This window comes from Ascaphus truei, chromosome 6 (assembly GCF_040206685.1).
Source record: "Ascaphus truei isolate aAscTru1 chromosome 6, aAscTru1.hap1, whole genome shotgun sequence".
Lineage (NCBI taxonomy): Eukaryota > Metazoa > Chordata > Amphibia > Anura > Ascaphidae > Ascaphus > Ascaphus truei.
The window spans coordinates 45,760,674-45,883,167 of NC_134488.1; the positions used below are offsets into that span (position 1 = coordinate 45,760,674).

General features: G+C 44.9%; 2 protein-coding genes across 3 annotated transcripts; both read left to right on the forward strand.

Annotated features, from left to right (window-relative positions):
- The first annotated feature begins 9,399 nt into the window (after window positions 1–9,399).
- On the forward strand, window positions 9,400–57,743 carry LOC142496967 (NXPE family member 4-like). 2 transcript variants are annotated; one of them, XM_075604106.1, is made up of 6 exons: window positions 9,400–9,476; window positions 44,204–44,310; window positions 46,229–46,941; window positions 51,259–51,320; window positions 53,060–53,278; window positions 55,272–57,743. In XM_075604106.1, the coding sequence occupies exons 2-6, from the start codon at window positions 44,212–44,214 to the stop codon at window positions 55,805–55,807; spliced, it is 1,629 nt and encodes a 542-aa protein (XP_075460221.1). In that variant the 5' UTR covers window positions 9,400–9,476; window positions 44,204–44,211; the 3' UTR covers window positions 55,808–57,743. The 2 variants fall into 2 exon arrangements, with proteins under 2 accessions (XP_075460221.1, XP_075460222.1); XM_075604107.1 differs by lacking the exon at window positions 9,400–9,476 and adding an exon at window positions 38,713–39,246.
- A 10,458-nt stretch (window positions 57,744–68,201) lies between these two features.
- LOC142498089 (NXPE family member 4-like) lies at window positions 68,202–90,742 on the forward strand. Its single transcript, XM_075606595.1, has 6 exons — window positions 68,202–68,317; window positions 77,253–77,352; window positions 79,496–80,199; window positions 82,782–82,843; window positions 84,759–84,986; window positions 89,388–90,742. The coding sequence occupies exons 1-6, from the start codon at window positions 68,202–68,204 to the stop codon at window positions 89,921–89,923; spliced, it is 1,746 nt and encodes a 581-aa protein (XP_075462710.1). The 3' UTR covers window positions 89,924–90,742.
- The last annotated feature ends 31,752 nt before the right edge of the window (window positions 90,743–122,494 follow it).

Genomic DNA, 122,494 nt, shown 5'->3' on the forward strand with positions numbered 1-122,494 from the left:
TATGTCTTTATTGATAAAGAGCCAAAAGTGTACTCAGTGCTTCACAAAGAATACAGTACAGGGAATTATAATAATACAATAAGTGCAGAAAAAACAGACAATAGGAAAGGAAATCCCTGCCATGAAGAGCTTACACTCTAAGGTTTGATGGGAACTTACAGAGACAGCAGGTGAGGGAATACGTGCTGTAGATGGCTGTGCTTGGCCACAGTGTGGGTGGTAGGAGTGACTGGGTGTGGGACAATAGCCATACGTGCAGGCTATTGGGATGCTTGATTTGTGAGGCGAGTTTTAAGGTTAGTCAGTATTAAATGAAAAGGTTGACCATTTGCATGGGAGGAGATGGCAGTGAGGCATGAATGAGAGCAAGTGTGTATGTCTGGCTTCAGGGAGATCCCCAGCAGCAGGAAGGAGTAGATAAAGGGTGTGAATAGAGGATTTGTGTTGGTGTTTTTTATTGAGAGGTAAAGAAGTTGTTGGGAGAGAGGTGTATAAATAATGGCGCAGTGGGGACGTTGGAGAGAACAGAGACATTCACAAAGGAGTGAGGAAACGGTAAACAGAAAAGGCAATAGGGAGGGCATAGTGAGATACAGGAGGAGAGACTTCCCAGGTACTGGGGGATAGGAAGAGTACAAATAATCACAGCGTTTACAAAGTAAAGTTCTCACAGTTGCAAAGTTGCTGTGTGGAGTCCCGATCTTCCTCAATCTTCACCTCCAGTTCAACTCCAATGTTAACTCTGCCCAACACTTAAATATGACACTTTAAGACGGGTCTCACAGCCAATATACTGTAGCTGGTCTTAAATACTCTAAAACACAGTCCCTTGAATAACAATTAAGGGAGCGGTCTGTCTAATCAACACAGATACTTACCAAATGGTTAATTACATTTTAAGATGTGCTCTTGCAAATTGAATTAAGGAAACACACCAATGAAATGATATATAGATATAGCTGTGTTTCTCACCACCCTCTGGCAGATTTCACTACTACATGGTGTGATGTGGTGCATACCTGCTGGCTCACAGTAGATCTGAGTCTCCTGCGTTGTTGTGGAGGAGAACAGGACAGGCTTCTGGGGTAGGATCTGATTCTCTCTCTGAGTCAGCACCTCCATCTCTTGCAGGCTCCGGGTAGGTGGAGACAATCCCTGCAGGAGAATTTACTTCCCCTCCCCCTGATAGATTGCAGTCTCCGGCAGGAAGATATCTTTGAACAGGATCACTTTATTTAGTACACTGGCAGATGGAACAGCATTCACAGCATACTCCACTTCATGGGGCTTCACCCTCAGGATGTACCCTGGACCTCCACTGCAAGCCAATTGCACCTGAAGCAGTCCATGCTCTTCCCTTTCTCCCTGGTAGAATAAGGGTATAGTCTCCCACTCCACTCCCCTAGGGGAGGGAATACAGATTGGCAGAGCCCTGCACAATTGTTATGGGTAGACCAGCTTCTCTCAAGGAGGTAGAGGCACTGACTAAATTTAGCAGTGCAACTCCTTAAGTACAAGGGAAGTAGGTGCCAGGTCTGAATGCAGTGATTGGACACACACAGAGCTAGTCCCACCACCTCCCCTGTCAATCAAGAAGCTACTGTAGTGGGGAAAACCCATGATAACTTCTGGCAGCCTGTTCTTACCAGGGCTTACTGCCAGAAGGGGGCAGACTTGTAGCCAGAAACCAGTCCTGCTACATATAAAATGAAGGAAAGACTTTGATGTCTGCCATGTTTGAGGTGGACATTCCAAGGCATGTGTTTCCTTCATCATGGCGACTGTGGGTGGGGGGGGCTAAGTGTGTGGTAACCTTACTAGTGGGGGCTATATGGTGTAGAATAGGCCTGTGGTGCCTGGGGGTGGGAGGTAGAGTGGGCAGGGCTCATTTGTGCGTGATTCCCTGGGGCCCAGACTCGCTTAACAGCCCTGCCAGCGGGTGCCCGGCTTGGTGGGTCTTGCAGGGCCATGGTTGGGATGCCATGGACCTTTACCCGGGCGAGGGGGAACACACTGGCAGGGCTGGTACTTATCAAGGTTTATTATTTGTGTAAATAAAGCCTTGGCCTTTGTACCCTCAGACATTCATTGTATGTTTATTTATGTGTGTGCGGGTTGCAGGGAGAGGCGCTTCCTCGCAGGCTCCAAGGCCAAGTTCTCTTACAGTCTGGGAGTGGACACCTTGTAACCATCGTTTCTTGTTTTAAGGGAAGGTTTGTACTATTCCAGAAGAAGCCGACTCTTCTGCAGCCTTTCTGACTCATTAGAAGTGACATCACAATAAAGCCAGGTGACTTTTTTCCAACGACTTCCTTTTAGATTTCATTTTCTATAACTCCTGCAGAGCATACACATATTTTATGTAACACTTACAGGTGGGCGAAAGGTTCGCAAATGTTCACCAACCCAGACAAATTTGGCTGGATTTGTTATCACGTTTTTTTTTTTTTAACATTTCTGCCAAGTTTGCTGTTTAAAAACACTGCCAGGGAAGGCGCATGCGCGAAGGCTAAGGGAATGGATGCGTGAGTGAAGAGCTCCTTCCCCCTCGCCAGACTAGAAGCATTTAAAGTGCACTAAAACTAGCGTGAACGCCACAAAACGGGATTAAATCACGATAGGAGCATACAGAGATGCAAGCCAAAACAAAATCGGGCAAAACCAAGGCAGTTCTCACTACCTACTTTAATAAAACTGATCCGGCCCGCACCCACAGAATGGGACCCTCACCACCGCATGTCACTTCTGATTCTGAGGATGATCCGCCTATGGAACAATCAGAACTCCGGTCCACGGAAGCTATGACACGCAGGATCATGAGAGAGTTCTGTGATGAACTAAAATCTCACTTACACTCTGAACTCTCTGATCTTCGCAGAGACATTGCCGGAATTGGCGCCAGAACCGACGAAGTAGAGACGCGGCTAGATTCAACGATCAAAGCGGTCCGCAAAACTGAAAAAGTGACCACAAACTTGCAGGCACAAATAAATGAACTTGCGCTTAAACAAGAAGATGCCGAAAACCGCGATCGGCGCAACAACATCAGGGTGAGAGGAGTCCCTGAGGAGATCGCTGATCCGGAGGAGTTCCTCACAAAATGGCTGACAAGCCTGTTCCCTGACAGGCCTGAAGCGGATCTCCATCTTGACAGATGTCACAGGGCCCTCAGGTCCAAGCCCCAGCCAAACGATCCCCCGAGAGACATCATCGCAAGGCTACACTTTTTTAGAATTAAAGAAGCAGTCTGCCAAATCGCACGCGCAAAGGGATCCGTGGAGTTTGAGGGGATCAAACTCCTGATTTTCCAGGACCTCTCACCGACTACCCTGCTTAAGCGCAAAGCCATTGGCCCGGTCACCAGACTCCTCCGAGACAAGGGGATCAGGTACCGGTGGGTATTCCCCTTCGGTCTCCAGGTCCTAAAGAATGGAGCCGCACACATACTACGCTCCCCTGAAGACCAAGACCGCTTTCTAGTGAAGCTGGGCCTCAAGGAACAAATTACGCACCTGCAAGTCGCAGAAACAGCCTCCCCGGAGCCGGGCTGGAACCGAGTGACTCGCCAACGCAGCAAGTCACGGGATATGGCCCTTAACTGAGGTCCGGCAACAACCAGTTGAGCCTTAAAGCGGCACGACCACTGGACTGCTCGTTTGTCCATCCACGTTGTCCATAAAGTTGGGACCTTCAAAAGTTTGGTTTGAGACGGCGGCCATCTTGCTACCCCCGCGGAAGCGCTCTGCACTCGGAGGCGGCCAGCAGCCATCTTGAAGGGTCCATGCAGCACTGCAGAAGAGGGAGACACAGATGACGGGGGCGCCCCCCACTCCCTACAGGGGGCACACTAAAGAGTCCCGATATATGCGGTTGACGCATCTGGCGGCCGCTTCTCCCCCCATATCCACGCCCAACTCACCCCTCGGTGTGGACAGCTGATCCTGCGGCGTCATGGAGGCGTCATCACAAAGGACTTCCCGTTAGTCCTGGGGGGAATGTGCACACCCATGGGCATAGTGGCACAGAACACCCAATGTGATGGGGGGGTGGGTCAGTGTTTATCGGAGGGGGTTGGGTGGGGTGGGGGCGACGGGACACGGGGCATGACCGCCACTATATAGAAAGAGAGTCATGGTTCGCCCCCTCCCCCCCCCTGCCGCCTGTATTATATATATATTGTGCGATACCTGGGGAAGACAAGCAAGGGAGGGACTGTGAGCTAGAGGTGCTAACTAGTGATCTCCACATTATCAATGCCCTTCTTAGCATCGTAAGAGCACTGATCCCACAGCTGAGACCCCCCTAGTATAAATCCCTCCCTATGAGGAACTACTCTCCTGACAGGTAGCTGTCCCCTTAATGCAGACATCCACCATAGCTTCCGCCTGGCTGGTCTCTGGGTTACCTTATCCCCATATAAAAAATAAAATAAAAATAATGGGGGGAAAAAAAAAAAAAAAAAAAAAAATTGTTGTTATGCAAAGTTCACGCTAGTTGTATTTTCATCCACAAAAGTCGAGGGGGAGTCTTCTCCCTTCCCTGGCTATCGTCATGAAGCCGACATGGCATGTCCTAGCTTATTATAGGACAAGCCACAAAGTCCTCTGGGAGGAGCATGCCCCAAACTCCAGGGGCAACTGCACAGGCTGTGCAGATAATTGCTGGCAATTTGCCCTCCCAAAGGCAAGAGATCCACAAGAGTCTTTGACCCTTATTGGTTCTCCACTGTTGTTTATGTTACTAATGTTTTTTGTCTCCTTTCCTCCCCCTCCCCTCCCCACCGGAATGCCGCGACATCTGTCCGAAATCAATGACCGCCTCTGCAACACACTCGCTCCAAAGACACTGGATGTACAGGTACCACACCCCACCACTCTGTATAACACACAGATCCCACTTACACTAGCCCTCCAATACATCTTACCATGGGGCTGACTATATTATCTCACAATGTAAAAGGCCTCAATAGCCCAAGCAAGAGAAAGGTAGCTTGTACTGACTATCAAAGAAAGCAGGCGGACATTATCCTAATCCAGGAAACACACTTTAGCTCTAAGAACACTCCAAAATACCTGGACAAACACTTCCGACAATTCTATACCTCCTCGTCTACTACAAAAAAACGAGGAGTAGCCATCATCTTTCACAATAAATGCCCTTTCCATCTAGAGAAAACCCTCAAAGATAAGGAAGGCAGATACCTAATCCTAATAGGCACCCTAAATAATCAACCACTAACATTGGCAACACTGTATGCCCCCAATATCCAAGAGCCACAATTCTTCACGACCTTTTTCAACAAACTACATACAACTGCCAAGGGTCCCATAATTGTAGCAGGAGACTTTAACCTAGCTCTAAATCCCAAGCTCGATAGGTCACATCAAACTCAGCGTTACCCAAAGGCTATCCCAAAGGCCCTACGTAGGGGTCTAGCAAAAAACCAACTGCTAGACATATGGCGGGAACAACACCCCCACGACAGGGATTATACCTTCTTCTCCCACCCGCATTCAACTTATAGCAGAATCGATTACTTCTTTATCTCTAGCAGACTGGTCCCGCAGATCTCCCATACAGGGATCCATGATATTTCATGGTCAGATCATGCGCCTATAGAGCTACGGTGCACCCAGCTAATTCTGGACAGACCTAGAGCAAACTGGAAACTTAATGAAGCCCTATTAAAGAACCCTTTCACCGCTCAATTAGTGGCCAACGAAATAGAGCAATTTTTCCAACTGAACGATGGTTCAGTAGACTCCTATCTATCCCTATGGGAGGCTCATAAAGCCACGCTCAGGGGCACACTTATTAGTATAGCGTCTAGAAAAAAGAGAGAACGTGAATACAAGTTAAATTTACTACAACCTAAATTGAAAACCCTAGAAGACAAACATAAACAATCCAATAACCCCAACCTACTCAAACCAATAAGAGATGCCAAAATAGAAATAAATCTTCTATTAACATCCCAGGCTGATATGTCCCTGAATTGGTCAAAGAGGAAATTTTTCGATAAAGCAAATAAGCCAGATACTATGCTCGCCAACAAACTGAGAGACAGACCCCCTAATTATAGTATACAAGCCATTAAAAGATCCTCGGGCTCTATCTCTGGCAATCCATCTGTAATTGTTGAAGAATTCAAGTCATTCTATGAGAAACTATATAATGGGGATAAAATAGTACATAACCAAAATACCGAACGATCTCGTGAGTCATTTCTCTCGAGTTCAAAACTACCAAAGCTGACGGTTGAGGAGAGAGGGCGACTGAGTCTCGACTTTACCATAGAAGAGCTAGATCTAGTTATAGACAACCTTAAGACCTCGAAGGCCCCGGGTCCAGATGGCTTCTCGGGCCTCTATTATAAAAAATTCAGCAAAATTTTGGCCCCATACCTGCTCAAAATGTTCAACGCGGTTTTGGCAGGACAACCCTTCCCCGAAAACATGCTCCAAGCGTCAATCTCCGTAATTCATAAATCTGGCAAAGACCCATTAGATTGTAAAAGTTATAGACCTATCTCGCTTATCAACACGGACATTAAAATCTATGCTAAATTGATTGCCAATAGATTAAGTCAGATCCTACCTAGACTAATACACCCAGATCAAGTCGGATTCATTAAAGATAGACAAGCGGGAGATAATATCCGTCGAATCGTTGATCTGCTAGAAGTAGCCAAATCGCAAAAAGTAAAAATTATGGTGTTAAGTCTAGATGCAGAAAAGGCCTTTGATAGGATCGACTGGGCATACTTAAAAGCTACACTTGGAGCATTTGGTTTCGAGAATAAATTAATATCAGCTATTATGGCGCTGTACTCTGGTCCGACAGCCAAAGTGATGCACCAAGGCTACCCCTCGGACATATTTAAGATCAAGAGTGGCACGAGACAGGGTTGCCCCCTCTCGCCCTTACTCTTTGCCATGTGCATGGAACCGTTAGCGGCACATGTGAGAGAGAATCCGGATATTTCCGGTCTCAAATTAGATAATCAATCCCACAAAATAGCCCTCTATGCTGACGATGTGCTAATGGTCTTGTCTAAACCACTCACCTCCCTCCCTAACCTCTTCAGCCTATTAGATAAGTTCAACAAAATTTCAGGATTTAAAATAAACCAGTCAAAGTCAGAAGCCCTGAACGTTACCATTCCAAAACCAGAAGAAAAACTGATCTCTTTAAACTTCAACTTTCGCTGGCAACCTAAGGCAATTAAATACTTAGGGGTATTTATTACAAGTGAATATAAATCAATTTATAAAGCAAACTATCCCAAATTAATTAAAGCACTGAAGGAGGATATAAGAAGGTGGGCGAAATTCAATATCTCTTGGATAGGAAAAATATATAGCATAAAAATGAATGTTCTCCCACGCATCTTATACTTATTCCAAACCCTCCCAGTACCGTTAAATTTGAAGGAAATTAGAGATCTACAATCCGCCATTTTTACATTTATTTGGGGAGGCAAAAAACCTAGAATAAATAGTCAGATCCTAATGAAACACCCAACAGAAGGGGGCTTAGCAGTACCTTGCTTAATTTCATACTATCGAGCGGCCCAATTATGTCAACTCTCCCAATGGCAAACAAACCCTGATTTGAAGCGATGGGTCGCATTGGAAAGCAAAGCCTGTTCCCCATTGGAACTAAGCAACCTATTATGGACTCCAAAAATAGCAAGAAAATCCGCTATACTTCAGCCGCTATCCTCAATGACCAACTCATTAGCAATCTGGGATGTTACCAAATTTCGATGCGGACTTACGTCCAAAAAATCCCTGATGACAACCCTATGGGGTAACCCACACTTTGCTCCAGGTATGCCTAGCGCTAACTTTCAAATTTGGAAACAGCATAATATTATGAGATTACAAGATCTGGTGGTGGACAACAAACTCATATCATTTGCACAAATTAGAGAAGAGAAAAATATCCCACAATCAGAATTCTATAGATACCTCCAGATCAGAGCCTTTTACAACAACTCAACCCCATATCCACCATTGACAACTTTCGAAAAGCTCTGTCTGAATGAGACTAATACGAAGGGACTCACATCGCAGATGTATAGAGAAGTGATCGGTTCTGGAATTAAAGTCACCCACAAACTAGGCTACATGCTAAAATGGGAAACAGACTTAGGGGAGACCCTAGATTTAGACGAGTGGACACAAATAGCAACAACAGCTGCTAAGAGCTCGATTTGCACAACATTAAAGGAGAACGCATATAAGGTCCTAATGAGGTGGTACCTCACCCCGCTTAGACTATCCAAATTTGTACACGGTAGTTCTCCGCTCTGTCCTAGACAGTGTGGAGAACCCGCTGATCTGTTACATATGCTGTGGTCCTGCCCCCGGCTGAGTCCACTATGGAAAAAAATCATCAATTGGCTTCAGAGGCTTTTAGGCCTCGACATCCCATTTGACCCCGGGCTCTTCCTTTTGGGAAGAGCACGACAGGGCTTCTCAAAGGCAACTCTTAAACTAATAGCTCATTTTGCTACAGCCGTGCGGTGCGAGATCGCAGCATTATGGAAACAAAGTGAAATTCCTGTTATCCCCAAAATTCGGAACAAAATTTGGTTCATATGCCAGATGGAAAAATTGACAAGTTTAGTCAATGACACTGGCGAAAATTTCCTAAAAGTCTGGACGCCTTGGCTGGCCCAGACAGACATCCCTGGGGTGGAGAGTTCCACCGTTTTGCTTTAATAGTAGCTAGATGCGTTCTCCGGTGATGGAGTAGCCCACCCAGCAGCAACAAATTAAACTAGACATCGGTCTCGGAGGCGATGAGCAGAGTCGCGGCATCCCGTCCTCCCTCCCCCTCCCACCCTCTTCCCCTCCCCCCCCCCCACCTAACTTTACTTTATGATTATTTATTATTTAAGATTATGTCAATACTTATAACTATGTTTTGATGACAATGTTTGCGCTCAGCTGTTATACATAAGAGATATGAATAATGCATGTCACAGTACTGGAAATAAAATGTATATATGCTGTATTTTCACAAAAATAAAAAATACAAGTTAAAAAAAAAAAAAGAAAAAAAAAAAACACTGCCAGGCATTTATTCCAATGTCCAGGTCACTGTGACCCTAAATTCAAAACTCTTGGTGACAACTGTCCGATTTGAGGTGGGTTGAAAAGCACTTTAATACATAACCCTTCCCCACTCTCAGTCACACTTTGAGACCACGTTTTAACAAAATGCAGCCTGCCTTAAAAAAAATAGAAATAGAATAATATTTAAAATAGCACTAGGCATGATTTATTTGAGCACAACCGGCTTTGGCTCTTTCAGTCTTTGCTCTTGCATAAGCATGCTCCTGTGTATTACCCTCCTTCAAAGCAGGTTTTGCATTTAGACAACGCCCCAGTGATATATTATATTATTAACAGGACGAGGGTGACTGTCACTCACTGCAGCTACAAGAACAAGGCACCGAGTTCAAGGTAAATACGACATTAATCATTTAGTGGGCTAACGGCGGGTAGCAGGATAAGGGGGTGCATAATACACAGCACTTCAGGGAGAAAACCAGTTCATCCTTTTAAATAACTTTTATTTTTGTAGTTATTAGAATATGTATGTATGTATGTATGTCTTTATTTATATAGCGCCATAAATGTACATAGCGCTTCACAGTAGTAATACATATCATATAAATAACAGATAATATAAATAACAGATCATGGGAATAAGTGCTTCAGACATAAAAGTAACATTAAGGAAGAGGAGTCCCTGCTCCGAGGAGCTTACAATCTAATTGGTAGGTAGGGAGAACGTACAGAGACAGTAGGAGGGAATTCTAGTAAGTGCGTCTGCAGGGGGCCAAGCTTTATGTATCATGTGTCCAGGATTATCCAGTGCTATTCATATGCTTCTTTAAGCAGATGTGTCTTAAGGTGGGTCTTAAAGGTGGATAGAGAGGGTGCTAGTCGGGTATTGAGGGGAAGGGCATTCCAGAGGTGTGGGGCAGAAAGTGAGAAAGGTTTAATTCGGGAGAGGGCTTTAGATACAAAGGGGTAGAAAGAAGACATGCTTGAGAAGAACGCAAGAACCTTTTATTTTTGTAGTTATTAGAATATGTGTTACCAGGCAGTAATACAATGAGAGTTACCTTTCGTTTTCATGTATGTCCTGGGCACAGAGTTATGGTGAAAATAAAAGGTTTTCTGGCGTAATCTCACCCCTTTTGTGCCCTTACGACTCGGAACAGGCGGTTATTCATCCCGTCTCATACTTTTATTTCTCGCTCGCAGGGCTGAATGAGGGATCTTTTCTTTGTTTCAATATCTTATTGTAAATGGAATCAAAGTGTGAAATACCTCTCAGTGTTTTGTACTGTTAATTTTTTTTTACTTTTAAGGGTCGAATTATCAGCGTCTAGGGACTGCAAATCAGGGTCACATGCAGTGCAGCAAAAAAAACATTCACCTGATTTATCAAATTATTAGATTGCATTGCTTATGTAACAAAAAATGTAATACTGTGCAAAAAAGGTAATATAAAAATAATGTGGTTGTAACATATATATGTAACAGGGATAAAACAGTGAACACAAAATGTGATCAAAATATATAGTGCATCAAGGTATAAAAACTTTTAACCTTATATTATAAGTGGAAGTTCTGCTGCTCGTCAATAATGGTGCCTCAACAGCATAGATCGCATGAAAAGAAAGAAAGAGACAGCGCACAAACTCCCATAGTGTGAAATAGTCAATTATATTATAAACAATTCAAGTGGTATTGATATGCACGTACAGCAAGAAAAAATTTAGTTGGACAGGGCTTGTTTAGGATACATGTTGCCGCTCAGCTCGTCAAACACGATCGTCTGGTTAGTACTGTTGCGTCTGCGTTTAATCTAAAACTTACCCGGAATTGTTCGGGGCTGTTTGCTTTAACACCCGAACTTGGCCGCGCGCCAGCCGCATCTCTTGGCCGCGCGCCAGCCGCATCTCCGTTCAGCGCTAATGGCGCTGAACAATGAAAGCGCCTGCGGCGCCGAAACAAACAAAAAAAAGCCAGCGTCTGCTATAAATTTACTATTTAAAAGTAAATTTACTATTACACACTATGGGAGTCTGTGCGCTGTCTCTTTTTGCATTGTGTGTGTGTGTGTGTGTGTGTGTGTATATACATATATATGTACACTGGCGACACACTTTATTCGAGCTTGGCTAGTCCCACGAATTCAGGTATACCCGGGTGTATTGAGGTTTGTGACTGTTTTCTGCCCGAGTGCATTGAGTTATTTTCCAAGCAGGGATTGAAGCATTTTATTCCCGCTGGCTGCAATACTGCACAGTATATATATATATACTGCATTACAATTCATGAATTTATGCCATCTGGTAGACACGCGAAGCATTGCAGCCTATTAAATCCTAATCATTATCATTTAACAGATCAGCCGCCCATCAGCCAGGCATGAACCCAGGCTGGGAAGGCAAATGCAACGGGGCTTGTCAGAGGTGAGGAGTGGCGCATTCCAGGTATCTGCCAGGTACATACCGGGTATTTGCTCGAATAAAGTGTGTCGGTGCAGTATATAACATAGAAAAAGAACAAAAAGCACTCCGTAGTAATAGTCACTGGTGTGGGTGCAGATCCTATAATGAAGAATAAGCAATACGATACCGTTTGGAAACGAAATCAGCAGGCAGCACTCCAGAATTGAACAAACAAGTGTATTGAAAAAATAAACACATACACTTGCTTGTTCAATTCTGGAGTGCTGCCTGCTGATTTCGTTTCCAAACAGTATCGTATTGCTTATATATGTATATATATATATATATATATATATATATATATATATACAGTGGTCGACAAATCACCCAAAAATCTACTCACCGAACAAAAAATCTACTCGCCACCTAGCTCTGCCCCTAGTCCCGCCCCCAGACCTGCTTTAAAAAAAATTAATTATTAAATTCCTAGTAAGAACAACATTCGTTTTTGACATTAGTTTATTTATTATATTACATTATACTACAATTAGTCCTTTTTACTTGTGTGTGTGTTTGTGTGTGTGTGTGTGTGTATGTATGTATGTGTGTATGTGTGTGTAAATGTCGGATTTAGAAAAAAAGCCAGATGAGAATGACTAGTTTCCTGAACCACATAACTAGTGCCTGGATGCCCCCACGTCACAATATCTAAAGCAGGGGATCTTACCTGATCCGCAGTCCCTCAATGTCCAGGTACCCTCATTCCCGCAATGTTATACATTGGAGGGGAGGTGTTCTTAACTGTCTTCTGGTTTAGGGGGGGTTCCGATGTCTTCCGTGTGAAGCTCGAGAGTTATATCTGGAAGAAAGCAGTATAGGTTATTTCGGTGTAGGGCAGTTAAGATATATAGGGTAAATAAGAGATCCAGAGTTTGAGAGAGAGAGTGTGGGAGAGAGAGAGACAGAGAGAGAGAGTGGGTGAGAGAGAGACAGACAGACAGAGAGAGAGGGTGAGAGAGAGACAGAGAGAGACGAGAGAGAGAGACAGAGACAGAGAGAGACAGAGAGAGAGAGACACACACAGACAGAGAGCGGCACATACACACACAGAGAGAAAGAGAGAGAGACAGATACATAAAGAGACACACAGAGAGAGAGAGAGAGAGAGACACAGAGAGAGAGAGAGAGAGAGAGAGACACAGAGAAAGAGAGAGAATGAGAGAGACAGAGAGAGAGAGAGAACACACACAGAGAATGAGAGACAAAAACAGAGAGAGTGCGACAGAGAGAGTGCGACAGAGAGAGAGCGACAGAGAGAGGGCGACAGAGAGAGGGCGACAGAGAGCGGGCGACAGAGAGAGGGCGACAGAGAGAGGGCGACAGAGAGAGGGAGGGGGCAACAGGGAGAGGGTGAGGGTGACAAGGAGAAGGTGAGAGCGACAGGGAAAGGGTGAGGGCAACAGGGAAAGGGTGAGGGCGACAGGGAAGGGTGAGGGCAACAGGGATGGGTGAGGGAGACAGGGATGGGTGAGGGCGATGGAAAGGGTGAGGGCGACAGGGAAAGGGTCAGGGCGACAGGGAGAGGGTGAGGGCAACAGGGAGAGGGCGAGGGTGACACAGGGAGAGGGTGACAGGGAGACGGAGAGAGGTTGACACACTCACAGACACACAGACTCACTCACAGACATACTCATTCACAGACACACACACACTCACAGACACACACACTCACAGACACACACTCACAGAAACACACACACAACACACTCACAGACACACACACACACTCACAGACACACACACACACACTCACAGACACACAGTCACTCAGTCTGTCACACACACACACACACACACACACACACACACGCACGCACGCACGCACGCACGCACATGCACACACACAGTCACTGTCTCACACTGTAAAATACTCACTCACACACTCACCCACTGTCACTCTCACACTGTCACTCACACACACACACTCACCCGCAAGGCAGGGGGGTTGCACATGGCAGCAGTGGGGCCTCCGCATGGCAGTGGGCCCTCAACACAGCAGGAGGGCCTCTGCAAGGCAGGGGGGGTTGCACATGGAAGCAGGTTCCTCCGCACGGCAGGAGGGCCGACACCACCGCAACACTCCCCTCCCCCCCCGGAGCGGAAGCGGACGCCGCCGCAGCACCCCCCCAGAGCGGAAGCAGATGGCACCACAGCACCGCAGCACCCCCCCCCCCCGAAGTGGACGCCGCACCCCCTCCAGAGGCGGACATTGCCGCTGCAGCCTATCTCACGCCTGGGGTAAACAAGCGGGGACACCCCCAGCCTACGTCCCGCCCCGGGCAGCAAGCGGGGACCCCCCTCAGCCTACCTCCCATCCCGGGCAGCAAGCGGGGAACCCCCCAGCCTACCTCCCGCCCGGGCAGCAAGCGGGGATCGGGGGCAGGGGGGGAGGAGATGGAGGGGCAGGGGGGGAGGAGATCAGGGCAGGAGGGGGAGCAGATGGGGGGAAGGAGCTAACCCAGAGCTGCCATCCGGCCCTCTTCCCCGCGTCAACCCAATCAGGGAGGGAGATTATTTATTTATTTTTAAAAAATTGGCGCGAGCAGGGGAATTCATAGAGCCACAGCACGGCTCGCCAGCGGCCTAAATCCACTCTCCACGGGCATGTGGTTATGCGTATTTGTCGAACACTGTATATATATTTATATATATATATATAAAAGATATATAAGACAGCGCTTGTAATAACATACACCCAAATTGCTGCAACTTCTGGTCCTGACTAGCAAGACGACCCACCCTGCACAGATGCCTATTAACAATCATATAAATATGTACAATTGTGGTATGGAACAGGATGATGAAATAAAATATAACGTATTAAAAATAAAAAATGAAAAAAGTGAAAAATAGTGCAAACATATAATTAACAATAACATATATCATAAATGAAAAAATCTCAAAAATCTAATCATAAAAACTATATAAAATGTTGAACAATAGAAAAAGTCTATGAAAAATTAAAAATAAAAATAAAATGTGAAAAAACCTTTAAAAAGAAAAATGTGGTCCGTGCAGCTTCCTTCTTGGGGTCAACAACCTCCCAACGATACCTATTAGAACAAAAGTTCATGTGTAAAATCTGATATAAATGGTTTAATTTACCATAAACATAGACAATTGCACACTCACACTTTTTCAGTATATTAAAAGCGTTTTATGGGACAAGCCCATGCACCAGACAGACGTCAGACTTCCACTGCTTCCTTCCGTTCCAAGTGGTTGTGTAAACCGCAAGGCTTTGCTGCTGCTGGTGTCACCGTCTCAGCATCTCTCCGACAACACGGATGAGCAACTTGCGGTACCTAGTCTGCACGGCTCTACACGAACCCTCTCCAATGAGATGACAGGGAACTTCTGGGCTGCTCCACCACCGTAGCTCCTATACCACGTGACCCTACGCGTTTCTTCCATCTCAGCGGATTTCATCAGGGGATGGACTATCGTTGTAATGACTTGCTTTTTATAGTGCTTTAGTCCAATAGAACAAATCAAACCCAAATGGTTTTAATCAATTAAATTAATTCAGGTCATCTGTGCTGGGTGTTGACAGAGTAACAAATCACTTAAGAGAGGACAATAATTAGATTGCACATATCACAAATGGCCATAAGGAAGTATAACATATAGCTAACAAAACATACTAGACCATAAAATATGATAATTTGTCATTGTTGTTCTAAAAAACATAAAACACTATATGACTAATGTTGTTAACTCCTATATAACATAGAATGTCATATGAATCAGTTGTAATACTTTCATAGTACAATGTTATCTAAAACGTCATAGATGGTTGAAACTCCCCATAATGAAAAATGTCATAACAAATGTTTATATAAATATAATGAATAACTAAAATGAATATTAAACAATAAACTAAATTAGACAAGTAAATATCATAAATATCTAAGCTTGAAAAATTTAATCACACAACTTATACACTGATTAGTGAAACGATGTGTGATTTAAGGAACAAATACAGTTAAATCGTTATATCCGCAAGCTGACCCTCATGCGGCATTTTACATTAAAAGGGGAACCAAATCACCAATGTAATTTCAACACTCAGGAAATTGAGTGCATTAATGCTCTTACTTCCTTTTTGGTAGAATCAGAGACCAATACCATTTGCAACAGTACACAAACATCAGCTAAGTTTAATACATTGATAGACCCTCTCAAGAAAAGAATAGCAATTGAAGATCCATTACTTGAGAATTCATTATCAAATATAACCGTTCATGATGAAGAATCAAATACACCAATAGATTCCAATCAATCTTATAATCTAGACCCTGCGAGCAACATATTATATAGGTCATCACCATTTGCTCCGAAGTCGGTATATTTCCCCTATCAATCTAAGGGGAACTTTATCGACACTTTTTACACATTGGTCCTCAGAGACCTTGAACAGTTATGCCAAAACAATATGATACTAAAACACAACAATCTGACCAAAGAAGAAAATGCTACTATGACTAGTATTAAGAACAATTATGATCTTATAGTTCGCCAGGCAGACAAGGGTGGAGCTATTGTCTTACAGGATCGTGTTGACTATCTACGCGAAGCCCATCATCTTTTAAATGACACTGTATCCTATACTATATTAAACGAGGACCCTGTTATGGGGTATCAATTGGAGTTTCAAAATCTCCTCCAGGAAGCACTCAGTATAGGAATCATCACTAAGTTAGAGCAAAAAAATGTATTCACCAAACACCCTAGGACACCTATATTTTATCACCTTCCAAAATTGCACAAAGATAAAGCTAATCCACCAGGGAGGCCTATAATATCGGGGGTGGGATCGATGACATCCAATTTGTCCCAATATATTGACTATTATCTACAACCTTATGTCACAAATTTACGTTCACATATTAGGGACACTTTGCATGTCATCGATTCCACCTCTGATATTTGGAAGGATACCTATCACTGGGCTACATGTGATGTATCTTCACTATACACTTGTATTGATCACACTAAAGGTATCCAGGCTATTAATCACTATTTTGAGTTAGATACTAATCTTCACCCTTCACAGAAGACTTTTCTTTTAGCATGCATTCAATTCATTTTAAGTCACAATTACTTTTTATTTGAAGATATTTACTACTTACAAATCTGTGGAACGGCTATGGGCACCAGATTTGCCCCCAGCTATGCTAATCTCTACATGGGACTGTGGGAGAGTACCCATGTTTGGAAGAATGCTTGTCTGGGTGGCGGTCTGGTGTACTATGGCCGTTTCATAGATGATATTATTCTTATTTGGGATGGTGATAGGGAGATCCTGGAGGAGATTTTGATATCCTTTAATGACAATGAGATGGGTTTAAAATGTACACACACTATACACCCGACTACCATAGTCTTTTTGGATTTGGAATTATATATTGGTAGAGAACACCTAATTCAGACGAGGACACACTTCAAATCAGTGTCTACCAATAGTTATTTACATTATGGTAGCAACCACTATAAAAAGTGGCTAAATAACGTGCCCAAAAGTCAGTTCTATAGACTTAGGCGTAACTGTTCGGAGGACACTGATTTTATATTACAGGGAAAAGCTTTAGCTATGAAGTTTCAAGAGAAGGGTTATGATATGTCTGTTGTAAACAAAGCATTTCAGGATGCTAGTCTTATAAAAAGAGACACGCTACTAGAACAATCAAAAAACAAATCTAAATCATTACGTGAGAGTAGAAAGAAGGATTGTAAAACAAATAATGCACCAAAATTCATCACACAATTTAATCAATCTGCTCATGAAATTAAAAAGATCTTAAACTGCCACTGGAACATAATACGTAATGATTCTGTAATTAGCCATCTAGTACCTGAATATGCTCCAACTGTATTTAGAAAAGCGAGGAGTATTAAAACATTGCTGGCTCCGAGCAAACTAAAATCTAAAAAGATTACCAATTTAAATCTGGCCAAAAAGGTGGGGAATTTTGGATGCGGGAGAGGCCGTTGTCTTACCTGTAAACACTTGACAAAAACCAACAAATTTACATCATATTCAAATGGTACTTCATATGAAATAAAAGATCATATAAATTGTTTAAGTGAATATGTTGTGTATCTCATTTCTTGTGAATGTGGCACACAATATATAGGCCGAACATCTAGAGCTCTAAGTACACGTTTCTTGGAGCACCGGCGAAATATTATTAATGGGTGCCAAACACACAGCCTTTCCCGTCATTTCTGTAATAACCACAACAAAGATCCCAAATCCCTCTCTGTTATGGGTATTGAGTTCATTCCCCCCTCCTATCTGGGAGGAGATCATTTTCAGACGTTATGCACTCGAGAGACTTACTGGATTTATATTTTGGATACTACATATCCCAAAGGACACAATGACCATATTGATATTAGTACCATAGTTTGAACACTCTTGGGTGTTCCTCCAGAGGTCTGGTTTGAATGCTATGCATTCCCTCTGGGCTATGGTCATTCATGTGGTCATTATTAGTCACTTTATATCATTAGATTATATGCAGCATTGGGAGGTCGGCTTGTAGGGTACTCAGCATATTGCTCTGTACAATTTATCTCCACAAATAATCACTCATTACATTTATTCATTCACATTTATTAATCAATACATTCATAATATATTTCTTTATTTTGCACATATTTTTACACATATGTTCACGTAATTTTCATATATATAATCATAATTCACAACATATTCTACATTTCAACACCATATATTGTTATAATCCATTTACACATATTTATTTCCATAAATTATTAGCACTTATATCCCATAGGATTGTTCACTGCACATTAATATATAGTCACTATTTGTTACACATATCACATGTATGGTTAGCTATACTTCTTCCTCTGTCTTTGCTTTGGATCCATCTAATTTTGCCTCCTCTGACTCCACGCTGGAATCTATAAACAAGGTAATACTTTGGGAAAATTTACAACCAAAGCCCAGCATTGTTGTCACTCAGTACGATTATGTATTGACTAAAAGTAATCTGGGCATTTATATCTCTAAGATACCAATGATGAATTGATATTTATCAAAATGGGGGTAATCATTAATGGTCATTTCTATCTAACTGAGTCTCAAATAGTAGTCCTTCAAATATAGGTCACTTTGAATTTATTCTGACACGTAAAATTCTAATATATGTATATACGTATTATTATCTCTATATAGGTATTCTAATACATAGTTATCATTTACTAATAATGTGTTTTTCAAAATTATGCTGTGTTCACGATTAAAATAAAATTAAATAATATATATATACCTTTTCTAGTTCTTAATATAAATATAATTTAATACATTCTTTCTAGTTCTTACTACTAATATTTGTCTTTATGTACATGTATACAATCTCTCATACTCAATGGGGTCCTCACAAAATGAATTGTCTTATTGATGTGTATCATGTGTATTATAGTACTGCTCTAATTAGATTATTGGCTAATTACACTAATTACCTCCCTATAAATACCATGGACTGGTGCTTACAGGGTACCCCTGAAGAAGTCGTCATTTGATGACGAAACGCGTAGGGCGTGGCTAGATTGCGGCCGCCATTTGCCCACGAACACAGCTGTACTTGCACAGAGACTTTGGGCTCCCGTGTGCGCTCGTTGCGGCCATTGCTCAGCTGAACTGAGGACTCTCAAGACTTTGTTTCCTGGTGGGACCCGTTCCGCTGTACACGCTGAACACCAAAGGCGAGGGATTCTGTTTCCGGTTCCTGCTGTATGGAGGAGGTCCACGTGACGACGCCACTGATCTAAGCTGGACGCTGATGCTGGAGCTGCTGGCACATGAGAGCCTATCTCATACACGCTTATTATTGCTGTACCTTTGTGAGTGGGCATTTTATAGATTTTATGTTCCTTTAATACATTTTTATTATGGTAATGCACTAGGTGTGCGCCTGTTTCTTTCTTTTTCTTTTATATATATATATATATATATATATATATATATATATATATATACACACATATATATATATTGCAAGAGGGAAAAAGAGCCCAAAATAAAGCACTCTAGTTTGCCTGGCAGTACAAATACACAAAATTTTATTGAAGGTTGTCACAGAACATAAGTTTAAAATACAAAACACAGAAAGTTTTAAAATAAGGCATGGACCCCCTATATAGCAAAACTTGTTTTATCCTCTAACCAGAGTGTCCCATAATGGACAATACAAAGGTCTGAATTAACAGAATAAATGCTCTAAAGTACCTGACAGGGTGGAATTAGTACAGTTAACTGCAGATAGAGAATGGTGGCTAAATAGCGTGGAAAATACAGAGACAGCAATACACTTCTATCTCCCTTAAATCTGGGATAAATACAGAGTAATGCAGTGTCAGTAAGACTCAATGTACAGCACACATGTTGTAGTCAAAATTGCACACCATAATCTGCAGCAGCAAAATACACAATACATCACCTTTATATATATATATACACACACACAACAAAAAAGATTCCCAAAGGGAGCACATGGGTATACCAAGAACAATGATAACAATTAATTTATTAAAGAAACAATAAAAATAGGGGAGAAAATGACCACTCCCCCAAGAAAACAAGCGTCGAAATGCTCGTTGGAGTGGGAGCTTGGCTGGGGGACCCCTCCTCCTATTGAAGGGACTAAGGCCTCGGTCCCGCTGCGCTCGTTGGCGCGGGCGGCCACACGCGAGTTCCCCACCAGCAGGGGAATCCTCGCGAGCCGGTCCCGGTCCCCCCTGGCGGCACAGCTGACTACACGCTGTGGCGCGTCAGCCGCTAGGAGACACAAGAGAATGGTGTTTCCTAGCGTTGACGCGTCACGTGGTGTGGCTGTGAGCCAATGGGGAGGGGAGGCTTCGGGAGGAGGAGAGGCTTCGGGGAGCGGGGAGGAGTGTGGAGTGAAAGCAGGTGAGTGCCTGTCTGTATATGTGTGTGCCTGACTGCGTGTGTGCCTGTCTGTCTGTGTGTATCTGAGTGCGTGAGTGCCTGTCTGTGTGTGTCTGACTGCGTGCGTGCCTGTCTGTCTGTGTGTATCTGAGTGCGTGAGTGCCTGCCTCTGTCTGTGTGTGTGTGTGCCTGAGTGCGTGAGTGCCTGCCTCTGTCTGTGTGTGTGTGTGTGTATGAGTGCGTGAGTGCCTGCGTGTGTGTGTGTGTGTGTGTGTATGTGTGTATGTATGAGTACCTGCCTGCGTGTGTGTGTGTGTATGTGTGTGTGTATGAGTGCCTGCGTGTGTGTGTGTTTAAACTTTACCTTCAGCAGCTCCAGCTCCAGCCCGAGTCCGTGGAGGGAGGGGGGGGGGGGAGAGTAGCGGGTCCCTCCTGCAGCCCGTGGAGGGAGGGTAGGGGGGGAAAGTAGCGGGTCCCTCCGCTCAAGCCACGCCCCCCCTCCCTGTCAAACCTCCCACTCCCGCCCACCTCCCGCTCCGGCTCCCGCTCCCTACAGACCGCATATCGCGGTCTGTGTATCTCAGCGCACCGCCTGTCTGCAGTGCGGGTGCGCTGACTCTGGGAGCGGGGCCTTAGCCTTACATGTGCTCATATGCTACCTCATTGGCGGTGATGTATCATGGACTTTACACTTTATACTTATCTGGATGCTGTACTTATAGAGACAGGCTACTCTGCATTTATTGCATGCTGATTGTGAACAGCACACTTACCAGTGTCTCATTGCTTACTCTTTTGAGATTTTTATAGAAATGCGACAATATTATAAAATCTCTTAATGACAGGGTTAATAAAACTGTAATTCCTGAAGAAAATTAGATACTTATGACTTTATACAGTATATCAACAGGGTTAGCACTAAAAGTGCATGAATATTGCAACAGCAAACAAACAACTTTGTAATTTATAAACAGTGTATAACTTTAAAAGGATCAAAGGGAAAGAAATTAGGTTTTACCTTTTAGTACAGTGGTTCCCAAACTTTTTCCGCTCAAGGTTCCCAAAGGCGATCAGGATTTTTCCGTGGCACCCAAAGTAAAAACAAAGTTGTATATACATACCTAACAGTTGCAGTGCGCAGTTGGTGTCTCTCTCAGACACACTCTCCTCTCTCTCTCTCTCAGACACACCCACACACTCTCTCTCTCAGACACACTCACACACTCTCTCTCTCTCTGACACACTCTCACACTCTCTCTCTCTCTCAGACACACTCACACTCTCTCTCTCTCAGACACACTCACACACTCTCTTTCTCAGACACACTTACACACACTCTCTCTCACACACACTCACACACTCTCTCTCTCAGACACACTCACACACACTCTCTCTCTCTCTCACACACACACACACTCTCACACACACTCTCAACATCTCACAGACACACACTCTCACCCTTTCACAGACACACACTCTCACCCTCTCACAGACACACACTCTCACCCTCTCACAGACACACACTCTCACCCTCTCACAGACACACACTCTCACCCGCTGACAGACACACACTCTCACCCGCTCACAGACACACACTCTCACCCTCTCAGACACTCTCACTCTCACCCTCTCAGAAACTCTCACTCTCACCCCCTCACTCTCTCAGACACTCTCACTCTCTCAGACACTCTCACTCTCTCAGACACTCTCACTCTCTCAGACACTCTCACTCTCTCAGACACTCTCACTCTCTCAGACAGACACTCTCACTCTCTCAGAGAGACACTCTCACTCTCTCAGACAGACACTCTCACTCTCTCAGACAGACACTCACTCTCTCAGACAGACACTCACTCTCTCAGACACTCTCTCTCACACACACACACACACACACAAAAATTACCTCCACACCCCCAATACATTTAAAAATTACCCCCACACCCCCAATACATTTAAGAATTACCCCCACACCCCCAATACATTAAAAAATGACCCTCCTTGGGGATGATGGTCAGGCCGGTGGCTTGCGGGGGGGGGACGGGACGGTGGGGGACAGCGGCATGCCGGTGATGTGGGGGGCAATTCTGCGGGGGGGGGGGCAGACGGCCCAGTGCTGCATGGGACGGCGGCAGCATGGTGTGGCTAAATGGCCCGGTCCCTGCACATCAGTGCTGCGGGGGCCTGTACTACGTTGGGGGAGGGCCGGTGTGCTGCGTGGGGAGGGTGATGGTGCACCGATGCTGCCGGGGGGTGGCGGTTTTGGCCGGGGGGGTGGGGTGTAAGTGCTGCTGGGAGACATCTGTCTCCCGGTGCTGCTCCTCCAGCGCGCACAGGGAGAGGCGGCGCCGGGTTCAGCATTTATTTTTATTTTTAATTTACTGGCCCTTGTTTCCCGCTGCTGGCGGCCCTGATCGCGGCGCCCCTCTAGCCAAGCGCACAGTTTGGGAACCACTGTTTTAGCACCTTGCTGGGACAGAAACATTGGAGCTTGTGTGCTTTTTGGTATTTTATTACACTTATTTGCATTTCTTAGACAGGTCTGCAACCCCGCCTTTCACCACTATCACCCAGCACACAGCACTTCCACTGCAGCAAGGGATTCTGGGACATGACATGCAAATGAGCACACAGAGCAACCTTTTGCTTCAAAACCATTAACATAATATATATATATATATATATATATATCTACTATATATTTGTGAAATCACTGTATGTCTGCGTCCCAAGGGTCAATCGCATTGGACCTTGGCCCTGTCACTCCGGCTCAGGCCATGCCCGCCTCCGCACACCTCTCATTGGCCTACGTCCAACACCAATGCCACACTGTCCCACCCCTCACTGACTCTCATTGGCCTGCGTCCAATGGCCGCCCCCGCACACCTCTCATTGGCCTGCATCCCACCCCTCACTGACTCTCATTGGCCTGCGTCCAATGCCCGCCCCCGCACACCTCTCATTGGCCTGCGTCCAACACCAATGCCCTAATACAGTGTTTCCCAAACTGTGCGCCGCGGCGGCGCCCTGGTGCGCCGCGGCTTGGCTAGAGGGGCGCCGCGATCAGGGCCGCCAGCAGCGGGAAACAAGGGCTGCTAGCTCATTTAAAAAAAAAAAAAAAAACCTCTGAGGGGAAGCAGAGGAGCGGTCACGTGACCGCTCCCATCCAATGGGACTGCAGCCTGCCCGGCATTGCAACTTCAGTGCCCGGCATTGCAACTACAAAGCCACCAGACAGCAGTGTGTGTGTGTGTGTGTGTGTGTGTGTGTGTGTGTGTGTGTGTGTGTGTGTGTGTGTGTGTGTGTGTGTGTGTGTGTGTGTGTGTGTGTGTGTGTGTGTGTGTGTGTGTGTGTGTATGTATATATGTGTGGTGTGTGTGTGTATATATGTATATATGTGTGGTGTGTGTGTGTGGTGTATATATATATATATATATCTTATACTATATTAGTGAAAGCACTGTATGTTTGCCTGCCTGCCTGCCTGCATGCATGCATGCCTGCCTGCTGGATGTCCGGTGTCCCTAGCGGCAATCTCATTGGTCCCATGGGCCGCCCGCCCCCGCACACCTCTCATTGGCCTCACACACTCACACCACCCCCTTGGCCCGCCCCCCACACCTCGCATTGGCCTGAGGCGGAGTGACGGGCCAAAGGTCCACAAAAAAAAAAAAAAAAAAAAAAAACACACACACACACACACACACACACACACCTCACCCCCCCCCCCAAGCTCACACCCCCCCCCAAGCTCACACCCCCCCCCCAAGCTCACACACCCCCCCCCCCCCAAGCTCACACCCCGGCGCCGCTACAGTCAGCGGGGGAGCGGAGCGAGCGCCCGGGACACACGCGGGGGAGCGGCCACAACACGCTGCCTCCCGCCTCACATCCACGTGGGAGCGGCCGGATGGGTGAGGCAGCATACCCACGGGCCTCGCCGCACGCTCCTCGGCACCGGCTCACCTCTCCCACCCCCCTCACAGCAAAGACCAGCCTACCCGGCGCCGCCTGCAACGCTCCTCGGCACCGCCGCCTCACCTCGAGCCGGAGGGCAGCGGGGGGGCTCCCGCCCTGCAGGAGGCCTCACCTCGAGCCGGAGGGCAGCGGGGGGGCTCCCGCCCTGCAGGAGGCCTCACCTCGAGCCGGAGGGCAGCGGGGGGGCTCCCGCCCTGCAGGAGGCCTCACCTCGAGCCGGAGGCAGCGGGGGGGCTCCCGCCCTGCAGGAGGCCTCACCTCGAGGAACATGCTGCCGACTGCAAGGTAAGCAGCTCTCCCCCCACACCCCCCCATTCCTTCATTGCCAGCCTCAACCCTCCATACATACACACACACACACACTATATATATATATATATATATATATATATATATATATATATATATATATATATATATATATATATATATATACATACACATACACATACACATACACATACACAGAGACACACACACACACAGAGACCACACACACACACACATGTAGGCGCACACACACACATGTAGGCACACACACACACGCACACACACACATGTAGGCACACACACACGTCCACAGACACACACATGTAGACACACACACACATGTAGACACACACACACACATGTAGACAGACACACACGCACACACACACACACACACACACACACACCTATACAGACACACGTATACACACACACACACGTATACACACAGGCACACGTAGACACACAGACACACGTAGACACACGTAGACACAAACAAACACGTAGACACACAGACACACCTATACACACAGACACACACCTATACACACACACACACACACCTATACACACACACACACACCTATACACACAGACACACACGTATACACACAGACACACACGTATACACACAGACACACACGTATACACACAGACACACACGTATACACACAGACACACACGTATACACACAGACACACGTTTACACACACACACACGTACACACACGTACACACACGTATACACACACACACACACGTACAAACACACACACGTACAAACACACACGTAGACACACGTGTACACACACACACGTAGACACGCACACAGACGTAGACACACGCACACACACGTAGACACACACACGTAGACACACACACACACGTAGACACACACACACACGTAGACACACACACACACGTAGACACACACACACACACGTATACGCACACACACGTATACGCACACACACGTATACACACACACACGTAGACACACACACACGTATACACACGCACGTAGACACACACACATGGACACGTACACACACACACATGTACACGTATACTCACACACATGTACACGTACACACACACATGGAGACATACACACACACATGGAGACATACACACACGCACATGTACACATACACACACGTACACACACACACACATGTATACATACACATAATGTATACACACACACATGTATACACACACACATGTATACACACACACATGTATACACACACACACACATACACACGTGTATACACACACAAACATGTATACACACAAATGTACACACACACATGTATACACACACACACACATACTATGTATACACACAAACATGTATACACACGTGTATACACACGTGTATACACACGTGTATACACATGTGTATATACACATGTGTATACACACACATGGAGACATACACACACGCACATGTACACATACACACACACGTATACATACACATAATGTATACACACACACATGTATACACACACACACACACACACACACACACACGTGTATACACACACATGTATACACACACGTATACACACACACAAACATGTATACACACACACAAACATGTATACACACACAAATGTACACACACACACAAACATGTATACACACACACAAACATGTATACACACACAAATGTACACACACACACATGTACACACACACACACACACATACTATGTATACACACATGTGTATACACATGTGTATACACACACGTACACATGTATACACACACACACACAATATATACATACACACAATGTCTACACACACATGTGTATACACGTCTATACACACATGTGTATACACACACATGTGTATACACACACGTACACACACACACACACGTACACATGTATACACACACACACACACATACAATGTATACACACAAACGTGTATACACACACACAAACATGTATACACACACACGTGTATACACACACACGTGTGTATACACACACACGTATACACACACACACTATCCCCAGCAAAACCACATCAGCACACCGCTATCCCATGCCCCCCCAGCACACTGGCATTCTCGGCTCCCCGCCATTCCCAGCCCCCATCAACACCATCAGCACCCACACATCGGCACCTTTGCACCTCCCCCATCGGCACACCCACATCCGCACCCCCACATCCGCACCCCCACATCAGCACCAAACCCTCCAAAATCAGCACACCGATACAATCACCATCAGTACAGCCACAGCAGCACTACCACCGCACATGGGCCGCGTTGACCACTCCTCACCCAAATGCCACACCCACACCACAAACATCCCGGGCAACGCCGGGGCTCTCAGCTAGTATATATATATATATATATGTATGTATGTGGTGAGTGTGTGTGTGTGTGTGGTGTATGTGTGGTGTATATATATATATATATATATATATATGTATGTATGTGGTGAGTGTGTGTGTGTGTGTGTGGTGTGTGTGTGGTGTGTGTGGTGTATGTGTGGTGTATATATATATATATATATATATATATATATGTATATATGTGTGGTGTGTGTGTATATATATATATATATATATATATATATATATATATATATATATATATATGTGTGATGTGTGTGTGTGTGTGAATATATTTATCAAAGTTGCACAATGTTAATAATTTATTCTCACATGTCTTTTTTTTTTAAATGTTTAAAATATTATATAATATACACACACACACACACACACACACACACACAGCTACCAAGTGACAAACACACACAGTGATACCCGCCTCCCAAGCGCGCTTGCTGTCTCCTCTGCCAGGACAGCAAAAAGCTCCTGGTAGAGCGAGCGGCAGCAAGCAAGAGCGAGCAGCAGCACCTAAGCGCTTACTATGTCCCAGGCCGGAGGAACTATAGCCGCGTTGATTACAGATGCAGGGGCTTTGTGCATCTGTTCAGCCCGGCTCAGCGACGCTGAGCTGCCTACGCTGAGAGAGGGAGGCCCGGCGCTCACGCTGGAGGAGCAGCACCGGGAGACAGATGTCTCCCAGCAGCACTGCAGCGTCACCCCCCCCTCCCTCCCTTCCTCGCAGCACACCGGCCCTCCCCCCATGTGGCACAGGCCCCCGCAGCACTGACCTCCCCCGTGCAGGGACCGGGCCGTTCAGCCATACCCTCCCCCACCCCCGTATCTGTGTGTATTTATTTGTGTGTGTGTGTGTGTGTGTATCTGCATCAGTGTGTGTGTATCTGTGTGTATTTATTTGTGTGTGTGTGTGTATTTATTTGTGTGTGTGTGTATTTGTGTGTGTGTGTGTGTGTGTGTATTTATGTGTGTATTTATTTGTGTGTGTCTGAGAGAGAGAGTGAGGTTAGAGAGAGAGAGAGAGAGAGAGAGAGTGAGGTCAGAGAGAGAGAGAGAGTGAGGTCAGAGAGAGAGTGAGGTCATAGAGAGAGAGAGAGTGAGGTCATAGAGAGTGAGGTCAGAGAGAGAGAGAGAGAGGGGGGTCAGAGAGAGAGTGAGGTCAGAGAGAGAGAGAGAGTGAGGTCAGAGAGAGAGAGAGTGAGGTCAGAGAGAGAGAGAGAGAGGTGAGGTCAGAGAGAGAGAGAGAGAGTGAGGTCAGAGAGAGAGAGAGTGAGGTCAGAGAGAGAGAGAGTGAGGTCAGAGAGAGAGTGAGGTCAGGGAGAGAGAGAGTGAGGTCAGAGAGAGAGTGAGGTCAGAGAGAGAGAGAGAGAGTGAGGTCAGAGAGAGAGAGAGAGAGAGAGAGAGAGAGAGAGTGAGGTCAGAGAGAGAGAGAGTGAGGTCAGAGAGAGAGTGAGGTCAGAGAGAGAGAGAGTGAGGTCAGAGAGAGAGAGAGAGAGAGAGAGAGTGAGGTCAGAGAGAGAGAGTGAGGTCAGAGAGAGAGAGTGAGGTCAGAGAGAGAGAGTGAGGTCAGAGAGAGAGAGAGAGAGAGAGTGAGGTCAGAGAGAGAGAGTGAGGTCAGAGAGAGAGAGAGTGAGGTCAGAGAGAGAGAGAGTGAGGTCAGAGAGAGAGAGAGTGAGGTCAGAGAGAGAGAGTGTGAGGTCAGAGAGAGAGGGAGGTCAGAGAGAATGTGAGGTCAGAGAGAATGTGAGGTCAGAGAGAGTGTGAGGTCAGAGAGAGAGAGAGTGTGAGGTCAGAGAGAGTGTGAGGTCAGAGAGAGTGTGAGGTCAGAGAGAGAGAGAGAGAGAGGGAGGTCAGAGAGAATGTGAGGTCAGAGGTCAGAGAGAGAGAGAGAGTGTGAGGTCAGAGAGAGAGAGTGTGAGGTCAGAGAGAGAGAGTGTGAGGTCAGAGAGAGAGAGTTCTGAGAGAGAGAGTGAGGAGAGAGAGTGAGGTCAGAGAGAGAGAGTGCGGTCAGAGAGAGGTCAGAGAGAGAGAGAGTGAGGTCAGAGAGAGTTAGAGTGTGTGAGAGAGAGTGAGAGTGTCTGAGAGAGACACCAACTGCGCACTGCAACTGTTAGGTATGTTTGTACACCTATGTATGTATGTACACCTTTGTTTTTACTTTGGGCGCCGCGTAAAAATCCTGATCGCCTTGGGGAGCCTTGAAAAAATTCTGATTGCCTTGGGGAGCCTTGAACCGAAAAAGTTTGGGAACCACTGCCCTAATACTTCCACACTGTCCCACCCCTCACTGAGTTTTGGGAACGCTTTGCTTTTGCAACACCTAATCCTCTAATCCTCAACCTGCTCTGGGGCCACGCTTCACAGCTATCAAAACCTTCACGTCTGCTACCACAGACTGCCGAATCAGGTACAGAATCTACACACAATGCACAAACACAGCACACACACACATTCACACAACACCAAACACTGCAGACTGCCTCTTCAAACCCCCCCTCCCCTCCACGCCACACATCTCCCTCCCGCAACCGGACCGCGAGGCCGCGGCCTCCACTCACACACCATGGCAACGATGTCCCTCCCCCTATCCCGCCACCTCACACAGTGTAGCTCCCGCGAACCGCACAGCACGCCTCATCTCCTGCACCTCACACAGCTCCCTACCGCAACCAGACCGCGAGGCCCCCTACCCCGCTACACCATGCCACCAATGTCCCTCCCCCTATCCCGCTACCTCACACAGTGTAGCTCCCGCTACACACCACTCCCTCCCGCTACACACCACTCCCTCCCGCTCCATTCCCTCCCTGGCGGGGGAACAGGCAGGCTGCCACGCGGCGCCTAAGATGGCGGACCCCCTTCCTCCCTCGCGCTCCATTCCCTCCCGCTCCACTCCCTCCCGCTCCACTCACCACCCTCCCGCTCCATTCCCTCGCGCTCCACTCACCACTCCCTCCCGCTACACACCACTCCCTCCCGCTACACACCACTCCCTCCCGCTACACTCACCTCCCTCCCCGGCGGGGGAACAGGCTGCCACGCGGCGCGTAAGATGGCGGACCCCCTTCCTCCCTCGCGCTACATTCCCTCCCGCTCCACTCACCTCCCTCCCGCTCCATTCCCTCCCGCTCCATTCCCTCCCGCTCCATTCCCTCCCACTCCACTCAGCTCCCTCCCCGGCGTGGGAACAGGCTGCCACGCGGCGCGTAAGATGGCGGACCCCCTTCCTCCCTCACGGCGCCGAGTGAGAAGATGGCGGCGGCCGGAAGTACAGGTAGGTGTCGTGTGTGTGTGTGTGTGTGACACTGCCCCTCCTCCTGTCCACTGCCCCCTCTCCTGTCCACTGCCCCCCCTCCTGTCCACTGCCCCCCCTCCTCCTGTCCACTGCCCCCCCCTCCTATCCACAGCCCCCCCCCCTCCTGTCCACAGCCCCCCCCCTCCTGTCCACAGCCCCACCCCTCCTGTCCACTGCCCCCCTCTCCTGTCCACTGCCCTCCCTCTCCTGTCCACTGCCCCCCTCTCCTGTCCACAGCCCCCCCCCTCCTGTCCACTGCCCCCCCTCTCCTGTCCACTGCCCCCCCTCTCCTGTCCACTGCCCCCCCTCTCCTGTCCACTGCCCCCCCTCTCCTGTCCACTGCCCCCCCTCTCCTGTCCACTGCCCCCCCCTCCTGTCCACTGCCCCTCCCTCCTGTCCACTGCCCCCCCTCCTGTCCACTGTCCACCCCCTCCTGTCCACTTTCCACTGCCCCCCCCTCCTGTCCACTGTCCACCCCCTCCTGTCCACTGTCCACTGCCCCCCCTCCTGTCCACTGCCCCCCCTCCTGTCCACTGCCCCCCCTACTGTCCACTGCCCCCCCTACTGTCCACTGCCCCCCCCCTCCTGTCCACTGCCCCCCCCCCTCCTGTCCACTGCCCCCCCCTCCTGTCCACTGCCCCCCCTCCTGTCCACTGCATCCCCCTCCTGTCCACTGCCCCCCCCTCCTGTCCACTGCCCCCCCCTCCTGTCCACTGCATCCCCCTCCTGTCCACTGCCCCCCCTCCTGTCCACTGCCCCCCCTTCCTGTCCACTGCCCCTTCTTCCTGTCCACTGCCCCCCCTCCCCCCTTCCCACCGCCTCCCCTCCCCCTTCCCACCGCCTCCCCTCCCCCCTTCCCACCGCCTCCCCCCCCCCTTCCCACCGCCTCCCCCCCCTTCCCACCGCCTCCCCCCCCCTTCCCACCGCCTCCCCTCCCCCCTTCCCACCGCCCCCCCCCCCTTCCCACCGCCCCCCCCCTTCCCACCGCCCCTTCCCACCGCCCCTTCCCACCGCCTCCCTTCCCACCGCCTCCCCACCCCCTTCTCACCGCCTCCCCACCCCCTTCCCACTGCGTCCCCCCCCTTCCCACCGCCTCCCCCCTCCTTCCCACCGCCTCCCCCCCCCTTCCCACCGCCTCCCCCCCCCTTCCCACCGCCTCCCCCCCCCTTCCCACCGCCTCCCCCCCACCTTCCCCCTCCGCTCCCCTTTCCCCCCCCTCCGCTCCCCTTTCCCCCCCTCCGCTCCCCTTTCCCCCCCCTCCGCTCCCCTTTCCCCCCCCTCCGCTCCCCTTTCCCCCCCTCCGCTCCCCTTTCCCAGCTCCGCTCCCCTTTCCCCCCCTCTGCTCCCCTTTCCCCCCCCTCCGCTCCCTTTTCCCCCCCCTCTGCTCCCTTTTCCCCCCCTCCGCTCCCCTTTCCCCCCCCTCTGCTCCCCTCCACCCCCCCCTCCGCTCCCCTCCACCCCCCCTCCCCTCCCCTCCACCCCTGCACCCCCTTCCCCTCCACCCCCCTCCCCTCCCACCCCCTCCCACCCCTTCCCCCCCCTCCTCTAACCCTTCCCCCCCCCCCCGCTCCTCTAACCCTTCCCCCCCCCGCTCCTCTAACCCTTCCCCCCCCCGCTCCTCTAACCCTTCCCCCCTCCTCTAACCCTTCCCCCTCCTCTAACCCTTCCCCCTTCCTCCACCCCTTGCCCCCCTCCTCCACCCCTTGCCCCCCTCCTCCACCCCTAGCCCCCCTCCACCACCCCCTCCTCCCCTTCCCGCTGCCCTTCGCCTTCCTGCCCGCCTTACCGCCTCCCCACCCCCGCCTCTGCCTTTCACCTGCCCTTACTCCGGCCGCCTCTGCCTTTCACCCACCGCCTCACAGCCGCTGCACGCACTCAACAGACACCCGCCACACTCGACACATACCTGCCGCCACACACACCTGCTGCCTCCCGCCCCTACGCACCGACATCACTGTCCCACCGCCTCACACCCTAGCAGGACCCCCACGCACAGACAGCACTCACAACCCACGCGCCACCCGCCGCCTCACACCCTAGCAGGACCCCCACTCACAGACAGCACTCACAACCCACGCGCCACCCGCCGCCTCACACCCTAGCAGGACCCCCACTCACAGACAGCACTCACAACCCACGCGCCACCCGCCGCCTCACACCCTAGCAGGACCCACACTCACAGACAGCACTCACAACCCACGCACCACCCGCCGCCTCACACCCTAGCAGGACCCCCACTCGCAGACAGCACTCACAACCCACGCGCCACCCGCCGCCTCACACCCTAGCAGGACACACGCCTCACATTTTTACATCACTTATGGCACCAAAATATACATTGTACTGTGGTGTGGTTACAATAAACCATTTTTATACAACATCGTATTACATTTTCTTCCATCTTTCTTTTCAATATTATTATCCAACCTTTACAACAAATACTCACCTATTGTTCCACAATTTATAAATAATACTACCTATTACGCATTTACATCCCGGGCAACGCCGGGTCTCTCAGCTAGTATATATATATATATATACTGTATATATATAGTAATGTCTCCATCACAGCATAGGATTTTATGTCCAAGATTAAGGCAGGAAACATAGTGTTTCTCTATACAGGGTTTATTTACAAGGATAAATTATACCCTAACAGGCCCATCGTCCCTTTAAGTCAAAACAAATCATAAAATAAATGTCTACTGCTGTGTCTGAGAGACTAACTATACATGCATCTTCAGCCCTTACGAACTAGATTGACAGCTAAACTGGTTACCACCCCAAAACATGCCCTGGCATATGAAACAACATAGTCTTCAGTACATTAATATGTTACTTAGCTCTTCTCTTTCTGTTGGGGCTCCAGGTAGTTCTCTTTGGACCCTACGAGAGCTCAGAGAATCCCTCTGCAAGGTTAAGGACTGAATGTCCCCAATTCAGCGCGGTCTCGCGTCCTTAATTCTTAGGGGAGCTCAGCCCCATGAGAGCTTAGAGAATCTCTCCTCTGTAAGTCCAATGTTAAGGACAGGATATCCCTGCTTCAGCACGGTGTCATGTCCGTCCTTCCTCTTCCTGGGATTAAGACCCTGGTAGCCCCAGCAGACTCCGTGACCTTGTTCAGCGGGTCTAGGGGGCTGTGCCAGCTTCCACAGATGGGGAGAACTCTTCTCTGCCCCCTTCTCTGTGAACAGCAGTTTCTCTCAATGGCAGCTCTCTGTGTCTGCCTTAAAACACTTCCTTGTTCAATCAGCCGTTCATCCTGATTATCTGCGGCTGAACTACCTACTCTGGGGGGAATTAACTTTATGTACGCTGGAAAGTCCCATAGCTGCCCTATTCCAGGACCTAGAGACAGTGACTGCATCACAATATATATATATATATATATATATATATATATATATATATATATATATATATATATATATATAGCAAGAAAAAAGAAACCCGCTTAAGAGCACTCAGTTATACCGTATAGAAAATAACAATTTATTAATTGACACAAAGAGAAATAGATAACAGTACAAAAATTTTAAAAATTGGGCTAGGTCCCCTGATACGAATACTACCCAAAAAGAAACACTGTTGCATGGTAAAAAGATTCCGGCGGAATTTATGCTTGATGAGGAAGTATTGTTTATAATGGTTAATCACTCCATGTCCTCGGGGACTTATTACATCAGATGCATGTCTCATTTACTTGGAATCTGAAATAGCCTGTCTAAGAGTTTTTTGCATATCTAAGTGATTCTCACTTTTTTGTCTATATAAGGCATTAGGGTTTACATTGATAGTTTATCCCTATACCATGCAACAGTGTTTCTTTTTGGGTAGTATTCGTATCAGGGGTCCTAGCCCAATTTTGAACATTTTTGTACTGTTATCTATATCTCTTTGTGTCAATTAATAAATTGTTATTTTCTATACGGTATACCTGAGTGCTCTTAAGTGGGCTTCTTTTTTCTTGCCACATTACTACTATTGACCCGTGAGCACCGCCTGCTATGGAAATTTTTCCATTATATACTGGCTTATGGTGACCATTATTTTGCTGGAGTGGATGCGAGGTTATCTCCTTTTTCTTCGTATATATATATATATATACACACACACACACACACACACACACACACACACACACACACACACACACACATGCCTGTGTGCATTTTGGTTGTAAGATAAAAAAAATTGCCCATATTTATTATTGTTGCTTTTAATTAGAGATAGGCACATTTTGGGGGCAGATTTGGATCCGCAGTGGATCAAGCAGTTCCTTGGGTCAGTGGATCAATGTCAAAAAGGGTTATTCAAACACACACACACACACACACACACACAACACACAACAGGGATAACCAACTCCTGTCCTCAAGACCTACTAACAGGTCAGGTTTTCAGGATATCCCTGCAAGATAATAGTACAGACTGAAAAAAAACTTAAATGCATGCTTGCTAATGCAGGAAGCCTGACAGATAAAATGGGGGAGCTTGAACTAATAGCTGCAAGGGAGCAGTATGATTTCATAGGCATTACTGAAACATGGTGGGATGAAACTCATGACTGGGCAGTTAATTTAGAGGGTTATTCCCTTTTTCGGAAGGATCGAGCAAATAGAAAAGGAGGTGGAGTATGTTTACATGTTAAACCGGATCTAAAACCTATTACAAGGGAAGATGTTTATGAAGGGAATGATGAAAATGTATAGACCTGGGGGATAGAAATTAGCAGTGAGGGTAAAAGTATAAAGAAAATGTTTGTAGGAATATGCTATAAACCACCAAATATCTGTGAGATTGAGGAAGCTAAAATACTTTTGCAGATGGAGAAGGCATCAAAACTGGGTCATGTTTGCATTATGTGGGATTTTAATTATCCAGATGTAACCCCATTTCCACTATGCCTAAGGGAAACCGGGGGCCAAAGCCTCTGCTTCTGGTGAAGAAAACAAACTGATCGGCGCTTCCCCACTGGTGAAAGGTAATGCAACACCGCCACCCGGTGGTGGCTAAGGTCAAAATCACTTAGGCAATGTATAATACAGAAGTTAGATAATAGTTATTTGGAAACAAATAAAATAAATAAAATCTATAGCAACTACTCAACCTCTGAAAAGAAGCAGCCAGGTTCTTCAGAAGACAGATAAACACAAGGTTAGGGAGTGGTTGTTAGACAGATTCAATGGATAAACAGCAGCCCATCCATCATTAGGCGGTTGTGGGTGGGGTGATGAACATGGTGATAGTTGTAGGTACTGTATATTCGAATCTTCAACAGAGACAGGAGAAAGAGGGACTGATAGTGCAGTATGTAAAAAAAACTTTAATACAATAAGCACATATAAAAACAGTCCCTTTAGGATGTACACTCACATTTGTCAATGTTCATCAGGGCATCAAAAGGTATTTTTGTGATAGGGTTGGTTTTCTCTCCTCTTCTCCGTCGGGCTCTGGTGGACGTCTCTCCTCCTAAGTTTGCCTCATGTCCTCTCCTACAGCGGCCTCTGGAAAAGGCACTTGTTTCCTCGAGGGGCCTGACGTCACGATTGTCCAGGTCCTGATGTGTTTTTCTCCTCCTCTAGCACACTCTACGCGTTTCGTTGGCTTAGGGCCAACTTCCTCAGGAGTCCTGATGAACTTTGACAAATGTGAGTGTACATCCTAAAGGGACTCTTTCTCCTGTCTCTGCTGAAGATTTGAATATACCTGCACTTACCACCATATTCATCACCCCACCCACAACCACCTAACGACGGATGGGCTGATGTTTTATTCATTGAATCTGTCCAACAACCACTCCCTCACCTTGTGTTTATCCGCTTCTGAGGAGCCCGGGGTGCTATATCTCGCGTGCAGCGCCTCCACCTATGAGGATCCCAGCGTAAGCGGGATTTCTCCTCATAGGAAACAATATACTCAGCAATAAACAATATCACACCAGATATTATATAACTTGTCTTTACTTTGGTCCCACAGTATGGCAAAAAATACAGTACATACAATACAATAATGTAACAACAATGATGGTTGTCCCCCAAAGTACTGAGTGTGCCCATGGCACCTGGAATTAGGGTTGCCAGATGTCCGGTTTTCAACTGGACAGGCCAGTAATTCTGATGCCTGTCCGGTAGAAAATCGGCGGTAATACTGAACACATATGTGTCCGGTATTACCAATGTTGCGGGCGGATGCACAGCGTCTGCGGTGGTGACTGGCGAGTGCGTGGGTGGTGACGAGCGCGGCGATGCGTCAAGCGCGGGCGCTGCTGGAAGAGCTGGTCTGCTGAGGGTGGCCGGGCGCAGCCATCCTGCACTCAAGCGTGTCGAGTGAAGAGAGGACAGCGGGGGCGGAGTCAGATTCAGAGACGCCTGCTGCTTCCTGCCTGGAAGACTGCCTGGAAATAAGGTAAGGGGGAAAAAAAATTTGGGGGGGGGGATGGATTCAGCATGGGGGCCAGCCTGGGGAGAGGGGGGGATGCAGCATGGGGGCCAGCCTGGGGAGAGGGGGAGGATGCAGCATGGGGCCAGCCTGGGGAGAGGAGGGGGGGGAAGAAGCATGGGGGCCAACCTGGGGAAAGAAGGAGGGGGGAAGCAGCATGGGGGCCAGCCGGGGGAGAGGAGGGGGGATAAGATGATGATGAGGTAGCATTGGGGACAGCCTGGGGAGATAAGATGATAATGATGGGGGGGTTGGGGGATAAGGTGATGATGATGATGGGGGGGAAATAAGATGATAATGATATGGGGGGGGACAGCCTGGGGAGATGAGATGATGATGGGGGGCCAGGATGAGATGATGATGGGGGTATTTTCTAAATGTTTTGGGACGATTGGGGTATATTTTATAAGTATTGTGGAGGTGGTGGTATAATTTATATGTATTGGGGAGGTGGGGGGTATTTTTTAAATGTATTGGGGAGGCGTTGGGGTATTTTTTATATGTATTCAGGGGCATGGGGGTATTTTTTATATGTATTCGGGAGGCATGGGGGTATTTTTTATATGTATTCGGGTGCGTGTTTTTTTAATATGTATTCGGGGGCGTGGGGTATTTTTTATATGTATCAGGGGCATGGGGTATTTTTTATATGTATTCGGGGACGTGGGGGTATTTTTTATATGTATTTGGGGCGTGTGGGAGTCCAGTATTTTTGGACAAGCCACCTGGAACCACCTGGATGTCCGCAGAAAAAATCCCACCACAATGTGTGTGAAGGTAGCACTACCCTCCCTGAAGTGTGGTGGTGCACTGTGGTACCTTCCTGGCTACGACCAGGGAATTAGGAGGATCCTATTTTAGCAGAGCCGCATCTGTGGTCCAACAATGCAGGGTCTGCAAAACTCCCTTCACACCTTACAGGTGGTGGTCCTGTGCGGTCTCATCCGAAGGCCGCAAGTCGCCGCATGGATGTCCGTCCGATGGCACGGTTGTGGATCTCGAAGAGTTAGAGTCTCTCTCTAGGGCCTTCCCTACAATACTACTCTCAGTAGGGATTGGGGCCTAATTGGGGCCTTAGGGCAAAGTTCTGGCCTAGTCAATGTGCTTACTTGCTCCCTGGGCACATCTGTCCTCTTTGCTGGCTTCCTCAGGACTGATGTTATTCCCCCTGTCCCGCGGTGGAGATTCCGTTCCTCCAAAATGGCTGCTCCAACACTCAAAATGGCCACGCGCTCCCCATTGGCTGGAACGGCCCATGTGACCTAACCCAACCCGGGGCTTCTGGGATTTGTAGTCCCGCTATAGTACCTGCAGCGCCATCCACTTCTGCAAGCCACTGTGCACGTGTATGTACATACACACACACATATACATATACATATACACACATATACATATACACATATATACATATACATATACACATATATACATATACATATACACATATATACATATACATATACATATGATTTGGATAATTTTGATCAGATGAAAACATCTACAGAGTATCTGTCCCCGTCCAGATTATTTTCCTACGTAGGTAATGCGTGCATTGAGAAAAAATCACGCTGACACACGTTCAGTATGATAATGTCTGACTTTATTCCTACACAGCCTGCGTTCATATACAGGGGCTGTATGGGAGGGGGTTTGTATGCAAAAGAGCTGTCTCAGTGGTTCTTTGTTAGGTCTTGTCCTTGTATGGTCTTGTTGTTATAATTTATGGTCTTGTTATTGTAGATTTTCTTGGACACATCAGCATTTGAGGGGAATTCCTCGGTGCCATCTTCCTTACTTGAAGGGAGGGGTAACTGCGGTAGCCATTTTGAGTAAGGAATCATAGCAAAGTATTACAGATGAAGAAATAGGCATTTTATCCAATCCATCACACATATATATATATATATTAGGGCGTGGCTAAGACGGAGGAGGCACTTTCCCACTGAATACAGCTATCATGGACTATTTGGATTGCAGTGTGAGAGCGGCGAGCCAGATAAGAAAAGCGGACACATCCTTACCACTCCTGGTAGTGCAGCAACCAGACGCAAGCAAGCTAGGACACAGACTGTGGTTCCTGTGGTTCCCGGAGGGATTTCCTTTTGCAGGGCCCACGACCGGGAGGACGTCACTTCCGGTGAAGGAGACTGAGCCACACGTGCAGGACAGGTCTCCATTGCTGATCCGGACGCTACTGCTGGCATATGAGAGCCAATCTCATAACTGCTTTATTTTACCGTTTGACTTGTGAGTGGGCATTTGTCTTTTTTAATGTTCCATAAATTGTTTGTTTTACTTTAATGCACTAGGTGTGCACCTGTTTTTTTCTCTTTTTCTTTCATAGGTATCTACAAGGGAGTTGTGATCCCTTTCAAACGGGCTGCCATTACCTGGATGCACTTTATTGGAACTGGACTCTATGTTTTTTAAGGTTTTGGTGTTTTTTCAATAATTTTTATGTATTTTTTAAATATACAAATTTTTTTTTTTTTTTTTACATTTTTTATAGTAGTTTTTATTAAAGTATTTTATTTAACATGTGGTACCCTTATAACATAGGATCTATTTTATAATTAATACCCCCTCTGGCCACCCCATAGGTTGTCTCAACACAGTAGCTAACTTGCTCACAGTTAGGCAGGTTGTAATAGTAGGCGCTCCTTAATTTTTTGTTTTGTTGTGATATATATATATATATATATATATATATATATATATATATATAGTGCAGAATAAATGAGTTCTTCAGTATTAGGTGATACTTTTTTTATTGGACTAACAATTTTTTTTTATTGGACTAACAATTTATGTCATAGGACAAGCTTTCGAGAGTTCTCCTCTCTTCTTCAGGTCAAGCAATACTGATTTACACAGGAATCAATGGCTAAAACAGTGTTTAGAGAGAGAAAAAAACCCAGATATTTACTGTAGATAAGGTAGGGTGTTAAGTGTTTGAAGCCAGGAGACAGTGTCAAAGAAAGGTGGGGAGGGGAAGGGTTGCTGGGGGGGGGGAAGGGATGCTGGGGGGGGAGGGAGGGAGAGAAAGTGTGGATAAGAGTTGAGGCAAGCAGGATAATTACAGACAATTTTGGTAGGGTGTGAGAAAACCCATGTCCACTTTAAGTCCTTTGGTTTTGGTGTCAAAGAGTCTTATCATTCTGAGCTCAAATGTTTTCCGTTCTTGGGTGCTTTTAAACATTCCATTGAGGATTTTGATTTTTAAATCATTTATGGAATGATCTGGTTGTGAGAAGTGATGTCCCACAGGTGAGCAGTATCTTCCTTCTTCGTGATGGAGTATAGAGTGTCTGTGCATATTCATTCTTCCTTGTAATTTTTGGCTGGTATCCCCAATGTAGCAACCTTGGTCACATTTGTTGCATTGAATCATATACACTATATTCGTGGATGTGCAGCTGTATGATCCTTTAACATTGAATGTTCTATGGTTGTGACTGGCTGTGGGATCCTGGCAAATATGTTTGCAGAATTTGCAGTGTGTGTTGCTGCACAGTTTTGTGCCATTATTCATGTCTTTAAAATCGTTGTGAAGTTTTCTGCTGACTAATTTCTGTTTGAGGTTTGGTGGTTGCCTAAATGCAAGAATGGGAGGTTTGGGAAAGATTTCTTTTAATGTCGCATCCTCTGTCAGCATGAGTTGCAGATCTTTGATTATTTTTCGTATTCCCTCTAGGGTAGGGTTGTATGTGGTCACTAGTGGTATGCGTGTGGTAGGTTCTTTCTGTCTGTATTGTAGCAGGTGTTCTCATGGGGCTTTTAGTGCATATGTAATAGTTTTGGCATTAGTCTTTGGTTTGTATCCCTTCTGTCTGAACGATTCGGTCAGGGTTGTGAGATGCCTGTTTCTGTCTTCAGTGTCAGAGCATATGCGGTGGTATCTTATAGCCTGGCTGTGTATGATACCTTGTATGGTGTGAGTGGGATGGAAGCTGGAGTTGTGGAGGTAACTGCATCTGTCTGTTGGTTTCTTGTATACAGATGTGTGTAGTTTGCCATCTTTCAGTGTTACTGTCGTGTCTAGAAAGTTTATTAGGTTTGCCGAATAATCCATTTTGAGTTTAATTGCTGGATGGAATGAGTTTAGGGACTCATGGAATTGTTTTAGGTTTTCTTCACCCTCTGTCCATATTATAATATGGAACGGGGTCTGTTTCTGTGTTCCTGTGAGCGCTGCTTCCTGCAATACACCCGATCCCCTCGGCGTGATGATGTCACCTGTATTAGTCCTCGGCTACGGTGGCTCAGCGGTACCACCAGACCTTCTGGTGGTACCGCTGAGCCACCGTAGCCGAGGACTAATACAGGTGACGTCATCACGCCGAGGGGATCGGGTGTATTCCAGGAAGCAGCGCTCACAGGAACACAGAAACAGACCCCCGGCAGCAGATGCAACCATATCACCAGGCGGACGGCGACATCAGAGGCCAAGACCACCAGTACCAAGTGCTTATACACTGCTTTTATACTACTTACCTGTGGTGAGTAGGTTTTCAATTTTAGACCAGGCGGAGCAAAGAACAGAACTGCTGGACATTGTTCCAAACTATATAAGTGTGGATAGTGCCTAGGCACCAGTTCATTAATTATTTTATTGTAATCAATGTATGTTTATTAATTGTCATCCATGGTTTTTAACCACGTCATTTTAATAATAAATTGCTCCTTCTTTGTAAACATCCGGTCATCCCTTGGGTAATACACTATTGCAGGTCCCCTGCATGTCTTGTCTTTTTCTTTCTCCTTTTCCTGAGGTCATTGTTCATCAGAAGAAATCATAAACCCACTCATCTCAACCTCACCTCAGCGCCAGAAAAGATTTCCTTCCAGCCAGTGATCATAGTATGATCTCATTTGAAATAAATTATCAAAAAAACAGATTACTTTGGTTCAACAAAGACCTTACACTTTAGAAAGGCAGATTTTAATAAACTGAGGTCTAATCTAGTAGTAATACACTGGGATGGTGTTTTTGCAGGGAAAAAAATAGAAGATACATAAATGGGCAGTCTTTAAAACATTGTTAGAAAGCACACTTATCAGTGTATACCCTTGGGTAGGTACCTAACAGGGAAGGTGAGGATGGGGAAGGGAAGGAGCTGCAACCCCTGCTCAACTGTGTTAATGGATTGGGTAGGTGCTTGGGCTGAGAATTGTAATGATAATGAGACCAAAGAGAGAAAGAACTCACCTGAAGTAGCACTCTATTACCCAGGTGTGGAATATGGTTGGAAGTAAAAATACTCTTTATTGGAATCTATAAGTTAATTGGTATTGGTATCTATAAGTTAAAATAAAGTGTGTTTGAGCGAGCGGACTGACAAAGTGTGAAATGACTACCTAAGCCTATGAATAGGTATATGTAAAGACAAAAATGATAATGATCTAGAAACAGGGCAAGGGAGGGTTATTAAACCGATATGGATACACAAGTAGGTTGATTGGTACTGAACCCCACCCTGTTGGATGTAATAATGAATTGCTTAATAGGCAAGCAATCCAAAAATTGTATCATGCAGTAGTCACAGAGACTTGTCTGGAGAATGAGATACAAATATCTCTATTGAATCTAAGACTATTGTTATAGTAAATAAAATCATAAGGATACCTCTGGTCTATGGGTTAAGTCCTTCACTCTTGTACATGTAGTTCAAATATCTAGATAGATAAATATTGGTAAATTCAAGCCACAAGGAAAGTAACTTGCAGAAAGTAGGTGGCATAAATGTCTGATATCTACTGTACTTGTGCTCTGTTGTCAGAGAAATTCTGATGCTCAGTAGGTATATAACCTTAATTGAGGTGTGTACCTGAAAAAATCCCATTGCCAATTCTTGGAGTCAGGAAGGAATTTATTGTTCCCCTTATGAGATATCATTGGATGATATGTCACTGGGGTTTTTTGTTTGTTTTCCTCTATATCAATATACTGTAGTACAGATATAGGATAAAGTATCTGTCATCTAAATGCAGCATACTGTAGGTTGAACTTGATGGACGCATGTCTTTTTTTCAACCGCCTCTACTATGTCATATGTCACTATGTAACTATGTCACTATGTAACTATGGAAAACTTTTCCCATTTATTTTTTTCAATAACTTTTTATAGTGTTTTGTGGACACCTTGGAACATTATGCGGCCTCTTCCGGTTGGCAGTAGGGAAGTTCTCCATGGTGGTATCTTACACTTCCTGTTCGTACTGGGGAGTATATAAGTGGGCGGTATTCAAAGTATTTTTGTCTTGAGGAAGGTCCTCTGTGCAGGACCAAAATGGTGGTATTCTTGAAGTATTATTTTTTATATTTTTACAAGTCCTGTGAGTGCTGGTCATCTAATATGTTTATGTATATATATATATATTTATTTAATAAACACTCTCCGCGGCCGCAGAGGAACGCTAGGTGGTGGAGTGAGGCCCTGGAGGGCTTGTCCATAGACATGCTTACCTGCTCCATACGTTTAGTTGGAGGCCTGGTTCCATAGTAGCACTGAACCTAACTGAACGTGTCAGATGGTTTATATCAGCACTGAATCTGATTACTTTGCATCTATTTTGCTCCGCTATTATAGGTGAGAAAAGTGACAGGTCTGTAGCAATAGGAGGAGCGATAGCGGAGGTATATAATGCGTATTCTATAATATGATGAATCAAGTTATGTGTCTTCGGTAAACATTAGAGATAAGCGAATCCGGCCAAATCCATTTTCTGGATTTTCTCACATTTTCCACCCAAAATCCGTTTTGCCGTGTCAAATCCACAAAAGAATTTGGTCGGTTTTAATCCACGCCAATTAATCGAAAACCGCCATTGGATACAATCCGCCAACGGATTGCGGAATCCGCGGATTGGGTTCTACTAATCAGTCCACGGCAGCAGCAGAATCCGCGGAGTGTATTGGTTATAACAATATGAAATCCACAAAACGCAAATCGCCCTTTTTTTGACATTGATCCGCTGAAATCCGCGGACCAAAGTAACCGTCCGATCCGATGCGGATCCAAATTCGCCCGGTAAAATCACCCATCTCTAGTTAACTGAGGTGGCAACATGATCCTCTCTGGCTAACAGATCTGTGTAAGGAAGCAGAGTAACTGTGATTTTACATTTGTTCCAGGAAACAGCACGCACCATAAGTAAAGTTAAACCATCACTCACTTATAATTGAACTCATGGATTGTTTTAATGGCAGAGGGATTTATACATTATGTTTCCGTAGTACAAAACTGGAGACATTTTTAATTTGGCATTTATTTATTTATAAAATGTTTTACTAGGAAGTAATTACATTGAGAGTTTCCTCTCGTTTTCAAGTATGTCCTGTCAAGTATTCGTCTTCACATCATAACGTTTATCTTTTTCTCTCGTAGGTGCGGTAATGTTTTTGACCATCAAGAGAAACTACAAAACGGCTCTGGCTTTTGTGCTTATAATAGCCATGCTGATAAGTTTCTTTATTCATCAAAAACTCTTACAGGTATAAATTCCCTGATATTCAAAGCAAAATATATTACAGACACAAACCCTAAATTCCAGAGACAATAATTTAATTTTAATTATAATAATAATAATAATAACCCAGCGAGTACTGTTGTATCAAGGAGATGCAATTTGTTCCATAATGCGGTGCAAACATTTTCTTTTGTATCAGTTTGCCAGAGCATAACACACATCAGACACAATACTTTAGTTTCTTCCATCTTACACTGATTTTTTGGTCATCGAGGTTGAGGCCACCTCAGACCTACAATGAAAGGTTATAATATTGCACTGTGCAACGCCTCCCCTAACTACTGTATAACCACTTCCTATAACGCCTCCCCTAACTACTCTATAACCACTTCCTATAACGCCTCCCCTAACTACTCTATAACCACTTCCTATAACTCCTCCCCTAACTACTCTAGAACCACTTCCTATAACTCCTCCCCTAACTACTCTAGAACCACTTCCTATAACTCCTCCCCTAACTACTCTAGAACCACTTCCTATAACTCCTCCCCTTGCTGCTCCTATAACTGCTTCATATAACTCCTCCCCTAACTGCTCCTATATCACCTCCCTAAGTGCAGCTATAACTGCTTTCTATAACTCCTCCCCTTACCGCTCTTATGAACGTTTTATATAACTCCTCCCCTAACTGCTCCTATAACCACTCCCTATACCTCCTCCCCTAACTGCTCATAACCACACCCTATAACGCCTCCCCTAACTGCTCATAACCACACCCTATAACGCCTCCCCTAACTGCTCATAACCACACCCTATAACGCCTCCCCTAACTGCTCATAACCACACCCTATAACGCCTCCCCTAACTGCTCATAACCACACCCTATAACGCCTCCCCTAACTGCTCATAACCACACCCTATAACGCCTCCCCTAACTGCTCATAACCACACCCTATAACGCCTCCCCTAACTGCTCATAACCACACCCGATAACGCCTCCCCTAACTGCTCATAACCACACCCTTTAACACCTCCCCTAACTGCTCATAACCACACCCTATAACGCCTCCCCCAACTGCTCATAACCACACCCTATAACGCCTCCCCTAACTGCTCTTATATCCATTCTCAATTATTCATTCGCTAACAGCTATAATTTTTTCCTATAACTCTTCTACTAACTGCTCCTTATAACTCCCCATAACTGAACCAACACTATAACTGCTCAGTATATATCTCATCCCCCTACTACTTCTATAAGTGACCCTCTAACTCTTTCCCTAACTGTTCCTTAAACGGTCCCTATAAATTCCCCTAACTGTTCCATTAATGTCTTATAACTCCTTACCTAACTGCTCCTATTACCATTCCCCTGAACGAGCAATGAGATATATAACATTCTATGCGTTTATCTACCATTATTTAACCATCAAAATCTCTACCAGATATGATGTACTGTTAACCTTTCTGGATACACATCTACTTTATATGTAAGATAGAGTTTTTGGATCTTACCGCACTCTTTTTGTATAATTGTAGTGGGTGCCCTTTCTCTTTGTAAGGTTGCAGGTAGTTAAAGAGTGGCCGGGATCCCACTTCTGCCACCTAGTTAAACTTGAAACTGGATATCTTCTTGCCTCACAGTTCTAATAAAGTCTGACACCAGACAATATAGTATAATAACGTGGTTTATTTGCAGGTTGCAAACGCACAATGTTTCAGGGATCTCCCTTCCTCAGGTGCGATATAATATTGCATTATAATGTCTGGTGTCAGACTTTATTAGAACAGTGCGGCAAGAAGATATCCAGTTTCAAGTCATATGTAAGATATGTACATAATGAGCGTATTACCTTTGACAAAGCCAACAACCTTGTTTTTAGAAAATGCATGATGTTTTTTGGTAATGTGCTGATTATTCTTGAAATATATCTTCCCACCAGCCTGCAATCTCTCGGTATCCCCTACCAAAATGTCCAGAACACATAGACGATCTGGAAGCAGTGGAAGATTCAGGAAAGAGGGAAACTGAACTCAAAGTTAGACAAATAATGAAGGATATCGATCGCACGATCCCAATTGTTACTTTCGTCCACATGGACAACACCACCAGTGCTAAGAACAGCAGAGCAACTTTAATCAACCCGAAGGACAAGTATTGTGTTGGAGACCCTTTAATATTCCAAGCTGATGTGTTTGATTATTTGGGCAAAAGGAAGAACTATGGAGGTGATTTCTTAAGAGCAAGAATTTATTCCCCTGAGCTCCAAGCGGGAGCGTCGGGGAGTGTTGAGGATTTCGGCAATGGGACGTACCAGATCGTGTTCACTCTTTTCTGGGAAGGTAAAGTGAAGATTTCCATCCTCTTGCACCACCCGAGTGAAGGCGTTTCTGCTTTATGGAGAGTAAGGAATATGGACTATGCTAGTATTTATTGCAAAGGAAAATTTGCCAGTAAAGCCCGGGAAGTGATCAGCGACTGTGCCTTTCATCTTGAAACAGCGGAGGAGACATGTGATTATCTGGACGAGAGAGACGGGGAATTCTTTTACTGTGTGAAACCTCCAGATGTACCGTGTGATGCTTTTATTGCCCTTGAGTGCTTTAGCGGCAAGGAGTCGCGTCTCACCGCATTGGAACGGAAACTCCTCATTCCGTAAATCATCTCTAAATTTGTTTCATTCCAATACATAACGTGTGCAATGGTTTTTTTTTTTGCCATTATGATTACACCAAGTGGCCCATCTCTCTTATTCAGTGTGGTGAGAAGCGAGGTAATGCACAGTTAACGATTCCTCCATTTCCATTCAATTCAATGGAAGTTAATGAATCGTTAGCGGCATGTTATTCTGCCTATCATAATATTGAATTGGATTCACAAACCTCCAATATTGGTCACCAGTCACACTGTGATCCTCCATTAACTGCCATTGACATGAATGGCAATTATCGTGATAATGCCATAAGATAACCCGTATCAGAGGTTACTGAATCTCCCCCTATTTATCAATGCCAAGATAGTTGTTGGACTAAGTACACATGTAACCCATCAGCTTGTGAGCCTATGTTGATGCCTTTTAAGACTTTGCCACACAATCCAGCCCTAATGTGTAAATGATTGTCCCCTGGAGACATTATGGGGCTTATTATATATCTGCATTGACTTCAATGGGGAATTTCAGCCCAAAACAGATCGATCGGCTGCGTCAGTGGATATAGAATGATCCGTTGTATAGTTTATACAGCATAAAGAGATTGGTAGTTAAGCTGGTACTCATTGTGTAGTGGTACAGGTATATCTGGTCGTTTACCATAATCACAATATCTATGTCCTGAAAGGTAAAGACAAACGGGGGTATATTTCTCTTTACTTAAATATTCAATGGTGCCCTCGTAACGTGGCAATATGAACTACAGTAACATAAAAATGCCGATGTGAAATGACAGGGCGCTCGTTCTTGATATCAGGGACTTCAGTAAGTAAACCTTCCTTCTCACCATCACATTTATCAGAGATGCTGGCCACTACTTTACTGATACAAGCATTTATCTGTAAAGCCTATTGCTGCAGAGGACATGAATGTCTGAGTCACTGGAGCTGTAAGTACGAGTATCTACTCACCGACTTCCATTTAGTTCTGAGAGTCCACGGAACTGCGACTCCCACAATGTGGATTGCTATCTTCACAGAGTCCCTGCCACAAAAACTGTCATTGCGGTTGACTACAACCTTAAAAAAATGCCACTGGAGCAATAGGTGAAGATATCCACTGTCCAGCCTCTAACTGGCTCAGGACTGCTATCACAGCCTTCCAATTGTGCCACGGTGCAGGTCTGGATTGCCACGACTGTTGCTTCTCACCAGGGCCGCCAACAGATTTCCTGGGGCCCAGGGCTAGAGTTACAAATGCCCCCCCCCCTCTGCGGTATTGCGAGCCCCCCCCCCCCCCGCATTTCACACCTCACGAGCCCCTCTGTTTTCCACCCACTTCCCATGTATTTCTCTCCCCTCCATCTCACTCTTACTCCCTCTTTTCCTGACTCACCCCCCTCTCTCTCCTCTCACTTGCCCCCCTCCACCTTCCGTCAATTACCCCACTCTCACTCAATCCCCCCCACAAAATACTTACCAAAAAGCCCCACCCACCAAAATACATAATAAAAATACACCCCCCAACCCCCAATGCATTATAAACAAAATACGCCCCCACCCCCAATGCATATAAAAAAATACATACCCCATCCCATATTAAAAAAGACACCCCCCCACCCCATATTAAAAAAATATACACCCACCCCCCAATGCATATTAAAATGCATATTAAAATACCCCACCCTCAATACATATTAAAAAGACCCCCACGTCCCCAATACATATTTAAGAAGACCACGACCTCCCCAATACATATTAAAAAGATCCCCACTCCCCAATATATATATTAAAAAGAATCCCACCTCCCCAATACATAAAAAAAGACCCCCACTCCCAATACATATAAAAAGACCCCCATATTAAAAAGACCCCAACCCTACAACCCCCCATAAACCCCCAACTTCACAGAGTCTCTTTTGCAAAGCCTGTCACTGTGGTGTCACTGGGCTCATAGATCCTGGCACCAATATCACTCTGCAGCAGGCACAAAAACAGTATCCAAGAGTGAGAAGCAGGGCCGCCAACAGGGTGGGTCTGTCGGGTTTGGCGTCCTGGGCCCAGTGAGTTGGGGTTGCCCGGGTGGCTGGCACTGCAAGTTGGGCCCGACCTCTGGCCAGGCCCATCTGCCAGTCTTGCCGCGGCTGGGCTTGGCTCTCCCTTAGAAGCTGCCTGCATGACTCTAACCCTCTGTCCCACGCCGACGGGCCTCCCTGATGTAAGCACGCCAGAAGTGCTGTGATGTCAGCACCCTCTACTTTCGACGTGTGACGGCATGTGAGGGAGGTCTGTCGGAAGCTCGCGTGGGATAGAGGGATAGACTCTCCCCTCAGCAGCAGCCTGCATGCCTTTATCCCTCTATCCCACGCAAGCTTCCGACTGGCCTCCCTTTCATGCCGTCACACGCCGAAAGCAGAGAGAGCTGACATCAGAGCACTTCCGCGTGCTGATCACCGGCAGCCAGGCCTGGCCAGAGGTCGAGCCCAACTTGCAGTGCCGGCCAGTTTTTGTGAGTGCTGCAGAGTGATATTGTTACCAGGATCTATGAGCCCAGTGACACCACAGTGACAGGCTTTGCAAAAGAGACTCCATGAAGTTTCTGGTGCAATAGTTATCCAAGTCATGGAAGTCGCAGTTCTGTGGACTCTCTGAGTTAAAGGGTCAATCCCTCAAGGAACAAAGTAAACTCATTCCAGTGACATGTTTTAGGGGTCTCATCAAGGGAACTGATAGCTTTTTTTCCCCAATTCTGTCACCTATAAGTAGTTGTAATTTTTTTTTTAAGTTAGCCTCGGGAGGGGTTGGATTTCCTCTGGCTGCTCCATTTTGTGTGATGTCACTGTGTGATGTCACTGCTTGATGTCACTATGTAATGTCACTGCTTGATGTCACTATGTGATCAGCAATTGTTTGTACAGCAAGCTTCTCCCCTCCCCTTAACTGTATTGATCCTCAGATAAGTACAGGGTCAGATAAGGTAAAATAAACAAACATGTCCTCCATTAAGACACCTGTTAGAAATTCAACTGTCCAACTATGTGGATAGCACGTTTAAATGAGCAGTAAAACCTATTAAACCTCTTCAATAGGTTTGGAGCAGGGGGTCTCCCGAGCTGAACCGCATAGTTTTCAGCTCCGGTGACCCCCTGCTTCCTGACATTCTTATCTTGGTAGGGCTGCCAGTATCTCCCTGCAGTTTAAAGCTCCTGGTCCAGCGGCACAATAGGAAGCCACAAGGGATGACGTTAGGGCTTCCTATTGGTCCATGTGATGCGGGACATTTAAGCCGCCATTTTGATATCCCCTAATAGCCCAGCCAGAGCTGCTACCGGCACCCCATCCATATTTGTACCTACTGAAGTCCCTGATACAGATCAGAACGAGTGCCTTGCAATTTCATGTGTGCATTGTGACATATTTTTGCAAGATATATAACACGGCAATGTCTTTGTTTTCCAAATTTCCCAGCTCATATTTATTTCATGGCTTGGGGGCAGATACCGAGGGGTAGATCCTCAGAAGTTCGTTAATGACTTAACAAGACGTTAAAATCAATTACGTACTAAAGGGGGTTTTCAAAGCTCACTAACGATGCGTCAAGGGCTATTTTGAGCTGTAACGAGCCCTTGTGTTACTAAAAGACGTTAATGATAGGCAGAGGAGACGTTCCCTGTAACAGCGCCGATCCCCAGAGTTCCGTTATAGTTACCGCAGGAATTTAACGCTACGTTAGTTAGGTCAGCGCTAAAGGCGGCGTTACTCACACCCAGACCCTGATATAGGGCTGTTATGGGGCTTGGGTAAGTGTAAGACCATAGTTAGGTCAGAGATAAAGGCGGCGTTACTCCCACCCAGACCCTGATATAGGGCTCTAACAGGGTCTGGGTAAGTGTAAGGCCACAGTTAGGTTTGATTTAACTGTCATTATTTACCTGGTTCTTTCCCTCTTCTGTCTTTTTTAACTTTAATTAAACACCTACTCAGGGACCTGATAGAAGAAATGCGCCTTTGGGTGAGGCAAACAATGCCATGTTATGTGACGCTAACGCCAGGCAGCGCTAACTTCAAATGGCGTTAAGTATATGCTAATGAGATCGCTAACGGACATTGTTTTTGCATATAATTAGCTTTGTGCATACCTGTTAAACTCGGGGGAAACTAACGGGCGTTGCCTATAGTAGCTCAGATTTAACGGCCGTCTGAGGATCTACTTTGTTTTATTCTTTTATACAAATAAGTGGAAGGGTTTAACTAATGAGAGATACGTAAGAAAATAGGTAAATTTGACCTGTAATTTTTTTATTTATTTTTTATTCACCGCAGGTCCAATATTGCCGTTGAAATTCCAAAAAACGTGGACGTTGTTGACGTGACGCAGTGCCACGGTACGTTTTCCCTGTAGTTTCTATGCTGAGTTGAATACAAGCAGGGATGTCCGATGGTTAGCAGTAATACAGGAGGGAAATACTGATGCATTGCAATAAAATGTGGTAGTTATATGTGGGAAGTCTTGTCTGTGGTTGATTCTGTTGATTGTGTCAAGGTGGGATCTCATATCAGTGCAAGATGCCAAGGGGAACATGGCAACTGAAAATAAAGGAGTTGCAGGGTGGCTGTAGAGTGCAGGGTCTTTGTGCCGTCTTTGCTGGCAGTGTACAGTAGCTCAGGGGTGCACAAAGTTTTCAGTCTGCACCCCGTGCCTGCTCCCCCCCCCCCTGCTTGACTGAGCCACTGATTGAGCCACCTGTGCTGAAGCTGGGATATCCTTAAAACCTGTTAGAAGGTCTTGAGGACTGGAGTTGAGCGCTACTGCCCTAGAGGGAATAATGAGCAATGTTGGAACAAAAGCTAAAGGGACTTCTCATTGTGGGAAAGAGTATGCCGCAGGGTGGGGTATGCCTCAGGGTGGGGTATGCCTAAGGATGGAGAATTCCTCAGGGTGTGGTGTGCCTCAAGATGGGGTGTGTGCCCCAAGGTGGAGTATGCCTCAGGGGGGAGTATGCTTCAGGATGGAGTATGCCTCAGGATGGAGTATGCCTCAGGATGGGGTATGTGTCGGGTATGCCTCAGGGTGGGTTATATGTCACGTATGCCTCAGGGTGGGGTATGCCTCAGGGTGGGGTATGCCTCAGGGTGGGGTATGCCTCTGGGTGGGGTATGCCTCTGGGTGGGGTATGCCTCAGGGGGTATGTGTCAGGTGTGCCTCAGGGTGGAATATGCCTCAGTGTGGAGTCTGCCTCAAGGTGGGGTGTGCCTCAAGGTGGGGTATGCCTCAAGGTGGGGTATGCCTCTTGGTGGGGTATGCCTCTTGGTGGGGTATGCCTCAGGGTGGAGTATGCCTCAGGGTGGAATATTCTCAGGATGGAGTATGTCTCAGAGTTGGGTATACCTCAGGGTGGGTATGTTTTAGGGAGGGGTATACCTCAGGGTAGAGTATCTCAGGGTGGAGTATGCCTCAGGGTGTGGTATACCTCAGGGTGGAGTATGCCTCAGGGTGGAGTATGTCTAAGGGTGGTGTATGCCTCAGAATGGTGTATGTCTCAGAATGGGGTATACCTCAAGATGGAGTATGCCTCATAATGGAGTATGCCTCAGGGTGGGGTATGCCTCAGGGTGGGGTATGCCTCAGGGTGGGGTATACCTCAGGGTGGAGTATGCCTCAGGGTGGGGTATGCCTCAGGGTGGGGTATGCCTCAGGGTGGGGTATGCCTCAGGGTGGAGTATGCCTCAGGGTGGAGTATGTCTCAGGGTGGAGTATGTCTAAGGGTGGTGTATGCCTCAGGGTGGGGTATGTCTCAAGATGGAGAATGCCTCAGGATGGAGTATGCCTCAGGGTGGGGTATGTCTCAAGATGGAGTATGCCTCAGTATGGAGTATGCCTCAGGGTGGGTTATAGTCCAACCGCACAGCTCATCCCATTTTAGGTTTGAGATCTACCTAGCTAATGTATATCTATTCATCAGATGGTGCGGCAAACTCTTTCTTGGCCACTGCAAACCTGTAGAGATTATAGCACTGATGTTTTCGAGTATATGTATAGATTGGTTGGTAACTTGGTATAAAACCAAACATAGAAATTACGAATATGTTGAATATTTTCTTACTATACACTGTATTGTTTCAGGAAATGATACAGTTACAAGACCAAAATGTGCAACCGGGATGTCTACTCCGTTTCCTGGTGGCTATTTCTTGAAGGACTTCTGGACACCTTTGTTCTGTGACTTGTCTTCATATGAACTTGTGTCTCGCACTGACACTTGTTTATCTGGGAAAATGATTTATTTGATAGGCGATTCCACCCTTCGCCAATGGGTCGATTACTTCCCCTCTCTTGTGAGCTGTACGTTTCTAAATTTTTTTTATAGTTTCTGGATCGCTTTGTTAACTCTTTCAGTGCCCACAGGATCGGTAACACGTTACAAAGCAAAGCGTTGGGAGCTTTCAGTGACCTTACCGCTCAATCACTTAAATCAGCCATAACATGTCTTAGGGCAATGCTCTTCAACTCGGCCTGCAAGGGTCCGTGGTGTGACCCTTTGACTGGCTGCTCCTGCTAGTTACATACTGTACTAGTTGCTTAGGCGGCTGAAGTGCACTTTTTCACACTGAAACTCACTTGTAAGTTAAATTAATTATTATCGTTTATTTCTGAAGCGCCGACAGATACCGCAGCCTGGTACAATGGGGCTCAGAGTTATTTATATGACATAAACAGGAACAGTTACATACAGGTGCGGACAAACACGCACAGACAGATACAAAGGGGTAATGAGGGCCCTGGTCCTAGGAGCTGACACTCTAGCAATGTTAATGTATATGGTACAGAGGTTAGCAAAATGTTGAAATTTAATCATTTTCAAGTTTTTAAATGTCTCTAAAATGATATCAAAATAAACTTGTAGCTTCTTTGTAAAACTAGTTGAACAGCCCTGTCTTAGGGATAGCATCACTTAGTAAACATGGGCTTTAATACTGATGCATAAAGCAGTATGACGCAGCTGGCTGCTATAAGTATATGTTTAAAACTAGGAGATGGGGGGGTTGCAATCTTTTTTGTGAGAAAAATGCAAATTTATCCTGGTTCTCGGACATCAGTGAAAATGTATTCACATCACAGATAGATAAATAGATAGATATACTAAATGAAAGTCACGTATTAGCGCAAGGGGTTCTCAACTCCAGTCCTCAAGACCCCACAACAGGTCAGGTTTTCAGGATATTCCTGCTTCAGCTCAGTCAGCTCAATCAGTGGCTCAATCTTTGACTGAACCTCTGATTGAGCCACCTGTGCTGAAGTGGGGACTGATTGAGCCACCTGTGCTGAAGCAGTGACTAATTGAGATACTCAGTCAAAGACTGAGCCACTGATTAAGCCTTCTGGGCTGAAGCAGGAATATCCTTTTAACCTGACCTGTTGGGGGGTCTTTAGGACTGCAGCTGAGAACCCCTGCATTAGAGTACAATAATAAAGAGTGAGAGTTGAACATTGAACTGGTATCAACTGGTATCTGTTGTTTGGATGATTGTGGTCCCCCCTCCCAGGGTTTAAGCTCACCCCTCGCCACTTTTTAAAGTAAGTAAGGTTTTTTAATGTTGCTGTATGGATAGAATCACTGCTGTCATTCTCCCTACAGCAGAGGTAAAAGAGAAGTTTCAACAGTTTAGTGTTAGGACCTGCAAAGTTTGGTTATGCCTTGGCGTTAGCTTGCAGGCTTACAACACTTTGGCCAAAGGGTTTAACTAAATGACCTTTATTCATGAGAATATTATTATTGAAGTCCAGTCGTATATTTCTGTCCAGTCGTATATTTTTGGATCAAAAGGATGTCATGATTCTTTTTTGTGCCAACAATACTTGAGCACCAGTGCTTGGGGTGTATATCCCTCTTTTTCCTACGTCACAATGTCACATAGCAACCTGTTGCCATGGCAATGTGGCGTCATTTGACGCCGCACGGCCATATTTTCAGGATCTGCATTGAAAGAGTACAATTTACAGGGGAAGACGGTGATCGCCGCGCCAGATCCCGCTGCTGGTAAGTATTCGAAAGCGGCCAAAATGCACACGCTTGTGGCGAGCAGGCGAGTTCATTTGTTGAGCCCTGTATATATATATATATATATATATATATATATATATATATATATATATATATATATACTGTATATATATATATATGTATATATATATATATATATATATATATATATATATATACTGTATATATATATATACATAGATATATAAAATCTGCCCCATGGGATTGCCTCTTTAAGAGTGAGTCTTGCTCCTTTCCTCAACATAATGGTTTTCCATTTCTCTTTCTTTCTAGCTCTGAAGTTTTTCAACATCCATGAAAGTGGTTGGCACAGTCCCTCCTTAGCTCTGGACGTGAGCAGGAATATCTATATCCATTGGAAGAAGCATGGACACCCATTTCTGCTAGACTTTTTCTACACAGTTAAAAGCTACAGTTATGTCGCACGAGAAATTGACCATCTACCTGGTGGTTCTGACACTATAATCGTCTTCACTTTGGGACACCACTTCCGACCCTTCCCCCTATCACTGCTCATCAGAAGACTGCTGAACGCACGCAAGGCCGTGGAACGCATCTTGCTGCGCAGTCCTGGCACAAAGGTTGTCTTCAAAACGGAAAACACAAGAGAGATTACCACCGATATCGAGAGGTTAGGCGACTTCCACGGCTACACCCAATACCTTGTAGCCAAGACCGTCTTCCAGGGTCTAAACATCGGTATAATTGATGTGTGGGACATGACCAATGCTTTTGGATTATATGATGTCCACCCACCAGGACACGTCATGAAGAATCAAATCAATCTGTTTCTAGCCTATGTTTGTTAAATCCTACGCAGCAACCTTTTGTAAAGACATTAACAATCTGATTAGTCTAAGAAAGACAATGTCACCATTCTAAAAGCAAAGAGGGGGCTTCTATTTCTTCCCTGAACCGTCATGCCTTCATGCAATGTTTGTCAATCAAGTGTTTTGTTTACCCCTACGCATCCTGCCCTTATCATAGAGCCAATATAGGTAAGGATAGTGGGATACCAGGGGGTGCTTTTCCTCTGCAAACTCCATGCAATGATGTCACAAAAGGAATCAGCCAGAGGAAATGAAACTGCTGGAAATTAACTTTAAAAAACGATTTAAAAATACTTATTAGTACCAGATTTGGGTAAGGAAAAGTATACTGTAAGTAGAATAGTATTTATGCCCAAAACATCACCAGTTTCACAAAAACATCTTAAGAAAATCAATGGCTTTCCCCCCCCCCCCCTCCCCCCCCCCCAATGACTCTGGTGCTGTTTGTGCAATACTTTTGCCTCTGTTTTGCAGCTGGGGGGCTCGAGTCAAGAAATTCACAAATTATGTAAGCCCATGGCAATGGATCTCAAGTGGATTTTTCCTCAACAAAGACCAGTAACTTTATCCATACAGTAGATTACTCCTTCCGTATACCAGATTTATTTCACTACATCTCCAAGTCTATGTAGAATATTCACTTTCATTAAACCTTTTTACACTATTACTAGTAATCAATATGAAATTCACCTGATCCCCAGAAATTACAGCTGATTGGGTTTGGGATCTATGTTTTAAGCGAAATAGCATTTCTTCCCGCAATCATGGGGACAAACGATCATGGGCTGATCTAGGCTCTGGCAACGTGCCTCCTGTACATTTTTACTTCCTCCAAAATGTGGGTTATTCCTGTTTGAATTGTGCATAATGGAATAATGTGCCTTAGGGAGACACCTTTTCACATCCCCATGCTGGCACGAGGTTCCTCTGTAACAATATTTTGCTTGCAAGTCAGAATTTGGTGTTTACAATCCTCAAATGCACGTGGGGCTTAAGACTATGTTGTCAAAACTGACGGTTGCATTAATTACGCGATCTGTCAACAGAAATTCACTAATAGACACAGGAGCACGGATTTGCTGGTGACTTCACACTTCATACAGGATGGGCACAACACAGATGAAAAAGTCATTGGTGGTCAGGGCCGGTTTACCCAATAGGCAGACTAAAGGCCCCACAAAAAAAAAGTTTTTTTGTTTCTATTAAAGAATTTGATATTTCAAAAGCAGAATTTTCTTACACTCCACTATATACTCTTTCCCCATTTTCTGTTCTCTTTTATAACTTATCCCCACCTAAAACCAAGGGGTGTACTTCTAACATTGATCGGAATAATGCGCGGAAATCGGATCCTTTCATGTGTTGCAATACATTTATTTTTAATTATTGATGTATTTTTCTGAATGACATATACTTGATTCGTTCTTTTTCCCTTACACGTAACCGAAAACTGTGGTGGCATTGGCCCTTTGTAGACAACTTTGGCCCACCATGCAAAAAAACGGAGCATTTTTTAATCGAATATTAAGCGCGCAATTTGGAAAATGTGTACGTGTTGATTTTTAGGTCACAATAGTCGCAACATCTGCCGTTTCTAACATCATTCTCATTATCACCGTTAGATGTCAGGACCGACGCCATTTTATGTTAGTCCTCTATGGCTCATTGCTGCATCCCTACTACGCAGTCAATGCACGGCTTTGCGTAACCCCCACGTGTCGCACTTAATCTCATTTCAGTATGGTTTTGGCCGACGAGAGCCATGGAAAGGTGAAAATCTCTACACTAAGAATCTGTTTCAAATTTCTTTGTTTGTGTCAGAATTCAGTATTTTGTAAGCACAAAACTTTTGTCTAATTTTCAATACAATTATTTTCAAACCAAAGTATTATACTGTTTTATTAGCAACTTAAAAAAACGTAATGGTAATAATGCCACATATTTATGCGTTCTGTATACGTTTTTGGTACATCAAAAATGACGCAGTTTTTACTGAATTTGTAAAAAAAAAAATATATATTTTTTTTTTCAGCATACATTTATTTGAAGGTCTTTTATGGTATTTAATAGGAACTGTCCAGACATGAAAAGATTACATTCTTTTATGTGTAACAATATAACACCTGTGCCCGCACCTTCTCCACAGATTCTGCCTGTTCTGCCAGCTGCTCCTCCCACACCGGCTCATATGGATCAGATGTGGCTCTCTCTAGAGAGCTTGCTGCACCAGAGTAGGGTTATCAGAAGTCCAGTTTTATCCTCACATACTGTTTTTAGGGACTTTTATTCCACCCTGGGTGGATTTCTGAGAAACAGGTTATTTTCGGCCGGGCCCCGTGTTTTCAGCCGAACGCTGTTTCGCAGGACTCGGGGGTCAGCGGATTGACAAAGAGGGGGCAGCAGGTGCCAACCCCACAGAGAGGTGCGACTGGGCTGCGTCCTGATTGGTTTCCTATCCAGTGAGATTGCTGGGGAAAGGGAGAGAAGTCAAAGCCAGAGGGTCAGTGTAGCAGATGCATGCAGAGGTGATAACAGGAGAGTGTTTTGGGAGATCAATGAAGGCTTTTATTCAGCCACAATGCCATAAACAAAAAAAGTGGTGTGTGTGTGTGTGCCGAGCACACACATTTTAAGTGAAACTTCTTTGTCTTTTGTTACTGTTTGTCACAGAAATGGTATTTGTGATGGTGATGTTTTTAATTAAAAATCAAAACACAATTTCAGTGCCAAAACGCAATGAAGTTTGACTTATGTAGCCCCCTGTAAACAGCACAGGCTATAACTATCTCCCTTCTACTGTGGTAAGTCCTGTTAAGATCAGGCACCAGTAATCATCATGGATTTTCCCCCTTCATAGCCCTGCCCTGAGTGGTAGACGCAGGCCTGGACTCTGCTGCAGGCGTGAGCAAGAGGAGAGGTTCTGCTGACATCACGAGAGGTGGGGCAAGATCTATATTTAGCAGCCAACTCCTGTAAGTGACGAGTCTGCCGTGGGTCTGTCTGAGTAGTGAGTCCTGCGGATCGGTCCAAGGAGTTGGAGGAGACCGCAGTCTCACCTGCGCAGCCGTGCAGGAGCCGAGAGAGAGGAGTGGAGAGACTCGGCCACTTTTAGTAGAGCTGATAGCATTATAGACCTGGTGGACCAATGCCCCTCACCCCCCTGCCTGGGGTGATGGGGAGAATCCAATTCCCACCGCGAGGATAACCTCGGGGGTGGGCCGTGGGGTATTGAAGCCCCAGCCCAGACCATCCTGTCGGAGGAGAGACTTGGAGGGAAGGAGAGGAGGAAATATCTGTGTGGGAGGAGAGCGGAGCAATTAGCAAGGCTTGGCTGTTGTTGTTGCGGCCGCTGGACGCCCCTATATTTGGGAGTTGCTGATCTGCCAATAAAGAGACTATCCTTTGTACCAAAGACTGTGTGTGAGTTGGAAGCTATTACCCTGGGACCGAAGGGGTTCTTCTATACAGGTCCTGTCCCATATTCCTGGGAGTATAGAAGATGGAGGCGCTGCACCACTAAGAGATCATGGAGGCTACCACCCCAGAAGCCCGGTCCTGGCTCCCCAATAACATCGCGGGAAGCTCAGGCCCTCCTGTTCCACACAGGTATGCACCACACCGCATGTAATCTGCCCTCATGCACCCTAAACACCACAGTAGAGTCTGGGGGGGGAGGGGGAAACAGGGTTACACTTAGAACACGTTTTTTAGATTTTTGCACTTCTATATTTATAATAACTGAATTCCTTGTGTGTGTGTGTTTTAGTCAGTGTGTGTGGGTCAGTCAGTGTGTGTGTGTGTGTCAGTCAGTGTGTGTGTGTGTGCGTGTGTCAGTCAGTGTGTGTGCGTGTCAGAGTGAGTGTTTGTGTATGTCAGTCATCTACCGGTGTGTAGCTCTTTCACACAGAAGCACATTTGGAAAGCCAGCGTGATCACTCACAGAGATTGGCTCTCTCACTGTGTCTCTCTATCTCCTACACTGATCGGCTGCTCACCTTATATAGGCAGCAAGCCCTATCTTTAACATTGAGAGGACTGGCAGCCAATTAGAGCATGGATTGTGAGGGTGCACCAATCAGAGCAGGGAGCCAGCCCAAGGACTCGGGACTGCCCATCTGGGCGTGAGCTGCGGGCGAGTGGGAAATTTGAACTGGCCAATGGGAATTGTGCCTATGGGTCTAAAACCCAGCAGCCGTTCCCCTGGTCAGTCCCATACCTCCTGCAGGTTAGGCCCCTCTATGTCTAGGTAGAACAAAGACTTTCTATTGCAGATAACAAATTTTCAGCCCTGAGTCACAGCCCTTCCTCCCTAACCATTGTCCAGGTCAATTAACTGCTCTCGGCCCTTTCTCGCAAAACTGGTTTTTCCTGTATGCAGTCCAGCTCACAAAGAAACAGCAGAAGCACAAAATGCATTTCTGTCTGGCTAACTGTATGTAAATGTTACATTTCAACATGGGGAATACATTTTACTTTACAGGGAATAAAGTGTTATACATGTGTACAGTTACCACATCCCTGTCCCCCCTTTATACTGTTTTTAACTCTATTGTCCCCCAACATCTACCCTTACACTTCTGTGGCCAAAGTCTCAGTCCTGCAGCTTTTTACTATCAGGGATCCTAACCACACAGGACATCCCTAGCACATACACTCACGTGAGACATTTGGAGGCGAACATAGTGACAGGGAAACACAATCATATACTATACTGGACCCAAGAGCCAACACTGATAGATCTTCACACATGGTTTTTAGGGGCAGCCAGCCTTAAGCGTCACCTTTATTATGAAGGCCGGCTAACCCTACCATCACAGGGGGGACTGAAGTATGTGTGAGTGTGTGTTGTGGCAGGACGGCCACGTGGCGGGGTCAGTAAGACGCTAGACACGATGGAAAACTTTAAACTGAAGTGGTTTATTAGCCACAACCAAAATAATTACGGGTGCACTGTCCCTTTAAGAAACTACTTTCTAGAAAATAAAGCCTGTTCCCGTTAGGGAAACTAACTCACTTCTTGAACCCTTACTAACAGGGAAGCCAGCTAATCTGGTTATGCCCAAAACATGTGCTCTACAAAGTATAACCAATAGGTAGAATAATAATGTCTTATCTGTGATGCAGCTCCAACAACAAACAGGAACACTGTTCCGGGGGAGCAGGCTGTGTCCAGCTCGCAGCAATCTGTATCTTTATCCTGGGTTGGGGTCCAAGCTGGTCCCAGCAGCAAAGCTCCTCGCAGGACTGGGGGACCAGAGCCACGGCTACGGCTACGGCTACGGCTTCCTAGCTGGGAGACGTCTTTCCACTCTCACGTGGAAAAACAAGCTCACCTTGTGTGAGCAACTTCCTGCTTTTAAACCTGTAGTCTCTCAGGCCTCCTGCTTAATTAGGCTGCAGGTGTATGCTGATCTCCAACTGCAGGTTAACTGGTTTAGTGCTGGAAAGTACACACATCCTCCATTCACTGTTCCAGCCTACTGAGTCAGTGACTCTGTCACAGTGTGTGTGTGGAGAAGGGGGGGGGGGACTGAACTGTGTGTGGAGGAAGATGACTGGGCTCCAAAACAACCCCATTTTTTTAAATGGGGAAATTGATGTTTTTAAGGAGCACATTCAGCCAATTCCACAACTACCTTAAATTCAACATACACATGTGGACTGGCCTCCCATCACGTGTCCCAATTGGCCCTTGTTAGAATAAACTGCACTCCCATCTCTCTGCGCCTCCATTGGTCATCAGGATGTTATTGATGTTGTTATAAGGAAACTCTCCTCCTCCTTTGCTCCGTGCTGATGAATGATAACTCCTCCTGGCTTCAGCATTTGTAGCTCCCCAACATTCAGTGTATTATGATGTCATGATGAGCTCACGTGACCTCACAATGCTGTGTCATCTGCCTGGCTATTTAAAAGCAGACAGGATTTTGACCAGTGAGAGATGACTACTCCAGGCAAATGGTACCAGTTACAACTTAGTCACCCTCCCATTCTGATTGTAAAAATTGAAGTCTAATTCTGCATAAGCTGTGATTTGATATTATAAACTGTTTGACGTAGATGTGTATGTAGGTGTGTATACACATGTATATACAGTATATGAGTTCGCCCATTGTGTGAACAGATGGCAAGATACCATGTGAAACTCAAACCAGTTAGTGATTGTAAAAATTGAAGTCTAATTCTGCATAAGCTGTGATTTGATATTATAAACTGTTTGACGTAGATGTGTATGTAGGTGTGTATACACATGTATATATATGAGTTCGTCCATTGTGTGAACAGATGGCAAGATACCATGTGAAACTCAAACCAGTTAGTGATTGTAAAATCTAACACCTCAATGAGACATCCTCCCTCCGTTAAACTATACTTCAAAAACAGAGAGAGAGGGGTGCCTTAGTGAGGAAAGACACTGACTCAGTGCCAGAGTGTGAATCTTCATTCTTCAAACTGGTTCAATTCCCGGTGTCAGCTCCTTGTTATCTTGGGCAAATCACTTTATCTGCCGGTGCCTCAGGCACCAAAAACATACTGTAGATTGTAAGCTCTACATAGATAGTAAGCTCTTGCAGTGTGTCTGCAAAATGTCTCTGTAAAGATTTATGTAAAAGTAGCAGCGCTATACAAGAACAAACAATTATCATTATTGATTAAGATCTTCTTAATCAATAATTCAGAGAGTAAGACCCCCAAACTGGTATTAAAAGCCATGAGACAAGTACAGTAGTTAGCTTTTTCCTACGGAAGAAGAGGTTCCAGAAAGCAGCTACAGAGGGATGACATAAATGATGAAGTGAAAGAACTCCTCAAGAACACAAGATCTGCGAAGGAGGATGGGGTTAATTATATATATATATATATAGATATATATATATATATCTATATATATATATATAATATATATACATACAATCTGTAATATGTAACATTATTTTATAACTAAAGTATATGGTAACATACTTCATGTGACGTCATGTTGCAATGGCACTGTGTTGCAATTTGACCCCGCGGCATCATTTGACCCCGCCTGTGTCATTTTATTCTTACACACATATATTGTAACCGTAGGATTTTTTATATTAATACAATGTTTATATATTCACTTGTGTTCGCATTTCTATGTCACACTTCCCAATAAAGAACGTGAAATACAGAGTTGTATTTCTTACATACTGTATTGGCGAGCCCGCCAGAAGAGGGATATTGGTGTGCCAGGCAATTGTATTTATAATTGAATAGTAGTGTGTGATAAATGAATGTGTTGTTTAATTAAGTGTTTGTAACAATTTGAGTAATAAAAGACCCTGAGGGTATTATTAAATGTATAGAAGGATCCTCGGATCCATAGCTTCAGGCTCAGGATTATGTGACCAGGGCAATAACAGAAAAACACCTTTCAAAATCCAAGGGAAACATTGCGCTGATGTTTGCTGCCCGCTGGATAGCGGAACAGTATAAAATCATAAGTATGCAGGATTTAAATAATTCAATTGAATCTCTTAACATTTCTCTTAAACTGCTGCTGCTGCTACTATGGGAGTAAGGTTGCGGCTCACGCGGTTTGTGTGCACTCGTGCGCTGGCACGCACGCTCACTCAAGCTTGGCGCTTGAGTTAACAAAGAAATGTAACTTTCAAGCTCGCTCAACTTACCCGCAAGGATCCCCCCCCCTCCCCCGCGCACGCTTGCAAAATAGCAAGGACACCCAGTGCTCATGCATGGAGAGCTGGTGACGTCACCGCTCTCAAGCATGAGCGCGGTCAGCGCCAGTGGGGCCGCAGCCTAGGGAACCAGCAGACACCGTTAGAGAGTAGGGAAATATGCTGTGAGAATGAGCGGCTTGTGGAAAGGCTGAAGGATGCACACAGGGCAATTAGGTCTCTTGTGGCATCTTCCAGCAATACAGAGGCTGATCATTCACTCTGTATAAAATAGATCGGTTAAAAGAACAGGTAGGAAAGAGGAATGCTGCCGTGGCTGCGTTTAATGCGCCAGGAATTGAGGAAAGAGATGGGTATGAGATTAATTGGGACATTTTGGATAAAGCTGAATGATTGCGGGTCAGAGTACAGTATATACCTATATATACATATCATGTGATATACCTCTGAGAATGGCCCCGATTTCAACTGTGCCAGATAGATGCACAGAGACTCACAATTGCAGAAACCACTGTGTCCCATCCTCTATTTGGCACTGAGATTGCTGCATTAAGTAAAGAACATGGGTGCAGAGTTTGGGGACGATCCAGTGGATGTTATGAGTAGAGTAGATCAGTTTGACAGAGTCCATAGAAGTTTAACTGATAACACAGATAAATGTGATGTGATTGTGGTTAGTTTGGACAATGCTTTAAAGGCAAGTCTACCCCGTGCTGTGTTTAATGCCCCAAGAACTATGCAGCCACTGCTCCAAGAATTATTAAAAGTCTTAGGTTGCCTTTCTTCTGCTTTTCATATTAGGTTTAGATGAGGCAGATCACACGCAGCTATTGGTAGGAGGGGGGAATCTGTACAAGGGTATACTGACAGACTTTTTATTCTATATAAATTAACACTGCCTACTGGAGCACAGGGATATCAGAATGATACCGTTTACAAGAGGGCAGTACTGAACAAAACACTCCCGGATATTGGATCATTGATTGGAATCACTGTGTCAGCGAATGATCATTTTGTGAGGTTTTTGTGGTGTGTAAGGAGGGCAGAATCCATGTTAAAAGAACAAGGCAGAATTAGCAGAGGGAAAGTGTTTACAGTGCAGAAGCCTCCGCCTCTTGTACATTTTATCCACCAACAGCCCTCTAACAATGTCAGGGAAGATGAGCAGTTCAAATGTTTCTCATGTGGCCAGGTGGGTCATAGTGCGATATATATATTGTCATTTCAAAGCAACAAGGTTAAAGAATGTGGGATGCAGAGGGAAGTGCGAGTTACATTCAGAGACATCACTCTGAACTTTGGATTCCCTATCATTACCTTAAGGGTCAAAGAGACGAGTTAGAAGAACTAAATCAAAAGTGAATGGGGCAGGTTAAACTTTTTTGTTTTCACCCCCTGCTCAAGACCGCCCTCTCCCCCCCCCCCCCACCACAACGTCGTGTTGCCATGGCAGTGTGCTTCCTCCACCGCTTTATTTCTTCAGAGACGATGAAGAAATAAAGTGGTGGAGGAAGCACACAGGAGACATTTCTATTTGTAAATTGTGTGAGAAAATTGTGTGAGAAACAAGGAAGAACAGAAGCTTGTGGCGTTTCAGTACCACAGGAAAATCTACTACAGAATCTGCACAGACCTCCCCCCACACACACAGCTCCTGGTCTGGTCCGGAGATGAATATGGGAAAGAGCTTGGTACTGCTGCGGCCAAGCTTAATCTAAAGCTTGACCGCATTTGCACCGGCCATTTAATTTTTGGCGCCGGAATTGGCCGCGCGCCAGCCGCATCTTGCGGCCGCGCGTGGCCCCGTTTCTCCATTTAGCGCTAATGCGCTGAACAATCGAGGTGCCTGCGGCGCCAAAAAAAAAAAAAAAAAAGCCCGCGTCTGAACGGGGAGCGCTTTACTTGCGCTGAGGCAGCCGCATTAGATTTATGCTGGCCGCCACTTTATCAAAGGGGTACGCTGTGGCAAAGTAACGCGCCAGCACAAGGCCAATCATCACCGGATATCCAAGAACATTCAAAGGTGAAGGAGATTGAGGAACTGCCCGTGGGATTCGTGACAGCAGCGGAGAAGAAGAGGTTAAAGTACAGATTCTCTCAACCACCATCTAACAAGATACATCATGTAAGTAGGCACATTGTGTCATGTTCTGTTTAGACCTTCCAGTCCAGGTATACTGCGCAATGTTGTGCTCTGTTTAACCCGATATAGGGGGAACATTGAGAAGCAGGCCGGTCAAGAGAATGGTTATCATCCCACATCAAGGATTTGGACAATTTAAGAACTGTGTATCACATGGACTAAGTGTCTTTTTCAGCGCCAGGTATCCTTCTTTTCCTTTACCAATTGCCGTATATACAAGTTGTGGAGATAACTTGCATTGTGGGAAACTTTGGCAACTCCAATCTGCATTGTTATCACTAATTGGATTCATTTTATGTATTAGCACTGTTATATGCCCATCACTTACAGCACATTTATAGGTTAAGTGCTGATAGGTTTAGGTTGTTTTAGTTAGTTTTTTCACATATGACAAAAAGTCACAGTGAAATACCTATATATCTCTTGAAAAAGGGTCATTTAGTTTAACCCTTTGGCCAAAATGTATTAAGCCGGCTGCCACTTCAAGGCATGACCGTTAGCAGGTCCTAACACTACCTGAGTTAAAATTCTTATTTACCTATGAATAGAGGTAAATAAGAATTTTAACTCAGCTAGTGTTAGGACCTGCTAATGGTCATGCCTTATGTGACTTAAGACACTTTGGCCAAAAGGTTAAACTAAATGCCCCTTTTTTAAGAGAATATATAGGTATTTCACTGTGTATTTTTGTCATATTGGATGTAGCATTGGGCTTCTTTGTTTTTTGTTGTATACATTTAGCCACGCCCAGTAGCACTCCTTTTGACACACTACTGGATGTCACTACTATTGGTTCACATCTACACTGAGTAGCTCCATGGCTGATAAATAACACATCATACATTAACCTTGGCCCCCTGCAGACGCACTTACCAGAACGCCCTCCTACTGTCTCTGTACATTCTTCCTACTAACAAAATTAGATTGTAAGCTCCTCGGAGCAGGGACTCCTCTTCCTAAATGTTACTTTTATCTCTGACGCACTTCTACCCTCTGTGTTATTTATATCATTAATTATTTATGATTGTCATGTATTACTGCTGTGAAGTGCTATGCACATTTATGCGTTATATAAATAAAGACATATATATATATATATATATATATATATATATATATATATATATATATATATATATATATATATATATATATATATATATTTATAACACAACAAAAAGAAAAAATGGCGCCAACCTAAACCACTAAATGAATGTAAATGATGAAAAAACCCTATACTACACAAGGTGGAGAAACATAGTACAAACAATACACAAACATATAAAAATAACAGATGAAAAGTCCAGAAAAAATATATAATAAAAAATATACAAATCCTAAAAAATGCTCCAATTGCTATCCAAAAGAGTCTCTGCAGCCCGATTGAAGGGAACACCACTTCCTTGAAGATATCTATAAAAACACAGAAAAAACAGGCGCACTCATAGCGTAAAAGGTATAACAATATATTTATGGAGTCAAGGATTAAAAATACACACTCACAAACATAGCTTAATAAAAAGCATTTTTGAGTAAAACTCAGCCAGCCAGACGCAGGAACCCGGTAGCAGATGACTTTGGTATAGTGTCCGGTGTAGGTACACTGCAGCAGCCTCTATGGACACCTCCGGAGCCCGGGGAACACGAGGGACGCCGCCTTCCTCTCAATCCTGCGTCACACAGTGAGTACTCAGCTCCAGATACCGCGAGAACTCAGTGACGTCAGTGGATTCGACCGATATAAACTGAAAATTGTTATACTGTATGAGGAGGAGGTTAAACTGAACCCTGTTATATGAGGAGGAGGTTACGCTGAACCCTGTTATATGAGGGGAGATTACACTGAATTTTGTTATATGGGGAGGAGGTTAAATGTCAGCAAAGGAAGAAAGAAAAAACTGTGCCATTTACAGGTTGCAAAAGTATTCAGCCCCTTAAATCAGTACTTGGTATATGCCCCGTTTGCAGTAAATACTGTGATGAGTCTTTTTGGACTGGTCTCCTAGCTTTGCACAGTGGGATGGTGACATTTGTACCCATTCTTCAAGGTAAAATTGATCCAGTTCAGATACGTTTGTTGGGGATCGTCGATGGACGAGGATCTTCTAATCTCGCCATAAATATTTAATGGAATTCAAATCAGGACATTAACATTGGGACAAGAACATTAATTCTCTTCATGTTCAAACACCCCCTGTGAGGCTTTGGCTTTGCGCTTCAGGTCACTGTCCTGCTGAAATGTGACTTTCCTCCCCAGTGTCAGAGTCTTGACTGAACTCAAAAAGGTTTTCCTCATGGATTCGCCTGTACTTTGCCCCATTCAATCTCCCCACTATTGTGACAAGCTTACCAGTCCCTGCTGAAGAGAAGCATACCCGTCCGGGTAGCATTGGCTTACAAGCAGCCAGCGGCAGAGGGTGAGGACAACCACTATGGAGGGTGAGGAGGGCCGTGGTGACATCGTTGGGGCAGCAGCAGACGTCCTTGTGGAGGTGACAGCAGCAGAAGTCCTTGTTCAGCTGTGGAGGAGCTGGCTGTCCAATAGGAACGCTCATGCTCCGGTCACATGGTTCCCCGGCTCCCACCAGCATCAGCCGTGGGCTGTGTTCCGCTGCTCCCGCTGGCTGAACAAGGACTTCACCCTCCGCAGAGGTCTTCCTCACCCTCCGCCACCGGCTGCAGGTAAGCCAATGCTACCCGTCCTGGGTACCCAGCCTGCAAATTGTCCCATATACCCGGTACCCGGCAAACATCAGGACTCTGTACAACACTACTGTTGGGCTTGCATCAGACATAACACTTGGAATTTAGACCAAAAAGTTAAAAAAAAAGTCTTGTCTGACCACAAAACCTTTTTCCACATGTCTGTAGTGATATCAGGAATCCTGACCTGTTGGGGGGTCTTGAGGGCTGAAGTTGAGAACCCCTGATATATACCATATGTGCATGTTTCCATAATAAGCTATACAGGGAATACTCTAGATGTCCCTGCACTGTATATCCTCCTCCCATTAAGCACGTTTTGCATACAGCACCTCCCTGGGGAGAACAGGTGAATACACTGAATTTACAGGTACAGCACAAGAACTGCATTACGAAGAGGGAGCAGCAGGTAAGGGAAAGGGGAGAGCAGCAATTAAAGGTAGAAATAAAAAACATACAGGGGAGTTTCACGATTTTATAGAAGGAAAATGTATTCTAAAATGATTTGTACAATATTTATGATCTAAAGTGAGAAAACTTTTTTCAATAAAAAAAATCTTGACATTTTTAACAAGAAAGAGGAGCTGTACGTTTGTGTATACTGTATGCAGAAAGTAGTGATATATTAACTGGTGAACGTGCACATATTAATGGTTTTTTTTGTATCTGTAAATATTAATATTCATTATATGACTATACTCTATGGCTGAGGAAAATATAATGTTACCCAGATTGACTGCTTTGAAATACACTCCAGTCGTAAATGCAAACGTACCTTAGAGGATTTCATCACGATATTCTCTCAGCTGCGAAACCAGAGCAAGTAATTAAAGCTTATTTACCAAGGAATATGACCACAGTTAAAAGTAAATCAGGGGCATTTGTTTCCCTGGTTTTGCAGATGGGAGACAGATAAATAGATACTGGGGTATTTTAAACTAAGAATAGTGGACACTGGAATTTGGATCAAATTAATCCACTTGCAAGTCAGTGGGGGCGATTCACTAAGCAGTGAGCTTTTGTACCCAATTGGGAAATTTGTAATCCCACGATAAAAAATGAAGCCAGACGCGGGATTCACTAAGAAGTGAAGCGCATTTGAGTACGTGATGGCAAAAACATGCCCGATCGCGCTAGCCGCTACAGTAATGAATTATTTCTTATTGATGTGTGTTTTGATCATAGTGTACATGCAGTCTCCTGAGCTGAACCGCATTGGTTTCAGCCTCAGCGACCCCCTACTTCATGAGATACAAGCCCAGTTATGGGGTGCCGGTATCCCCTGTACTGTTAAAGCTCCCACGTCATGTGACCGGGGGATTTAAATCCTGCACGGGGGTTACCGGCACCCCATAACGGGGCCTGTGTATCTCATATATCTCATGAAGTAGGAGGTCCCCAAGGCTGAAACCAATGCGGTTCATCTCAGGAGACCCCCTGCTTATGTACACTATGATCAAAACCCACATCCTCTCTCTCTCCCCTCCCCCATACTCTCTCCCCCCTCCCCCATCCTTTCTCTATCCCCCTACCCCATCCTCTCTCTCTCCCCCATCCTCTCTCTCTCCCCCGTCCTCTCTCTCTCCCCCCTGGTCCCTCTCTATATCCCCTCTACTCCATCCTCTCTATCCTCCACATCCTCTCTCTCCCCCCCCATATATACACACAGACCCTACACCAAATACACACATACCAAACATGCAACAATAGTGTAACACACACATACCATATACAAATACACATTTATATGCAACATATGCAAACACTAAATATACAACATATACATGCACCACACACATTCATTACAAATACACACTTGCAACACACACACACTTACGAAAACACACACACAAAGACTTACCAACAGAGACACACACACACAGGGCCACCAACAGGGGGGGGGGGGTCTGCCAGTGTTGGCGTCCCGGGCCCGGTGAGTGACAACCGGGCCCCGTTTCAGAAAAAAAAATTCTGAAAAAAATAAATAAATGGCCGCCAGCCAAACGTTCCACGCGCGCGTGCGTGTAGCACTTTGAACCATGAGAGATGCACAACACGTGCCCTGCGCGGGACTTGGGCTACAGGCAGTAGTGTGTGGGTGGTGGAAGCTACTGGCAGCTCCGTTACAATGTATTTGGGGGCTTGGTGGTATTTGTATATGTATTTGGGGGCTTGGGGGTATTTTTATATGGGTTGGGGTATTTGTTATATGTATTGGGGAGGGTTGTTTTTTTATATGTATTGTTTTATTTTTTTAATGGATTGGGCTCTTTTGTAGATGTATTAGGGCAGTGGTTCCCAAACTTTGTTGGTTCAAGGCTCCCCAAAGCAATCAGAATTTTTTCATAGCTCCCCAAGGCGATCAGGATTTTTCCGCGGCGCTCAAAGTAAAAACAAAGATGTACATACATACATAGGTGTACAAACATACCTAACAGTTGCAGTGCGCAGTTGGTGTCTCTCTCAGACACTAACACACTCTCAATCTCTATCTCTCTGACCTCACTCTCTCTCTCGGACCTCACTTTCTCTCTCTCTCTCTCAGACCTCACTTTCTCTCTCTCTCTTAGACGTCACTCTCTCTCTCTCTCTCTCTCTCAGACCTCACTCTCTCTCTCTCTCTCTCTCTCTCTCTCAGACCTACTCTCTCTCTCTCAGACCTCACTCTCTCTCTCTCTCTCTCTCTCTCAGACCTCACTCTCTCTCTCTCAGACCTCACTCTCTCTCTCTCAGACCTCACTCTCTCTCTCTCAGACCTCACTCTCTCTATCTCTCAGACCTCACTCTCTCTCTCTCTCAGACCTCACTCTCTCTCAGACCTCACTTTCTCTCAGACCTCACTCTCTCTCAGACCTCACTCTCTCTCAGACCTCACTCTCTCTCTCAGACCTCACTCTCTCTCAGACCTCACTCTCTCTCTCTCTCTATCTCTCAGACCTCACTCTCTCTCTCTCTCTCTCAGACCTCACTCTCTCTCTCAGACCTCACTCTCTCTCAGACCTCACTCTCTCTCTCAGACCTCACTCTCTCTCTCTCAGACCTCACTCTCTCTCAGACCTCTCTCTCTCTCAGACCTCTCTCTCTCTCTGACCTCGCTCTCTCACTCAGACCTCACTCTCTCTCTCAGACCTCACTCTCTCTCTCTCCCTGACCTCACTCTCTCTCTCTCTCTCTCTCTCTCTCTCTCAGACCTCACTCTCTCTCAGACCTCACTCTCTCTCTGACCTCTCTCTCTCTCAGACCTCTCTCTCTCAGACCTCTCTCTCTCTCTCTCTCTCTCAGACCGCTCTCTCTCTCTCTCTCTCTCAGACCGCTCTCTCTCTCTCTCTCTCAGACCGCTCTCTCTCTCTCTCAGACCTCTCTCTCTCTCTCTCTCAGACCTCTCTCTCAGACCTCTCTCTCTCTCAGACCTCTCTCTCTCTTTCTCTCTCTCTGACCTCTCTCTCTCTCTCTGACCTCTCTCTCACTCTCTCAGACCTCCCTCTCTCTGACCTCACTCTCTCTGACCTCACTCTCTCTGACCTCACTCTCTCTCTGCCAGACACAGACAGACGGACAATCTCTCTCACAGACAGACGGACACTCTCTCACAGACAGATGGACACTCTCTCTCACAGACAGACGGACACTCTCCCTCACAGGCAGACGGACACTCTCTCTCACAGACACCCACCCACCCACTGCAGCCCCTTTTTCACACCCGCCCCCCGCCAGCCCGTTTTTCATACCCACCCACCCCCTGCAGCCCGTTTTTCACACCCACACGCCCACCTCCTGCAGCCCGTTTTTTAACACCTACCCACCCACCCCCTGCAGCCTGTTTTTCACACCCACCCACACACCCCCTGCAGCCCGTTTTTCACACCCACCCACACACCCCCTGCAGCCCGTTTTTCACACCCACCCACCCACACACCCCCTGCAGCCCGTTTTTCACACCCACCCACCCCCTGCAGCCCGTTTTTCACACCCACCCACCCACACACCCCCTGCAGCCCGTTTTTCACACCCACCCACCCACACACCCCCTGCAGCCCGTTTTTCACACCCACATACCCACACACCCCCTGCAGCCCGTTTTTCACACACACCCACACACCCCCTGCAGCCCGTTTAACACACACACACACACACACACACACACACACACACACACATACACACACACACACACATGTTGGTGCTGCCTCTGTCTGGTGGCTCTGTAGTTGCAATGCCGGGCAGGCTGCAGCCCCATTGGATGGGAGCGGTCACGTGACCGCTCCTCCGCTTCCCCGAGCGGCAAATTTAAAACCTGGCGCTCTCGGGGAAGTCTCTCCTCCTCCGCACGCATCAGGAAGCATGCGGAGGGTCAGGCGCTGCCAGGGAGACCCGGGACCGGCTTCAGAGGTTTTTTTTTTTTTTTAATTAACTAGCAGCCCTTGTTTCCCGCTGCTGGCGGCCCTGATCGCGGCGCCCCTCTTGCCAAGCCGCGGCGCACCAGGGCGCCGCGGCGTACACTTTGGGAAACACTGTATTAGGGTCTTTTTTTAGATGCATTGGGATTTTTTTTAGATGTATTGTTTTTTCAATATGTATTGTGTGTGTGTGTGTGTTTGTGTGTGTGTATATATTCAGTATATATGTGTATTTTTGATATGTATTGGGTAGGTGGGGTTTTTGTATGCATGTGGGGGGGTGGGGGAGGTTGTATATATTTGGGGGGTGGGAATTTTTTGTATGTATTTGGGGGTGGGAAGTTTTTTGGTATATATCTTGTGGGGGAATTGTGTGAGGGGAGAGGGAATGAGTGAGTGTGGAGTAATTGACTTGACGGCGGGAGAGGAGAGAGGGGTTGAGTGAGAAAAAGAGGGAGTGAGAGTGAGAAGCAGGGGAGAGAAATACATGCGAGGCGGGAGAGTGAGAGGGGGTGAGATGGAAGGGAGAGAAACATATAGGAAGAGGAGGGGGAAGAGAGGGCGCTCATGAGGTGTGAAAAGGGGGGGGGGGGGCGGTGGGCAATACCGCCGACATGGGGGCGTGGGGGGCTGCTCAAAATGTTTGTCCTGGGCCCCACGATTTCTGTTGGCGGCCTTGCACACACACACACACACACTCTCTCTTACCAACACAGACACACACAGACACACACACACTCTTACCAACACAGACACACACAAGGAACTGGGAGATCTAGAGAGGTGCAGCTATGGAGTGCTCTGCAACGCCATCTGCTGTCCAGAAGCTTCAGTGGTTAAAAGCAGCCAGACAGCCATGCTCTCCACCTCCCTCCTACCGGCTACAGCTGTTCTATTCGATTGGCCCGCGCTCCACTGGCATCCTCCTCTGATCTCCTACAACCTCCACTTTCCTCCTTCCCGCCCAAACCGGGAGGACTTCCTCATTAAAAACCGGGACGACTGTTCACCATAGTTTTTGCCTCATTCCACCATTACAACATCGCATACAGGAATGGTGGGATATAATTAGCTTTGTACCACTCGCATATGGAGACGTTGAGGAATATATTGTGTACAGGTCATGGCGGCACAGAATGTTGACCCTTTGGCTGAGTAGCCTGCCCAGGTATCCTGCTTCCAAACCTAACTGATTTCATTGTGGTTGCATGAATAAAACATGATTGGGGTCCCCTGAACCTATCTGAAGAATTTATGGTAATTTGGCAAGGTGACAAAAGAAGATGTAGGGGCCTATTCTATAAGCCTCGATTAGCCACTAATCGAGAACTTATCGGCCAAAATGCATACTGCTATTCAGTAAGCCTCGATAAGTGGGCGATAAAGGCATAAATCGCCCAAATTTTCAGCCATCAAAAAAAAAATCGCCGGATGAGCGGTGATAAGCCCCTTATCGGCAGGTTCTGAAACTCGTGCAATTCTAGTAGTCTCGCTAAGCTTATTGAGGCCTATTGAGGCCTATCGCGGCTCTAGAATGGAGACTTTCTCCCCAAATTCTCACGCCAGGAAAATACGTAAGGCTGGTAAAAAGCTGCGGATGAGCGTCGAGAGAGGACAGAAAAAAATTATTATTTTTTCCTGTATCGGATTAATGCCGGGGCTCTCTGTAGCTGATACCCATTAATATCAGCACCGGAGACCCCCTACATGAATCCCATGCAATAAAAATGCATTTACAGGCAACTTCATTACCTTACCGGCAAACCACTAAGGCAATGAAGGGGTTAACTACCAATGCCATCTTTATTGTGATTAGCGGGGGTGGGTGAAGGTGGTATTTGGCCCTTGGTGTGTTTAGGGCTTGCAGGGAGAGGGGGGGGGGGGGTTGCGTGAGCCGGAACTTCTATATATATATATATATATATATATATATATATATATAAGAAAAGAGAAAAAAACAGGCGCACACCTAGTGCATTAAAGTATAACAATAAGTTTATGGAACATTAAAAACAGCAAATGCCCACTCACAAGTGTAACGGTAATATATGCAGTTATGAGATAGGCCCTCATAAGCCAGTGGTAGCGTCCGGGTCAGCAATGGTGTCCTCTCCTACACACACGTTGCGCGGTCTCCTTCTACCAGAAGTGACGTCCACCCGGTCTGGTGCCCCGCAAAAGGAAGTCCCTCCAGGAAACCGAGCCTTCGCCTGCCTGCTTCTGCTGCTGCACCACCAGGGGAAACAGAGATGTGTCCGCTCTTCTGTTTGGCTTAGCCTCTCACAGCCTGCGTTCGTCTTAGTCCTTGACAAAGTTCTCAGTGGGAAAGTGCCTCCTCTGCCTTAGCCATGCCCTACGTGTTTCGTCATCTATGATGACTTCTTCAGGGTTTGTCAAGGACTAAGACGAACGCAGGCTGTGAGAGGCTAAGCCAAACAGAAGAGCGGACACATCTCTGTTTCCCCTGGTGGTGCAGCAGCCAGAAGCAGGCAGGCGAAGGCTCGGTTTCCTGGAGGGACTTCCTTTTGCGGGGCACCAGACCGGGTGGACGTCACTTCCGGTAGAAGGAGAACGCGCAACGTGTGTGTAGGAGAGGACACCATTGCTGACCCGGACGCTACCACTGGCTTATGAGGGCCTATCTCATAACTGCATATATTACCGTTACACTTGTGAGTGGGCATTTGCTGTTTTTAATGTTCCATAAACTTATTGTTATACTTTAATGCAGGGGGGCGCAAACTTTTTTCCCTGCGCCCCCCTGCCGGCTGTCCCCTCATTCCCGCGCCCCCCCCAACCCCAACTTACCCGCGCTCCGGCGTAATGACGTCACGTTGCCATAGCAACGTGACGTCACATGACCTCGCGGCGTCATTTTGACGCCGCGTTGCCATGGCGACACAGGGAGGAAGCCGCCGAAGCCACGGTAAGTAAGGTTTACAGAGGCCCTGCAGCTCCCCCGGCACTTAATTTAAGTGCCTTCGGGAAGCGCGCGGGGCCTCTGTAAACCCCGCGCCCCCCGTCGGCACTGTCGCGCCCCCCCTGGGGGATCGCGCCCCACAGTTTGCGCACCACTGCTTTAATGCACTAGGTGTGCGCCTGTTTTTTTCTCTTTTCTTCCATAGGTATCCATAGGGAGTTGTGATCCCTTTCAAACGGGCTGCCTATACCTGGATGCATTTATCTGGAACAGGACTCTGTGATTTTTAAGGTTTTTAAAGTTTTTTAAAAGGTTTTTTTTTTTTTTTTTGGGATTTTTCCATTGAATATATATTTTTTATATATTTTTTACATTTTATATTTTTTCCATTTTTTCAATACATTTTTTCATTATGCATATTCTATATTAAAATTATTATTGTTATAACATGTTTTATCTTATAGTTACATAGGTTCTATTTTATATTAACCTCCCTTGGCCACCCCATAGGTTGTTTTAACACAGTAGGCTACCTACTCACGGTTAGGCAGGTTGTTTTATTAGGCGCTCCTTTATTATCTTTGTTTTGTTCTGATTATATATATATATATATATATATATATATATATATATATATATGCAAGTTCCGGCTCACGCGATGCGCTGGCACACACACTCGGCGCTTTTGTATATAAAAATTTTAAACTTTCCCGCTTGCTCAGATAGCCCGCAATTGCGCCCCCCCTCTTCCCCTCTGTGCGTGGGTCCGCAAGTTGCAGGACACCTGGCGCTCATGCTCTAAGCATGAGCGCGCTCAGCGCCAGCGGGGACTCGGCCTAAGCTTTGTGACGCGGCATCCAGCACGCAGCGAGCTAGGATTCCCCCCATAACCCACTGTTTTGGGGAGTTAGTTACGGGGTGTTATACTTGTGCTTGTTGGCTCCAATGAAAATAAATCATTGATTTCCCTCGTCCTGTCTGGTGCTTAATCCCGATGAATGGCCCTGGTCTCCCCGTGACAAGGATATTATGTAAATGTTCAGTTCAAGCTCTTCACTGCTAACGGCAGTCAATAATATAAACGAAATAAACGATAATTATATTAAGAAATGTGTTGGGATAAATATCAGAAAATAACACATCAGTAGCTGTTTTAATCCATTTGAACGCGTTTTTCACTAAAAATGCTAAAAAATAATTTAGAACGATTAGTTGTACCGTTTATTGCAAATGAAATGTGATATTATATCATTAATATTTTAAAGTGAATTAAACACCCCTGCATTTCCATATACCTGAACATAGGTAATGGAGGTAAGGACGGGGTAACCACGATTGGGCAAACACAGGGTAAAGCGCTCCTCCTGCCGGTGGGTAATTTTAGCATGATCCTGCAACCATTGGCCCCTAATCCTGCGTGACACCAGCTGTCCCTACATTTAATTTAATCTCACGACAGCAATATCATGATGATATGACATGTCTTCTTTTATTATTGTTATTAGTAATATTACTATCATATTGGTGTTGCTGGTGGATTATTTCAGTGGGATCATGCACAATATTTCAGCAATAACACAACACATTTCTCTTTCAGAGCCTGTAACATGCTGACATCCATCCCAAAGAGTCGCAAGACACTTCTGGCTTTAATATTCATAACCATCGTAGTGATAAGTTTCACTGTTTATAGGAAGGTACGGCGCCATTTGTTATTAACTTAGTTCTATTTCGACTCTTTTTTGATGTTTGCGTTGTTGAGGCGTTCTGTCCTTTGCTTTAACGGTGAGTAAGGGCTTCTCTAACAGGAATATGTGTTTCGGAAACCAATAGGGTTGGGGTTTTAATTGAGGACCATTTTGCTGAAAGTAATTCGTCTTCTGTATGTGTTATGTCTTACATAACAGAGGAAGATCAGATTTACTTTACAGCAACTTTTAATGACAAATAAGTATTATTTTCTGATCTGGCTGAAGGTAGTTTAGAGACACTATTTATCAATTCTGGGGCAAAAAAAGGTGAAATAGATGTCTGTTAGTAGGTTACTGGCTCTGCACTTCTTTAACTCAGATGGTGCTGAAAAGATGTGTAACACAACAGGCACAAGCTTATAGAGCTCCATGTTAAAATAGTCTGAAAGCAAAAAGTGACACTGTGTGCTCATTTGCATGTCATTACCCAAAATCCCTGTCTGCAGTGGAAGCCTTGTATGCTAAGAGATATTGGGGAACAACAGGTTTTCAGACCTGCATGAGACATGTGATTGTGCTCACATGTGGTACAGTATTTTGTTATTTGCGGAGTAAAAATGAAAACACACCAATAGTGTACTGTATATCAACGCATAAACGTCCATTTTTTCGAATGACATTTAGTTCAGATCTGGTGCGGCAATTTTGCAGACGGGGTTTTTTTTAAACATCACCCACTTCATTCTCTATGGGTTTATTAAAGTCGGTTAAAATAAATAACCTTAGATTTATCAAGAGAAGCAATCGAAATGAGATCTGAGAGTGCAGTTTTTCAATAGTTTTTCCCCAGTTTTGCACTGAGAGACTTTGTCCATCTAGCTGTAATAACTTCTGCTCAGGACATCAAATAAAAATCCATGGGATGCCCTGCTAAAGTAGGGAGACTTCCTGACTGCTGTGTATCAGGAAGTATAAATCTCCTATATATGAAGAGACGAAAGCGACCCTCCAAAGGACTAATGAAAAATTAAAACATTTATTAAAGACAGTCTTTTCATTACTCCTCTAGAGTGCCGCTCTCTTCTCTTCATACATAGAAAATTTATACTTGCTACTATACACGCCAGCTGGCAATAGGCATACACCCGAGGTATTTTTTGCAAGACTGTGTCAAGAAAGTGCAACTTAGGCTGAGATCATACTGAGTGCGAGGGCGCTTGCACGCGCATGTGCCAAGTACAAATTGCAGGATCCTTAGAAGTCTCCCTTAGTGTGTGCGCACGCACAACAGCGCACAATAGCATGACCGCAATTTGAAAAGACAAAAAAAATTGTTTTTTCAAGTGACAGCTGCGTCACATGAGCGGTTCAGTCAATCACAGCGAACCAGCGCCGTGACGTCATAGCCACGCCTCCACCACGCCCCCCATCACCTGAATCAGTATGAGCAGAGATCGCTTGAGCGTCGGGCGCGTGCCACGCCATTCGTACGCTCGCATGCGCTCAAGCACACCGTATAGTCTCAGTCTTATCTTATCTACTGCAGAATATCAGAAACAGACTCAGACAGTCCTGGGTTAATATGTAATGTAGAATAATTTTATTTTTATTATTATTATTATAAAAAATTACAAACATATCAAGAGAAAAGAAACAAATTAAAATATGCAATTTATTATTTTTTAGACATTTTATATACAGAAAACAGAAATAATTTACATACTTACATCAGCACAACCACCAGATCCATTTCTCTCCCTATCTCTCTCCCTCCTTCTCTCTCTCCTTTGCATGGCTATTAGCATATCTCCCAACCAGGTACTACAGGGGTGCTCCTTTTTCAGCACAGGCATGTCTCCCTAATTTATTGGAGGGATGTTTGAGGGGACATACATACAACTGGAGACACTGATCAAATTTAGATATGTTTCTTACAAGGGGTGCAGATATAAGCACGTGCCTACAGGTAGACGCATAACTCTCCGACTCTCTATTAAAGGCATAAAACACAGATTCTTATCTCCACTGAATATGAGATTATAATAGTGGGTCTGGTTATACAGTAACTATTTATTTTGAATGTTTGGGTAATCTGGAGAGGAAACACATACATTTTGTGTGCTCCATCATTACATCTTTTATTTTTTAGGTTCCCTCCTTTACATTAATTCAACATAACTCCCCTGAAAAGCCAAACCCTGATACCAGCACCAGCCCAACCAAAGAGGAGCTACTGGAGGAAGAGATCCTCAATAGAATGGCTCACATGATCCCTGCTGTCAAGTTCACCCACATTGACAACACGACCAGTGCTGGGAAGAGTAAAGCCACCATAATAAGCCCTAAAGACAAGTATTGTGTTGGAGACAATTTAACTGTCCGAGTTGACATGTTCGATTACTTGGGAAAGAGGAAGACCTATGGAGGAGACTACCTAAGAGTGAGAATCTCTACCCCAGAGCTTGAAGCAGGAGCTACTGGGAGGATTGAGGATTTTAATAATGGTACCTATCACGTCCACTTCACTTTATTTTGGGAAGGAAGAGTCTATTTCTCCCTGTTACTCTACCACCCAAGTGAAGGAGTTTCAGCATTATGGAGGGCGAGGAACCAAGGCTATGGTCTCATACAGTTTACAGGAACCTTTGTGAATGCAAATCACCAGGATAAGAGTGAATGTGGTTTCCAGTTGAACACATCGAAGGAGATATGTGAATACCGAGATGACAGAGACAGAGAATCTTTTTACTGCATTAAACCTGAGAATCTGCATTGTGGGTCTTTAACATACCTGAAATCATTCAACAGAGATCTCTCTTTCCTTAGCAAGTTAGAGAAAAATCTCTTCAACAGGTAAAAATACACATGCAATCAGTTTATCGGTCTGCCGTGCAAAATTCCATATCTAGCAATGAATTGTTGGTCTCTGAAACACTGAAATCCTCCTAATGCAGACCTGTAGACTGATGTCGTAGGATATTGCAAAAACATCCCGACGTACGTTTCACTCAAGTAGCGAAGCTTCGTCTCCCAAGGCAAAAATCCGTTATCTGAGCAAAACTTACAGCGGGACATCAGTCAATGGGTCTGCATTGAGACCGGCACTGGGAGGGTTTCAGTGTTCCAGTAGATGTAGTGTCTATTATGTTTTGTGTGCTTGAACATAGCAATAATTTACAATACCATACTTTCAGCTTGACCAAGACACTGGAGCTGCCCCTGCAGCCAATACTTACCTCAATATCAATGTTTATTATCCATATCCACATTTGTTGACTGCTACAGTAAGTATGAATAACTATTTCAGCAATCACTATTACTTGCTGACTGCTTATATTACTGCTTCATATTGCACTTCTCTTACGTACAAGTACAGTATATATAGTACTGATATAGAACGCCAATAGGTCTATGCTTGGACTACTGGCAAGCCACCAGCAGTATCACTAGACAAGCACATACACCACGGTATAACAGTATATAGATAGGTAGAGGCACACCAATTGTGCAAAAAGGGAGAATAGTATAAAAACCCTGGTGCCGGCTAAACCATCAACAGCCCCAATGTTCCATCTGAGGGCACAGACTTAGTACAGCACACAAAAGATGGAGGCACAGTTTAAGATTGTAAAAAATATTGCTGAGGCTTTACTTCATGATAGTAACAGTCCAAATTATGTTTCAGGGACATAATCCCTTCCTCAGATATCGGGGGCAATTATTTGAAGAAGCAAGACACTGGAGCTGCCCCTGCAGCAAATACTTAACTTAATATCCATGTTTTTCATCCGTATCCGCATTTGATGACTGCTAAGTATGAATAACTATTTCAGCAATCACTATCACTTGCTCTTTTTGTTTATCAATAGCGCCACATATAGAAACATATCATACACAAAACATCACAGATTCCCAGACTGAATAGACAGAATAATAAGCAAATAAATTACATTTACAGTACCTACATTTTTAATATCTATCATGATATATTCCATCACATATTGACATAATATTTACAAAAATTGCTCAACATTTTGAACCATCACAGACCACGTAGATATTCCGTGGTTCAACCACTATAGAAAAATCAACCACCCCCCTTGTTGTCCATTTACAGTGATCCACTCATTAGGGTAGCAGAATACCTTTTATTATAATATATTGTAGCTGTTGCACACAGGTTAAACTTGAAACACTCTCAAAGGATAATATCACAGATTACAGAGAATTGGATATCAGGATAGCAAATCATAGAAAGTGTGAGAAGACCTTCTTCTCATTCATGCCCATAGGGCATCATGATATCAAATGAGTTTATCCACAACAATTCCCTTTGCTTAAATGATTATTATGTAGAGTATAGAACTGACAACAACTGATGTAAACAGCCCACCGTGAGTGTGTGCATATTGAATTATATCCCTACATATGATGCACATATGCTTCATAAAAGAACAACTGCCCCATTTTGGTTTCTATAAACCTCCCGGGCAATTTCTATTTTTGTTTCTATAAACCTTCCGGGTGATTTCATTGATTCAAATAAATAGAAAAACACAAATGATTAGAGATCAGGGCCATATTCTCTAAGCAGTGCTAAGCCATATGCACTTTACTGCTCATTCGCTTTAATGAGTCATAAGGTGCCGTACAACATAGCATCACTTAGTGAAGATGGGCCACAAGCATTGATACATCCAAATCAATTATAACATTGCTCTCATTAACTCCTCTCCCTGGTTTCTCTTATAGCCACTGCCCATTACTCATTGATTTGAGTGGGAGTAAAACAATACATAGTGAGTGAGAGTAACACAACACATAGTGAGTGAGAGTAACACAACACATAGTGAGTGGGAGTAACACAATACCGTGAGTGGGAGAAATACAACACAATACATAGTGAGTGAGAGTAACACACCACATGATGAGTGGGAGTAGCACAATACATAGTGAGTGAGAGTAACACAACACATAGTGAGTGGGAGTAGCACAATACATAGTGAGTGAGAGTAACACAATACATAGTGAGTGAGAGTAACACAACACATAGTGAGTGGGAGTAACACAATACACAGTGAGTGAGAGAAACACAATACATAGTGAGTGAGAGTAACACAACACATAGTGAGTGGGAGTAACACAATACACAGTGAGTGAGAGTAACACAATACATAGTGAGAAGCTTCATACTAAGAGATGCAACGTGACATTAACATTCAGAGACAGTAACAGCAAAATACTCTGTCCCCCAAAATAAGAATTATTGATGCAACCCCAATTAAGGGGAATATAATCTATGTTGCCCTCGGCACAGGGGGAAAGTGACTTGCCCAACATCACAAACAGCTGCCATTAGGTCTCAGACCTGTTTTATTCTCTGCAAACCCAGCACAGGAAGAACAGTTTCACTAAAACTTCTCTTCTGTTCCCAGAGATAATGTCGCAGTGGAAATTCAGAGAGATTTTAAATATATCGACGTGTCCAACTGCCCCAGTAAGCATTAATTCCACTGTCATTTCTATTTATTTATACATGTACTTAGGAAATAATATAACATTGTTTTGCTGATGTTTAACAAAGTACTTTAATTAATCAACAAGTAGACAGGGAGGTGGGTAGACAGACAGGTGGACAGTTTCTACAGACATAATATATATTTTTAGTGCAGAAAATGATAAGGGCGATTCTCACTTGAATCTAAAACATATTGTGACAAGTGTAAATAAATAATATTGTGTGACTCTTATTAGTGCATTATTTCATGTTGAACAAATTCATATTGTGAAAATGATAACTCAATTGTGGCAGAACCCATGTCAGGCATTATTGACTAGTCCCACTAAGTATATATTTGAATGGGCATAAATTAATTAATGTGTATACAATAATATGTTTGTGTATACCTGCATCTGAACAATAAATGCAAATATATAAAATAAATGTATTTAAAATTCTATTTCAAACCTAATTTTTTGCCCACTTTATACAGTTGCACTCCTGAAGTTTTTCAAAGATAAAATATTATTTCACTGCTGGCCAGGAGACATTATTATACAATGCCCATAGTTCTCAGTGTATACGTAACTCAGGGTTCTTAACAAGCTAGTTACATTTTCATACGTGTACACAAACATCCAACTCGGTACCAAGCACTCTTAAGTAAATAATGAATACGTACTTTGGATATGAAAATTTCTTTTTTCACTTAATTACAAAGTCACAACAGGAAAGACTGTGAGAAGAGCAGTGAATCTATGCCAACAGACATGGATACAAATAAGACAAAGCACAGAGTGTAAATACAGACAATAGTACAAAGTGAGACACAGAGTGCAACATATACACCACAAGAATACCCATAATCATAAAAAAGAGGGAGGGAAAAAAGGAAAAGCAAGAGGAAAAAAGTTTTGGAAGGGGAGTGTCTTTCTTCTGGCCCATTCCAACAGACCAAATAACGCCAGGCGTTTCCTAGTCCAGATCACTCGGAATCGACAGCTATTCGTCTGTGTTTCTGCTTCACGTAACGTTACTACCCGTTGTGGGATAGATTGAGTACGGAGAATGCTTTGTTTCTTAGCTTTTTAGCTAATTTGAACATTGGTTCTGCACTGTGCTAGCGATTTTGAGCACGAACATTGGAGCCTCGTGTAATACATTTTTCCCTTAAGTGCTTCCCTGTTTCTTATGCTTTCACGCCAGCCTGACATTGTGCAATAGGTTTCCCGTCATTGAGACGACACCGATTTTATACCTGTCTTTTGTTTACAAGGGAGGTTCTTGCCAAGGGTGTCAAGGAAACTACCGCAGACACCCCGGGCCAGAAGAAGGGGCTCACCACCCGAAATGTTGCCCCTCTTGTTTTTCACTGCACATTTTTTACCCTTGCTTTTGCTTTTTACCTCCCCCCCCCACTTTTTTCACTAATCCTTTGAGTGACGCCTATATCCTGTACTTTTTGTATTTCAATACTGTAAGTGGGATTTGTATATATACACATTTGTAAGAGCATAATGCATGGGGGGAAATATATCACAGCAAACGTGATGCAATTACGAGGCAGAACAATTGCACCAGAATACAAACAATACAAATCCTATGGACATAAATGGGATTGTTTCCTGTCATACATATGGTGCCGATTTTTATTGCACCAGAATTACACCACTTTTGCATTGATACATGCAATATTCATTAAAGTCTCCCAAAAGCAAAATGGAAAATGTGGAACAAAAACCCTATATCATATCTATCAAAGCAAAACAAATCCACAGTTTCCCTTTTGGACTTTTTTCTTTGATCAGTCGGGTGCAATTTTTGCTCCGGTTTTGCCCCCGTTCTGTAGCTGGGGGACCCTGACCCATCACCTCCCTAAACTCCGTAGGCCTCAGTGTTCTTTTCTGTTTAGTTTCTCCAGTGGTTAATGCCTCTCATCAAACACCATGCAAGATCGGCATGGAGTCCCCTTATCCCAGTGGCTTTCTCTTACACAACATCTGGAGACCCGTGTTTTGCAGAATCTCCGCCTTTCATTCTCCGGAACAGATCCAAACCTGCCTGAGCGACAAGATGGTCTATATGATGGGGGATTCCACGTTATACCAATGGTCCCTACACTTGGTTCAGACATCGAAAAGTAAGGGATCTCTTTGTATATCTGTCACACAGTAAATAATTACTGTTTGTCCCTCCAGAGCCAGAAAAAAATGTAAACATTCCTGGTGGAAAAACGACTTTTGACCTTTTTCACTAGGAATTTTGATGTTTTTTCCAACTCTGTAAGGACCAACAGTAATTTGGGGGTGTTCTTATTCACCATCATTTGTATATCTTTATTTGAAACACAGTGTTCCCCTGAGGGTGTTTGCACCTAAACCTTCTTCCAAACTTTTTATCTAAACGAAATGGGAGACTAATTTCCGAGAGCTGCATCGCCTGCAGTAGTTGTTTATCACGCTTGTGTTATATATTTGTTATATCACGCTTGTATCACATGGTTATATTAAATTTTATCTTTTGCGCTTTTTGTTCCTTTATGCACAGAAAATAATATCAATACTCACCTCTCTTCAGATCTCTTAATTTACGTATAACTAGTCTTATCATTTTGAAAGTTCCACTTACTCAAAAGTAATACAACATATATGTACAAAAAGAAAAGAAAGTGCAAGACCCTCATGGTGTAGTATTTAAAATATAGTGTATTCATAAAAAGATGAGATATGCACGTACAAGAAAATTTATTCCAATAGGCATGTAGGTATATTAACCACTGTGTAGGAAACAGTCCCACATCTGCTGCACGGAATCCCCGGGAACTGGATGGTCGTCCTCTCAAGAAGGCTCCGGTCCTATTTCAGCAGTGTCACTGGTGTTCACCTTCACAACTCCGTTCCTCCAAGGTGACTGGATGGCCAAGCCCAGATAGGGGTCACCTGCCATCGAACAGCCTGCCCTGTGGCTCTCTAGATCGCCTCGCTAGCAGCACATACTCGCATATGTCTGCCTTCCGCTTCTTCAGGGCAATGCTCCGCTTGGGGGAGGGAATTCAATAGTCCAAGAAAGTACAGTGATATATGGCACGGCACTCACAAAACAAACTCCCTGAAGAAGTGACCTAGCGTCACGAAACACGTTGGAGTTTGTTTTTTTTGAGTGCCGTGACATATCACTAGGTACTCTTGGCTCAGTTCAGCTTTTCCTGGACTTTCCTGGACTATTGAATAACAGTCTAAAGGCTTATCCACAGTACATTGTCTCTAATCACTGAGACTGAGACCCCTGCTGTCTGTTTTCCTGTTTTTAGTGGCCCACTAAAGGGAGCCCTACACATACTAATTGGGTTACATCTGACTGTGTAAGAAATATGCTGTATATATTTTTTAATTTGTGAGTCAAGTATATTTATTAAATGTCAATGCTGATTTGTTTTTAAAAAATTTTTTAAAAATATTTATGTAGTAATGATATTTAGAAATTGGTTTATTGATTTGAAGGTTTGGAAGTCAGCAATATATTAATTATATATTTAATTATTATTTTTTCAAAGTTTATTTATTTTTCATCAGATTATAGATACCATTGTATATAGGTTTTGTTAAGCATACTTTTGTGTCTCCCAGTAGTTTAGCAGAGGGAGCCTTGTATCTGCATTTTGGTTTGTTGCAAATATCATTGTAGCTGAGAAGCACTCTGTGTATATTGTGGGCACATGTCTCATGTTCCATATAGCTGATAACGAGATCGCCATTTTCTGTGTTAAATTTTTAATGATACTGGACTAATTAGCAATCTGGAACACCTGATTACCAGGTACTTAGTTAGCCCACCTTCACACTGCCGACAGGACCTGACAAAGCGAGACTTTCTCGTGAAACGCGTAGTCCTGTGTCGGCATTGTGATCTGTTCGCGACCACAGAAGGGCACCGTACCTCCCGAGGAGAAACTCTATTGCAGCCCCTGCGACCGGACGCGGCAGCAAGGGAGTCCCTGCATGAGCAGAGACAACGGAGACGGATGCCGGAGGTGTTTTATTGTGTATGTAAGTTCTTTTAACTTACTTTGTGTTACAATAAATTACCCTATATCCACTGAGCGCTTTTCGTCTCTGTTTGGAGGCACCAGAGGGAGGGAACTGCTCGTTAAAGAAAATCCACATCAGTCTCGGACAGCAGCATCTCCTGAAGTATCCCCTGAAGTGGAATCCCACGAAAGAAACCATTGACAAGATGGACTCACACTTGTCCGTGTGAGTAAGAATTCGGCTCAGCCATTTATTGGATATAATTATTCCCTCCCTTTCTGTTCCAACCATTGAAGTGTTATTACTAAGTATTTCTTTTTTATTATCTCTTTTTTTCTTTCCTTTTCTTTTCTATGCGCTCACCATCTCGCCAAGAAAACTGTATATGTGGGGATCAAGGAAGGATCCCTTAAGGGTTGAGCTGCAGGATTTAGGGGACAGTATACTATTTTATTTTGTTGGTTTTTAGGCTCCTACTTTATGTTTGTTTAAATTGCATCAGTGTGTTTTAAGTGTGATAGGGGAGCGCCGTAGTTTCTTCTCTTTTACTTGTAAGGCTGTGCTTATAGTGCCGGCGACGGTGTTGCAAATTCGCCCAAAAACAAAAGCATTTCCGCAGCGTGCACTTATAGCGATGGAGCGCCGTCGCGAAAACACGCCGCCGGAAAAATTTGATTTTTCGAGGGCCGTCGTGTCACGTGACGGCCCTTTAACAAATCAAATAGCGGGAATCCCACGATGCTGCCATCCGTCGAAACATAACTTTCGCCAGTGGCAACGGTGACGGGTGACATCACCCATCGTGTCGCCGTCGCCATCGGCGGCACTATAGGCAAAGCCTAAGGCTGTAACGTATCTGGCGTCACTCCGAGATTCAACCAACCAGCGAGAGGGATTTCCTTCCCCCAAGCGGAGCACTGCCCTGAAGCAGTGGAAGGCAGACGTATGCGAGTACGTGCTGCTAGCGAGGCGATCTACAGACCCACAGGGCAGGCTGTGCGACGACAGGTGAACCCTATCTGGACTTGGCCATCCGGCCACCTTGGAGGAACGGAGGTGAACACCAGTGACACTCCTGAAGTAGGACCAGAGCCTTTCGGAGAGGATGACCATCCAGTTCCCCGGGATTCTGTGCAGCAGATGTGCAGCAGATGTGGGATTAACAGTGGTTAATATCCCTACATGCCTATATGAATATATTTTCTTGTACGTGCATATCTCACCTTTATATGAATACACTATATTTTAAATACTACACCATGCAGGTCTTGCGCTTTCTTTTCTTTTTGTACATCTAGTTGTTGTTGTCCTGACATCTGCTTATCCAGCATAGCAGCAGACCCTCTCCCCTTAAGGGAAGTTTTTTCAATATTGTTTTAGTGGTGTCAGAATTGTTCATCATCACATGTACACTTTTTTATTTGTGATTGATCATTATTGAGTCACTTTCTATACCATTTATATATTATATATTTTTGGGTCTAGGTCTTTAACGACCATTGTTTTACACTTTTATACACTATACAAAGTCAGTCAACACGGGCGTGTAGTGCAGATGCACAGCAGGAATCGTAGTGGTAGCTGTCAGCAGCGGCGTAGTCCAGACCATATGGCTCTAATCCCTCTTTGCCCCGGTGTCTGACGTCACTTCCGGTGGATAGGATATACAATGTGTAACCTGTGCTCAGTTCCATCTCTCCAGGTTCTGCAATGCCTTCCACAATATCAGGAACAAGACTAAACGCGTTTCGCCCGTGTTGACTGACTCCTGAGGAAGCTGTGTATCTGCACTACACGCCCGTAATGTTACAAAATGTGAGGGGGATAGCCACATGTCATCAATTCTGAAGACATTGCACTTTACATGCTACACTATGTCCTGCCTTTTCTTTCTTTGTGTGAGCTACGAGAGAGCCACAGAGGAGAAGATATCAAGGAGGGACTAACATCATATTGATGCAGAGGCCAATGTGAGCCCTTTTTTATTGATTGTGCTCTGCGCAAAACCTTCAACTATGCAAAGCAGGTTAGACCTGAGTTACATGTCTTTTAAAGGCTGAAGCTGCAATATTTGTCATTTATTTAACCATCATTTCCCTTTAATAGTTTGCACAGTTAGTTTAATTATTTTACCCAGTCACATTGTCACTGGGTGCAGTTTTTGCTGTCCTCCTTTGCTACTGTAACATCTGGTTTATAATTGAAACCAACTAAATGTTTAGGAACTTTTTAAATATGGGCCTTAAAGTTTAACTCAGAGACATGCCAGTAAATACTATATATTATGCAATACTTACTGCTTTCCTCAGGGAGTCACTAGAGGCTCTTAGCTAACAGAGAAAAGAATGCTGCAGCTATTCCCAAGAGTTACACAGCAATGTTTAGAAAAGTCACATTTTCTCAGGAAACACAATTAACTCATTCACAATTAGTTTGTAAGGAAAGTAATGTATATTTAATGATCCACCGTTAATTCCCATGCTCACCCCCAAGCCTTGTGTCTTTTCTGTTAGGTCTGAAGAACGTGGATTTGCACGGAACTGGACTGGAATCCACGATCGTAGCAATAGACACCGACAGGAACATCAAATTACAATGGAAAAAGCACAGTCACCCGTATGTCGCAAGCCGCTTCTACTCAGTCAAAGATGACGCGTACGTTAGTGAGCGGATAGACAGACTGGCTGGAGGACCTCATACTGTCATTGCCATTTCTCTGGGGCAGCATTTCAGACCCTTCCCCCTCTCTCTCTTTATCAGGAGGGTTATTAATGTGCGTGGGGCGGTGGAACGTCTCTTCTTGCGCAGCCCGGAAACCAAGGTTATCATTAAAGCGGAGAACACCCGGGAGAGGAGCATTGATGCAGAGAGATTCAGCGACTTCCATGGCTACATCCAGTATCTGATTGTAAAGGACCTCTTCCAGGATGTCAGAGTCGCTGTGGTCGACGCCTGGGACATAACCATTGCTTGTAATTCATACAACGTCCACCCCACAGAAAATATCGTCATGAACCAAGTCCACATGTTCCTAACTTATATTTGTTAGTGTTCATTCATGCTTAGTGGTCATTCACTAAATAGAGGTACCCATGACAAGAAATCTATCCCATTCAGTGCAGGTTGTGATAATGGGGAGACCAACATGAGAGAGATACAGTATCGTTGTAACCCCCCTTTCAGTGATACCTGGAGCATTGATGGACAGGCCTTCTGGCCAAAGACTGGGAAGCCTTACAGGAGTGCATGTGACTGGGTATCTGAGAATTCGGTTTCAGTTTGCAGGTTAGGATTCCGAGTCTGTCCGTCGGATTTTCAGTAATAAGAATTTGCCTTTTTGAGACTAATCCGCAGCTGATTCCAAGCCTGGTGAAAATGTTGCCCATTTGTAGTGTGGAGGCACGTAAATGGTGTCCGAAGCATGGTCACCTGGTCAGCAATTTCTCACTTAAGCTGATCCGCTGTGACCTTGTTGTATTCAAATCTTCTTACTGTATCTTTATTTTCTTGTTCATTTTGTTTCTTTTGTGCCTTGTTCTGAATAACAAACTGGCAGCACATTCCATGTGCCGGAGTTAGAGGTTACCCTGCTCCGAGAGACACCACATCCTGCTTTCTTCAGCATTTATACCACACGGCTACTGAGGAACAAAGGAGGGACATACATGCTGGCACTGTACAGTCATTTTCCAAATGTACAGTATAAGGTACAATATTACAAAGAATGAGATTCATGTTTAGAGACAGGGGAAATGAGTGCTATATTTCACCTCCCTTTTACTGTCTTTTTAAGTTCCCCCTGCTTAACACTTAGATTGTAAGCTCTTTGGGGCAGGGGCTCCTTTTCCTAATGTTACTTTTGTGTATGAAGCACTCATTTCTATTATGTCCCGTGTATTACTGCTGTACATGGATGGCGCTATATAAATAAAGATATAGCTGCATTACATTACACAAATTGAAGGTGGCTCTTTATCCAACAATATCCCCAGGTTTCCCATCATCTGGACAGGAGTTTTTGGGGCTTTCCTTATACTTTTGTGGCTTTTGATCTTGCACTAACACCAAAGAGGGCCGTTTATTAAAGCGCCCGGCCCATGCTTGCCCACCATAGGGTTGCCAGGTGTCCATCGAGCGTTAAGTGCTGAGAGGGTGGAGGCAGTGAGAGGGCAGGACGGTGGCTGGGCAGAGCAAGGAGGACTGGTGTGCTGTCCCTGATTGGAGGAGAGGACAGCCAACCAGAGGACAGTGGGGGGCGGAGCCCACACCCCGGCGGGCCAGAGACATGTTCTGTGCTGTCTGTGTCCTGCAGGAGATAGGTAAAGTACAAAGTGGGGGGAGGTGAGGGGATATTTAATATGTATTGGGGTGGTAGGAGTATATTTAATATACATGGGGTGGTAGGAGTATATCTAATATCTATGGGGGTGGAGGGGATATATTTAATATGTATAGGGGTGGTAGGAGTATATTTAATATGTATAGGGGTGGTAGGAGTATATTTAATATATATGGGGGTGTTGGGGGAATATGTAATATGTATGGGGATGGTGGGGGTATATTTAATATGTATTGTGGTGGTGGGGGTATATTTAATATGCATAGGGTGGTAGGTATATTTTATATGTATGGGGGTTGTGGGGGTATATTTTATATGTATTGGGGTGGTGGGGGTATATTTTATATGTATTGTGGAGGTGGGGGTATATTTAATATATATGGGGTGGTGGGGATATATTTAATATATACGGGGGTGGTAGGAGTATATTGAATATATGGGGGTGGTAGGGGTACATTTAATATATGGGGGTGGTTGGGTTATATTTTATATGTATTGGGGTTGTGGGGGGATATTTTATATGAATTGGGGAGGTGGGGGATATTTTATATGTATTGGAGAGGCGGGGGGATATTTTATATGTATTGGGCTATTGGTGGGATATTTAATATATATGGGGGTGGTGGTGGGGGATATTATATATATATATTGGTACAGGTTGAGTTTTTTCACTGTACTGCAGTTATAGCTTGCAAAGGGATGTTTTTCTTGTGAGGTATTGTAAACGTTATATAAAAGATTGTTGTATGAATAACACTGTAAAAGTAAGATGTCAGAATAAATTGTAAACTAGATATTCAGGGAGACAGAGGGTGGGGGACCAACTGGAAGATTTGAGTTAGGGTCAATGAGGTGCACAGGGGAAATCTGGTCTAAAAATAAGAAAAAATACTCATTAACTTCAAATCCCTCGCTATTAACCCCTATAATAAAAAATCCTGCGTTCCCACCAGGATGTCTGAAAAACTCCTTCAGGCAATTTAAAGAGCTTAATATTGTAATGGCAGACGACTTGGTGATAGGAAGGAAACTCATGACATTGCAAGAGGTACAGTACAAACAAAATACCAAATGCAGGACATCCACATTTTTAGCTTCCTTCAGATCAGACACTTTCTGCTAACAATATCGAAGAACAAGAGCTTTCCGAATGTAACAAAATTTGAAAGCCTAGGTAAAACAGGTATATACCAGAAGGGACTGATCTCGAGAATATACATGGAACTGACTTCAAAAATAACACCCCAAAACCAAATTATATGTTGAAATGGGCTGAAGACCTCAATATAGAGATAGATAGGGAAGACTGGGAGGATATCTGGGAATCGGCAGCCAAAACCACAATTTGCACGACAAAAGAGAATACAGGCATACCCCGGTTTAAGGACACTCACTTTAAGTACACTCGTGAGAAAGGACATATATCGTCTAATAGGCAAACGGCATCTCGCACATGCGCATATCAGCCCGTCCTGAACAGCAATACCGGCTCCCTACCAGTACCGAAGCTGGAGCGGGGCGACTATAGAGCCTGTTACAAATGCGTTATTTACATCAGTTATGCACGTATACTGTATGATGATTGCAGTACAGTACATGCATCGATAAGTGGGAAAACGGTCGTGCTTCACTTTAAGTACATTTTCACTTCACATACATGCTCCGGTCCCATTGCGTACGTTAATGCGGGGTATGCCAGTATATACAAAATTTTATTCCAATGGTATTTAACCCCGAGTAGGCTGAGCCAGATCTTCCAGGCACACCGGATCTACAGCTGCGGCCGCCAATATCCTAGTGCGGCCGTAGCGGCGCAACTCTGATAACCGTGGGCAGATGCAGTATGTTTTTTTCCCCCGATGTATATTGCGGTATATTAGCGCTCGTAATATTAGCATTTTATTATCGCTGTCTGCAATACTGCAATACCATCTAAAAACCCAGGGGGGCGTTCGTAAGCTGTTGTCTTCAAAGTCTAATACTTTAGCAGTTCAACCTACAGTACGCCAGTACACAGTCTGCGTGTGCGCGCAGTAATTGTAAAATTGCATATTTATACATGCATGTGCAGTGCTGTATGTCTCATTTGAAAATTGTTGAAACGCATCGGCGTGTACTATAACAGTATCACATTTTGGCATATACAGCGCTCTCCCCTCGCTCGACCCCGCATACACACAGGCTAATTTACTGCACTGCAGTATTTCAACTTCTTATATTATCTACAGTACAGTACACCTCTCCCACACCACGAAAAGCCTAAATTGATACATTATTGTAACTTCTTCAGTTCAAGGCCAATTGACCGTGGACCACTGTAGTATCTTTTAAACACCTGTAAGTTGACACATTACTGAAGCGCATGCGCATTACAATTCATGGCAATCTGCCATCTGGCGGATACGCGAAGAATTGCAATCAATTAAATCTGAACCATTATCAATAAACACATCAACCGCGGGTGTGAATGCAACATGAATGCGGTATGACTGTGGTATGGCTGCGGTATGAATGCGGCATGAACGTGGTGAAGTGCGTGGCATTCGGAAAAAATCCCTGAAAAAATTCGGAGATGTTGGAGAATAAAAGGGGCCGCGGCTGTATGCTGGAGAGGGTGCGGCCTGAGAGGAGATATGGTACACATATGGTGAACTTGCCCACACATACAAAAAACTTGGCTACGTATCCAAAATATGCTAATTGACATTTCAGGGGCAAGAATCCCTCTAGATCCTCTGATATATTTATTGTCCAAGCCCGTTGAAGAGGCTCCCACCCCAATGAAGAAAAGGATTTATTTTGTTCTCACCGCTGCTAGATGCTCAATAGCAGCTGCCTGGAAGAATATACCGGTGCTGCTATTACCTGTTGGCTCACAGAGGGCCCAAGCCTCCACCACGGGGAGCCTGGGGTGTTACAATTAATGTATCGGTGCATCACCTCCACCTGCGAGGGATCCCAACGAAGTGGGAGGAGCCCCTCACAGAAATCAATAGTAAGAGTAATCACACACTATGGAATAACAGCTTTTACTAACAACACTTATATCATAACCGTTACTACAGAACTCTAATAAGGTACAGCTACCCCCCAGGCCTCGCACGGCCATAACCCCCCACCGTGTTCCCAACACCGTGTCCGCAGAGTCCCACACCCACCCCAATGTGTGAGAAAGCGCTGCCCACTATAATAGGTGTAAGGTTGGTGCACTTGGTGTAGTTAGGCACCTGCTGGGTGCTCCAGCAACTGGGCGCGCCGACAACAAGCTAGATGGTATTCACTGATCCAGCGATTAAGTCGTCCGCGATGAGTACGCCTCCGCGTGGGGTGGTATCCGGTTGGAGTGTCCCACCATGAAGATAGTCTCTTTGTTGCAGGTGTCCCAGACCACCTGTAATCAGGATGCAGCCGCATCCCGACTGTGTCCCTCACTTTCAATTCTATAGGGGCAGTGTTCAGATATATGGGCCTGTCCCTGCAGCAACCACAAGCTAGACAGGGGAGTCGGGGCCTATCTGGGGCCTAAGGGGTTATCTGGTCTAGTACAGGAGTCACAGACCCCTGCTCACATACACCCTACCCTGATGGCGTCCCAGCTCCGACTGACTAGCGTGTCTTTTCCCACAAAATGTATCTAATTTCTGAAGGGGGAATACTACAGCCCTATTGGCTGGTTTGTGCCATGTGAAGATCAGCCCCTGAGGCTGCTGGGAACTAAAGTTCCCATGCGAAACTCCTGGGTCTATTGGCCATGGCGGGAAACCTTCTGCGCATTCGCAAGGGTGAAGCAAGATGACCACCGCAAATACAAACCTTACTGCGCATGCGCAGCATTAAACAAGATGGCAGCGCCCTCAGCGAGATGCCTGCTACCTGCTCGCCCACACTGTGTCTGGACCCACTATACCCACCCTGTACCCATTGAATAGTATACTGGTACATCATACCCATATAATAATAATATGGGCCTGATAAGCCACTATAGCTCTCAATGGGCACCTAATCAAAATTAATTAATGCACAAAAAACACAATATTAAAAAATTAAAAAACACAGAATCACCCCAATTCACTAAATTAAAAGAGTAGCCAACAAATGCAATTAATAAAAGCACTTATCAGCTCAACAAGGAATTAATTAAACCATTAACCAATCAAAGCAATTAATTATTATAACAACAATGAATTAATTGAAACAGTATCCAACAAAGACATTAATTATTAAAAAAATATCGGCAACACAACAATTAAAAGCATTACCCAACACAAGACATCATTAATAAAAAATTAAAATCAATTGCCAATTGTTTTTTAAATAAAGCAGCAAAATGACAAACATTTACATCCACAGAGTAGTGAAAAAAATGGGGAATAAACCCCCAAAGCCTGTGGCTACAACCAGGGCAAGTGATATTTTAGTCCATAGAGCACAGAGAAAGGCACAACTTCATCATAGACCTAATAACTTGGCTGTAAATCCTTCACACGTGACCGGGCTAATTCAGGGTGGGGGGCTATGAAGCATGTATGCTGGTAGAAATACAGAGAGGCACGTCAATGGAAATGCCAAAAAGTAAGTCACAATGTCCAGTAACTGCTAACATCAACTATACCCTGTATCCCACGATGAATGAATCAGCTGGCAACTACTCACAGTAAGATGTGTAGATTGCCGGGTGATGCTGATAGAAGGCAGCGTGATTCCAAGCTGTTTGTTGTGTCGGCGTGCTCCAGCCAGTGAAAAGTACAAGGGAAAAGAAGCAGGTAACTCGGTGGTCACAGCTCTCCGTAATCAACCAAGAGCAGTGAAAAAAGTAAAAAACTTTATTGGATCAAAAGATAGACATCAGCAGAGAGAAAATGCACTCTGACGCGTTTCATCCTGAGAAAAGGACTTTATCAAAGAGTGAAGAACCCCTACACCCAGCCGATCTATATATAGGTAATAACATGTCTGATTGGATAAACCCTGCAAGGATGTACCACCCACAGCTGCAGATTAAGGAGTAAATCACAGAAAAAACTCTGTCATTAAGTATACCAAAGGATCACTCAGTGTAACAAAAAAAATACAATGTGACATGTACATACAATGCATAGAACAACGTATATACTTTTAACAATGTAATCAACAAAGAGAGAAAAATATCTAAAAAGTTAAAAATTTGTTAAAACCAAAATTCTTGATGTCTAGAAAAGAAACTAAATATTATGAAAATATTAACTACAAGTGTAAAAAATAAAGACAAATCAATTGTATACAAAAAAAGTATAATATGATAATTAATAATATTTCTAGTAATAGTTAATATAATATAGATGGATGAGTTAATACCCAAAACAGAAATTGAACGCAGAAAATGTTGTTATGCAAACAATAAATATACAATTATAATACACTCTGAATACCCCCCCATAGGCAAATTCATGCTGTTAAGAAATGTTTCAGTTCCCAGTCTTGATTAATGCCTGGTGGATGAAGAGTATTCAGAGTATATATCCAGTACATCTCTTGTTTATTTAATATTTTCCCTGTCACCACCCCTGGGGTGGCAGGGAATATGCTCAATGGCGGAATAGGAAAAAATCTCTATTCCACCCCTTGAGCACATAGAGAAATGTCTGGCCACAGGATGTGATAAATTCTTCATTTTAATCAAGCGAACATGTTCTGCTATTCTGTTTTTTAACGGTCTTATGGTACGACCAATATATTTTTTCCCACAACCGCAGCTCAAAAGATATGTTACAAAACTAGTATTACAGTTCAAAAAGCTTTTGATGTAATATTTATTTTTATTCTGATTATAAACTATGAGCTTAGTGGGATGGGCATAATTACACATTGAACAATTGCCACAGTCAAAAAAGCCTTTAGTATACCACGAACCTGGGGTCCACGGGTTGTCCCCGCTGGTGTCTGGGGGTCCCGGGTCATACCCACAGGTGTCTGGGGGCCCTCGGGTGGTTCCCACAGTGGTCTGGGTGCCGGATCAGGACACAATTCTTCTTTCTTCTGTAGCCCTCTGTAAACAGCACGAGCTATATATCTTTCTCCTACTGTGGTAAGTCCTGTTAAGGGCAGGTGCCAGTAGTAATCATGGGATATTCCCCCTTCAAAGCCCTGCCTTGATTGATAGATGCAGGCCTCTGACTCTGCTGCAGGCATGAGACAGAGGGGAGGTTCTGCTGACATCATGAGGGGTGGGGCTGACTCTATTTAGCAGCCAGCTCCTGTTAGTGATGGTCTGTCTGTCCGGGGGGTTTGGAGAAGACAGCCCTGTCTGTCCGGGGGGTTTGGAGGAGACAGTCAAGTCCAGGCTGTCAGTAAAGTCTAGTCAGAGAGAGAGAGAGAGAGGCCGCGGGCCTACGAGTTTGGACGCTTGAGCAGAGGCTCCAGTGGACCAATGCTCCTCACCCTGATGAGGGGGTGATGGGGAGAATCTATCCCCACCCAGAGGATACCCTCTGAGGTGGGCATTGGGGCATTGAGGCCCACCACAGACCATCCTGAGGACAGCACACTTGGAGGGAAGGAGAGTAGGAGAGGCCTGTACAGTTGGAGGGTCTCGGGCTGTTATTACTGCTGTGTGCTGCTATTACTGCTGTGTGCTGCCCGGAGACAATAAAGAGACTATTCACTTTTATCTAAAGACTGTGTTTACATTTGGAGCATCCACCCTGGGACCAGGGTTATTCTTCTATACGGGTCCTATCCCATATCCCTGGGAGTATAGAGGATGGAGGCGCTGCACCACCACTAAGACAATAAGGCACCTACCCCAGAAGCCTGGTCCTGTCTCCCCAACAACATTGCGGGAAGCTCAGGCCCTCCTGTTCCTCACAGGTACGCACCACCCAAGCACATGTAATTCGCCCTCACGCACCCTAGATGAAGCAGATGAGTCTAGGGGGGGGGGGGAATATGGGTTACCACTTCTATCTTTAATCAGCTTCTTCTATCTTCAACAGTAATTATTTCTTTATCTTCTTAATCTTCTGTCTTCATCTTTCAATCCAAAAAACCCCATGGAATATCCCAACCGATGTTGTCTCGTCATCTTCTTGGGCTCAAATGAGGCATTACAGCCTTAAATATGGCTTGTGGTGTCACATTTGGGCGGGAACTGGTTAAACAGCCATCTGATTCGCTGTTAAAATTATGTGCCGATTTAAAAAAAAAAATGTTAGGCCGTCATTTAAAGGGAATGATGCCAGCCAATCAGAATGGCTGTGCTTCATTTCCCTTTAACATGATGTCACTAAATTCAAGATGGCCGTCGTCACATGGTATGTCAGCCAATCAGATCGTGGGAACTAAATCCCTAATCTGATTGGTTGTTGTACAACATGTGACAGAGTCATTTTAGGTCAAGTATGCGACGTCATCTAAAGGGAGTCTCATGGTGTACAACAACCAATCAGTTTGGGGAATTGACTTCCAGCCGTGTCTTGTTTTCTATAAGACCTATACTGACAAGTCTTGCTCTCTCTCTGTCGAGGTGGCGAGAAAAAATCTGCACGTTATTTGAAGCGGTTTATCATTACGTAGCTACGAGAATTCCACCGAGTTTTAACTTTTTTTGTGGTACCGCTTGTGATCTCAACCGTAGCAATTGAAGTGCCGCTGATGCCCTCTTGGCTGTACTTTCAATTTGAGCAAAGACACAAATTCTGTATGACAGGCATGGTACAAGTGCCATAAACATGACTAAAAAATGAACAGACGCACTGAATGCGCTCCTTAGAATGTCACTATTCTGGTTTGGGAGTGGGAGCAAGTAAAATGTAAAAAAAATACCAAGTACCAATATATTGTGTCTTTTTTTCCTTCTTATCCATTTTATACCTAAGTCTGTATGACAAAGGAGACTTTTGGTTGAATCTTTTGATCAAATCATGACAAGCTTGCTAACCAACGTCAAGGTAATCCTCACTAGCAGGTCCCTATACTAAATGCATTCAAATTCTAGTGAATTATATGAAATATGCCCTGAAGGGGTCATAAAACCAAGAATATGCTTCTGTGACTTAGTGCAGTTAGAAACTGGTATACAGGCATACCCCGCATTAACGTACGCAATGGGACCGGAGCATGTATGTAAAGCGAAAATATACTTAAAGTGAAGAACTACCTTTTTCCTACTTATCGATGCATGTACTGTACTGCAATCGTCATATACGTGCATAACTGATATAAATAACGCATTTGTAACGGGCTCTATAGTCTCCCCACTTGCTCACAGCTTCGGTACAGGTAGGGAGCCGGTATTGCTGTTCAGGACGTGCTGACAGGCGCATGCGTGAGCTGCCATTTGCCTATTGAGCGAGATGTACTTACTCGCGAGTGTACTTAAAGTGAGTGTCCTTAAACCGGGGTATGCCTGTATACTAGTAAAAATACTCAAATGTAGGCAATCTTAGGACACTCCCTACTTGTAAATCGGAAAGTGACCTAAAAAGTGAACTTGCAGGGACATTACTTGGAGTATACTAATGACAATATACAATACATTTCTTGGAAATAATTATTTATTAGAACAAAATTATTAATAAGTGCACAAGAAGACGGGTTTCATAATTTGCAAGATAGGTAATGGGGAAAAAGTGCCTTAGAGTAGAAGTAACAAACAGTACAGTATATCAATAAAATGTGATACAGGAAATATAAAACAAAGCAATAGGTTCACACAAGTAAAAAATATCATACACCAATTTAAATCTTGTCAGACTCCTTTCCCCCCTTTAAAAAAAAAATACTATTCTGTTTGGCCGGGCCGCCGTTACCTAAAGTGGGCATGTACGTTACCTATGTGGCAGGGAACACTGCCCATCATTAGGTAGTTTTTCTTGGAATCAGCATTGAATGTTATTAACAGAATAGGCCTGTCAGAGGGTTCAGGCACAGATATGGCAAATGTTACAGCCACAAACAGTAAAACACCCTCTCCAACTCATTTTATTTGCAGAAACACAAGAAGAAGAAAAAATACAATCTAATAGCCCCTAACCCCTTTAATTAAGTAATTTATTAATTAAAGGGCTAACTCACCTCACCCGCTACACACCCAGGAAGCCTAACCACCCACCCCGGGGCAACTATCCCCATTCTCTACCCATTGATTGGCACAGTGGTACATCATGTTCATATACTGTAATATGGGCATGATAAGCCACTATAGCAGTCAATAGGCAACATTAAAAAAAAATCAACAGGCCCAAAAATAAAGAACAATAAAATAAATGTAACCCCTAACAAACATAACATTTAATTAAGCCCCTAAACAATCCAAAAATGCCTGCTGATACAGTCCTGCAGTGTTCTGTTTGTGTCCGTCTCCTTGTCTCTGTCTGCCATTGTAAGTTCTAGCGGTGCAGTAACCTCCATGACATCACCCACCGTACGCTCTATCTTTGCAGCTCACAATACAGACAGTTTGAGGAACCGGGAAAATCCCTCATCTGGGATATTGGCAACCAGCCAAGTAACAAGTTCCCCTACGCGTTTCATGATTATAATCACTTCATCAGGGGTTGGTATCAGAGGGTATATTTAGGGCGTGTTGTAGATGCAGACACCACACAGGCAAAGACTTCAAATCAAACAAACAATCTTCAGAGACTGATTAGCAGGCTTGTCATGATTTGATCAAAAGATGCAGCAAAAACATATTCAGAGATCGAGCGGCTCAGTAATAAAGACACTGACTCTGGCACTGAGTTTGAAGCAGGGGATCCTGGTGTCGGCTCCTTGAGACCTTGGGCAAGTTACTTTATGTCATGGAACAAGAATCATATTTCTGTTTGACCCCCCTTCTGCTTGTCAGCTCCTTAAGTTCAGCTTCATGTATTTGTTCCACACACACACACACTGTGCCTGTGTGATGTATTACTATGTTGCCTTTTCTGCTTCTGAGCCAGTGAGTCGCTACAGCAACCTCTGAGATCTTGTCTCAGAATGAGCTATTCTGCCCTCCCCCCTGTTTTGCTGACAGTCGGTCTGTCTACAGACTATTGCTGTTACCCAGATTCTCCCACACTTCCTTTTCCTTCCTACACTGGCTGAGTAGTTTCTTGTTACCCCTCACCTTTCCCTACTATCAAGCACTCTAACTGTAGAGAACTCTCTCACAACACCATAATCTACAAGTGCCTTTGTGTATCTATGCTTTCCCCAATAAAGTGAAGAAAAGACAAAGAACTTGTTGTGCTTGTAAAAGGAATGAGTTGAGCTATCTGGGGCTATTCACACATCACACGTGACCCTGGCTTCAGAATACTTTATTTCCCTGTGTCTCAGGCACCAAAAACAGATTAAAAAACAAACAAATGCTTATCGCTCACCAACTATTCAATATAAAGTCTATTTTCATTCATGGTGCATAGGGTAAAAAACTGATATAGACACATAAATCCAAAGGGCGGGGGGGTTTAAAGCCCCCAGTGGAGCAAGAAACCCAGGGCTGCACTCACGAGAAAAAGTGGGAGGGACCAATAAGTCCCGGGCCAATAGCCCTGTATTACGCAACGCAAAACAAAAAAGGTTTATTTAAATATATATATACAAGGAAAGGTACATCAGGGGGTGTGGGGTAAACGGGGAAAGAGAAGGGTGTTTATGTCTGCGGTGCCCCACTGTGGGGGATTATCTGTACATTTATATGCACCCGTTTTAGCGCAGATGTATGGGCGTCTAATAGATGTCCCTATCTCATGTCAGTTTAGGACATTAACAGCTAAGATATACACCTTTGGTGTTAGCTCTGCATATATGTACCTCAGCTGAATGCTAAACTGCTATAAATATATACACTCTGTCCGTCTTGGCCATATAAATCTCAAGTCAGCTAATACCCTGAGTATCATATATACTGGGTACCCATATATACCTTTAGCATACCTGATATTGGGAGCTTACTTTTCCCTGGTCACCTATCCTCCTCTTATTTTAACACACTTCTCTTTCCCCGTTTACCCCACACCCCCTGATGTACCTTTCCTTGTATATATATATTTAAATAAACCTTTTTTGTTTTGCGTTGCATAATACAGGGCTATTGGCCCGGGACTTATTGGTCCCTCCCACTTTTTCTCGTGAGTGCAGCCCTTGCTTTCTTGCTCCACTGGGGGCTTTAAACCCCCCCTTTGGATTTATGTGACCAAATACAGATTGTAAGTTCTACAGGGCAAGGAGTGTGTCTGCAAAATGTTTCTGTAAAGCGTTACGTAAAACTAGCAGCGCTATACAAGAACAAACAATTATTATAATAACAAATTACAAACAAATACTGCATCTTGCCTGTCCTCACCTAAATAATCCCTCCAGTGACTTCCAGCCATCTCTCAATTAACCATAAGATCTATAGTGACAACTATTTTTCTCTCTCTCCTTTGAGGGGGTGAGAAAAAATATACATGTTTGTGGGAATATGCTACAATCCACCAAATATCTGTGAGATTGAGGAAGCTAAAATACTTTTGCAAATGGAGAAGGCACCCAAACTGGGCCATGTTTGCATGATGGGGTTTTTTAATTATCCGGACATAGATTGGGGCAATGAGATTAGCATTACAACAAAAGGAAACAGGTTTTTGGGGGTTCTTAAAGACAATTATATGACACAAATTATTGAGGAACCAACCAGGAGAGGGGCAGTACTGGATTTGGTCATATCAAACAATGTAGAAGTAATAACAAATATTCAAGTCCTGGAACATTTGAGTAACAGTGGTCTCATTTGAAATAAATTATCAAAAAACAGATTACTTGGGTTCAACAAAGACCTTAAACTTTAGAAAGGCAGATTTTAATAAAGTGAGTTCTAATCTACAAGTAATACAATGGGATGATGTTTTTGCAGTGAAAAATGTAGAAGATAAATGGGCAGTCTATAAAACATTGTTAGAAAAGCACACTTATCAGTGTATACCCTTGGGTAATAAGTATAAAAGAAATAAATCCAAATTAATGTGGCTAAATAAACAGGTAGGGGAGGAAATGGACAAGAAGAGGAAGGTGTTTAGATTCTTTAAGTCAGAAGGGACGGAGACATCGTATCAGAATTATAAGGAATGTAATAAAAATTGCAAAAGGGCAATCAAATTAGCAAAAATGGTTAATGAAAAAAGGATTGCAATAGAAAGTAAGGTCGACCCTAAAATGTTCTTTAAGTACCTTGATAACAAAAAAATGAGAAAAGAAAATATAGGACCCTTTCAGTGTGAGATGGGTAGGCAGATTAATGGAGATAAGGAAAAAGCAGAGGTATTAAACAAATTCTTTGCTTCTGTGTTTACCAGGGAAGAATCAAGTTCAATAGTAGTGCCACAGGAGGAAGCCACAACCTCCATATTAATGAACAATTGGTTAACGGAGGAAGAAGTTCATAAGCGACTTAAAAAAATTAAAGTAAATAAGGCACCTGGCCCCGATGACATATATCCAAGAGTTCTCAAGGAGTTAAGCTCAGTATTAGCCAAACCATTATATTTAATATTCAAGGACTCAATTTCCACAGACTCAGTACCACAAGATTGGCGTAAAGCAGATGTGGTGCCTATATTTAAAAAGGGAGCTAGATCACAACCGGGGAATTACAGACCTGTAAACCTGACTTCAATAGTGGGGAAACTACTTGAAGGTTTAATACAGGATAATATTCTGGAATACCTAATTATTATTAGTACTAGTCAGCATGGATTTATGAAGGATAGATCATGCCAAACTAACCTTATTTGTTTCTATGAGGAGGTAAGTAGGAATTTAGACCAGGGTGATGCAGTTGATGTCGTCTACTTAGATTTTACAAAGGCTTTTGATACGGTTTCACACAAGAAGTCCGTGTACAAAATAAAGGAAATTGGACTCAGTAATAATTTATGCACCTGGATTGAAAACTGGTTAAAGGATAGACAACAGAGGGTTGTCATAAATGGAACTTTTTCAGGTTGGGCTAAAGTCGTGAGAGGAGTACCTCAGGGATCGGTTCTGGGACCCTTGCTTTTTAACTTGTTTATTAATGACCTTGAGGATGGCATCGAGAGCAAAGACTCCATCTTTGCTGATGATACTAAATTGAGTAAGGTAATAGAATAAGAGCAGGATGTGATTTCTCTTCAGAAGGACTTGAGAGAGACTGGAAACGTGGGCAGGTAAATGACAGATGAGGTTTAATACAGATAAATGTAAGGTTATTAATTTGGGATGCAAGAATAAATAGACGAATTACAAATTAAATGGCGATAAATTGGGGGAATCCTTGATGGAGAAGGATTTAGGAGTGCTTGTAGACAGCAGGCTTAGCAATAGTGCCCAAAGTAATGCAGTAGCTGCAAAGGCAAACAAGATCTTATCTTGCATCAAACGGGCAATGGATGGAAGGGAAGTAAACATAATTATGCCCCTTTACAAAGCATTAGTAAGACCTCAACTTGAATATGGAGTACAATTTTGGGCACCAATCCTAAGAAAATACATTACGGAACTAGCGAGAGTGCAGAGAAGAGCCACCAAATTAATAAAGGGGTTGGACAATCTAACATGAGGAGAGGCTAGCTAAAGTAGATTTATTTACATTAGAAAAGAGGCGTCTAAGAGGGGATATGATAACTACTGTATATACAAATATATTCGGGGACAAAACAAGGAACTTTCAAAAGAACTATTCATCCCACGGGCAGTACAAAGGACTCGGGCCATCCCTTAAGGTTGGAGGAAAGGAGATTTCACCAGCAACAAAGGAAAGGGTTCTTTACAGTAAGGGCAGTTAAAATGTGGAATTCATTACCCATGGAGACTGTGATGGCAGATACAATAGATGTGTTCAAAAAAAAGGTTGGACATCTTTTTAGATAGGAAAGGTATACAGGGATATACCAAATAAGTATACATGGGAAGGATGTTGATGCAGGGATTCATCCGATTGCCAAATCTTGGAATAAGGAAGGAATTTATTTTCCCCCTTATGAGATATCATTGGATGATATGACTCTGGGGATTTTTGTTTGCCTTCCTCTGGATCAATAAGTAAGTATAGATATAGGATGAAGTATCTGTTGTCTAAATTTAGCATAGGTTGAACTTGATGGACATACGTCTTTTTTCATCCTCATCTACTATGTAACTATGTAACTTTGACTACCCAATCGGTTGCACTCCGACCAAGGTTGGGACTTTGAAAGCAAGCTACAGAAATTGCTTAAATTGCTAAATATTACTAAGTCCTGAACGACTCCCTATCATACGGAGGGAGATGCTCTGCCGGAAAGATTCAACCGAACTCTCCTAGATATCCTCGGCACTCTGACAGGCTCTCAGAAGAGCGTGTGGAGTAAACATGTGGAATACTTGGTGCATGCCTACAACTGCACTCGACATGAATCCACAGGGTACACTCCCTACTTTTTGATGTTCGGACAAGAAGCTCGGCTACCGGTGGATATACTGAGGATATCTACCGATGGGGTATCCAACAGGATGCACTTTAAGCCCTACCAATTAGCAGAACAAGCTGCAGCTAAATTGAATGCCAGTAACAAACGGCGCTACGACCATAAGGTTCGCTATCGGAAAATTCGTCCTGGAGACGCAGTTCTTCTTTGTAATCTAGGGATTCCTGGGAAGCACAAACTTGCTGATCATACGAGAGATGGAGTATACGAAGTTGAGTCACAGATGCCTGGCATCCCGGTTTATCGTATCAAAGATTCTGAAGGCCAGGTAAAGGTGAGGCACAGAAATCATCTGCTCCCCATTCCACAAATAGGAGAGGCTAAACCAAAAATTCTAGCTACTCCACTGGATGGTGAGCCGAACTCAACGGAGGTTGGTCAAGAGACTGTAGATAACACCACCTCTGCGGATCCTATGGAGGGAACCTCTCAAATGGGCCCCAAAATTACCGGGGCATCTCCCGAAGGAGCTCTGGGAAAGGGCCCTATAGACAAATGCCAAATAGTGTGACTCAGTGAGTCAGTCTCTGGATCCACAGAGCCCGTGCTTTGTACTGCAAAGAGACTGTGCAGAGACATTGATCCCCTCAAGGGAAGAAGCTGAGCCTCAGGACTGTGCTAGTCACTCTCCAGAGGGAGTGACCTACTGTAAGAGCAGCTCTGCAGGAGCCAAAGAGTTGGTCAACCTCCAATGAGGATGACCTATGTTCAATTTGGGGCACCCCATTATGAAGCGCAGCAGTGGGCTCGCAGTAAAGTGAGATCTGTCATAGTGATGTTCAGCAAAATGTATAATCGTATGTAGAGCTAAGGTATATGATAAAATGTATATATGATCTGCATTTTTATTGTGTAAAATATGTGTATGGTCATATTATCTACGCTGTTCCAAAGCGGGGTCGTCTGTGTTTTACCGGGGGAGGATGTAAACGGGTCCTCATGGTTCCTCGAGGCTTCCGGTGTTTCCCCTTACCTACAATGTTACAAGGCTCTGCAAGGGACTACAGCCCCCAGCAGGCATAGGGGCATGTGACCCATGATGCCAGGGAGCCAATCGCGCGGCAGAGATCTTCTGCAGAGGAAGTTACATTCCGCGCGGTTAAACAAGGAAGGCAGTAAGAGCTGGAACATGGACAGGGGAAGGTGTGTAAGTGCAGGGGTCTGTGACCCTCTGCACTAGGCCAGAGACACCCCCTAGTCCCCAGCTAGTCCCAACTGACCATAGATTATGGCTACTCTAGGGAAGGCCCCATTAGTTAGTTACCCTGCCTTTAGTGGTTAGCCAGATTAGGGCCACAGCTGCTTCTGGAGCATCTTGCTACTGTATCTGCAGTCTTGGACCAGACTGAAGAGAGGGAGCGACTATCACCACAAGTGTCTCTTCAGTGAGAGATGTTCGGCCGGCGGAACATATTGCAGGATCGGCGAATCCCTTTACCTCTCCTTTTCAGTGCGCCCGGGTGTGGACACACCCTGCAGGTACTTGTTCACCAAAATGCACCAACACAACTGTACAGTTAGGTTCTGATCACGCCTAGAAGGGAGGGTATCTTTTGGGGGACACTCAGAGGGTGAGGTGACCCCGGGACTCTTCTGGTATTGTGGGCACAGTGTGGGGTACACAGTGATGGGACAAAGCCCTGCGTGGCTAGTGATAACTGTGATAGCTGTAACCAGTAGAGTTATTATATCCTCTGTGTTGATTAGTTTATATATATATGACAGTATAAGGTTATTGCATAATATGTGAGCTGTTATTATTGGTTCCTGTTCGAGGTTATCTCATATGATTGGGATCCTGTGCAGGTGGAGGCGCTGCCACTTTATATATTTGTTAACCCAGGCTCCCAGTGGTAGAGGTTCAGCTCTCTGTGAGCCCACAGAAAACGCCAGCACCAGTAGTCCCTTCATGCTAGAGGGAAAAAGGGCTACACTTAAAACACAGATTTTCTGAATGGCTTTTTTTTTCCAAGGCCCGTTTCGCCACTCATCGCCTCTCATCCCCAGCTTCTTGCCAACTTTTTGTGCTGAAGCAATTTGGAGAGAATAAGAGAGAATACTAGAATTAAGCGAGTTTAAAAAAGTGGCGTAAAGTGACTTTTCGCCCTTCTTCTGCAGGAAAAAAAATTTCGGCAAAATAAAATGGCGATTTTTTCTGTTCTCGGCAACTTATCGCTGCTTACTGAATCTAAACTGCATTTTTGGTGAAAAAGTGGTGAAAAGTGCCTTTTCTCCGCTTACTGCATGACCCCCAAATTCTGTAAGAGAGGCGTGGTACAAGTTCCTTAAACATGACTAAACAATGAAGAAAAACATTGAATATGCACCTTAGAATGTCACAATTATGGCTGGGGAATGGGGAGTACAGATGTAGCGGCCGTTATTCGAACATTTACCTGGGTACATCTTGCGTTACGCCGCGTGGTGGACCCGAGATGGTCAGTTGCAGACATAATGGCCCATCGGAGTAACACAGCAGGGGTCCCTGCTGTGTGAGTCCTTCCGGGGTCTGCCTTTCTGTTATAGACGCGCAGTAAGAGAGAAGCTGAATCAGTCACTCTAACTGCGTGCCTCTCACAGGCGATCGTGGGGGTTTTATTAAAATTCCAAAAGTTGGAAAAAAGTTGATTTCAGCCTCGGGGACCCCCTACTTCCCGAGATACAGGCCCCGTAATGGGGTGCTGGTATCCCTCTGCTTTGTTTACATCCAACGGTCATGTGACCCACAGGATTTTAACATGGGGGTACCGGCACCCCATACCAGGGGGCCTGTATGTAGGGAAGCAGGAGGTCCCCGAGTCTGAAATTAACTTTGCTCAACTCAGGAGACCCCCTGCTCCCTCACACAAGTATCAAACACCCGCCCCCCCCCCCCCCCCCTCCAAATAAAAAATCATTACCTTAGTGGGTAGCTGCTAAGGTAATGCAGATGCTTACATTTTATTTTTATTCATAGTGTGCGTGAGCAGGTGGTCTCCTGAGCTGAACAAAGTAGATTTCAGCCTAGGGGACTCCTTACTTCCCGAGTTACAGGCCACGGTATGGGGTGCCGGTATCCCCACCATGTTAAAATCCACGTAAGATGTAAACAAAGCAGAGAGATACCGGCACCCCATACCGGGGCCTGTATCTCGGGAAGCAGGGAGTCCCCGGACATGAAACCAACGCGGTTCTGCTCCGGAGACCCCCTGCTCATCTTCAATAGGAATACAACTTAAATGTAAAAATATTTAGTAAGCACCAATACCCCACCCACCCTGTGCCCCCCCCCCCATAAAACCATGATTTACACACATGATTAATGCCACAGGCCAGCAGGGGTCCCCGGTGGTCCTGAAGATTGTCCGCAGGCCCCACAGTTCACCCCGGGGAGTAACCATGAGTGTCTGGGGCCTCTGGGTGGTCCCCACTAGGCACCGTGGGCACCCAGGTGATCCCCGCAGGTCCCCGCGGGCCACAATGGGGTCCACGGGTTGTCGCCATGGGTGTCCGGGTGTCCCCGCGTCATCCCCACAGGTGTATTTGTATACAGGGTTCAGATCAATACATTATTAGGCTAATAATTCTTTTACATTTCTTGCTTTGTATTGAGTGTGATTTTTTCTGTGTGTGTTTATTCTGTGGATGTACTGTAACTGTTTGTCATTTTGCTGCGATATTTTTTTTTTTAAAAATTGGCGCTTTACAGAAACATTTTACAGGCACAGTCCCTGCCCTGTAGAGCTTACAATCTGTTTTGGTGCCTGAGACACAGGGAGTTAAAGTAACTTGCCCAAGGTTCTCATGGAGCTGACACCGGGAATTGTACCAGGTTCCCCTGCTTCAAACTCAGTGTCTTTATCACTGAGCCGCACCTTCTCTGAATATGTTTTTGCTGTATCTTTTGATCCAATCATAAAGGGGAAGGGCAGTGGGAACAGCGCTATTGCAAAAAATACAAAAATTAGTGTCAATTAAACAACTAATGAATATATATAAACTCCTAAAATATTAAGGCAAAGGCTGCCAGGATAAATGGGTGACACAAACCAAAAAATACACAATTTATAAAAATAAACCGGCGCCAAAATGAAATGGAAATCTGACCAAATGTAGTCCAATTCAAAGGGTTGGGATGAGTTCCATGGAAGTGTCCTCAATGCAATCTCAAACAAACAAACATGTAAGACCACAACATAAAAGAGAAGAAAAAAAGAGAAAAAAGATCATAGTGCAACTAAATGCAAACAACAAATCACTGATATAGTATACAAATAAAGACAGCAGTTTAATATATGATTATAAAATACACATAAAAACAACAAACAAATGTTTGTTGGGCAGGGACACACTAATATAGTGATGGCATCCAGTAGGGCTAAAACTGAAACCCTACTTACAGCAATGCTGAGTTATAAGAGCTTGTATTGCAGTCACACAACCCTCCGTGGCCTGAGTAGAAGATGGATCCACTGCACCATCAATGTGCTGCTGCACCGCAGGGAAGCGCCACTCCTATGGTACCACACTGCCAGCCGCCTCACTAGTCCTCGGACGCGCGTCTGCTCATAGATGGAGGAGCACCAGAGCTCAAAGCTGCCGAAGGCCTCACTGGGACCGTCACGAAACGCGTAGGGTGGACTATTACTTTTGGCAAGGACTATTTGGCTTCCATCTCCTGTATTTGCTTTCCCTCCCCCCGCAGCTCTGGCTGTCTAAGTGCTTGGCACTCACGAGCTTCCCTCCCCTGTCCCGGCTCACAGCAGGGACGTCACATGGTATCGCGAGACCTTAGGTCCGCGTGACGGTCCCAGTGAGGCCTTCGGCGGCTTTGAGCTCTGGTGCTCCTCCATCTATGAGCAGACGCGCGTCCGAGGACTAGAGAGGCGGCTGGCGGTGTGGTACCATAGGAGTGGCGCTTCCCTGCGGTGCAGCAGCACATTGACGGTGCATTGGATCCATCTTCTACTCAGGCCACGGAGGGTTGTGTGACTGCAATACAGGCTCTTATAACTCAGCATTGCTGTAAGTAGGGTTTCAGTTTTAGCCCTACTGGATGCCATCACTATATTAGTGTGTCCCTGCCCAACAAACATGTGTTTGTTGTTTTTATGTGTATTTTATAATCATATATTAAACTGCTGTCTTTATTTGTATACTATATCAGTGATTTGTTGTTTGCATTTAGTTGCACTATGATCTTTTTTCTCTTTTTTTCTTCTCTTTTATGTTGTGGTCTTACATGTTTGTTTGTTTGAGATTGCATTGAGGACACTTCCATGGAACTCATCCCAACCCTTTGAATTGGACTACATTTGGTCAGATTTCCATTTCATTTTGGCGCCGGTTTATTTTGATCCAATCATGACAAACCTGCTAATCAGTCTATGAAGATTGATTGTTTGATTTGAAGTCTTTGCCTGTGTGGTGTCTGCATCTACAACACGCCCTAAATATACCCTCTTAAACCCTGATGAAGTGATTGTAATCATGAAAAGCGTAAGGGTAACTTGTTACTTGGTTGGTTGCCAATTATTGACTATGGAGACATAGTATATGGCACGGCACCTCAAACCCACCTTAGCAAACTTGACACCCTCTACGATTCAATTTGTCATTTTGTTCTCCAATGCAACTACAACACACATCACTGCAAAATGCTCAAAGAACTAGATTGGTCATCACTAGAGTCTAGGCACAAAGTTCACCTTTCCTGTCTTGCCTTTAAATTCTTTATGGGCAAGCTACCCAGCTACCTGAAAAAGCTCCTCACCCCTACCACTTGCAGCACCTATCATCTGAGATCTGACTCCAAAAGACTGCTCATGGTCCTAAGGCTCAATAAAGTATCCGGCCGTTCCTTCTTCTCTTACCGTGCACCCCAAAACTGGAACAACCTACCAGAGACTCTCACATCCACCACCAGTTTAAGTTCTTTCAAATCTAAGGCTGTCTCACATTTTAATCTGGTCTGTAACTGTTACATACGCCCATAACATATATTTTCTTTAACTGTGCATGCAATGTCTTGTATATAATGTATACCCTGTTCATTTATGTAACTGTATTTGTAACCATGTATTATTTGTCTTAACTCTGTGCCCAGGACATACTTGAAAACGAGAGGTAACTCTCAATGTATTACTTCCTGGTAAAATATTTTATAAATAAATAATAAATATCCCAGATGAGACGTCCCGGTTCCACACTGTCTGTATTGTGAGCTGCAGAGATAGAGCGTATGACGGGTGATGTCACGGAGGTAACTGCACCGCTAGAATTTACAATGGCAGACAGAGCCAAGGAGACGTACACAAACAGAGCACTGCAGGACTATCCCATAAGGCATTTTAGTATTGTTTAGTTGCTTAATTAAATTGTTATGTTTGTTAGGGTTACATTTATTTTATTGTTCTGTATTTTTGGGCCTATTGATTTTTTTTTCTTTTTAATGTTGCCGATTGACCGCTATAGTGGCTTATCATGCCCATATTATATAGGTGTTCTGGAACAGGATGGTTATTTTTGTTCCCCCCCCCCCCCCCCCTTGAAGCTCTGCCTGCTAGTCCTTTATATTTCAATTGCATGTTTTCCCTGCTCTGAAAACTGACAGTGCCTATGTAATCGATACATCATTGTTACACATTCCTTTCTTTACACTGCCAGTAGCTGGTTGCCTTGCCATCCTCTTTAATCCCCTGGGCTAAGTGGACTTTTCCATACTCCCCTGTCTGTATTAACAGGTAGCATAGTCCTGTCACTATTCCTGTGTGACAAAGATTACTCACTTCCTTTTCCATTCTAAGCAGGCTGAGTGAGTACCTCTCATGCTATCTACCCCGTGGCAAGGCCATTCTGTTTTTATCTTCCCTTGATACAAAGCACTCCACATAGAGAAGCACTCTCTTACCACTTCACAACATCTACAAGTGCCTTTAAATGTCTGATGCTTTCCCAATAAAGTCAAGAAATACATAAGGACTTGTTGTGCTTTCAAGAGGGATGAGTTAGGCTAAGGTCCCGCTGCCTCAGACCACGCGCCCACACTGCAAACAGGCGGCGCGTGGAGAGGCTCTTGACCGCTATATGTGATCTGTAGGGAACGGGAGCGGCGGTCGGTGGGCGTGGTTTGAGCAGAGGGCCGCAGCGGGGGTCTCCCGGGCTGCAGAAGGGACCCCCCACATGCCCTCTGCTGCTCTCCATGCTACTCCCCCCCTCTACATGCCCTCTGCTGCTCCCATCCGATACCAACCCCCCCCCCTCCTCCTCCCCTCCAGCGGATGGCTGCAGGAGGGAGCTGCTGCCGGCTGTATGCTGGAGGAAGGTAAGCAGCCCCCCTCCCGCACAAATGCCCTCCTCTCCGTGCTGATCCCTCCCCCCGACAATCGCACACACACACACAATCACCACCCCCCTATCTTGTGGAGGAAGCACTCTGACAGCTCCCGCCCCCTTCGCTGATAGGCTCATCAGCGCACCACGTGACGCGTCACCGCTCGGATCGCAATTTTCTTGCATCCCCTGGCGGCTGACGCGTCACAGCACGTTGTGAGCCGTGCAGTGAAGGGACTGGGACTGGCTCGGAAGGATACCCCTGCTGGTGAGGAACGCACCGCCGGACGCAGCGGGACCAACACCTTAAGCTATCTGGCCATACTTATATCCTGCATATAACCCCTTGGCTCCAGAATAGTTAAAACAGAGACCATGTGCTTTGGGGTCAACACACAGAAGCTGCTACTTACACAGCCCTTATGCCAGACAAGCTGCAGGACACAACTTCCAGGGAAATCAGGTACTGCATAAGCAAGCAGCTTTACATAGTACACAGAGAGCAGCAAGCTCTATACAGCAGTACAAGTAAGCAGCTTTACACAGCTAAAACAGATCATCATTCACAGAACTTTCTCTGCCCTATCCTGCCTGAGTCCACCCTCTGCACGGGTATACAGTGAGGTGCAAACAGCACACCTACCCCTGCGCACGCCCCCATGGCTAAGGTCATCAAGGGCCACACAACTGGACACCCGCCAGGACACGGGTCAGAGCCACCAGACACCTGTAAGTACAGCTACTGCTATGCTGACCATTGCAGGACACCGACCGGCACCATCTGAGACAGTCGTCCATCGCTGATGCAGGTAACAGACTGCACGCCACACGCACTGGCTAAAGGTCTACATACACCTACAGCATGGCAGAACTCAGACCCTCACCAGACACCACGCATGAGAGTGACAGTTCAGACACCACACAGAAGAGTGATAACTCAGACACTGAGACCACTACACAACTGCGACAGACGCAAGGCGCAAGGCCCAAGCGGACAGTTACACTCACACGAAAGGTCCGCGAGAAATATGAAGCTGACATTGACGCGCACCGCGCAAAGTTAGAAAAGGCCTGGGAAAATACTGAACTTGGCCTATCTCTCCGATCTGGCAAAAACAAATACCAGAGATTTCCTGCGAGAGCGAGACCTGCAAAGGGCCGCAGACCAAGAATGTGACGGCGTAGTACAGACCGCTATCGCGGAAGCAAAAGATCAGAGAAAGGACCTTTTGCTAGAGACTGCATCACAGTGCTCCAGCACATCCAGACATTCATCAAGGTCAGCTAAACCAGTGCAATCCAATGTGTCTAGTGCAAGCGCAAGCGATAAAAAGGCACGAGCCACCGCAGAGGCCGCACGTGCTAGGGACGAATATAGCCGTAAAGAGGCAGCCATAAGGGCAGAGAGTGCGCGTATAGAAGAGCATGAGCAGAAAGCCGCCGCCACTGCCGCCGCCACTGCTGCCGGCACTGCCACCGCCACTGCTGCCGCCGCTGCAGTCACTGCAAACGCCGCAGCCGCTGCGTGTAGAAAGCCTAATTTGATGCAGAACTAGAGGCCCTAAATCAAGAGAGGGAAACCGCCACCATAGCCAAAGTCGAAGTCTTAGAAGCAGCCGTGCAACAGGATGGCAGGGACCAAACTTACAGACGGATAATCTCAGAGGATCCAGTCCGACGTACTGAAGACTACTGTATGTGAGGAGCCTCCTCAGTGTAAACACCAGCGCACCATCTCAACAGGATGATGGTGACATCACAGATACAGAAAACTTGCTCTGTCCAAGTGGAGAAGATGTTGTTCCATCAAGGGTACACGCTACCTGGGATAGCCACAGCTGCAACAGTGATCCACACACCAGCACACATACGGATGCACTACAACAGGCTCGCGATCCAGATATGCCCACGTGGAGAAACACAGCTTCTCACACTAACCAGCAGTCATCACATGGCCACGCAAAGGAAGAGACGACCTCAGGGCCCCTCCCGGCAATTATATCAGAATGCGACCAACACACCGATGCATCAGGCCTTACAGACATGGGCAAGTACATGATCCGGCGTGACATGGTGCAAACAGGACTTTACAACTTCGACGCCCGTCCTGAGAATTACTGAATATGGAAGTTCACGATACTGGACACTATCAAGAGTCTGGGCTTCTCCGCAAGGGAAGAACTCAGCCTACTAACCAAATGGCTGGGAAAAGAATTCATAGAGCATGCGAAGAGGCTCAGGGCAGCGAACGTGGTAGGACTTGACTTAGTATTGGAAAGGCAATAGGAGTGCCATGGTAGCCCCGAAGCAGTCGAAGATGCTCTTCAAGAGAGTTGACAACTTTCCCAGAATAACAGCCAAAGACTACTTGAAGTTATGAGAACTCGGGGATTTGCTGCAAGAGCTGGAGTCTGCAAGAACAGAACAATCCCTAACAGGTCTCAACGTCCTGGACTCCGCTCGCGGGGTGAGATCCACCTTGGAGAAGCTACCCTACAACCTCCAAGAAAGATGGACTTCGCAGGACTCAAAATACAAAAGGGAGAAGCAAGTCACCTTCCCCCCTTCTCATTTTTCCTGAGCTTCATTCGCGAAGCAGCAAGAACAAGAAACGATCCCAGCTTCATCCTAGGCACATCAACTGCGCCCAGTGCGAGCAGCCTAAAGAATGGAGGACAAGTGACAAGATACGGCAGCACCAGAATGCCTATCTCGGTCCATAGGACAGACGTGTCCCCTGAAACATCTACTGTACATGTCCCAATCATTCTACCGCTCAAAGCAGGGAGACAGGGGACCCAAACAGGGAATGCCCCATACACAAGAAGCCACACCCACTTAACAAGTGCTTCGGGTTCAGGATGAAGTCCATAGAGGAACGCAAGAACTTACTCAAAGAGTTTGGAGTTTGCTTCAAGTGCTGCGCTTCCACAACCCATCTAGCCAAAGACTGTAAAGAAGCAATCAAATGTGCAGTGTGCCACAGTGACAAGCATGTAACATCGCTACATCCAGAAGCGCTGACACATCACCAACTCAACAACCATTCCTCCATGACAAACATGGTGGGGAGGAAGATAAGGAAGAGCCAACATCTGTCACGTCCCAGTTTACTGAGGTTTGCGGAAAAGGATGTGACAAAAGGTCATGCTCCAAAATATGCCGTTGTAATACATCCCCAGTGACAACCTGAGAGAGCTATCAGGATGTACGCAATAATCGATGATCAAAGCAACAGATCATTGGCGAAGACGGAATTCTTCAGCTTGTTCAACGCACAATATAATACCTCACCCTACACACCTGTGCAGGACTAACTGAGACAACAGGGAGGAGAGCAGATGGCTACACCATATGTTCAGTGGACAACAGAGTAGAAATGGCTCTCCCTACACTCATAGAGTGTAATCACATGGCGGCAACAGGAACGATATTCCCACACAAGACGTGGCACACCATCACCCACACCTCAGGAAATAGTTGACAGTATCCCACCGTTAGGGCAAGGCGCCAAGATCTTGCTGCTGCTCAGAAGGGACATCCTGAGGGTGCTTAAAGTCCGCGAACAGCGTAACGGATCCCGTAAAGCCCCATTTGCTCAAAGACTTGACTTAGGATGGGTGATACTGGGCAACGTGTGCATTGACAAAGGGCACAAGCCAGACTATGTTGACATCCGCCGAACAATGGTAACAGAACCTGGACACACACCCTTCTCCAAAACATGTCTTGGCCATATCCAAGTCACTGTACACTGGCGACACATTTTATTCGAGCTCTGCTAGTCCCACGAATTCGGGTATACCCGGGTGTATTGAGGTTTGTGACTGTTTTCTGCCTTAGTGCATTGAGTTATTTTCCGGCAGGGATTGAAGCATTTTATTCCCGCTGGCTGCAATACTGCACAGTATATATATATATATACTGCATTACAATTCATGAATTTATGCCATCTGGTAGACACGCGAAGCATTGCAGCCTATTAAATCCTAATCATTATCATTTAACAGATCAGCCGCCCATCAGCCAGGCATGAACCCAGGCTGGGAAGGCAAACGCAACGGGGCTTGTCAGAGGTGAGGAGCGGCGCATTCCAGGTATCTGCCAGGTACATACCGGGTATTTGCTCGAATAAAGTGTGTCGGTGCAGTATGCCCTAGCGAAGTGAAAAGACAAGGTCAACAAGAGAGCAACAAAAAGACCTTCGCATCAGGGGAATGTGACAATGACCTAGGGTGCGCAGCGTTCCAGACGATGAGGGACGATAACAAGCAAGCACCATCGATGGAATATAGAAGAATTCCTGAGGTTAATGGATAAGGAGCTCTTCAAAGACAGATCGGGTAGTTGGGTGGCCCCGCTTCCATTCCGTTCACCTAGAAGACGCCTCCCAAACAACAGAGAACATGCCATTTCTAGGCTCACTTCGCTCCGCCGCAATCTACAAAGGAAACCGGAGACCAAGAATCACGTTGTGGCCTTCATGAAGAAGATATTCCTTAGTGGTCATGCAGAGCCGGCACCCCCACTGAAGGAAGGCAAAGAATGCTGGTACCTCCCATCATTTGGTATATACCACCACCAGAAACCTGGTCAAATCTGGGTATTGTTCGATTCAAATTCTCAGCAGCAGGGACTCTCTCTAAACGACATCCTCCTCACTGGACAAGACCTGACAAACAGTCTTCTAGGAGTGTTGATCCACTTCCGAAAGGAGCCAATTGCCATTACAGCAGACATCCAACAGATGTTCCACTGCTTCCTTCTACGAGATGACACCAGAAATTACCTAAAGTTCCTGTGGTACCAGAATGACGACATAGATGACGAAGTCATAGAGTACAGAATGAAAGAACGCATCTTCGGCAACAGCCCATCACCTGCATTGGCCGCCTATGGGCTCAGAAGGACGGCCCAAGAAGGAGAAGAAGAATACAGGAAAGACGCTAGGAATTTAGTCGAAAGAGACTGCTATGTAGATGACGGATTGAAATCAGTCCCCACAGATGAAGAAGCCATAGACTTACTCTGAAGGACGCAAAAGATGTTAGCAAATGCCAACCTAAGACTGCATAAAATAGCTTCCAATAGTGCCATAGTGATGAAGGCTTTTCATACAGATGATCACGCGAGCGACCTTAAGATTTTGGATCTGGGACCAACACGCATCCCATACAGCGGAGTCTGGGGTTAAGCTGGAATCTCAAAACAGACACATTCACATTCCAGGTGTCCATCGGAAAAAAACATTATACCCGACGTGGAGTCCTCTCTATGGTCAATGGTCTCTACGACCCACTGAGATTCGTAACCCCAGTCACTATACAAGGAAAGTCTCTTCTCAGAGAATTGTCCTTCAAGAAGCAGGACTGGGACACCCCACTACCACCAGAAAGGCGGAAAGAGTTGGAAACGTGGAAGGATTCCTTGAAGACATTTATGCAACTTCAGATCCCACACCCCTACTCACCCACATCTCTCATCACGGTATGTAGCAAAGAGCTTTGCATATCTCCAGATGCCTCAACAAAGGCCAATACATAAAAAAGGGGGAATGGGTGAAAGAGAAAGCGCGTCCTAGCGCGATAAACGTACGTCAGGTGACTCGACGGCATGACGTCACTCTGCGGAACCGGCGGATACACTCCCCATACCGAAGTTGGAGCTGTATCTTGTAACTTGCAGGAAGCTGAGCCAGACGATGCTGACACACAGATAAGTTGACTGAGCCTTTGTATCCCCTTTTTAGCATACAATTGTGTCACCATATTTATGTGTGGACCAATAGGGTAATTTTGGCTATGTGAAACATATTTAATTAGCAACAGTTACCAACACTGCTGCAGCTTCTCCACTACTTGTATCATTATTACAATAAGTTCAGACCCTGAATCATCATATATTGTGGTAATATTCATTTACTGAACCTATTTGATACTTGTATCTGGGTTAGCAGTATCCTTGGGTTTACCACTTCCACTATACAACATTAAACCAAAGTGTTTTATATAAATTTTTCCGCCAGCCTGTGTGTCTGGCTGTTTGACTTGTGAGCTGTAGCTCACTACAGTTCACCTACTTTGAAGCAACTTCTCGTTGCCATACAGACTGCATAGCATAACTGTTTGTTTTTTGGTACACATCCATGGTGATCCATGTTTATTGTTAATTATAAATTGTTCACAATAGACAGGAGGCTATAACTGGATACGGTCACTGAACAGTGCCTGAGGGCTTTTTCTCTGCATATTTTATGCTAGCCCTTTATAGTATCACCTCTCCTCAGGGTGTTTATCACCCATCTATAAGTTTTGTTATGACTATATGTGCAGGTGATTATTTTTCACCAGTCTGAGTTCACTTATTGACCGTGCGTCGTACCACATTTGTATCTTCACGACACACTACACTACCGACACACTTTATTAAAGTGTGGCCGGTTCCGCAAGCCGGGAGATTTCCCGGCTTGCTAGTGGCCGCCCCTCGGCGTGCCGCGCGTCACCGACGCGCGGTCACGCGTCATCGGGAGCCTGCGCCCCCTGCACACGCGTCCAGGGGCTCCCCGAGGGAGCCCTGGTGTCCCGTGATGTGGGGGACGGCGGCAGGGGGTTCCGGGGGACCCGATCGGAGGGCGCTCTTCCGCTGCTTCGGCGCGCGCCCGGCACCCTCCGGCGCGCGCCAGTTTACTGCTGCGGCCGAGAATGGGCAAATGCTCGAATAAACTCGGCCGCAGCAGTAGTCCTGATTCATAGGTCTGCCAATTTTGGCAAACACTTTATGCAATAGATTATTTCCTTTTGGATTCAGTACTGGTATTAGGTACTACAGGACCCTATCAGTTATTTTAGAAAATAGTATTGCAATACTGATTGCTGTATCTATTTCATTGGGATTTAATCTTTGTATATGATAGCCTACAAACTATTAGGTACTATACAGACTAGTGTCTCTCTAGGTCTTTCTTCCTTATAAATCATTATTTGGAATTATTAATAGGTGTGTCATAAGGGAGTGGTCTTGGATCACTTCACCACATCCCTCTGTACAAACTATATTTTACAATATTATACTGAATAGTCATTTTAAGTTTTCAATTACTCTCACTTTCACAAAAAGTGAATCCCTGCGCTTCTCTCTTTGGGATAGCAATCAATGGGGAATAAATATATATGTATGGTGAATATACCTAGAAGAAAAAAGGAGACTTTTGGTATACATCCTTTGATCAAATAATGCCAAGCCTGCTAACCACGTCAAGGTAAGTCTCATTATAGCAGGTCCCAACGCTGAATGCATACTATCTGTACTGGTATTTACCAGTTTGTAACTGCACTATCTTATATAAGCATATGCTTGGTAATTTTAACCCTTTCACATAACATTAGTGTGCATTCAGCGTAGGGACCTGCTATAATGAGACTTACCTTGGCGTGGTTAGCAGGCTTGGCATTATTTGATCAAAGGATGTACACATTCCTTTCTTTACACTGCCAGTAGCTGGTTGCCTTGCAATCCTCTTTAATCCCCCTGGTTAAGTGGACTTTTCCATACTCCCCTCTCTGTATTCACAGGTAGCATAGTCCTGTCACTATTCCTGTGTGACAAAGATTACTCACTTCTTTTTCCATCATAAGCAGGCTGAGTGAGTACCTCTCATGCTAGCTAACCCCCTGGCAAGGCCATTCCATTTTTACCTTCCCTTGATACAAAGCACTCCACATAGAGATGTACTCTCTTACCACTCCACAACATCTACAATTGCCTTTTTATGTCTGATGCTTTCCCAATAAAGTCAAGAAATACATAAGGACTTGTTGTGCTTTCAAGAGGGATGAGTTAAGCTATCTGGCCATACTTATACCCTGCATATAACACTTTGGATGCAGAATAATGGGCATGATGTACCACTGTGCCAATCAATGGGTTGAGGGTGGGGATAGTTGCCCCGGGGTGGGTGGTTAGGTTTCCTGGGTGGGTAGCGAGGAAGGTGAGTTAGCCCTTTAATTAATAAATTACTTAATTACAGGGGTTAGGGGCCATTATATTGTATTTTTTTCTTCTTGTGTTTCTGCAAATTAAATTAGTTGGAGAGGGTGTTTTACTGTATGTGGCTGTAACATTTGCCATATCTGTGCCTGAACCCTCTGACAGGCCAGTTCTGTTAATAACATTCAATGCTGATTCCAAGCAAACAGATAAAGGAGGAGAGCAGTGTGATCAGCGCTAATGCTACTAATATAAAACAGTGACAATATAAGTGACAGTGATTAACATAATAGACTTTAAACTTAAAGTAGGGGCTGCCAAGGCAAAAAAAGGGTTAACACAGACCAATAGAAACAATGAATACAAAGAACCGGCGCCTCCAAAGTGAAAATGAATAAATCTGACCAAATATAAAGTCCAATACGGATGGCACGCAATCCTGAGGGGAATCTTCAATGAAGTCTCATGGAAAGACAAACAAACATATAAAACAAAGACAAAAAAGACAAAAAAGAAAGATCATAGTGCAACTCAAATAGCAAAACCAAAAACAAAAAACAAAACACTGAAGAGATTAACTAAAGGATAATTACAAATTTAATATGCAATCAAATAAAAATAATAAAACAACAAACCTATGTCCGTTGGGCTAGAGACGCTAATAAAGCTATATCATCCGGTAGGAGTAAAATTAGAATCCTACTTACAGCAAAGCTGAAATGTTAAAGCCCATAGAAAAGCTGTCCTGGAAATCAGACCAGGAACCTCTGAGTGGAACAGCACGACCTCCAAGGCTCCACACTGGCGGGACGACCACTGCTACCACACACGCTGACCCTCAAGGTAGGTGAGAGGTGCCGCAAGGTAGAACCGCAACTCCACGCTGCTGGGAAAATCGCTGATGCCGCGCACACAGACCCGCTGGTCACTTAGTGTGCCGGTGACGTCACAGGACAGCGCGAGAGCAGGGGGAGAGCCTGGACAGTCAGTAAAGCTCGTAGAGCTGGGAGGTGAAGTCTGATAAGGACACCATTCAAAGGGAAGGGATTATATGAGTCAAGAGCCAATAAACCACCCTGTGCACCCATGTGCTCCAGTGGCGCAATTGGTTAGCGCATGGTACTTATATGTCAGTATTTGCTAAAGGGTGGTTTATTGGCTCTTGACTCATATCATCCCTTCCCTTTGAATGGTGTCCTTATCAGACTTTGCCTCCCAGCTCTACGAGGCAATTACTGTTTGCTAATTGTACTCTAAGGCACTTTTTTCCCCATTACCTATCTTGGAAATTACGAAACCCGTCTTCCTGTGCACTTATTAATAATTTTGTTCAAATAAATAATTGTTTCCAAGAAATGTATTGTTTATTGTCATTGCTCCAAGTAATGTCCCTGCAAGTTCACTTTTTAGGTCACTTCCGATTCACAAGTAGTGAGTGTCCTAAGACTTGCCTACATGTGAGTTTTTTTACAGGTATTTACCAGTTTCTAACTGCACTAAGTCAAAGAAGCATATTCTTGGTTTTATGACCCCT

Bases quoted from the DNA above. Each gene is read 5' to 3' on its own strand.
- LOC142496967 (XM_075604106.1), top strand. From the start codon at position 44,212: ATGTTTTTGACCATCAAGAGAAACTACAAAACGGCTCTGGCTTTTGTG. The intron at 44,311-46,228 runs GTATAAATTCCC...TCTTCCCACCAG, and splicing joins TTCATCAAAAACTCTTACAG to CCTGCAATCTCTCGGTATCC. The intron at 53,279-55,271 runs GTACGTTTCTAA...CTTTCTTTCTAG, and splicing joins CTTCCCCTCTCTTGTGAGCT to CTCTGAAGTTTTTCAACATC.
- LOC142498089 (XM_075606595.1), top strand. From the start codon at position 68,202: ATGGTTCCCCGGCTCCCACCAGCATCAGCCGTGGGCTGTGTTCCGCTG. The intron at 82,844-84,758 runs GTAAGCATTAAT...TTTTCTGTTTAG, and splicing joins CGACGTGTCCAACTGCCCCA to TTTCTCCAGTGGTTAATGCC. The intron at 84,987-89,387 runs GTAAGGGATCTC...CTTTTCTGTTAG, and splicing joins CTTGGTTCAGACATCGAAAA to GTCTGAAGAACGTGGATTTG.